Source organism: Aythya marila (assembly GCF_965140915.1).
Source record: "Aythya marila genome assembly, chromosome: 18".
Classification (NCBI taxonomy): Eukaryota; Metazoa; Chordata; class Aves; order Anseriformes; family Anatidae; genus Aythya; species Aythya marila.
In genome coordinates, this window is record NC_139059.1 from 5,301,711 (window position 1) to 5,429,077 (window position 127,367).

The 127,367-nt window shown below is 38.0% G+C and overlaps 3 protein-coding genes across 6 annotated transcripts; 2 read left to right on the forward strand and 1 right to left on the reverse strand.

The window, feature by feature from the left end:
* Window positions 1-8,858: 8,858 nt before the first annotated feature.
* On the forward strand, window positions 8,859-35,024 carry TOM1L1 (target of myb1 like 1 membrane trafficking protein). Its single transcript, XM_082774583.1, has 15 exons — window positions 8,859-9,072; window positions 9,195-9,279; window positions 11,452-11,530; window positions 17,145-17,294; window positions 17,742-17,861; window positions 19,678-19,785; window positions 20,389-20,505; window positions 23,625-23,758; window positions 26,955-27,015; window positions 28,311-28,431; window positions 29,294-29,390; window positions 29,888-29,948; window positions 30,764-30,851; window positions 31,125-31,197; window positions 31,981-35,024. The coding sequence occupies exons 1-15, from the start codon at window positions 9,015-9,017 to the stop codon at window positions 32,045-32,047; spliced, it is 1,419 nt and encodes a 472-aa protein (XP_082630709.1). The 5' UTR covers window positions 8,859-9,014; the 3' UTR covers window positions 32,048-35,024.
* A 141-nt stretch (window positions 35,025-35,165) lies between these two features.
* COX11 (cytochrome c oxidase copper chaperone COX11) lies at window positions 35,166-37,489 on the reverse strand. The gene is made up of 4 exons (XM_082774584.1): window positions 37,156-37,489; window positions 36,909-37,064; window positions 36,151-36,276; window positions 35,166-35,700 (listed from the first exon to the last, which is right to left on the reverse strand). The coding sequence occupies exons 1-4, from the start codon at window positions 37,462-37,464 to the stop codon at window positions 35,518-35,520; spliced, it is 774 nt and encodes a 257-aa protein (XP_082630710.1). The 5' UTR covers window positions 37,465-37,489; the 3' UTR covers window positions 35,166-35,517.
* A 138-nt stretch (window positions 37,490-37,627) lies between these two features.
* On the forward strand, window positions 37,628-110,613 carry STXBP4 (syntaxin binding protein 4). Of its 4 annotated transcripts, XM_082775047.1 has the most exons (24): window positions 37,638-37,762; window positions 38,942-39,054; window positions 42,965-43,013; window positions 46,139-46,212; window positions 46,401-46,496; window positions 47,043-47,112; window positions 47,984-48,058; window positions 51,529-51,614; window positions 52,290-52,419; window positions 52,965-53,097; window positions 55,781-55,887; window positions 56,291-56,474; window positions 56,920-56,998; window positions 59,799-59,893; window positions 60,387-60,483; window positions 62,136-62,248; window positions 62,937-63,023; window positions 64,125-64,190; window positions 70,363-70,539; window positions 72,791-72,907; window positions 74,045-74,094; window positions 75,258-75,385; window positions 93,964-94,021; window positions 107,535-110,611. In XM_082775047.1, exons 4-24 carry the CDS (start codon window positions 46,146-46,148, stop codon window positions 107,644-107,646), a joined length of 2,127 nt encoding a protein of 708 aa, XP_082631173.1. In that variant the 5' UTR covers window positions 37,638-37,762; window positions 38,942-39,054; window positions 42,965-43,013; window positions 46,139-46,145; the 3' UTR covers window positions 107,647-110,611. The 4 variants fall into 4 exon arrangements, with proteins under 4 accessions (XP_082631172.1, XP_082631173.1, XP_082631171.1 ...); XM_082775046.1 differs by lacking the exon at window positions 42,965-43,013 and having other exon boundaries at window positions 37,628-37,762; window positions 107,535-110,612; XM_082775045.1 differs by lacking the exon at window positions 37,638-37,762 and having other exon boundaries at window positions 42,867-43,013; window positions 107,535-110,612.
* The last annotated feature ends 16,754 nt before the right edge of the window (window positions 110,614-127,367 follow it).

A 127,367-nucleotide genomic window follows, 5' to 3' on the forward strand; every position in this document is an offset into this window, starting at 1 on the left:
GGTAGCTAGATATTAAATATTAATGGTGTTCATAAGAATGAGGCCGATTACCAAGGGCTTGCCAAACTGAATTGTCCAAAATGACTGAATCCAAAGTTAAGCACCCTCATGCAAAGCAAACTATGTGCAGCAAAGGTTGTTGCTGTTTCCCCGTAGGGTTTAGCTATTTCAGTTTGAAGTTGAGTTTGTGTTGGCGGGGTCTTTTGGTGGTTTTTTTTTGTTGTTTTTTTTTTTTTTTTTTTTTTTTTCCCAGAAATAGCTTTAGTATGCAGACTTAAAGTCTTGGTCTGTGCTAAGTAGAGAGGCTTTGAAACCAATTCCCTCTGCCCACTATTAATAAATACTTCTACCCACTGTTAACCAATACTAACAGGTTATCAGGATGTTTCTTGTAGCGGCATTGCAATGTGGTACTGGATGTGAAGGCTACAGCAGCCACACGGTGGTTAAAGATCAGAGGTTTAATTAGCTGCATTTTTCTGTGCCTGCCTTTAGGCCTCAGAAATGAAAAGATGGAAAGAAAAGTGAAAGAATAATACTTTTTGTCTTCTGTAGGAGCAGCCTCGGGAGTGCAGCCTGCCAGAGTGCTCTGCACTTCATCTGGGCTGTTGCACCTATTACCAGTGTGTTACCCTTCCAGGATGAGGCAGTAGAATTAATTTCTTTTATTATATCTAAATTCCATTCGCATATAATTTATTAAAAATAAAAATAAAAATGATGTGAAACACTGAGAAAGTAGCGATCACTTCCCTGGTGTGTAAGTAAACGTGCATCTGTATTCAGGAGCCTGCTGATGATATTGCACAATATTGCCTGTTTTCTGCAACAGATTGGAGCAACAGGGACAGCAAGAGTAACTGCAGCTCAAGCAGCCTGCTCACACAATGATGGCACACTGTTAACTGAATGAAAGCTAAGACTAAGCACTCCTTGAAACTTATTACCATTCAAGTGAGACCAGTTAAAAAGCAAGCACTAATTTAGAGCTGGCGACCTTGAGCTGTAAGTGTTGTTTTATTAGATGCAGATGAATATGGATTTGGCTCAGCTGAGTTAAATTAGGAGTAGGCATGAACTCCGTAAAGAAATTATAAGTAACCCACCACTGCACAACAGGCTCTGTCTGCATTGCTTTCAGTCCTCATTCCCTGCAAAATCAGAAAATTGATGGTAAGTGCACAACATCTTATAGTCCATGGGTGGTTAGAGAGCTCCAGATTGAAAGAGGCTGAGGTTGTTCTTGCCTAGGTGGTGAAACACTAACTATATTTCAGAACATTTGTGTATAGCAACGAATAACATAATTTATCTCGGATGTCAGGAATGACATTCCTTTTCATTAACCTTAAATAATGATGAGGCCTGGTTCTATTACTATGTAGGTAGGTATGTGTACGGTTGGTTTCTGTGCATATATGTAGATACAGAATTAAGATACCGTTGGAAATTTCTGAAAAACCTTGTTAGGGTTAAGAGCTTATAGCAGGTATTTATTTTATGTTTTAAAAATTCAATATACTCCAGTTAATCTACCCTCTGGTAATCCGTAGAATAGTGATTGAGACAGACACTTAGCTGGTGTAATGCAGTGAAACTCTTCTGAAAGCAACAGTTAGGCTGCTTCTCTAAGATATAAGAGGCTTAGGCTCAATTCCCTGATTTACCACAGATCTCTTGTGTAACCTTGGGCAAATTTCTTATTTCGAGATCCAATAAAAGGTTTACAGGCATCGAACAAAGTTCGAATCCTGCCAATGCTCAAGTTTCCTCCACAATGCATAAGGAGAATGAGGCCGATTAAATGGAACGCAAAGTTAAAAATGCAGCAGCCAGCCCCTAAGGAGGCACCCTCAGCATCCTCACATAATTTCTATATGGCTTCAGGCAGCCACTTTTATGATAGATAGGTATAATCCTGTGTATTTCCATTGAGAGCCCTCGCGTACTGCTTACACCCACAGAGCAGCACTCCTACTGCTTACTGTTACTGCTCTTCTCAATAGTGGGCCTAGCTACTTGTGTCAGTCGTGACAAAAACATTTGTGGACAGGCACAGAAGCCAAATTTTCCAGCCTTTAGTCAAGCCACAGCTGAGAGCATGTATCAAGCATCAGATGATGATGCCTGGTGCTAGCTGGATGATGCTAGCTGGAACGAGGCCTCGGAGGAGGGACGTTTGGGAAATTAATGACTAACTTTTAATCTCTCTATTGTTGCTTTATGACTTCAGTGTGGAAGTGGAAGGGAAATTAACTAAGGAGCATAGAGCACTCACATTCTATAGCGATGGGGACCACATAAGGAGCTAAAATTAATAGATGCTGTCATGCATAATTGCTGAGAGTTTGAGCACCAGAGTGCATTACAAGCGAGTACAGTGGGAAGGTTTGAGCTCTTGGAAGTTTCAAGTCTTGTCTCTGATCCGTGCAGGTGGAGCTAGGGGCGTTGTGTGGAGATGTGCCAGGCTATAAAGGTCTACCTTGCACACAAGACTGCAGAATTGGCACCTTCAGAGCAATGAAGAATGTTGTAGATGCTCCTCAAGCAAGTGGTCAAGTGAGCAGAGATGTCAGCACTCATTTTGAGGCTGTGTTTAAGTTAATGGTGGAAGAAATCTTTATTGTGAACACAGTTCTGGGAATAAGTGGATAGAAAACATTTTAGGGAACAATTTTGTCTTAAAGAATGGAGGAGTGGGCCTGGTAACACTTCTAATGGCCAAAAAAAAAAAAAAAAAAAAAATTAAGAAAAGAAAACGAGCAGCAGAAAACATTAAATCAAATAAGAAGTATATGGCAGTGTATGGCCTTCCACGAAAATAAAGGAATATTTTGGGGAGAATTGTGCAAAAATACCATGGGACACGTAACTACGGAAGGTAAGGGTGTGAGTGAACGTGCATTCAGTACCTCATGTAACAAGTGTCATGCTTCTCACCTGTGGGACACTGTTTTGTCAAACGTTGTCTCATTATGAACTGAAAATTCCTTGCTCTGTGCTACTTGCTCCATAGCTGACATGTTTTCCTTATTCATTTTAAGTGCTGTTAAACTGCATGAAGTTCCTACCAAATCAGTGTGAACAGCATTCGTTGTCTCCATAGCAGGGACTTTTCAGGCAGGGAATTCCTGCCCAAACTGGTAGTCCAGAGCAGGCTTTTGCCTTCCTTTAAGAAAGAGTCCTTCCTTGGTGGCTTTTTAGGCCATGCCTGTCCTTCCTCTAATGCATGTTTGATTTGCACTAACGTTTTTATAAGCCTCTTTGTCAAGCTCTTCCAGTTATTATTAGAATTACAAAAAAGTTGTTGTCCCTTAAAAGAGATAAAAATTAGTCTTCTACTCCATGCTATATACATGTATATGCTCAGTTTGAGTAACAGTAACTGTAAACAGCTAGTTCCTTCACTTACCCTGGCATCCCACAAACTTTTTTCTAACTAACAATCTAAGAAAATAGTGGAATTTATTTGTAGAGAATAGGGGAGTACAATGAACCTAGCAAAAATTGTAAACCAAATTAAGAACACGTATTTATAAGCTTCTTTACATTTAAAAATGAGACAGAGCAAAATCTGTTGCTATTGTTATTATCTTGAGAAGTGACCTGCCCTACAATACACTGAAAGGTACTATGTACCCTGTTCACTGTAAAACAGCTAAACGTCCCTGAGTCATTTGTTTAATCATTTCTGAGTTTTTGTGCCAGGCACCTGCCTTTTAATTTGCTACGACCAACCTGAAACATCTGTCAATTTTTTCCCCATGAATTAATAACTCTGTAATTAAAATCCAGCAGAGAGCTCAGCTGAGACTCCTGGTTAATTAGGACAGCAGATAGCCATGTGAGCAGCTTGGCGTTACATTAGCTGGAGATGGCTTGGATTTGAACCAGGGCTCTGGGGGTTGACACCAAGCTACCCGTTCATTGTTCAACTACCAAGCTTTTGGATATTTGTTCCAGTTGCCAGTACTTCTGCTGTGGGCAATCAGATCTTGCTGCAGTTATTTAAACCAGACTCAGTGCTGGAAAACTATTTGCTTTAAATGCGTATTTTTTCAAAGGATCTGGTTTTAGCTATTGCCATTCTCCAAATATTAAGAAAATGAGAGGACACAGTGCAGAACTAAGCTCTTGCCCAGAGCTGTTTTGCAAAGCGACAGCAGGAGTGTCACTAACAGCAACGTAACTTTCATGGTAAAGGTCATACCTATTGCTAATGTGCAAAGGTATTTTAGTTTCTTCCAGGATTGCTTTCTACACTGATAAGTACAGTGATGTCCAAATAATCGAGGTTGTTGCTGGTACTGAAATTACCAGTTTGATTCAGGTTGATTCCTACAGGTTCTGAGAGGATTCTTATACCACATACTTGATACGTAAGGATCTGGGAGTTGTTTCATTGATTTTTATTCTGTTCTAAAACAGTAGACAAAAATATGTTATATCATGTTTCAGTACAGCTGTGGATGTAGTTGTCCTTCTGTCTGTGCACCTCATCTGTCAAATAATTTTTAATTTTTTAAGTGCACCAATTAATAACAGAATTTTTCAAGTTTTTTCATTGGAGGCAAAGAAATCTGTATTATAGCTGAGCGAGATGTGAACAACTTTTATTATGAACTTAAATAGCTTTGAAAACAAAACCAAACTAATGTTGCAGCACACAGCGATGTACACAATGCTCTGTAGCACAGAGACACAAATTATCATAACTCAGAAAATGTCCCTGTTCCAATTGGACAATTGTGTTTTATTACTGAGCGAATTCACAAAGGAATCCCTATGAAAGAAACCTCTTTAAGTAGCCTCTAATATAAATAAATGTGTGGTGAGTTCATACATTGCTTATCAACAGCTTAAAAGTGGACCAGTTATCTGCCATTTTCCTTTGCAGACAAGATGACAGAGAAGTTCCTCACTTCTCATATGCTAGTTTGCTGTGAAGCTGAATTACCAAGTTCATTTTATTCATTTCAAATTTATTTTCAAATTAGTTTGTGACTCTTACAACATGCTATTGAAGCAGGATGTTTTCCACTTGGACGTATCAGTATTGGGGGAGAATACAGATTTGCCCAACATTGCATCAAAGCTGCAGGACAGTGAGGGTGTGCTGAGGCTGCAGGGTCCAGGAAAAGCAGCCCTGAACTGAGAGTGAGAACCTGACTTGGGCAGTCCTGCGATACCACATCCCTTCCCTCTCTTACAGTCAGAGAGCTTTGCGTTGCATGCACAGGTGTTATTGTTTTGTTTGTTTGTTTATTTTTTCCAAATGACAAGACAGCTTTATAACATTAAAAAGCTGCATCCGACCCCCACTACGTGTGCAAGAAAACTCAATGTGACCGATGGGTATTGCCTTCCCCATGCACCAGCCCTCTCTGTGAGCAGCTGCAGCACAGCAGTGGGAGCTGGGTTGGACAAGCGTGCCCCTGCAGGCCACGGCCACCTCCCTGCAGCACTGCTTCCCCTTCCTCCACGGGCAAATTAAACATGCTAACGCATCTGAGGTTGGATTTCTCTTTTTTTTTTTTTTTTTTTTTTTTTTTTTTTTTTTTTTTTTAATAAAATAGTAATTACTTCAACAGATATTTAGGGATGGTTCTGTATTCCTAGCGAGGCTGGGTCTCAAATAAGACGAGCATTAATTTAATTTGCCCAAATGGCTCTTGATTAGGTTTGCTGTTATCTGAAGGCAATAAGCTAATGGAGATTATGCAGAAGGGATTTGATCTAGCCCTCTAGCTGTTTGTTCAAGCTCGGCTACCAGCACAGGACATAACCAGCATCTGGTCTAATGAGCTACAGCGAGAATCCCGCTGATCGTATCTTTGTTGTATGAGATAACAAGGAAGAATCGGACTAAAGCAGACTTCTGGTGAATGCTGGGGGTGTAAATATAACTCTTGGGAGACAGAGGAAGGAAAATCGCTGCAGAAATAAGGATTTCTTTAAAATCTCTACAGTTTTTAAACTGTACCAAAAATCGTCACCATGGTTTATAATTTACAAACAGCAAATCACAGCAGTTACAAGTCAGTATCATAAATCAGTCTACAAATGTAACAGCTATTCAAGTGAAATACTTCATCTTTTGTGTATGTACATAAATCCTTGAGAATAAGACCGAAGACTAAATAAGGTAAAGGTGTGATTTTTCTTAAAACTAAATGATATATAAATTTTTTAAAAAAACATAAAAGCTAGATCAATTTTTTAAAAATAAATCTCTGCGTAGCTATGGCATTTAGGGATGTTATTTTTATTTGTAATTGACACGGCAATATCAACAAAATCTCTAGCACAAATAAAGTTACATTGACAAGCCTGCTTATGATGGTATAAAATGTTCAAGAGGCAGGCATAAACTCAAGAAGCAGACATAAACTATGCCACTAGGCACTTTTTTTCCAAAATATTTTCCAAAGATAAATTATTTAGCCTTACAAAAACCTTAAAGGTTAATCTCAGATTGCTAAGGATGGAGGAATTCAAGTGTACAGGTAAACTTTGTTATTGCCTGTGAGTTTACTGCAAGCATTACAAGAATTTCCAAAGCCTGTAGGTATCTGCTACCTCAGAACTGACCAGAGTAAGGCCTTTGAAACCTTAAGTGTCTTGTCAGTATTTTTAGTTGTTTTTTTGTTTTTTAATGACATTAAGTTTAGAACTGAAATCCCACTTTGGTTCTTAATTTCAAATGTGAGATATTTGATAAATCTGCTATAGTAGAACAGAGCCCGAGGAAACCTAAACTTCACAGGGACTTTGAAGAAGCTGAAAGCTATTTTTCTGTACGTTCTTGAAAAGACTGAATATTCTTGTGCATGTTTGAGATTCTTTCCTGTTTTTGTTTTAGGCTCTTCCTCCTTTCTTGCTCTTTTTTTTTTTTTTTTTTTTGTAATGCTGTTATATATTCTATGTGTGCTTACAAAAGACTGAAAATGTCCCTTAATAATAATAATTAAGTATAATACTTCAGGTACAGTAATAGTAAAATTGTAAGGATCACTGAGTGCTAAAAACCAAGGTCTCCAGTCCAGAGGAGGCTGAGGGGTCAGGCAGGCACCCTCTGTGCAGAACCATTCCTGAAGCTCTCTGGATGTTTATAGTTCTAGACCAGTAGCTGAGTAGCTTTAAGCAGTAAATTCCAAAGAAAAAGGGCTTCATTATTTTTTTTTCCTCTCAGCAGTGCAATAAAATATGCTCTCTGAAACAAGATCTGACTCAAATTGCAGGTTTAACAAGGGCTAGTTTAAATAGGCCCTTATTTCAGTTTAGGTATTAAAGAGTAAATTAAATAAACACTAACTTGCGAGGGTGTCTTTCTAAATTCTGCATCCAGGAATAAATCAAGTCTGTCTTTGATAGATGCCGTCTGGTTTGAAACCAAATGACAAGAATAACAAGCATAGAAAACAAAGACATGATCATTAGAAAAAGTCTCAAGCTATCTGATTAATGGCACCCATTTATTATATGAAGTGTGAGAAAAAGACTCAACTCCTAAATTCACTGTAAATGCAAGAACTTACAGGCAAGTTGATCAATAACTTGTGTTTGAGATGTTTGTAGGTACACAAAAAAGTATGTTCTTCTCCAGGCTTTATGTTGAAGCTGTCCAGTAGATGGGGCCATAGAGTTATGCAAAAGAAAGTGAAATGAGTTTATCTTAGGAAGAACTCTCACAATCAGTGTAAATACGGCTTTGTTAATTCATGAAATTCTAATACCAGGCAAATTACTTATTTGGTTATATCATGTTTTGATGTATGACTGATTAACCTGTACTCAAATGCAGGTTAAAATGATTCCATGTTTGTTTGATACTGAAATAATTACAACTCTCAGTCAACAAAAACTACAGCAGAGTTTTTAATTTTCATTCACACCATATTCCTTCCCAGGTATTGTACAGGTCTGAGATAAAGCCAAACTTGTGATGAAGTGGCACAATGGAAAACGTTGGTTGTAATTGTAGCAAGAAAGTCCCACCTGTGGAAATGTGTATGCGGTGAGAGGAACGTGTTAGCGGTTCCTACACGAAGGGAGGCTTCAGGAGTGTAACTTGCATGCACTGCTTTTTTCCTGCTGCCTTGAGATCGGTGCATCAGCTCCTTTTCAGCCTGTGCTCTGGAAAGGGATAGCTGGGCTTGAGAATCAGCTGTGGGCAGCCCTGGTGATTTCATAGCAGCAGATGTAAGAGTTTGAAATGTGTGTGCATGTAGTGTGCAGCACAGCGTAGCCGAGCTCGTTGTTGTTACTGCTTCTGCTATTCCTTTTAACTAAATGAATTGCGTAATCAATTTAATCAGCAAATTGCATCAGGTAGCAGTGTAAGAGTGTGAATTCTGTTTTGCTGCACTTGCACAGCCTCCATTCCTGTTGTGCCTTACCTGAAGCGAAACTCTTACCACTTAGCACATAAAGCAGAGCTTTAGATCAGCCCCGCTCTGAGAACAGTTCTCTAACACAGCTGAGGACACCCAGTAAGTGACACATTTTGTCCCACGGCACCGATGGCTGTCGGTGAGCGTTGCAAGGCAGGCTTTTCCCCCTCAAAAACTGAAGCCCCCACGTCCCGAGTGCCACGAGGCAGAGCCCCGGGGGCAGCTGCGAGCCGCCTCCCACCGTGACCCAGAGTTTGCGGCGTGCTCGGCGGCCGGTCCCGAGGCGAGGAGGGCTGAGGGAGCCCCCTGTGCCGCCACCGGGGGGCTCCTGGCGGTGGCTGAGGCGCCTTCCCGGGGGTGAGCCGCGCAGGCCGCGGCCGCCCGGCGCCGAGCTCACGTTTGTTTGCCCAGGCGGGGCGGGGAGCCCCTGCCCTGGGGGCGGTGCTGCCCTGTCCTACCCGGCCCGGCCCGGCCCGCTCCCGGCTTCTCACTGCTGGTACCTGCAGGCGGCTCCGCCCCGGCCCCACAAGGGAGCGCCCGGCGGGGACAGGAGGCGAGCGGCCGGGGACGGGACGGGACGGGGCTGCGGCCGCCTCCCCGCGCAGCCAGCCGGCAGCGGACATGGCCTTCGGGAAGGCTCCGAAGGATCCTTTCGGCACCGCCGTGGGCAGCCTGATCGGTGAGTAGCGGGGGAGCCGCGTCCCGCCCGGCCGTGAGGGGAGAGCCGGGGGGCGGCCGTGAGGGGGGAGCCGGGGGTCGCCGCTTCCCGCCCGCCTGAACCGGTCCCCCTCGGCCTTTCAGAGCGGGCGACGTTCGGAGCGCTGCAGACGGAGGAGTGGGGGCAGTTCCTGCACATCTGCGATGTGATCAACGCCACGGAGGAGGGGTGAGCCGCCAGGGTCGGGCCCTGGGGGGGGGTACGGGCGCGGTGGGGGCTCCCCAGGGGCTGTCGCCTCCCCTCTGTACTCCTGCGGGAGGCGCGGTGTGCGGCTTTCCACGTTATAGGGACAGTTCCTAGGTCGTGCTGTGCTGCTCGAGGGCAGGACAAAGTCAAGCAGGTGGCGTGTGGTGAGTGTGTGAAGTTGCCCAAAATGAAATAACAGCGGAGAGCAGGGATCTGTGCCTGTCCCGGTGGCCCTTGCTGATTGCCCAGACTCTGAGGGATTAGGTTTGGGGGCTCTGCCCTGTGCAAGCTGTTAGCGTAGGTTTCTCACCTGCGTCTGACGTGTTTCAGGTAACCCGTGCTGCTTGTCAGGCTGAACAGGTCCCCCCCGTGCTCTGCAAAGTCCCAACTGCGAAAAGACCTTGGGCATTTGTTCCCCTGCAACACAGTTTTAAATACTTCAGCATTGTTCCCCATGGGGCAGTGTTGTGAAGTGGCTGGTGCCTGCCCGCTGAGCTCCCCAGGTCGCGGGGCGCAGGTGGCCCCTTGCACCCGACAGCCAGGTTCTGGTCTGCTTGGTCACTTCCTTGCTGTCACCTGTAAAAGGGGGAGAAGAAAATTAACTCCTGTGTAAGAGCTCCTGCTGCCCCGCATTGCAAGCACTCACTAGCAGGGGCATATTTTAACACTGACTGGAGAGTTTTCTCCAGGGGAAAAATGTATGCCTTGGTTTCTGCACAAGTATCTTCTTTTATACCAAATTTTCCTTCTTTTCATTTTTTTTTCATGATTTCATGCTCTCACCTGGGACTCTTAGAACTTGGAGGGTCAGTAATAACTCCTTTCCAGTCGCTGCCAAGAGCTACAGCACTCTTTGTCCCTCTTTGTTAGTTTTTATGTGGAGTTCCTATGCAACAGAGCTTTTTTTAATAAACTACTTCCTCTTGTGTACAGCTTATGCTTACAGAGGAGTTCCTTCTAGGCAACTACTACTAGTCCCAGTCTGTAACAGGATGTAAGGAACAGCAGAACTGCTGTGTGTAATTAGGCAAATGGTTATTTTAACATAATACCCAGCTCCTGACCAGAGCATTTCCAGATGCTTCAGAGAGGGAGCAAGAAGCAAGAGCAGTGTTGTAGTGTAGCTTTCTGCAAGGGGAAGCTTTCCTCTCCTGCTCCTATCCATCACATGCATTTTGACTTGATACCTGGTATGACAACTCTGTTGCCATAGGATAAAAAACATAAAGAAATCTTTTTTTCACATGAAGTACAACAGGTCTTTCAAACTGAAAAATGCAGTAGTACAAAGTACTCATTTACATTCGATGACTGAAATATTTTCAACAAAGATTTTTTTTTCTTATTGAAATATTCAATTTATGCATATGGTTTCATCTTAGATTTTAGAGAGATCCTAAAGAGGTTTTAGGACATCTTGTTTTTGTTGATCATTGAGCTGGCCCTAATAGGTGTAATATCTGGGTACACTGTGCATAGCCCATATTAATCAGTCAAAATTATTTCCCACGTGGTAAGCTTGATACCATCTTCCACCCTCTTCCTCCTACATAGATGCTTAAAAGATATGGGGTGTATATATAGAAATGAAAATGACTAGGATGGAGATGCCACTATCTCTTGGGTGGAATGGGTTGTCCGTCTGTACATGGTAATTACTCAGATTAGTTAAAAGCATCCAGCAATTATAAGATTGGAAGTTAGCCAAGACACCCCTACTTCTTACAGCACTCTCAGGAAAATATTTTTGATCGCATCATATATGGAAAAATAGGTACCAGTCAACTCTTGATACGTTTAGCATTTCCTATTCCCTTTCATAACAATGAAAGTTAGGTAAGTAAATCTATTGTACAGCAGTGAAATAGTATAATTTTGGAGAAGACCCTGCAGAGAAGAATCTTTGCACAAGCGCAAGAGTAATGCACGGCCTGCAGTAACAAACCTGATTCAGTGCTTTTTTACTCTAGCTCAGTGCTGAAGTGATTTTGCTGGAATCATTGGGGCAGTTACTCTGTTTTTATGTGGGTGTAAATACAGGGATGAATTTGGTTCCATATCTCAGACCAGCATTTTTAGATCTTGGATGAAGTTATGAAGTAGAAAAAATGTCAATTTTACTGGTAACCTTTTCTATTTAATTTCTTGTCACAGACCTAAAGATGCAGTTAAAGCGTTAAAGAAAAAGCTCGCCAAAAACTGTAACCATAAGGAGATCAGGCTTACCCTGTCTGTAAGTACAGCTATATTAATATTAATTAAACACCAAGAAGGAAAACATTTTAAATGATAAGATGGCATGCAAATTAGCACTGACGTGACTCTACAGGACGTTTTCTGTCTTTGTTGTTTGTGTGTATAGCACTACCAGTGCAGGCCAGATGGTCCTCTAGTGTTCGTTTTTCCTGAATTTATCATTGCTCTTTTTTTTTTTTTTTTTAAGTCTGCACTGAATAGGAATAGTTTGGTTTGTATTTACTCCTGTGACTGTCCGTGTGTGAGTGCTCCACCTGTTTGTGAAAGATACCAAACTTGGGCTATTACATAAAAGCCACATTTGACTGTTCTATTACTCATCTTGTGGTACTGATCTTGGTTGAACTAAGTATGCTGTGTTGTGTGGTGGAATGTGTGATGCTCATTTTGTAAAAGCAAGTGTTGTTGCATACAGTAAGAAATTTGAATGAAGGGAAAACAATGGTGAGCTAAGAGAGGTAATAAGACACAGGATAAGCCCTGCAAGGTTCAGATGTTATGACTGAGGGTTAGAGTGACCGGCAATATCCTCGCTTGAAATAGATACCCTGGCCTTCAGAATATGACACTGTGTTTCAGCTTTCCCAGAGTTTGGGATTTTGGTCAATTTAAGATTTACTGGAGCACGCTAACACAGTTCTCTGTTCTCCACTGCACTGGTAATGGGGGCAGTAGCAAGAAGTTCCTAACAGTGTCCTAAGTCCAGAAGTCCCTACTTGAGTTGGTTGTGGCTGACAATAGTACAGTTGCGAGAAGAATCGTGCTGGTTTTGTTTTAAGCTACTGTGGATTTGTCTTTCATTGTTTTGTTTAGAAAAAAAAATACATATATATACACACACTATAGATATAGATACACAATTTCCTTTTTTAAAAAGTGTATGAGGGTATAGGAGGCTTGTCTGCATTAAACTGGGTACTATTATTCACAGGTTTGGTATTTGTTGTGCAAAATAGCTATCTGTATCAATACATGCTGAGAAGTGATTAAGGAAGATAAGTGATTGATAGTGTTGAATTTTAGGTCACTTAGCAATTGCCTAAGTGTCACTTGACCAGTTAGAGATGCAGATAAATGTGTTGCACATACCAATGTATACCTTCAGCTCATTCCACTTCCGCACTTATTCCCTGATTTCCTCCTCCCCTGTCTCATGAGTCACCTTTTTGCGTGTTCTATGTGTTTGCATAACAGAAACACTCGGTTTCCGCTGCAGTTGTAATCCCTGTATCAGATCTGCATGCTTTCTCCTACAGTCTTCGTGCACCTTAATCCTCTGAACATCTGATACGGTCAACTGCAGTTTTGATGGTCCAGTGCTTAAGATTTCAGAGTCTTTAGTTGGATATTTACTCAGCAGACATGCTCAAGGTGCTCTACTCAGAGAAACAAGAGAAGGATCATGTGCCAGGTGTATCCAAGGAAAAGCTTTGTTGTATTTACCTGGAAGCTTTTTGTATTTGCTTAGAGGTGGAGTGTGTACCGGGTTTCAGTTGTGCTTCTAGTTCAGCACTTTCTCACGGTCTCTGTACAGTTGCAGGCTCTTTCTCCGTGTCTGTTCTCACCCACTCCCATGTACACACGTAGCCATGTCTGCCAGGCAATCACAGGTTTTTGGCCTAGCTTCTGTTCCTTCTCTGTGTGTTCCTTACCAATTTATTTATTTATTTTTAAATAAGTGCCAACCTTTCCTCTAACTCTTTCCCTGCTTTTGTTCTTCTGTAAGACCTTCTGTCCTTGCCTCCTTTCTTTTTTTTTTCTCTTTTTCTACCTGTAGTGCTATCAGTTTAGCACATGTAGAACCTTTCCTTTGATCTCATTGCTAGCTATGTATTACTTTAACTCCTTTGTTCCTAAATCAGTCCTTCTGTGTGCTATTTTTCTGTTCTGCTTTCTTGATTACATGAATTACATTGTTCCTGTTTCTCATTTTGAAATGCTTGGATTGGAACAATAAGTCATTGCAAGCGGAAAAAAAAAACAATTAATTTTCAGTTTCTAAAAATAAAAAACTAAAAAACAACACACAAGACCCTCAACTATTACCTTATAAAAATCCTTCATTTTCTCTCAGATTTCTCCAAAAATGAGATCTCGTTTTTTAAGAGCTGTGCTTTAATTTAATAAAGCTTTGCTTTATTGCTTGTCTTTCCTGCAGTAAATGGTGTATTTCTGCTTTTGAGACTCTGCATCGGATTGTCTTTACTACCTACAGTAGATGGAACTATTAGAAGGAAACAGGTCTAGAAGCCACTTTTGCTTTGAAATGTTCCTTGCTACACATCTGTCTACTCAACTGTAAAATTTTGGCATTTAGTCTTTCTAATGAAACTGCTTTCTAAAGGGTTTCCTTCCCAGAGAAGGTACATGGAGTGAAATGTGAAAGTCATTGTCTGAAGTAGTATGACTGCATGGGTTAGCCCTGATTCTGTCATCAAGACGTGTTAAATCTCAGCAGTGTCTGCCTCCTCGTGTATCTTAGATGAGTATTTATTTACTTGCAGGAAGAAGGGTGAGTGCCAGCTGTATAATGTGTTGGCTGTGCCTTAACTCCATGTACTCTGATCTAGGGAAGTTACCTGGTGCTTGTGAAGTCACGTGGATCGAGGTGTATGCATGTCAGGCTGTGAAGTTGCGTTGTGCTGTCAGTGATAAAGCCAAGTGATCAGGCTTGGCAGTGCTGATTTCACAATCTGGGAATGAAGAGGATTAGAACTTTTAGGCAGGAATCCAGCAAAATGTGTATGTGTTATCTGACTCCTTATGGTTAATAGGCTTTGGATATGTAAAATCTGTTTACGTAGTGAATGCTGAGACACCTGTTCAGATGTCTCTGTAGATCTCCCTTGATTTTTTTAAAGCATTTACTGCAGTGCCCTAGTTCTGAATCTTCTAAGGTCTTAGGAACTGAACATCACATGGGGGAGTCGTTTATTAAATGTGTCCTTCTCTGCACCTGTGTTAACATACATACTTACATCTAAAGCTGTGAGCAGAAATGTAAGATTTTATTGCACTTTATGGTGCATATGGACAAAGAAGAAAATAAAAGATATTGAGTGGGAGCAAAAGTAATCTGTATTTCAATGCATGTTTTTTTTTGTTTGCTTGTTTGTTTTAATTCAAGACATTCTGAAAAATCAGTGTTTTGAAATGCAAAAGTATCTTTTAGGAGTTGGCACCTAGAAATAGCGTCTGCTGTTCAAAACCTCTACTGGGTAGGGCATCACTACAAATTTAGTGGAGTATAATCCTGGAGAGGGATTGACAACTTACTGCTCAGAAATATTAAAAGGCAAACTGTTTGTTTGTGTTTCTTGCGTTCACATCAGGTTTAAGAGGTATTTGTTGCAGACTAAATCCATTCACTACAGCTTTTGGGCAACATCTGGCTGCTTCAGATGAGCAATTAGCCCTACTGGATTCTTAGTAAGGCCTGTATTGATAAGGAATATAGTTGACTTTTCTTTTGTTATCCTCCGTAACTTCTCCTATCATCTTTCTGCCATACAGTTTTTAACAGTTTGCCTTTTATCATCTCAGTTTTCTGTGAACCCCAGGGCTTTGCCTGTACAATTCTCCCTCCTTCCTGCTCAGTGCAGCTCTCTTAGCTGGATGTCTGATATCAGCTAGCCTGGAACATAGCAGCTCTGTCAGTTCCAGCAATCATCCAGGGGAAGGTTAATGAGTTGATTCAAGTTAATTTGCCATTTTTGTTATTAGAACATGTTTCTATTGAGATTCCGTTGCGCTATGTGAAGCACTGCTTGATTTGGCCCCCTTGGATCCATTTGTTCCAATGGAACTGCTCGGGAAGGTGCAGTCCTATTTGCAATGATAAATAACCATATTGAAATTCTAATGAAAGGTGTTATTAGTATGAAAGTGGCTTGTTCGTGAATGGTCCAGTTAAAAATAATTAAGTCAAATTCTTCTTTCTCTTACGCCAGCTTAGTTTCACTGTAAGTGGGCTGGACTGGCATAATTGAGTGGAGGATCTAGCCCATTAGCTTCAGTACTTTCATTCAGAGGGTAAATACTCAGTCCCTTATATAAAGAATTAATAATAGGGAGTAGCATACCGAATTTCCCATGCACTGGGCTGAAAATGTTCTACACAAACCATCTTTGAAGTACTGCACAGGCAAATGACTTGGCTTATTAGCATGTGTTTCACGTACTCTTTCAAATGAAAAATAATGATTTGAGCCAAGATTTTTTGTTAATTATCTCTCAGTTATTTTGCACAGCAGTCTGCCAGTGTCTCTTTGTTCTACTCTCTTTTTATTTCAGCAATATATCTTCTTCTGGTCTTAAGCATCTTCTCCCATAAGTTCCTGATAACGCTGGGAGGAAATCCCGAAGTCCTGAGGCTGGAAAATGAGTTACTAAAATGACTTCAACGTAGCCAAATATAGTCCACCCTGAATAGGAAAGCGTATTTAACATACTTAATCATGATTACAGTAGCATTCTTAAAAATCTATGTATCCTTTTGCAAATACATCCTGTCTATTCTATTGCATGATTCAGGGGAAGTTTTATGACTAAAACCACAACATTTTACAAACTTCTGTGAATTCTGTCCTTTGCTTTCACTTTTCCATTCTCACTCTTAAAGTGGGAGAGAAAATAAAAATCAGGATGATGAGTTAAAAGCACAAGTGATTATTTTTCTTTACGTGAGGTGTCATAGTCCTCTGGTTGGCCTTCAGATTTAAGCCAGGCGAGGTGAGTTCTGTTCCTAATTCTGCACATGATCCTGTTGGCCTCAGTTTCAGAACAAATCTTGTATGGGGCTGATTTCAGGTGGCTGGGACATACTGAAAGCCTTTGATCGCTCTTCTGTAACATGGGAATTGCATCCAGCTACTTCCAGTGTACAAGGGAGAAGTCTTACATCACGGTGACATGCCACTGTACTTGGTAGGGCAGACATGCTGCTTGCAGGGATCCCATTATGAGCATTCCAGGCAGTTTTTAAAGTAGACTCCTTTTGTGAAGATGAAACTGACAATTGGAACAATTCACTTGTTCTGCTTCAAATCAATGTGACCTTTAAAACACATGGAGAAATTGTACTCTGAGTAGTTGAATTTGTTCTTTTCTGTTTTTTCATTAGTCTCTCACTTTAGAGGACAGATTAGAAGAGATGCATTTAGATTCTGAAGAGCTCTCTGGGAGAAGAAAACAAGCTTACTATTAGACTAGGGTACCTGTTTGCTAGGCATTGAATTAATTCTGTTACTGAATCTGTACAAGTCATTTTTTCAGGCCATGGACAGATTTCACACTATTTAAGTACTGCATGTTCAGTAACTGCTGTGACATGCTTCTCTGTTAAAATAGTCTAATTCTGAGTAACCCATTTTATTTCCTATATGCATAGGAATAGCAAGATATATGGTGAACTTAAGGTTCCTTCTAGTAACGTCCTCAGACAAGGTGGTAAGAGGGTTGGCAGTAGTCCGTTCATATCCATTAGTACTTTTTCTTCACAACACCTTGGAACAATTTAAACAAAAATAAACAAAAGCACTCAAGTTTTTCTGTTCATAGCATCTTTGTAACAGAAGTTTTTGTATGCGCAGCTGCTTGATATGTGTGTGCAGAACTGTGGTCCTAGATTCCAGTCTTTAGTTGTGAAGAAAGACTTTTGTAAGGACAAGCTGGTGAAACTACTGAATCCAAGATACAACCTGCCAATTGACATGCAGGAGAGAATCTTGACCTTCATCATGGTAAGTCTAGAGTAAACAGTGATTGTTTTGTCTCTGCTGTATGGTAAAGATTTAATGATGCAGCCAACTTCTGTACTGCAGTGTACTCATGGGAACCTCTTCCTGAAGTGGACTTTATTCCTCTGCATCTGCTTCATGTAGGAGTAGCACAGTGTGAAAGACAAAAAGAGAGAACTAGAAAGAGTCCTGGGAAAATGTCAACCTCCACTTTTTATGTTCCCCTCACAGCCTGTGTATGTGTTTCCTCTGGGTGTAAGCAGGATGACAGCGAACTTCAGAGCTTTGGTGGTGGTCCTCCTGTTTTGAGTGGAGTTAGTTGGATTGGGTGGAAGGAGAAAATGTTCAGTTCAGGGAATCACTTGCCTTTAGGACTGTATGTTTTAGAAGGGCTTGTCTGACCCTACTGACCATCCATTTCTGTGACTGTTACTGTTATTTCAAAACCAGACATGGGCTCGAGGGTTCCAAGGAATGGTGGATGTGACCGAAGTAAAAGAAGTTTATCTAGAATTGCTGAAGAAAGGAGTGGAGTTTCCATCTGCTGACACCAGCACAGGGGGACCTAAGGTGGGGATACACAAGGATACTTCATTAAGTTATTGTAAATCAGAAACAGGATGTGTTAATTGTATGAGCTCTTTGGCACAGAAGGTGTGTTTGTTTTTGTTTTTCAAATGCTCCAGGGCAGAGTATGACCAAACTACTTGAACACGTGAGCAGAAATCAGTTTCAATTATAACAGCTAAGATAACAACAAAGAAACTTGGCCTATATACTAGTGTCATTTTATTTCAAGCCACAAATTAGCAAATATGTTCTCAAAACAGAAGTGTGTGTCTCTTAAGGCTTCCAAAGCATTTAAAGAACTGCAATGTTTTCAACTAAAATGATTAAGATTTTCATGAAAGCACATACCATTCAAAATTTGAGCATTGATACAATCATAGAATGATTTGGGTTGGGAAGAAACTTAATGTTCACATGGTTCCATCCCCTCTGCCACCAGTGGAGACACCTTCCACTAGATCATGTTGCCCAGGGTTTCATCCAGTCAGCTTTGAACACCTCCAGGGAAGGAGTATCCACAGCCTCTCTGGGCAAGCTGGTCCAGTGCCTCACCACCCTCATAGTGAAGAATTTCTTCCTAATATCTAATCTAAATCTATTCTTTTTTTGAGTTTAAAGCCATTACACTTTGTCCTGTCACTACACGCCCTGGTGAAGGGTCTCTCCCCCTCTTTCTTGTAGGCCCCCCTTTATTTATTGTAAAGCTGTAATAAGGCCTCATTGGAACATTATCTGTGTTTAATTTTTAAACCGAGAGTGGTGTAAATCTGTAAGACATCTCTCCATTTGTTTGCACATCTTATACACAATAATATTTGACCTTGTGGCTAATCTTTACCTTTGTTATTTAAGCATATATCATAGATACCATTGTGTAGTGTCTAGGATAAATTAAATGTAAATATGTTCTGAGTGTTGAACAGTGGCTGAAAATACAGTACACGCTTTACAACAATTCTCTCCAGAATTTGTTTTCTAGTAGAAGAGTTTTCACAAGACTTGGGAAAGTGTGAAAGCATTCACCATTGGGTAGAACCTTGCACTTACAGAATTAGTTGTCTGTAATCAGTATAGACAGGAATGACTCAATTACCATGAGTTTGATTTGATGACTGAATAGTGAAGTGTGCAAAAGCTCGGGTATTTATGGCTGTTTGAACAAGCTGTGTTGTGAACATTTGAAAGAAAGTGCTTTCACTGGACAATAAATCTTTCCCCACTGATTGCAGTAGAGACAATTCTGTGTACCACATATATCTGTCCATTAAAGTCAGTCACAAACCTTCCGTTGATCTAGGCAGCGGCAGACCTGAATGCAATTTTTAGTTCAGTCTCTAAGAAATGAAGGATGTGACCTATGCAGTTTTGTGCAGGGTCTTTTTTACTGCAGTCAGTTCAACTGTAATACGAATGGAAACACCCCAACCTTGTCTCTGCTTCCAGGCGTGAATGTATTCTAAACTAGTCTTTGCTGTAAAATTGCAGTGGCACTTTAGGAAGGACTCTCCCTGTTCTCCCTGGCTTCAGAGGTCAAGGAGACAGCCTGTTCTTAGCCATTCCCATTTTATCTGTGATGGGATTTGCTAGCAAACCCATTTAAAAGATACTTGAATTCCAAGCCTGATTTCATTACAAAGTAGCTATTAGATTTATTCTTATAAATAGACCTTGCTCAACAAATTCCCTGGGAGCATTGATTATGCGAAAGCTAATGCCCAGTGTCTAGTCTGACAGAGACGTTTTGTAGCACTCTCATCTGGATGTCAGTTTCAATTCTCCTGTTAAACTCAAGCTCTGCTCTTTTGTCTTTTAACAGTCTTCATCTCAGCATCCTACAAAGTCATCACCATCTTCTGCTAATCCCACCAAACGGACCTTATTGCCTCTTCCCACGGGCCCAACGTTACTGTTGACTGCTGAGCAGGTACATTACTACAGGTTTGGAGGGGAGGGGGAGTTTCTGCTTAAAATGTGCTGGTGAAATTCTCCTGAAAATGCTTTACGTGGTGGTTTGCCAAAGCAAAGCACGCAGAAATCAATTGGATAAATGCCAGGTTGTACCCAGCCAAAAAGTGGAATCATTTGCTTGAGCATGAGAATTTCTCACGATCTCTTATGATGTTGTTATGCAAATCAATAAAAGTTACTTCTAAGATAAGAGAGAAAGCCAAACTTACTTTTGCATAAGACTAGTGTCTTATGCAAATAAGGGATTATTCTTAGAAAGAAAAGGACAGTTCATTTCTGTTCCTGCTTGGCCTGTAGCTAACTAAAAAGAGTAACAGTCTTCTCAATAGTGAGAGGCACTAAACGTGCAGAAAACAAGTAGTGTTATCAGATTTAGATCTTAGTGTGATTGGACATAGAAAAGCTGAGATAATTCCTATTTTCAAGGGATGTCACTGGAGTAAAATAATGCTAATTAGCTATTTTATACCTAATGGGGAAGAAAGTACATATTAGAGGTAAGAATTATTCTGCTCACTCTGTTCACCTGCACAATATTCTGTCATGTTGAACTGAACAGATTGGGAAACTGTACAGTGAACTGGATATGGCAAAAATGAATGTGAGAGTCATGTCATCAATATTAAAAGAAAATGTTCCTGGCTCTGAAAATCCGGATGATATGAATCTTTTACAGGTATGCACTAACTCTGTCATAGGAACTCTTTGTTTGGTCAAAGCTGATTTTAGAATACGTTGTACCCTTTCTCATAACATATGGATTCAAACTGCAAAATGGAAACCAAACTCAGGTTTCAATCTCTGATTTCGCTCAGCTTTCGCTCGTCTCCTTCACCTTCCTCTGACATCTAGATAGTCGTGACAGGACAAAACAGTTTGCAATATAAATTCAAGCTCTAGGGAATTCCAAGGGCAAAGGAATTTCATAATGGAGCGTTCTCTGTTAGGGCTGTTTGACAGAACATGCTTGAGAACATTCCAGGTGAACGCAGCTGCCTTCTGGGAAAACAGGTGATGACACAATCTCTCATCCATCCTGGAGTTTGCAGGGCTCTCTTTATTACTACCAGTACCTTAAAGGCAAACTGAAGGGCAGCAAAGAATACGAAGCCTTGGTTTTGTGTGCATGACCTCAAAGATTGGGAGCTTGCTGTGCAATAGGTGAAGCCACGTGCTCTTTAAGTGTAGCCTGAAGGAAGCGTATTGCAATAGTCATTTAGATTTGATAGCGAATATACGTACATTCTATTTGCTCAGGCTTTTTTCTGTTTTAGAGATTAAAAATGTAGTATTACTTTAGTATTTCAATAGTGATTTATCTTAAATGGACTTTTTGCTGTTTCATATTTTCTGCAAGAATTCAAAAAGCTTTTATCACACCTTTCTGTTTCTAAACTTACCCCCAAACTTCTGTGCAAAGGAAACATTTTTGGTAATTTGTCAACATCAAATGCATTGAAGAACTGATGTAATTTTTACAAGCCTTTGGTGTGGTTGTCATGCCCCGTGAAGAATTATTCCTTCGCAAGGAACTTTTTATTGGGTACTATTGGTTTGCCTTCAGGGTTGTGCTGTTCAGCTGTGTCCTTTTATGGATGGGTTCTCACTGAGATACGGAGAGCAGTAGTTGACCCTGTGTCTCATCGTCAGTGACGGGCAGCACTGCTGGCCTGGGGAAACCAGATAGGAGACAATCCATCTCTCAGCTGTTTCTGCTCCCCTGGAAATTCCTGACATCACCACCACTGTCTCTTTTGCAGAGCTCTGTGGAGCTGCTGGTCCAAGGAGGTAGAGGTGAAACAGAAAAAGTGTCGTTTCCTGGCTCCTACAGCATGGCCCTTCTGTGTGTGGGTACGCGTATTAGGTTGCCCACAGCAAGGCAGTGGATTCTTATTGGCACTCCCAGTAATAAAATTGTTGGCAAAAGGTTGAGGACAGGGTGTGGAGTTCCCATTTGTGGGGGAGTGCCTAAAAACTCATTCCTTCTATGTTAGTTTCACTGTTCTTTTTCTCTATGCACTGAGTGGTATAGAACAGCAAGCATGGCTAGCCTGTTTCTTTAACTATGTTTAAAGTGCCCATTTGTTTGTGGCTCTACCTGGATTGCTTGGATTAGGCTTTTGTTGTTGGAGAACAAAGTCCTTTATTACAAGAGCTGCTTGTTTAGGCTTTGAGTTGGAGATGAATATCAGTCCTACTGAGTATCCAGGGTTTCTTAATGAAAAGTTTAACAGGGGAAACTTTATCAGTGCAGCATACTTTCAGTTCTGTAGCTTTGTTAGTGACTAGCTCCTCCCTTTCTCCACCCTGTTCTACACAAGGCTTAAGATAGCAGATTTCTCTTAAAATACCGTGCTTACCAGTAAGAAAAGTTCAAGAGCAGCTGAAAGCCAGTATCAACCAAAAGAAGTAACAAACACTTGTACTGGATAGGGAATAGACATACTTGATGGACATGCAGGAATTTAGGTCCAGATCATCAGCTGGTAAGCATTAGCACAAATTCGTTGGAATCACTGATTTTATATCAGCTGGTAGTCCATTGTTGTAACACTCCAGTTTTCAGAACATTAGAGTACATGTTTCATGGTGAGTAGGAGCAAAGCCTAGCAAATTCATGCTTGAAATGAGCATCTCAATTTACTACTTATTGAATATTGATTTTTTTCAAAGGAACCTGTCTGCCTGTATAATAGATCCATAAGAAATACACATTTTGGAATGGGGTTAATGTAGTAAGGTGTGGAGTTGAAGAGGTTTAAAATTTAATTACGTGCATTAAACTGAATACATTTTTGTGTGTTTTATCCTGGGCTGTGAAAATATAATACCAGGAGATATAGTACTGTGTAATCCTTACACAGATTTGGCTAAGGGGCATAAAATATCCATTTACACAAGTTCCATGTAGATTTTTTTGTGTATATGTTTTCTGAGAAAAATCAGATCAGTTTGAAAATAATGGCAGAGCACTTTTTGAACAGCTGTGTGCAAACAGAGTAAGTCCTGTCCCCCCCTTTTTTTTATTTTTTCCTTAAGCAGAGCCAGGCAGCATTTGCAAAATCTGCTGTGGAAAAAAGATTTTGGATGAGATAAAGCTCTTGATGCTAAAGAATGTGTTCCTTTGAACATGCAAAATCTGCAGGGGGGAGGAATGTAAATAAACTAACTTCCATTTCAATTGGCGATAATGCAAAAATCTACTCAGTAAATCCTCATACATCTCCTGTCAGGTGATTCTGCTAGGTTTGTGTAGCTTTCTCAAAAAGTGCATGAATTAAGTGCATCCAAACCTCCCCACTCAGAGGAAGAGGCACAGACTTATGTCACAGAGCACTTTTGTCCTGTACACTACTATTGTCTTTTCTTCAAGCATATGTTGAACCAGGATCACGTTTGTTACAGCCATGTGAAGTGTCCTACTGTGTTTAATCAGCTTCAATCAGACTCAAATCAAACGTGCTCTGCATCACCCAGAGGGGTCTTCATTATTTTGCAATTTGAAATTTAGACTTCAGAGACAGATAGATCTTCAGAAATGAAGGTCGTGGGTAGGGGCTCCATAGGGGTAGGAGTGCTGGCAGTGATGGTAGGAGTTGTCAGCCTGGCTTTGCAGAGATCAAAGACATGAAAATTACGCTATTTGCAACTCTTGGTATGTGTGTGGTTTGTATAAATGAAAGGATGTTACCTGTGAGTCTGCAGTACTCGACTGTCTTATCATTCTTCTCTAGAACTGACAAATTAGGAGACCACAGTTGTGATTTATTTTTTTTCTTCCCCTCCCTCGGGCAGAAACTGTATAAGACCTGTCGGGTGATGCAGGAGAGAATCATGGAATTGTTGGTTACAGTGGAAAATGAAGATGTGATAGTTGAGTTAATACAAGTAAATGAAGATCTGAATAATGTTCTTCTGGGACACGAAAGGTAAGTACAGGGTCTCTCTTCTCACATTTGGTGTCCTAACTGGATAAGCACGCTTAATGGATACAGGTGATCTATGTGACTAATGCTGAACCTTTACAAGGAGACGTTTCTTTCCTTAAATCCAGAAAAGAAAGTTGACAACAAAAGGAGAAAATTGTTTATTTGCCTTCCCCTAAGCACTTCAGAAGCAGTTAATAAGCTAGTTAGAAAACTATTAGAATGTGGTAAAACAAGTTAACAGCATAGACAGGAAATTAGGTGGAGGCACACAAACAGAAATAATTTTAGAATTTGATGCTCTTTTCTGGTTGAGCACAGTGAATTTGCCATCAGTTTGCTACAAACCCTTTGGTCCTGGTGATGGTCCTTACTTTTGCTACATGTATACACTTCCAGGAAAGAATATTTGCTGTCCTTTCTGAATAACTTGGACAGCTTTACTGCAGAAATCAGCCATGGAACAGCATTCAGTTTTATTGCATGCTTAAGAGAGTCACTTGCTTTTCTCAACTGAATTGAAACAAGCTGTTCTACCTGCCTTACAGCAGAAAATGTTTTCTTTCACGCATGGAAGCACTGCAATACTTCTGTTGACATCCTTTGTATTTGCCTGTTATATCAGTGGTAGCATGAATAGATGCTAGCAAAAAAGAAATCAAATTTAAACTCAAAATTTCAGTATTATCCCCCAAAGTATCACAGTGAATATACTCGTGGAGTGCATTCTGGTTTAATAGGAACTAGCCTTCCATGTTAAGTAGTTTATGTCCTCCTTGGCTAGGAAATATTCTAGAAATACTTTTGTAACAAGGACAATGGTTCCAGGAACAAATTATAATTTGCTTTATGCATGTGAAAAACAGGATCTTCTAGGGAGACCTGAAGAGTTCACTTACAGGGTTTGGGTGAATTTAAGTCCATTACATATTCCTCTATCCCTTACTTCTTATGTCAGTCAATAGATAGGCATTAAGGAGACAAATTTTTCAGGTAGCAGTCCTTGTACAGAATGCTATAAACTTCTGACAGGTGTTAGAGGTAAACTGATTTCCCTTTACTTTGTTCTAAAACCTGGACGTATGAGAGAAATGTGTTAGAGGGTATTCATGTAGTGCAGGATAGAGGAAAGAAAGGGCATTCCTAACAGATACTTACCTTACCTGTAGTTTTTAAAGCAATGATTTTTTAAGACCCTTGTTTAAGTCACGCAACACAAAGCAAGAGTCAGGAGTTTAACATGCTTCGCTTCAAAAAGTGCTTCCAAGGTAACAACTAGCTACACTGCTGCCATTGAAATCCTTTCCCCTTCTGAGCAGACAGTGAAATTCCACATCTTTATTCTTGTTCTTCAGTGTAAATGAAGAATGCTGGGCTCAGTTGTGCTCCTAGTGTCATTCCACAGGGAGAAATTGCATGCTCTAAGATCTATTTTAATTGAAGTAAGCATTTTAAATATTGCAGTATGTGTTCAGAGTTGGGATGATTCCTTTGAGATGCATAGATGAGATACTATGAACAAAAAAAAATGTAGTAACTTTTTGGTATCAGGCTTCATCTTGAAGGTCAGAGGGCTGTCAGGAAAAAAAAAAGCATTTTGTAAAAATGTTGGTGTGGCCACTTGACGGTTGTGGTTATGACTATGCTATAAGGAGCTGAGCTAATAATGTACACTTCGTAAGCCTATGACCCTTCTGCCAGCACAAGAAAGCCTGGACCTTCAGAGTATTATCACTACCTTTAGTATTCAATTTATTACTCATACATAACTTTTCTCTGGAAGACTGCTGACATTCAGATGTCTTAACGATTAAACACAATAGATGTGGAGAGCTTCATCAGCTTTCCTTTTTAAACCTCTTCTGACTGCTACACTGAAAACCTACTTATTCCTCTAAGTGTCGTGGCACAAACTTTGGGCCTAATCTTGACATCATTTAGTTTTCACTTATTCTTGTGTCTCCAGCAGTGTCATCACATCTTGCACTAACTCTTGAAAGAATTCTGTCTTCACTTCTTGCTTTACAAAGTGTTTAATTTTAGTAAAGCAAAAATAGAATTCTGTTGAGCATCTGTAAATCCATGTGAGTCAGGAGTGGGGTTATATTTTTAAGATTGAAGAATGCTAGAAATGCCAAGAACTTCTTGAATTATGAATAATTCAAAAAATTCCTTTTAGAAGACACCAGGTGATTGAAGGAGCAATTATAGGCCATTGTGAAACTGGACAGAACACTTCTGCATTTTAGTACTGTGATGTTAGGGGTTGTATGTAGCAAGTCTTTGTGAGTGCAGATGCATTTGCACTTTACAGTTGTTTACGCATTAAAATTTCATTAATGTTTGTTGTGAAAGATTTGTTTTTGGATCTCCCTCTGACCAATGAGATGTGTAAAGGACAATCTGATTTTAACTAGTTGCTTCTGTTTCATACTGTGTGCATTGTTTGAAGACAAGTCATGCTGCATTCTCTGTTTCTGATTGTTAGTGCAGAGTCCAAATTAAGTAAGGAGCAGTCACCATTGTGCAATAAACTGGCCTCATATATATGTAACAATAACTCCCTCTAGTGGCCTTAGCAACTTTTAATTACTTAGTGTATTTCAGATAAATAGTTGTTCTGTAGTTTGTTTGTTTTTTTCTTCTGTTCCTCCCTACATATATATTATCTTTGTGGGACTCACCAGTATGGTAACCCTGAATACCAGGCGCAGCTGTGCGGACAGACTTCATGTCCATGCCCCCCTAAGGATCCAAGACCCTTGCTTCTCTAGCAGATGGGCTGTACAGGTGCTGAGTATCACCTGACTGGGCCTCAGTCATCACCTTCTTGGGACACAGTTGGTCAGAGGGAGCCAGATTTGGCACAGTGCATGTTCACCATCAGTTGTCTGGTATGAACAGAGGCAAACTTTGTCAGCTGTGCCTTGGTTTGTTTTGGAAGAAACAGATGGCTGTCTCCAAAAGTGAGCCCAAGGACAAGCTAACTTGGTAGTGTAGATCATTAGAGGACCACAGCCCTGGAGTAAAATGAATCAGATTTTCAGCACAGCAGTGCCCCAGAGAAAAACACCTGTAGTGCTTGTCTGGTGTCTATCTGCAGTCCTTTGATAATCAGACTTTGGTTGCAACTGCCAGCTTCTTACGTAGCACATTTCTGTAATTTCAGAACAAACCTCTAGCTTTGTAATTTTAACAGGTTCTCTCGAAACAGAGTTCGTTTCTTGGAGAATCAGAGAATACAGCGTGAACGTGAAGAGGTGAGTAACAATAAGTGAAGTTGTGAGCTGCGGGACTATAAACTTTCCTATTTCTGTTCAGTGTGAAAAATCTTTCAAGTATAAGCAACATTTTATTCTCTAATTGAGAGGTATAGCCTGCTGTCTTCAGCAGGATGATACTGCTCTTACTGATTTTCAGAAGTCTCACTTGCAGAATTCCATGTAAATTTTGTAACTAAAGTAACAAACAATGTCAAATCTCAGATGGAAGCTTAATGGAGAAAAATGAGGCAAAGAGAAAGAGAGAGATATTCAAATTCCATTTTATTACCTCTATAGCTAAGCACAATTAGTTATCTGCCTTATATGAAGTGGGGAACTATGTTTTATTTCACTTTTTTGCTGTAAGTATTTACATACCAAAATACTACTAAACTATCGGAATTCACTGTTACTGATGTTTTTTTTCTCTCTGTGAAGTTGAAGCCTTTTGAGTTGTGAATAATGGCTCGTAGCAAATCTGACTGTCCTTTATCAATTGATCATTATGGTTGTTAATTATATTGCCCAAAGTAGTTTTGCATGTTTCAGCTTCTCGTAAGACATAATTGAACAGTCATCTAGGGCTCAGAAGGAAAATGACAGCATTGTAAATGCTGAAATACAGCTGATAATTATTAAAGAAAGGCAGAAGACAATCTTTTTTTCCCTTGAAAAACTGCTGTTACTACATCCTGGTTATGTAGGTAGATGTTTTTACTTGATGAATGGACTGTTGGATTAGTTAGTAGTCCTAATGGTGCAGTCTGTGTATTTTAATATTAATTCAGGCATCTCCAAGTTTAAAATGCTTTTTTTTAACTGGTGTGACCAAACCCATATGATTCAAGCATGTGGTTTTTATTAAAATCTTTGGCTGTGCTTTTAATTCTCTCACATTCACATGAGAAACAAGGGAAACCTTTTTTCTGTGCTCTGGGAAATTCTGTGATTTCAAGCTCTTCCAATCTGAAACAGGACTGAAAAAAAAAATCCATTTCTTAAGTATTTACCAAATCACAATAACACACATAAGTAATATGAATATAATTCTACAGGATTAAGCAGACTTACATCTGAACAACCTTATACTTTGGAACTGAGTCAGTCCCATATCCGACTACTGAATTTTCTTAAATTTTTGAAATGGCAACCTTGCTGAAGCTCATGTTTTCTAGAAAGTTTTTCTGTTTCATTAGTTATCACTTCCACACACACATAAAATTAAATTGCTTATTTAAAACTATACATGTTCCTTTAAAAAAATAATAATGTGTCCCTTTTTAAATGTTAAGCTGTACAGAAAACAGCCATCTGCTCCCTCAAGTGATCTACTTGACCTCTCTACAGATCTTCCATGTCCAGTGTCAACAGTGCTGGGAACTGACTCTGCAGCCTCTCAGTCTTCAGGCCTCAGTAAGTGATGAATGCATATTTCCCTTGCCCGCTGATTTCCTAAAGTAAACCAACACAAGCTTAGTGGAGGGATCAAGACTTTCCTTGTAAGAGAGTAAACTAAGATACTCCTTAATTTAAAGAAACATGAAGATTGATGTGCATATATATATTAAAAAAAATAGTGTAAGGTTCCTTGTAACTAGTTTACAGTGGAAGCAGTAATCTTTCTCCCACATTTCTTAAATTTGAAAAAAAAAAAAAAAAAAAAAAGTTTTCTGTACAATAAAGCTCTTGAAACAGTATGGTAGTTGCTTGTTCTGTAGTCTTGGAAGAAAGAAACGGAGATATGCTTTGCTTGTACTCCCTTGATTTCTTAATTTTTTTCAAGGAGGCACTTGATGTTAACAGCAGTTCACTTCAAGAAACATATTTACCTCATCTAACTTTAGGCTTCTTTCATAGTGAAAGGAGCGATTAAAGCTCCGAACTTTGGTACCCTGAATTACTGATTTCAAAAGTCTTTGTCTATCCACTCTTTAGGGGTATCCATACACCTAAGTTAAAGGCGTGAATATGTTCCAAAAAATAAATGCGTATAATTCTATTTTAGTTTTTAGAAATAGTGAAAGGAGTTTAAATTGGTATATACCATATATAGCACTACTGATGTTCTGACGATGAACAAGAAAATAAATATATTACAACTAATATATTATCAGAGTTGTTATAATTTTGTCTTTCATGCAGTAAACAGAATTCATTTCATATTCTTGATATACCTTCCAAACAAAACTTAATTCCTTCAATGATCGTAGTGCAAGTAATGGAACACTTGATTAATAATGTTTAAACAGTCATTAAGTACTGCTTTGAATTTCAGATTGCATATCTGCACACCCTGAAGATGCAAGAAAACACCATCCGTCAATTTATCCACAGCTAGATTTAGCAACTACTACAAAAGCTCAGCAATTCCCGTGAGTAATCTCTTATCAAGAAATGGTAGCAGGTAAAAAATAATTGGAGCTATTAGCCCTCTGTAATTGATACAAAATTTTCATAGTAAGTTCTGAGAACAGAGCTATTTAATGTTTCTTCTACACGTTAGTCAAGTAAAACAAGTGAAAACTACCTGTATGCTAAATATACAACACCTGCAGCACTTTTTAAATACTGACAAACATAACCTAAATTCAACATATTTGGGATATATACAACTTTCTGCTTGAGTCTTACCAGTGCTGTGGTTAAAGGGAGAAATAGATGAATGGTGTGAGTCAAGAAGAATGGTTTAAGATAGGAAAAAGAATCTTTGTGGTTTCCCACCTATTAGGTAAATGGGACACTGGCCCACTTGCTCTTGCATAGTTGTGACATATGGTGAAGACAAACCAGCTAAAAATAATAATGCAGTTATTGTGATATGTAGTTTTAATACGTTGAAAGTAACTGAGGAACTATTGCTCTCTCCTAGATTTACAACTGAAGCACAAAACAATAGTGGAATCACCCCAGATGGACATATATACAGCAATGTGAGTAACGCTCATGTTTGGAATAATCTGTCCTTGCTGGCAACTGTCATAAGGAGAACTGTTTGGATTTACCCTGACTGCTGTCCAAATGCGATTTAAAGATCTGCTCTGCGGCGCTTCTCCAGACATCAGGGAATGCTCTGTATTTGCTGACCAGGCCAACTTTCCTGTGGTGATACCACAGGTGCCAATGTGGAAGCGTATTTTTTAGGTCTAGCAGAATCTCAATGGAGTTTGCAAAAAGTTGCTGTGTTGTTTGTGTTTAATCTGTTACTGTGTGAAGCAAGCTGCGATCTCTTCCTGTTGCCATTATATTACTGTGGTGCATTTCATATCTCAAATAAGCACCTCTAAAATAAATAAATTAAAATTCAAATACAGCAGAGGACAAATGCATATGCTGCAGACAAAAAAGCCATGACAGAAGGAATACAAAGAATATGAATGGGTTTCAAGGTATTGTTTTGAATTTGTGGTAGGCAGTATGAAATAGAAAAGCAGCCCCACAAACACATACTCATACTCCTTATTTTAAACTGCAAGTAAAATGAGACAGCTGTACTGCCACCTGTGTGTAGTGTAACAAATTACACAGAAGTAAATTATACAAATGTGCTATATATAACCCTAAAAGATGTTTTGAACTTCATTGTGTGGGGAAGGGAGGTTAATTAGATTTATAACTCTTGACCTATTTTTGGAATTTACTTGATATAGTCTGAGAGTCTAAAGATCAGTCAGCACTTACGCAAGTTAAGTCAAACAGGTTCTCCTAGATCAATCTGTTTATGTACTGTTTTGCTCGATTTCCTCAGCTGGCAACTCTTTTAAGCCCAGTGCCTCTGAATCCAGTAAATCTGCAGACTGGACATACTACATCATTAAATGGATCGTCACCAGCAGGTAATAAATACTGCAGACTTCTTAATTTTCACAGAAATCTATTTATAATTTATTTTTGTTAGCACTTAAGTGCTTTATATAGTGCCTGTTAAAGACTAGGAACAGCAACAAACACTGACAAAAATCTTACATAGCTCGTGGCTTCTCTGCCCATTTAAAGCAACTAGATAAATGGGAGAAAATCTGCTAGTTTCAGAAAGATATAAAAAAAACATGCAATAAGTGTTCTTTCAGTTACATTTCAATCTGTATTTAACTGTCTTTACCCTTCAGCCACATCAAAGAACAAGTCACAGTCACCTCATTACTACGAGATAATGGAATTTGATCCTTTGGCTCCCACAGAGTAAGTAGCTTTTAAAATAGATAATTTTCAGTTCTTTTAGGTGCCAAACAAGAATTCTGAGATGTCTTTTTCTTCTGAGAGAAGACCACACTATTCAGAGCAAGTTTGCTGACCAACTGGATTGCTAATATAAATTGGAGATCTTTAAAGGTCACTTCCAATCCAAACCATATTATGATTCTATGAGCCAACCTAATTTCTGTTCAAGATGATCTTGTTTTGTTTTTTTTTTAAAAAATGTTCTGCTGAATCTCAAGGAAGTTCTCTATTTAAAATACAAGCTACCAATGGGAATGGATTTGAGGAATCTCCAAAGGACCAAATAGGCAGAAAACTAGTAAGAAACTTACATTGTCATTTTTAACAGTAAACAGAAAAAAAATGGAATCATCTGCATAAAACTTACTTTGAGAAACCATCAAATTCTGAGGTAGAAAAATCTCAGCAAGGCTTTCTTTTTTTTTTTTTTTTTTTTTTTTTTTAAGTAGTGTAATAATTACATGTCTCACGGCATGCAGGCCATTTGTATTTTGCAGTCACGTTTCCAAGTTCATTTAATCAAAACTGATAATGTCCAGAGATTCCTCCTTAAACGTATAGTCACAAACACACCATAGGACTAGTTCTTGCTTCTGTAGAAAGCCAGGCAACCTGCTACTCATGTTACTTTAGTAGGTAAACAACTTAAAACTCTTGGCAGTTCCTTATTGGGCAGGGTTTCATTGGTGCATTTTGTCTAAATAAAACTGTGATGTAGGAGTTGCCCTGTTCTTCTTCTTTCAGAGCTATTTATGAAGAAATTGATGTCACTGTGCTGAAGCCAGAAGTTAAAAAGGATACAGAATGCTGAAGAGGGAGTTGAAGTCTTTTACTGAGCACACAAGTTCACAAGTTACTCTCTGATGCTGGTCCTGGGCACTACTTCCTATCATAAAATTGTATAATATCCTGAGTTGGAAGGGACCCACAAGGAACCACGGAACCTTTTTTTTTTTTTTTTTTTTTTTTTTTTTTTTGGATTTTTACACACTGAACAATAGGTATTGGAACAGTAAGTTATGTGAAAGAGTTACTTGGATCTACATCTTGAGAATTTGTCTTAAATGTTTGTGTATTCTTCAAGGTAACTTACATTATTTATATTTTTATTTCTCTAAGTTTTGGAGCCTCTAAAATACATTTTTCAAAGTCACTTGCATATGAAGTAACTAACACTTGACATCTGGTAAAAGTAAACTAAATGGACTCACAGCTGTAGAAAAAAGCTTTTCTTCTGAGATAGCTGTTCCTTTGGACTGCTCATCCCTCCGTATGGAGGAAACAGAACGTCATATTTAAAGAAACTGCGTAATCCAATTTCTATTTTGGCCTATGTTAATCTCCCTAGAAATTTGTAAAGGTTTTTTGATATGTAGGACTGTTTGAAAATTGGGCCTCTTGACAGATAACTCAAGTACAGTGGTTACTTTCTTATATTCATATTCTGAATACAGGTTTTGTTTTCTTTGTAAAACCCTGATAAATAATAGGATTTTTGTTTAAATAAGAACCTGTGCTGGGATGTAAGGTGCTGTCATCCATGATTAGCAGAACAGAAAAAAAGCTGCTTGTTGCTATGTTGTTGTTACTTTTATTTACTTGGTAAATATTGGAAGGGGATCAGTCATTTCTTCCAACATTCCTGCCCTGCAGAGATTATTTTCTGGTGAAGGAAAAATAATCATCTACACTGCAGATGAGCACTAGTTATCCATTTATTTTAATCAAATTGTTTAAACCTGTTAATGACAGTTTTATCTTTCAATAAATGAAGTGCCTTGTCTATTTTAATGCTGAATGTTAAATCTGCACTTTAATAGATAGAGTTCTCTTAACTTATAATTGATACGAATCTTGAGAACTTGGTTCATGTTCACAGCTGATAAGCAAACTGGCTGCTTTTAAGTACTGTTTTAAATGTTCATTGTTAACTGTTAAGTGTAACAAGTTCTCAGTCTTGTACAATTTTCATAGTGTACAATTCCCAATAAAAGCAAATGCTTACTGAGTGCTTAGCCCCCAATACTTACGAGTTTTTACCAGCTGACACGCATATTCAAATGCGGACCATTTTAGAAGTATTTGAGAGTAAATCCATGGTGTTTCAATTATCCAGTTAGCAGTTTTGCAGCTAGCTGGACCAATAGAACACCATGAGGAAGTAAAGGTGGTTTTTTTGTAAGCAGAGGTGAAAAGGTAAGCCTCTTTACCATTATTTCTCATTCATTATTTGCAATGGTCTGGACAGCAGTCTGAGAAAACTAGAAAATAGGATTTGAGGTGGATTCGTTTTATTTCTACAGCTTAGTTATGTTGTTAAAACCCTAGCATGCCTAAGCGTAACAGGTTTAAATAGGCTATATCAATATGGTAATCCATAATGAAATGATTACTAACTGAACTTTTCCATATTTAAAGATACAAAATTACAGATACGAAGGCTGTGTGAGGAAACAGGCTAATTACTGAAGTTAGAGAGCTTGTTTTGTTGTTGGATTGTGCTCAGTATCCATGCAAACTTGGGCTTTCAAACTCAGGGGAAGACTCGCATCTTTATGAAACTTGTCAAGGGACTATTCTTTGTCTTCTAAAACACATGGCCAGAATAAAGCAATGTGTAGAAAACTTCCAGAATCAGTTCACCTTTCAAAAAGAAAATGGATTAAAGATAATCAAGGTGAGATTTATTTTCTCTCCTACATTCCAAGATTAGTTTTGATCCCATTTTTTTCTGAAGCACACCTGGAATTTTAGGTTGCTGATATATTCATACAGATGCTTTTCACTTGTGTGGGATCCACATTCTGCTGGATAAAATGCATAAGAGATATGAAAGCATTAATGAAAAAGTTTTAAAACTTTAATAAATACACAGTGAAGATAAGACACTGTCATCGAGAATCTTTTTAAACACAAAAGCTATTTGGTACAAAAATGCATTTTAAACATAGCTTCCACTTATTTTCAGAGAAGGGCACTTTTTTTTAATTATTGTATGCAAACATAATTGAGTCTGAAGTTATTTCCATTAACTTTTTAGAGTCTTAACAACCATTAGTCTAAACCTCATTAGATCTCATCCACTGAAAAGGGTAGAAAGAACTGGCCTATTAGATGAGATGCTATGTTGAGATTAATTCCTGTCTGAAAATGGGTATGTCACTTAAACCTGCTCTGCAACTCCTTATTTGCAAGACTATGATAAATTATTATTATGCCTATCCCATAGATAATGGCAAAAAGTTACATAAATACAGGCTTACATGTTCCAGTTGTAAACACTGATTAGTACCTAGGTGGTATGTTTCTGGACAGACCTTGTCAGACTGAATGGGGTTGACATTCTTTTGTTTTTCTGAGGAGACATCTCTTATTAATTTAGCCTGCAATTCAGAGCAGTTGATTATGTACCGCCTTTCCCTTCAAAGCATTTATAGCTTCTCTCTGCGTCGGTGTGCCTAGTGTACAGCCTTCTCAGGAGTGACAGAAGAATCATTAACAGTTCTGATACTCTAAATGAAGTTTCTGCATAGAAACCAAGCAGGACATATGCAAAGACAACAATAAGATTATTTGCCTTTCAAATCACATGCTTCTGCAAGCAGTTCCCAGATTTGAAATGCTTACATTTAAATTACTGTTCCCCGTTCAAACATCAACAGTTTTAGAGCGGTCTGCTCTTACCAAATGAACTACTGATTCAGTAATAATTCAAGAGAGCATCATCTTCTGAATCATCCTATCCTCCTGTGCTATGGGAGGGTTACAAAGCAATAGTCTAACTTTGTTTAGTTTTGAGATTTCGTGAACTGATTAAGTTGCTCTATAAAAAAGTAAATATCTTTCACTGAATACAAGCTAGTTATTTTTCAGTCAGCAGTGCATTTTTAGATATTCAATAAGCTGATTTGTTTTTCTGTATTTAAAGATCTTAGTTAACACTTAAGTTTATTTTTTTTCCTCATAGAATTAATCTAACATATATCATCCAATAGAAAGACAGCTTTGAGACAACCCTCTCTATTCCATGAATGGAGTTCTCTTCTGCTCTCTGATAGAGAAGTAATATTCCTACTTATTCCTAAAAAGTAACATTCCAACTGCACAAATTTAAAAACATAAAATAAAAATACATGTTTTCGTAACACCAGCATATGTCCACAGTTGTTTAATAATATCATTTCATATTGCACAGTACTCCAGCAGTTTTTCCTTTAATGGAAAAATAGTTTCAAAACTGGTAGTCAGGCAGTAGAAGTCAAATTATGTAGAGATTTTCTGTTACTGATATCCAGGAAGTGGTAAGTGCTGTCCTTCTTTTGCTTCAAAAAATGTGTAGGAGAGGGTGATCAAATCAACTTTTGCCATTTTAGGGTCCTCTGCAAATTCTGGATCAATGTAGAAAAAGACAGGCATGTCTACTTCCTCTTGAGGATTCAGACGCTGTTCTTCAAAACAAAAGCACTGCAGGAGGGAGGAAAAAAATAATTAGAAAATATGGTGAACTTTTTCCCTGCCAAAGTAAGAGAAGATTTTATTTTTTAAATCAACTCCCCTTCCCTGTATGTCTCTAAAACCTAAGGAAGGATCATCCATACAAGCAAGAGGACAACAATTCTGTTCCTCTTGTGTGACAGGAAAAAATTAGCTTTAATGAAATGTCTAAAAGCACAACTTGTCCAGGCTAGCTCCAATGATTACTGCCTGCCCACAAAGTAAGTTGTACTAAGTATCATATACTTGGGAACCACTTTAGTTGGACACATAGTGAAGTTTTTTATGCAGATAAGTCTAAAAATGAGTAGATGCACTACCATGTGAAAATTCTAAGATATTTTCTTAAAATGTTGATACATACAGAGTAAAATCCAGAATTAAAATTAGGAAAAAAAAAATCACTTGTCTCAGACTTACTTGTATTTTATTGAAGTACTGTCCTGCTTCAAAGGGCACTACATTGTAAGTAGAGATTCCAATTATTGGTTTGTCAGTAGGATTTTTCGCTTTATAAAAGGCCAGTGCAGTCTCTCCTGGTACCACCTGTATGAAGTAATTGCATGGTGATTATTAATACCCTGCAACCCTCCAGACCCCAGAGTCCTTTAGAGTTTAGGTAGATTGACTTCATCTTCTCTTTTGCCATTTCAAATTGATTACTCCACTATTTCACAAACATTTTGCTTATAGACAACTCACCCACATTATCAGTTAAAACCATCAGCAACATTACATGTGTGCATTTTGAATCTCAGCCGTTTTGTCACTGAGGTGTTGTTACTCTCAGCAGTTTCTCAGCATGCAGAGCTATTTTAATATGTGGATTTATACACAGCAATCCCTTTTGGTAGCTTGATGGAAGGGTCAGGGGCAGCTACCATTTAACCAAGAGAAATCAAAAGTTTACAGAAACCCTTTGATTGCTGTGACAGGGGCCCTATTTCTGTGACAGGGGGCCCTGCCTTCCAGAGCAATGCAGGGGACGCAGCCTGCAGGGTAAGCTCTAGGGCCTGCCCCAGCTGTGTTTTCTTCCAGATCAGCGCCCAAACGCACAAGCCGAGGGCCCTGCAGGATCGGGATGTGAGGCGACCAAACCGCCTGAGGCAGAACCCGAAGCCTCCGAGCCGCCTTTGTGAGTATGTCAGAGGAGGGACAGAGGGGAGGAAACCACTCACGTAGATTTCGCTCTGCTGCGGCCTGAAGTTCCACTGGAGGCTGGAGTGCACGTCGGCGTTGAACGTGACCTTGACGACCCGCTCCTTCACCGCCTCCATCTCCTCGATCCGCGCCGCGCCGCGCCCCGTTCCCGTCGTTCCCCCCAGCCCGGTCGCCTGGGCAAAGGCAAAGGCCGCGCTCAGCCCCGCCGCTCGCTCCCCGCGGACCCCCGGGAGGAGAAAGCGGCGGTCGGGGCCCCCCCGGTACCTGGCAGTAGAGGCGGTAGAGCGGCACGGCCGCGTACGACATCCCCACCATGCCCACGGCGGCGGCGGCGATGTAGGTGAGCGCCGTCCGGTTCTGCCGCCGCCATTCCTCCTCCTGCCCGCGGGTGAAGGGGTTGGAGCCCCGCAGCCCGCGGGCTCCCCGAGGGGCCGCCGCGCCCCGCCGCGTGGCCGCCCACAGCCCGTACCGAGTCCCGGCCGCCAGCCTCGGCGGCGCCCACCCCAGCGCCGCGGCCCAGAGGCAGCGCGGCCCCAGGGCCAGCCGCAAGCGGCCACCGCCGCCCGGCCCCATCCCGCTGCCGGGCCCCTATCGCGAGATGGCGGCGGGGCCCGTGCCGCGCTCCGCCTCCTCCACGCCGCTCCTCTCCGCCCGCGGGGCGGTGCCGGGGCCGGCTCCGCGCCTCACGGAGCCGGGGAGGGGAGAAGCGGGGAGGCGGGGGCCGCCATCGCGCCGCTGAGGGGAGCGAGCGCCGCCGTCGGGGGGTCGCTGCCGCTCGCCCCGCTGAGGCGCTGGGGGGGAGGCTCCCGCAGGACCCCGCCGTTGTCTCTTCCCTTCCTTCCCCGGCCGGGCGGACCCCTCGGGCGTCGAGGTAACCGAGCCGAGCCCCGTGCCCGGGCTTTGTCTCCGAGGGCGGCCGCTGCCCTCCCCTCAGCGGGGGCTGGGGTCGCGCCTCAGGGCGCCGGGGCAGCCCCAAAGCCCTTGGAAGTCGCCTCCGTGCTCCCGTCCCCCTCACAGCCCCGCTGCCCTGCTCCCGGTGCCGCTCCGCTTTTTGTTTAGATGCTTTAAAAGTAAGGCAGCGGTGAAGCCCGAAGCGAAGCCGTGCTTCGTAGCATTTCTCCTGTGGTTTGTGGCGTTGTTTTTGCGCTTCCAGTGAGACATCTGAAAACTTTCACTGCTCTCTGCTGCAGGAAGACTTGGTGCCTTCCAAAACCGAATTTATCGCTTCATACAGGGATAAACTGCCTGCATGAAGCTGTGTTACTGCGGAGGCTGATGAGGGAATACGCATTGCTCGGGAAGCAGTGTTAGGGGAAACGTTTGCCCCCTTTTACCCCTCGTACCGTGTCTCCAGAGCAGTGCTTTGTGTAGTCTTTGGCCATGTGAAGGTTTAGCCAGAGAGCTCATAAGGTCAGGAAATTTGCCAGCAATACAAACACGTATTTTTTGCATTGGGGCTTTTGCAGAAATTTTTCAAATGACCGTAAATCAGTACGTTTATGACCACATTTCTTAAAACCTGTTGTGTGAGCTAATAAAAATGCAGCGCGTTGGTCCATAACCCCATCGTGCATGCCTTGTGGCCCATGTCACATGCTCCAAGTCAGAATTCCAGGGGTGCTGAATATTGGATGGCGAGTGAAAAAATGTGAAAAAGACACATGGAACACCTCATCTTGTCTATGACAGTATTACACTCACCTAATCTTTGCTAGAAGAAAATCAGACATTATTTTTACCTTTCACAATTATTTTATCCTGGTATTTGAATCTAAATTATATGTATATATAAGTTTTTAATCACAGAGTGTTCAGTTTTACCTCTACTTCCTGACTCATGAACTAAAAGTCAATTAGGTTGTCAGATGTTTTGGTACAATATACAGCTAAGTCTGAATTATCTGCGTACTGTTTTCACTATTGAAGTGTGTCTAGTTTGTCATGAAAATTCTCCCACTGGATTTCTGCTAGTCAGTAATAAATAAGAATTAGTGCTTTAAAATAAACATAGCCATATAAATTTCAAAAAGTGGTTTCTCCTTTTTTACAGCAATTATTGTCTTGGTTATGAGCCAGTGCTTCGTGTTTCAGAATTCTTCATTTTGAATTTTTAATAAAATTGAAGATGTCCAGTACAGATCCCCTAACAAACCTGAATAAAAAGTAAGTACTTTTTTTTTTCCTCCGCACATACAGGAATGCAAAAGTACTGGCTTGTAATGTGAAAATTCTTGAAGTTTCCTTAGCAGGATCTTGTTTTGCTGGTGTCTTAAAGAAAAATAATTTTAGTATTGAAACAGTTTGTAGCAACTTCTTACAAAAGGTAACACCAATACCAGTGACTTCCTTGTGTCTATGGAATAACTATATCAACATAACACATTGAATGGAATTTATGAGTTATAAGGCATTATTTTTAAAGAATAATAAGTATGTCTAAAGTGTTTTATTGCAGTGCTTTGGAAACACCTTTTTGGTGTTTGTTGTTTTTGTTTTAAAAACAGTGCCATGGGATATATAATGACAGTTATATTAATTCTGTAAACCATAATGTTATCTACTTAAAAGTTGGGTCAAATTCTAAAGGACAAAGTTGGATTTAATCATGATTGAAAATCATAAGTTCAGACTCCTCCCAGACTGCTAAATAATCATGCCAACACTGTCATCAAAAAACATAATTAAAAATGGGCACAGACAGCTTTTATTGAACTGTATAACATTTATTGTGTTTATGCAATAGATTCCAGCTAGTAGTACTCAAAGGCATTGTCAAACAATTTAGCATAGATTTTGAATTATACCACTTTGTGAATAACTTGATTTAAAAAAAAAAACGCAAAGCATTTATTAAAAAAACAAAAACAACAACAAACTAACAAAAAAAAAACTTTTTCCTGGGATTTGAAGATGCAATTGCTCTGATTGTCATGGAAATACAGGGTGTATAATACAAAGGTATATCTCTAAAACAGCTATGTTATGCTAGGTTCGTATGCAAGGTATATTGTATAATTAGATCGCTAGATCCCTGTATTCCAAAAGCAGTTTATCAAATAAGAACTTAACGTGAAACTGGTGCACAAAACCATACTTGAGTTACATCGTGATGTGAGACTGATTTTCTATACTTTTTTTTCTCGTCTGGGAGCCAATATCAATGTACAATGCTTTAAGAATGTAGTTGATTAGATGTTAACTGAGGCTTACCTAAAGTTTAAATAATACATTTTTTCTCTATGCAAGGGGTTAGCCTCAAACCATTAATGTTTCTACTTAATTACAAGGTTGCTCAAGCTTTTTTTTTTTTTTCATGTTTAACAACTGCCACCTAATGATACATGTTTTCTTTTAATCTTTATGACCTAATCAGCAAAATACATTTTTGAATAATTAGTGTTTTGGGATAGATCAGAAGAAAGTGTTTGTTCATGCTGGCTGTTGGCTGTGTCATAACGAATTTTCACCTTTCAGGGTTTGTGAACCTGAAAGGTTATGGTTGCATAACTCACTTGTATTGGGTTTTTGTAAAAGACCTTTTTTACTTATGATAAATGATCTTATGAATCTTGCTACAAAAGATTGTGCAGATGTTTTTTACTGTCTACTAAATTATCCTGTAATTTGTCTCGGTTGCTAAAGCATTACAAAATTTCTTTTGGGAAAGGTGAGTCATAATTAATAATGTTGCCAAAGAGAATAGTTTACTCACTGTTTGAAAACAAATCTTGGTCTGCTTGCTGCACAAATAACAAATAATCTCTCTTGAAAAATTTAGTCTTGTTGGCAAGTACTAGATTTTATGGCATGTTGTTGTTGTTTTTGTTTGGTTGGTTTTGGTTTTGTTTTTTTTTTAAGCGTTACTATGTTCCAAGCTCCTTCTAGGAGTAAAAAGTAATTTGAATTTGAATGTAATTTGAATGGGGAGGTTAATGCTACTTTATATATGCATATATTGTTGGGAAGTTTGTCATGTCTGGTTTAATAAAAATCAATTTTTATTTTTTAATAATGGGAACGCATAGCCTTGAGTCATATTTTTAAGCGTGTGTGTGTTTTTTGCAAAAAGCATGACACTGTGAGAAAGCTACATTGTTCTGAGTGATTTGTTTTGACAAATGCTCTATATACTGATACCACAAATTGAACTCCACTGGTGTTAAGAACAATTAAAATTTTGTGGTAGGGGAGCTGTTGGTATTTTGCTGGCTGTCTTCTGTAACTTTGCCTGGAGCTAATCAAATTGATATGATGCTTAAAATATCAGTGACTTTTCCTTCTTTGGACTAACACCAGAGGCACTAGTAGAATTAAACTGATTTAGGAAAGACTACGAAGGCACACGTTTTCATCACTAAATGTATGTGAGCACTCCAAATGAGGTCAGTGGGAGTCCTTCACTTTGCGGGCATCGGGAAGGCTGCTTTTATGTTCCCATTTTCCCATTTCCATCACTGGACTTTGCCTCTGTCTCTTGTAGGTCACGTCACCTTTCTGCTTGTCATGGATTGCAGACACTAGGGACTGACCTCAAAATTCTTGAACACCACATAGCACATTGCTTATAAGCACAAATAGTGTTTTCTCAGAATGATTACATGCTAATAAAAACACAGTTACTACAACTTAAAAAAAAAACCACAGTGCATTAGCTAAGCATATGCATTCCTTGCATAGCCAAGCTGTCCCACTGTGAGGCTCTAGACGCTGACAGATGCTGTCTCATCACAGGTTTACTCCCTGCTTTAGACAGGATTCATCTTTCTATTTAAAGGCCTTAGTGAGCACAGAATATTTGGTTTTCATTTTAAAATGCAATTTTTTAAGATCTTTTAGAAAACGGGGCAGTAATGGGAGTGTATACTGTGCTATAAATGTGAAAGAAAACTGTAGGTAATAAAACTGCTGTGAGAAGCTCAGAACTTCCAAAAATATGCATGTGTCTGCAAAGACCAAGCCTCATGTCAGAACAGTCTTACCTCTGGAAACAATTGTGTAGTTTTTATTTTTGGAACTATTCTCAATGCAATGACAGAAAATCATTCCTTCACGTGTTTTTCTGATGTTCCATTGGGTTTGTTGAAATAAGAAGGCACTGCAAAGCTTTGTGGCTTTTTTGGTACCTCAAGGACAAAGGATTTCTGGAAGTAGGCAATGAAATGTAGGGGATTGTTTTTGAGGCTCATTTAGATTAAGAATGCCAATTCTGAGCATTCACTAGGAAGTTAAAATGTTTTATATTTAAAAGAATAAGCCTCAGAAACAAAGTTCACGGATAATTTCTAGGAAAATGGGACTTAGAGAATCATATCTACTGTTCACCTGCTCATGCTTTAAAAGTCATTAGGATATGTAACAAAATGCAGTCATTTTTTGTACCAATTTCACCTGCTTTCACAAAAAACAAGCATGTCAGTGTCCATTTCTACTGAAAATACATAGCCCAAGTTCTGTGTAAACTTCTGACTGTTGGATACTGAAAGGCTAAAAACCAAGTTAAAGCATGCCACAAGTCAGTACTGTAACTCAGAATGCCAAGTAATAGCATAATGGCATTTGCTTAATGCTTTCAGTCTGTCTGCTTTGTGGGCTTTCCCTTTTGTGTGCGGATGTATATAACCCAGCCTGCTAGGCAGGTTGCTTTGGAAAGGTCATAAGTTATTTCTTGTGACCTTGTTTGTAGGGAGCATGTAAATAAATAACTGGAAGAACATGAATAAATAAGTTTCATTATTTCATCTGCTCGCTGTTAGCTATAGATTGCATAATCCCAGTTTTAATAAATGCAAGTAATTTTTCCCTCCTCTGCATTTATCAGTCTTTAAAGTTGCTACAAATTGCTATTTCAAACAGAAAAAGTAAACATTGCCTGGATAGCTGAATTAGCCTATGTGACGCAGAGGGTTTCAGAGAAGATTAAGTAGGCAGAGACACTCGTCTCAGGCTCTGTCTGTTTGACTTGTTTTTTTGGTTAGTAGCAGAAATTGTCCTGCTGGTAACCTTTATCCCGTTGAACTGGAAACCTCCAGTGTATTTTGGTTGCTGTACTGAAGAATGTCCTTGCTCTCACCAGGAGATGAAGACGAACCGGAGCGTTTCGATGGTCTTTCTCTCTTATACTGGTATGCTTAACCTTTGGGTTCTGATGGCATTTTTCTAGCCTGTAATTGGGAAGGGTACAACTGAGATCATTTAACAGCTGTAGCCATTTTCAGCTGCTTCTTTCTTTTATCGTTAAGATTTTGAATAAGTGCCAAGTAATATCTATTCTTGAGGGAAGGGTATTATTATTCCATTGATAAGTCTAGCTAAATATTTTGTTTGTGGACATAAATGACTAGTAATTTCTCAGGAATACAGAACAGAATAATTAACATCCAGAGCCACGTGTACTGATAAGTCTCTAGAAGGTATAAAACAGAAAGCTGTTGTATGTGCTGATAACTAAGTAATAGAAAAAAAGTGTCCAAGACTTCATTTTAATTGTCTTTACTAGAACATCTGCACAAAATGAGGTTCACTTAGTCTATTAGCATTCCAGGACTCCAGCTGAAGTGTTGTTTAATATTTTTTCATAATTTTAATGTAACAAAGTCATGGTCTAGCTTGTTGATTTGAGCTATTGCCTCACTTTTTTTTTTTATTCTGTGAGTTAAAAGGTTGCTTGCAAGTATTTTTATATGACTTCTATAGGAAACAGCAGTGACATTTAATTGATTATTTAATTCGTATCTTTTTCTACAAAGAACACAAATTATTTTTTGTTACTGCTGCCGATTGGTTTATATTCTCTGTATCCTCTTAGTCAGAATCAAGTTAATGTTAGATCTGTCTTGAAAGCATTGCCTGTTACTTATAGAAACGTAGATCCTTTCGTATCATGTGCTCTGTGCCCTGATTTGATAATGTCGTGATCTTTGTGTACGTATACTGTAATCTCTGTATTCTCTTGAAATATTGAAAACTTAAAATCTGAGATTTGATCTTCTAAAGCTTCACAGAAATAAACTGTGTAAAGCTGAAGCTCAACATTTGTTCTTGCTTTTTCTTTTTTCCAAAAGTTATGGTTAAACCAATAATAATATTCTACGCATGTGTTGAGATAGCTTGATTTGCTACTCCTCATAAGTACAATGCCACTTTTTTGCTACTCCTCAAAGTACAATATTCTTGATGGACTATTATGGCAGGGGTGTGTGCAGAGAAATTAATTAAGGAAAATGCAGTTAAGTTGAGATTTTTATTACTGGAAAGAATACATATTAAATAATAAATGACAGTCATGTGTGGATCTCTGTAATATACAAGCCAATGACTAATACGGGAAAACTGCTGAGAGTATGGCAGCACAAGAAACAACATTAGTAAAAGGCAAAACAGGAAAGAAAATGGAAAGAATAATTGCATATTTTAAAAATCATGTTTTCTCGTCTAAATTTTCAAAGATGGATACAAATCAGGACAGAGCTGTAAAGAAAGTGACTAGTATACTGTCTTTCAGCCTTAAAACAGCTTAAATTCATGGGATAATTGAGATGCCAGTACTCAGCAATAATGCAAAATGATCCATTGCTGTATTATAGAAGTAGTTTACCCAAAAAAGTTTTGTTAAAGAAAAAACAAGACTTTAGGGTTTATTTGTCCTTTCAAACTATGAAAAAATAGAAGTGATTTGTTTCACTTTTAGCCTTATGAAGTGGGTCTTATGCTTTCTCACACCATAGCAAGGTCATGTGCAGTCTGGGCAGTGGCAAAATACACTGACTATGCTTCATCAGACCTTTCTAGCCTAAAGATTAATTGTTGGGTGTATTCTTAATGGCTAGCCTTTCTGAAGCAAAGTATAATTTTGCAAATACTTGGGAATTTGAGATTGTGGAACAAATGTTTTTATTTATTTATTTTTAAGTGCTTACTCCTTGATAAAGGACTCACCCAGTTTTCCTATGCAAAAATGAAAGATTTGGGATGTTCTTTGCAACCTGAATCTCTTGCCTTCTCCTGGAATTTAGGAACGTTTGGAGCTTCTGGGTTTCTGTCTTCCCTGGCAGGACACCCCTTAATGTCATGTACTCCAGATTTTGCAGAAATACCGAGTTTCAGGCTAGGAGTTGAAGCTGGGTGCTGGATTTGGTTGCGTGGGAGGATTTGGGTCACTGTGTCCTCCATTTTGATCCCCCTCCCCCCCCCCCCCCCCCCACTAATGAATTCTAGTTGTTCCATTTCACTTCAACATCATGCTCTAGAAAATACTACTTGTTATCTAATACAGAACAATATGTATGTAGGTCAAAGCAGAAAAACCTAAATTGTGCTTCTGCTTTTTTGGAGAAGGTATCTGGTGAATCTTCTCCAAAAATGGGGTAGTGGGAAGACAAAGGATCTATGACACAGATTTTTTTCTATAGTAGTTCATCAAAATGAAAATTCACAAGTGGTAAAACGTGGCAAATTACTCTGGATTTAAAGGAATTCTTAATGTTTTACATTCTTACAGCAGTACACTGGAAATGTTTCTGATGGAGTTGTAAATATGGGTTTCTAGGCTCTAATTTTACTTTATATACTTATTTAATTCTTTCCCATTATCACGTGCATACAAAATGCTCATCTGCCTTCAGACAGCTGCAGGTGCCATCCTGGAATTCTGACCTGGGGTTGGAGGGTACACAGAGGAGCAGGCAATAACATTTGGAAAGAAGCCTTTATAAACAGAACAGTGTTGAATAAGAAATGAAAGACTGGAGGGAAAAGCTTACATTCATGAATAACCACAAAGTTTTATGTTAGATATTTTAGCAAATGTTTTTGTATGCACTTTCTTAGCTGTGGTTCTGTCTTAGTATTCATTAACTGATCCGAGATGTTATGACGTGTTTTTCTTGCCTAAACATTAAGCTGGACCAGGTCATGGAATGTTGCTTCTATTTAATCTAAATCCTTTTACTGTAAGTGGGATTCAGAATTCTGCCTGAAGTTCTCTGGGGAGAATGGAAATAAACTTTGGGGAGAATGGAAAGAAACTAAGCATACTTTATTTTACCCTTATCTCATATTTATGATCGAGTTTTCACTGGAGGGAGGGGTAGCACAAAAGTATCAAATAATGTAAAGTTGACAGTCAAGAAGACTAGTTTTGGTTTGTATTAGAGGTAAAAACGTGGTCACTGTAATTTCTTCTGTATTAACATAGCTTTATATGCACGTATGGCATTAGAGATTTAATGATTTTTATTTTATTTCACAGGACAATTATGGGCCCTCATGGAATCAATCGAGCTGTTCACCGCATTTCTTTTTCTGATTGTCAGAATGGATTAGGTAATTAGATTGCACATTCTGTTGATTCAGAGTAAACCAGAACTAAAAGCACTTGGTGAGCTTTTCCAGTTCACACTGACATCAGTAGAAGTTTAATTTATCCAAATTTTATGGATTTGACTGTAAATCCATTTAGGGCAGTAGATGGAATAAAAAGTTCTTGCCTGTTTCTTTCGTTTGTTGTTTAGGAGTTAAAATTATTGGAGGTTACCGGGCACAAACTGCAGAAGATTATGGGATTTTCATAAAGAGAATTCTACCTGGAGGTGTTGCTGCTGTAGATAGTAAGTAATTTAAAATGTATTTTTGCAAACCTGTTGTAAATAAAAAGCTCTTTTGAGATGCCATCTTCTCTTATGCAGATTGATCATTTAAAATAATTACTTCAAAAGTGACAGTTCCTGCACTTGAGACTTGCAAAAGGTTAAAAGTAAAAATAGTTCTAAAAAAAATATTTTAGAGATGTCTTTATCAAATATAAAACATAAATGTATTCATACAAGGCAGCTTACATGCATGTTATCAGCAACATTCAGCCAAAAGTTCCTTCCAAAACTATGAATTCCAGTGCTGCAAATATTTGTGCTCTAATACAAATAATATTTATTTTCTTTAGCTGTTCTGTGATTAGTAACACTGACTGATTGTTATTAGTCTCACCACAGTAAGACTAGACTATCAGGCATAGATAAATCAGGATCAGAAGCTAAGCTGCTGAATGTCATAAGGTTGTTTATGCATTAGATCACATAAAATTGAAAGAAAACAAAAACTGTTTTTATTACCATGATATAATACGTTCACTGCTTTCCTGTTGATTTCATTACAAGGCCGTTTGCTCACGGGAGACCTCATTTTGGATGTCAATGGAGAAAACTTAATTGGAGTAACCAATGAAAGGTATGTTTGTACTGTTGACTAGATGTGCATTAGAGCTTGAAATGTATGTATTTATTTATTTGTGGCCATATCGACCACTGATAAATGAGCACAACTCCGCTAAGGTCACAGGAGTTGAACTGGCAATGAATTTATCCTATAAAACTAATTATGCAAAACTATCATAGAAAAGTGAAATGAGTTTAAATGCTTTTGTAATGGCAAAATAAGATAGTTTTGTAATGATGCGGATTATCGAATGTGTGTGAAAATACCTTTAAAGTATATTAAGCTGTTATGATATTTTATATTAACATGTTGGTTGAATACTGGTGAGAATAAATGGTGCAGCTAACAAGTATCATTGTAATGGGACGATTAAGGAGGCATTGCTTAGGAAAAAATGTAGAGTATGTTTTATGGTTCCTGTAGCTGGATCACCAGCGATCAATGTGAAGCCTAGTTTTTGAGTAAGATGTGGAATTAAAATTCAATGCAAAATTACAGTATATGTTTGTGAGTGAAATCCTGAGCTATGGAAGATATCTGAGCAGTATTCTTTATCTGGTGTAGGCTGTAAATCCTGAAGGAGGTCCATGGTCCAGTAGGATGGACCAAGAAGAGATGGGGACAAAAGGGAAGGGAAAGAAAGAACAATCTCAGTTTATTCCCATCGTCAGGCACAGACTCACCACAGTCTGTTTTTTGCTCAGTTCTCCAGTGTTTAATTTGGGTTATTCTGCTGACAAACTTTTTTCTCTGTATCTGGCAGTCAAGATTATTAACTACATTAAGAATTTGTTCATTTTCCCATCATTTTAACATTACCTACTGTGTACTTCTTGACAGAACCCTGGTATATTTACTTTATTATTTTTCTCCCTCCTTCTAGGGCCGTTGACATCTTGCGAACAGCTTCAGCATCTAATCACATGTCTCTGCTAGTTGCCAGAGATGAAGAAGCAAAGTAAGAGAAAAATAAAGTGTTGCGTTAACCTCAAATCTGACAAAATCTAATGCAGTAACTAAGTCTGAGAAGGCATACATATATATATATGTATGCCTTCTCAGACTTAGTTACTGCATTTTCATACATATATATATATAATATATATGTATGCCTTCTACATATATATATATATGTATGTATGCCTACATATATATATATGTATATATATACATATATATATATATATATATTTTTTTTTTCAGATTAGGATTAATCACAAAATTGCAGCATATGTCACAGTTTTTAAATGTTATATTTGATAACAATTCATTTTGTTAGTGTCCTGGGCAGTGAGGAATGGAATACTTGTTTTAATGAGACTGCTCACATCAATTAAAGTGGTAAGCTCTGGCCAATTTCGGTTCAGTGAAGGGGATTGAAATGTTATGTTCCCAGCTAATACCCTTAGAATTATTTGCTATGATTACAGGATTTTTTAACACATCTCACATGTGAAAATAATAAAAAATGAGGGAATGCATTAGACCTACATTCCTAAAAAACTGTCATTTAAGCTGGTCTTGCCTTCTGAAAAGGCAAATTTGGTTATTGTTTCACCTCTGTAGTTTGATTTCAGTCTCTAATGAGCTCTGAATTAGTTTGGATAAGTAGGTTAAACTGATCGCTGCAGCAGGTAGCCCAAAATACCTCCAATATAAGGACATATCTGCTAAATATCGCTTTAATCTTATTGTCTAAAGTTAAGCATATAAACCAATATTGGCATAGAATCATCGGAAATATAAGGATCTAGGCTTGTATCCCCTTTTGACTTAAATCTCTGCAGGAAATTGCTGTTACACAACTATATTTGATAATCATGGTGAGAGTAGCTGCTGCTATTTGCCACTGCTAGTATGTTCCACTTAGAGTAGTCTCTCCATAAAGGAATTTTCTCCAAATTCCTTTAGTTTTTGTCTGACGTAAGGGTCCCGTTTCTACCTCTTTATTTTTGTATTTAACAAATTTAAATGCCTCTGTACTGTAGCCTCTGATCTCTCCTTTTTTCAGGCTGCCTAGATACATGAGGTCCACTCTTAATCTGCTTTTATCTAAAGCATACTGACCTAGTTCCTCTAAACTCCTTGAATAATTAAAATCCATCAGTCCTTCTACCATTCTGGTGGTATGCCCAGTGCCCTACACAGAATGTGCCACTCCATACAGACCCTTGCTCAGACAATTCTGAAGTAATTTTTTGTGATTGTGATAAAAGATTTGATTTACACTGAACTGTGTTAGGGTGTGTTCCCTGGATTTTACATTAGTTCAATAATTTTCTCTGTCTCTCTCTTTTTTTTCTTTTTTTTTTTTAATAATACATCCGACAGACTTCAGTAACCCTCTGTGGTCATTGGAATTACGTGGGAATTAAACTTACTTCAATCAGTTAATTCATGTCCTCTCTGTCTAATTCTATAATATTAATTTGATGATGCTGCTGGCTTATACCATTCTAGATTTCATTTTATTTTTAAATCTTTTATTACTGAGATAGTCATAGCTCAGATTATTAAAAATATATTTTTTTATATTAGGCTGCATTTAATATTAGATTATTAAGATTATTATTACTTGTTGCTTTTTTAGCACATGTAATACAGGATCTTCATCTCTGCTGCTTTTTTGCCATTTGTTATTTCTGCAAAGAACTTCTATTTTTGATGATTATTTTCAACACTGCAACTGACCTTTTTTTCTTTCTGTCAAAAATGAGAGCAAACTATAACTTTATTGGTTAATTGATAAGTGCCTTCATCTGATTTGATTCATTTAAAAGCTTCAAATACATATTGGTCTTAAAAGAAATATAATTATTAATCAAATTTAGATTACTTGTTAAGAGCCTCTAGCTTGAGCTCAGTAGTTGAATTTTCTTCTTCCATCTCAAAACTGGAATGAATGAATGAATGAAAGGGAAAACTTGCAGTGTAGCATTGAATTTTACGAAAATACTTGAATGAATTGGCAATATTTCTAATGAAATCTGTTGTAATGAGATACAATAGATTTATATATTAATATATATATGTATATAAAATAAATCAAAAAGTTTAAAAAGCAGGGTCAGAATAAGGTTTACTTCTTAATCATTTCCAATTAGGATAAACTGCTCTGGTTAAAAAAAGCACAAAAATTATCACAGTTCATGTTTCAAAGTAGCTCTTCACAGAAGAAAAGAAAGGAGATCAGCTTGTTACTGTGGCTTCACTTGCTTTCCTGCTGCACAAAGTATAGCGAAAAGCAAGACAGGATAGCAAAGAAAGCAAGACTGCCTTTGGAGTGAAGATAACAGGCAACAGAGAATGTGCCTGCCTAAATCCTGTGGATCAAGTCTGAATTTATATTTTTGTGTAGGAAAGGAAAAAGATAAGTTCTAAAGCTTTACACAGAAAGATGAATCAGAACTTTCTTTTCACCATTCACCATGAGGTTGAAAGAACAACTACTTACAACTTCTCTTTTCGTAAAATGAGCATAGCTTTGTGCTTTAGTACAGCAAAAGCTCTTGCTTATGGTCTGTCTTCATCTGCATATGTTGTGATAGATTTTTCAAGGCATGTATAAGAAAATTATAGGTAGTAAGCAAATATGTATTTCAGATGGATAACATTTTTTTGCAAATGTCTTCCTGTTGGATTGTGACTGGTGTTACTCACAATCCTGGAAACTAGTACTGTAGAACAAGACATTACTGTGAATGAGAATTGATAGCTCAAATATTCATGCACAGCTGAAGAATTTGCCCTTTATTTTATCAGTTGGAGCTTTTTAAAAGATTTAATCGTGAAAAAGATAAGCAAAGCCCAAGCACATAAAATATTTAATATATAATGATATCTACCTCTGATGAAATGGACCACATACTTCTGAGAAAGCAAAGTGGAAGTTAAGAATTTGTATCTGTTTTACTTCTTCTTGTATAACTAATGAATATTTCTTTCTATACTCTTTTTGACTAGGGCTAATGCCACAACCTTGATGGCCATTCTCTTCTGGGTTCTCATTCAAACTAATTGAAATAAAAGCATTCTTTAAAGATACAAATATGCTATGGGTATATTATCTGATTCCATCTAATGTAAATAATTTGTTTTGGACCCAAGTAATACCACGTGTCTTATTATCTGTAGCTGACTTGAACTACAAGTTTTGAAAGTTTTGAAATCCAGGGTAAAGAGAGGTAATAATTAAGTTTTTCTACCAATAGTCTGTTGCTATTTCATCTTTATTCTTCTGGATTATATTACCTTTCTCTTGCTTCTTCTGAATGCTTTTGTATCTGACAGGGCTTTCCTCTTTCAGTTGAGGGTGAACTTTGCTTTCTGAGGAATTGTAACTGTTCAGCAGAGACACTAGCAGATTTCAAAGGGTGCATTTAGAACTAATGCCAAGTCCTGACAAAGAGGAACTTTTTATTTCCACAGGAAAGAGTTTCTTGACCTGATGGATAAGTATGGCTCTCACAGTGACACCAACTCTGCAAGAAGTTCTCCAACACAGCTATTAGCTGGTGAGAGATTTCTTCCCATCCTGACATAATCTTGTAGGACAATCTTCATGCTTCTGTGGACTAGGCTCCAGCACTGAAAACTCTACTTGGGGAAAGGGTGTACTGGAGCAAGAGAATGTCAGGCTAAGCACGTGTTTACTTACGACTTTTAACATTTACTTTGTAGTCTAAACATTTAACTTGACTTGTTTGTGTGTAGGTTTCCCCATCTCTAAGACAAATGTTCTGCCATCTACTTTCAGCAATTTTAATTAATGAGTAGTGTGAACTGTGTTTGGTATTTGTAGATGAAAGATACCATGAGATTACAAAGTAATAATAAAAAATTGAACTAGAATACCATAAATTCTAATGCTCCTGGAATTGTTGTCTAGTGAGAATGTCTTTATACAGCATGGTCAATTACTCTTTAGGAAAGACAGTTGTGATTTTTTTTCACCCAGTTTAAAAAAAAATCATCCCTTGCTATAATTTAAAAATTATTCCTGGAACCCCTGGCTCAATTCTTAGCTGCATAGACTTAAACTTTCTTTTGGTTGTCTGATTGCTTATAGTTTTCTGCTTTCTAACATGAAAATAGGCCCATGATTTGAAACTGTGCTTTTTCCCAAATGTGTGTTTTACATCTTTTTTTTTTTTTTTTTTTTTTTTCCCCTGTCCTTTCTATTCTTAAAGGAAAACCTGTAGACAGCCTTTCGTCTGGGTCATCCTCAAGGTCACAGAGTCCTCAATTGCATCCAAAGGATATTATTACCACCATTAGCAGAAATAATTCTGTCCCTGCGCCATCACCAAAGCTTCCAAAGTAATTCCCAAAGCTGATTGTAACTCTCTTGTGTGAGATGTAGAAAATGTATTTGGCAAATGAGGAAGATTTTGGGTTGAGCATTGAAGTGTTCAGAATTACTGTTTTTTAAATCCTGTAACATAATACCATTGATATTACAAAGTTTTGGGTTTTGCAAGTTATTTTTCTCATTTTATCTCATTTATTCATTGTTTATGTGGTAGATCAACCAGGTTGACTGTTGATCTCAGTATCTCATAACAAATTAATGCTTCTGGTTTACATTGTAGGTAGGTCATCCCTTGGGATATAGTAGTAAAGTTTAGTCTTGCAAAATAATACATTGTTTCCTCTTGTAATTGCCTGAAGTAACACCTGAAGTTGCTGATTTTGTAATATAGCAGGCAGGATAGTGCTTGAACATTAAGATTGTGTCCATTTTATCTGTTGGTTACTGTGGTACATATTAGTGAGATCAACAAGATAGACACTATCACTTGTGGGTCTCTAGTGAGTGTCTAAACCTGTGAAGTAACTCTACTTTTCCTTCTTTCTCTTCCTAGGGATAGTGCATTTCAGATTATCTCTGTTTGCAAGGGAACAAGCCTAGGTTTGAATATTGTTGGAGGAATTGACAGAAATGAAGGGCCTTTGGTATACATTCAAGAAATTATTCCTGGTGGTGACTGTCATAAGGTAGATAAAAACCTCTTCTTGCCACACTGTTCAGTCCCCTGTACTTTTGCCTTCGTTTTATACATACTTTAGTATTATATACATACATTTGTATCATAGATACTAATTTCATTTTTGTTTCTTTTGTGTTTCTCCTTGCTTTCTCCCTAGACAGAATTACCTTATTACACCACAGCATGGTTACATGGTAATGAAAATTATTCATGAGTTTGTGTAAGGTACATGAGGATCTTATTTTCCCAATTTCCAAAGCAGAAAGTAAGAAAGCAATTTTTTAAGAGGTTACATGATACAAGCTAATCATCAAGGATGGGACAGACACACAGTTTGCATCTTTTTTTTCATAGATCATAGAATCATTTAGGTTGGAAAAGACCTCTAAGATCATCTTGTCCAACCTTTAACCTACCATTGCTAAATCCACCATTAAACCATACCACTAAACTATGTCACTACATCTACATGGCTTTTGTCACTTGGACATTCAAAAAATCACTTTTCCTTTGTATTTGGTTTAGCTGAATCCTTGCAGCTGAAAAGTATTGTATAGGGAAATACGAATAATAATTTAAAAAAAAATGATAGAGCAGACTAATAAAACATGAATCATTACTGATTACTATTTTCATTTATGACAACTGCAGTATGTAAAACAGGAGGTCTTGTAGGTTTTTAAAAAATGAATAAATAACAGCTGTCTGGTTCAAGTACACAGAACTGTTTATCCAAGTGTCTTCTTTTCATCCTGTGTTATTACGGTTATTCTGATGTGTAGATAAACCAATGTTTGCCATCTGCCAAACGAGAGTGTACAACTTAATTTCACAGCCAAAGAGTTTTGCCCTAAAAACAGTCTTAAACTGTTTGTAACTGAATATTTGTAGATTAAGATTAATCCCAAAAGGCAGAGATTGATAGAAAAAATGTAATTTTCTGCCAGACTTTTTAATGAATAAATAGTAATAATTCTTCTGTTTTCTGCTGTTTTGTTATAGCTTTTTAAAATGTTTCAAATTGTAAATATATATAATTTACAGTCTCTCATGCTTATAATTGATTGAGTGAGACCAAACCATTAGTATGCAGTACATTTAGCAATATTAGAGTAATTTCCCCAGCTTGGTTAGGTGTTTGAGAAACCTAAATATTATGAGTTTTTTAAATCTCTGCCACAAGAGGGCAGCATTGAAATTGATATCTTACAGCAGGCTTTATGCAAGAGAGGTTCTAGACTAGAGCTTTTCTATGTGATGGAAAATGTAGTAAAGTGCTATCATAGGCTGAAATAACATAACTAAAATTTGATGTATGTGTCAATCAAATATGTAAAATTATACCGGTCTTAAAAAGACATTTCACTTACTTCCTACGAATCTTCCTCTGTGCATAGTTTGTTTCACACGGTCAGATTGCTTCTATGAAATATTTCTTAAAAACTGAAGAACACGGACATATTATGTATAGTTTTGTGTGTATTACATTACACAAATGTCATTACACTGTAACCATAGGTATGGACAACGTATAATATGTAGGTGAATGACAATCATTTTCAGTTAAATTGTCCAGGCTTCTTTAGAATGTGAGTTAAAAAAAAAGCTTTATATTAGTAAAGAATCTACCCAAGCATATTTAAAGTCTTGTCTTACAGTTTCTAAGGCAGAAATGTGATATGTTACTGTGTTTGGTAGAAAGTTTGCAATGAATAATTCAACAGAAGCACAAAGTTGACAGTATTATTTCTAAGGTATTTTTGAACGGTGAATTCCTAATAGAAAGAATCTGTTGTTCTCTTTGAGATGAATGTGGATAGTAAGTGCCTGAAAAGTCCTGTGTATAGCCAAGAATGTCTGTTTCTTGAAAAACAAATTAATTCTGCTCTCAGCTGAGTTAATTAGCAAAGAAATTTCCTGTAGTCAGATGGGTTGGTACTCCTTGCTGAAAAAAATTACTCTCTGTGGTTTCTTCTTTTTTAACAGAAGTATATCCCTGGGTCCAGATTTCTTGACACAATTTCACTGAAATCCATTCTGTCTGATGAAGCTTTTAAAATGATTGCTGTCATGCAGATTAAATGATTGCAGTAAATTTAGAGAATAGAACATCTGCTTTAGTTTCTCACTTTATACATACGTTAAAAAGAAAAGAAAAAGAGGATATGTTACGTGAGGCCTCAATCGTGCTTTTTATTCAGGTGAAGCCCAGCTAACTATGTGGGAATGCAAGTTGATTGAAATGGAATTTTGTACCATCTTGGGAAGGTTCCTACCTTGAAAAAACTGAATTACATTCATAGATTTACTTAAGACAATTTAGTTTTAGTATTTATTAAATGAAAATCTATACAATAATTATTACTGAATGAAGTGGTTGTTTTCCACTGTTAATTAAAGGATACATAAGAAATCTGGTTTCGATGTGAGATAAACAGTATAAGCTGCTTTTAGGGTCCTTACATTTCCTATGTTGTTAAAATCAATGGTAAGTTGTGTCTTTTTATCTTCTTCCATCATTTGATCTGCTGTTTGTTTCTGGAAAATTGTTAGGCAAAATGTGTAGCCATTCTTGATGTCTCATGTCTTAACAGATGCAGAGTGCATGCTGTGATTGTACAGTTCCTCCTGCAGTGTTAGTTGTTAACACAAAATCTGTGGTTTTGTTTTTTTTGTTTGCTATGGGTTAGGATGGACGATTGCAGCCTGGAGATCAACTAGTATCCATAAACAAAGAGTCAATGATTGGCGTCTCCTATGAAGAAGCAAAAAGTATAATCAACAGAGCAAAGATGAGGTATCTGTTACTACCAAACTGCTAATTCCAAAATGGGTTACTATATAATATTAATTGTTGCATTAATGTGAAAAGTCTTGTCATGGATGCTTAGAGGAAACACAGGTTATATTCATGTTTCTGAAATAAACAGTTGAAATACTGTGCCATATAAAAAGACTCAAACCTTTTAGCACTTTAAAACTATGATATATTAATTCCTTTTTGAAATATATATATATATATATATTTTAAAGCACTGCTTGCTTGTTCTAATAATAGAGAATAGAACATCCTATTAGAAAAATGGAAAGGAATAATCATGCACAGTGTTTGGGAAAATACAGTTTCTGTTCTTGTTATACATACTCTTATAAACAGAACAGTATACAGTATGCTAAAAGTTTTTTAATTCTAATTTTAGGTTTGAAAGTTTTTGGGAGATAGCTTTTATAAGACAAAAAAATATTCCCAGTTATTCAGAGAATCTGCCACGTCCTTCCAGTCTCTTAACATCTTCTGGAACATATGGAGGACAACAAGCTGCAGTCCTTAGTCCTCTAGCGTCTCCTGATGGGAAGCTTGTTTCAACGGTCACTCCTAATGCTGTGAGTATTCTTATTACTCGTTAATATAAACTGAGGAAATATGTTGAATAAAATAAAATAAAATGTTCCTTGTCAGAGTCAAAACAGGGGATTCTCAATTCTTTTTATGTTCCTACCCAAAATTCTTGCCCACTTTCATTTCCTGTCAGAGCTATAAACATTGAAGCAGGCTGCCTAGGGGCTATGCTGTCTTCATCTGTCAAGTTATTCAACCCCATCTAAGCTTTTGATAAGGCCCCGATCTAAGTTTTGAGTGGCATACCTTCTCACCATCCCCACCCCCATGCCTTGCATTTTCTGCTAGAGTTGTTTGGATGTGTCCAGCCCTATTTTTCCCCCTAGACTTCCTTCCTTTCCCTCTCTTTTAGTTTAATGTGTATTTCAAGTCTGGCTTGTGACCTACTTCAGAAAATGGTATTTCATGACTTCTGATTTTCTTTCATAGATGGAAACTGGAGTCAAAATGGAAGAGCAATCTCCAATTACTTCTGCAGAGAGCAGTCCTACTGATGTGTCAGTTCCTGGTAAATGCTGATTTAATTCCCTGTCACACTTTTGTTCTTCAATAATTGTCTTAACAGAAAATAGTACAGACTCTATAGGCTTCTAAAAAAAAGTAATATTGCACCATTTTTGTAGTACTAAATAAAGGATAAAGATCAATGGATTGTACAGTAACTTCTGTCAGATATAACAACAAACAGCTGAAACCAAACAAAAATGAGTGATCACAACATTTGCTATATAGCAGTAATGATAATAGACTCAGTAGAAACCAGATAATGAAGACTCACATATAGACCAAGATTAGGTTACCATAGAAACTGTGCTTTCTTGATTTGATGAAACTCTGTGGATATATACTGCTTACACTTTTTTTTTTTTTTTTAAATCAAGGATTTGGAAGGATAGAAACAACATGCAGACCTCTTTAAGACTTTTTCAATTATTAACAAATAAAATGCATATGTGTATATTTATATATGAGAGCCATGGCATTCAAACTAAGACAATAGTCCCTTTGATTATATCTTTGAATATATCTTATGAAAACAACACTAAGAAAAAATAAAGAAAGGTTCTAGAATTTGGTCAGAACCAAATCTGAATTTAACTGTTATAATTCCTCTGGGAAACCAATATGCATTGTATTTATAAACAGTGAAAATACAGGCATAACTGTGAGATTCTCAAATAAAACAATAATATAACTGATCCTGTTTTGTATTTCTATATCAAGATTGGAGCTATATTCTTTTTCTTTGGGCAGCATTAAGTAAGAATAACCTGTGCTCCTACATGTCTGAGGGGAAGACTTATAAGGTGAAGTACAAACATAAAGAATCTGATTCATATTAGATATTGCTCCAGTGACTTTATTTAAATTGCACTTGGGCTTATTATGGTCCTAATTAGATATCCTAATTCTAAATGAAACAGTCTCCATATTGCAAACCTGCCCAGTTTGCTTCCTTCCGTGAAGGGTGAGCTGACTGAATGTGAACTTTTGAAACTGGAAAGGACGTATTATTGAATACAGATGGCATTTAATGACCACACAGTTTTGTCATACTGATGATTAAAAACACAGTGATTAAATCAAAGGCACAAGAAAAAGTCTTACTTCTGAATATATTCAGAATAGCCTTCAGAATATTAATCAAGGCTCTTGATTAATATAATGCAATATGCAGGAGTTTCATTCTTTGTTAAAGAGACCAAGAAGGCCATAGTTTCTTAGTCTATTGGAATAACATAGCTAATAGAGTAGAAAGCAGAAATTAAATTCTTGCAGCTCCAGTTTGAAGTTTCATATCACTTTTTGTTTTTGTTACAGCACATCCTTAGCCAAAGCTGCCACTTCTCTCACGCTGCCCCTTTTCAAGGATAACCTTGAAAAACTGAAGTAGCTCTTAGATTATTTCTAAATGCTCAGAGAAAAAATCAGCACAATTTTAAGAAGTTCTTGCAGAAACTCATACACAAAGCTTTTTCATTCTGAGTTGAAAGAAAGTATGCCAATTCATCTGAGGTTCTAGCCCAATCTCTTCAGAATTTAATATAGCATGTGAGAGGTGTTAGTGTCAGAGATTTTCAAGATGTTTTCATTTATGCTTTTGGCATATAAAGAGGATGTAAATTACTTTAAGCTTGGAAACAGATATACCGTGAAATTAAAAAAAAAAAAAAAAATCTGTGTGATTCCTTCTGTTTCTTTTGAGAGGATCTGAATCTGCATGGTCTTGTAGCTTTCAAATGGTGTTTTTGCTTTGAGTACCTCTAGAGTCCATTAAGGAAATAATTAATTGAGATCTAAATTAAGTTTATAAATAATGAATAAAAGCAAGTATTTTATTTTATTCTGGGAAAAAAAAAAAAAAACAGGCATTGAATTTTTCCGTTTATATAATGTAATACACCTAAAAAAAAAAAAAAAAAAAAAAAGTTGTCTGTGTTCAAGGGCTTCCAAAGGCTGCTGTTTCTTGTGTTTCAAACATGACAAAGCTGTGGTTGCATTTTTCAACTTCCATTAGAACAAAGAAAAAAAAAAGGAGCAGTGTTTTTGAAATCTTGCGCAGGGACTGCTGAGTACTGCTAGCTTCTTTTCTTCTCCTCAAACTAATCCCCTGTAAATACTGGAAATGAAATAGATTCACCATAATGCATTAATTAATGCAACTAGTTAACATTGCATAAAATAGTTGCATTTCTGATTTAAAGAATTACACAGGAGGTGATGAACACTTTGGATACAGAGCTTAACGGATGGTAGGTAGTCCTTGGAAAAGAGCTCTTCCCCAGGAAAACATGCAGAGGAGCCTGTTTGAATGCAGTTTAAAGTAATTCCATGCAGCCCTTAGTTGGCAACAGGTCATTCCCTCTCTTTCACAGTATTTTCCAGATTGCTAGATAGGCTTTTAGGAACTGTTGATTATGCCAAGGGTGTGTCTTGAAGGTCTCTCTTGAAATTCACAAGTGTGTTTCCCCTTCTGTTTCCAGAGTTACAGAGAGAAAAGAAAATACCACAAGTATAAGCCATATGCTTGATGAATCTCTTGAAGTTATTCCTGGTTTCTATCTGCTAATTTGCTACTTGTCAGTTTTTGATGGACAATTTCAAATAAGTTTGTTATTGATACCTATATTTTTTGTTTCTTATTAGCATTATGCCTTTTTTTAAAGAAAAAGTCAATCTAAATATTAGTTTTTATTGTGGCAAGTGGGTATTTAGCTGGCATCCATTTGAAGAACAGCTACATAACAGATTTTTCAAAGGAAGCATTACAACGGAATCATTATTTCATTATTTTTTTTTTCTTCTAGTCATTGCACCCAGCCAGAATGACGATTATGAGCTGCAAGGAAGGAAGACTTTCTTGAACTCTACTATTCGTCTCAAAGCAGAAAAGCTGGAGAGGGTAAACACTTCACATCCTTTAAGTTTTCCTATCTCCCCCTTTATGATATATGTAAAACATCTGGAGAATATTTCAAGGTTCAAACTTTAAGGTATAAAATACATATGAAATTTCCTGTTTGGGTAGTTGTTTCAGGTTGTAGGCCAGTATTTCATTTTATATATTGGGCAAATTACTGTTTTTGTTAATCTAATTACTGATTAACTCTTCTGGGAATCTGAACATCCCTCAGGATTTTTAAGGAAGTTATTAAGGACAAAGGGTTTTTCTTATTGCACTCATCATTATTCAAGGTTAAATAATATCTGAACATCTCTCAATTAGAAGGAAAAGTCACAAAGAGTCTCTGGAATAAAAGTGTTGTCAGTGAGAGTGTACTATGATACAAAAGCTCTTTGAAGTGCAGCTCTTTAATTACTCCCCCATGTCCCTGCAGTCATTATCTATAGCCTTTTTTTTTTTTTTCTCCAAAATAAGTTTTTTTTCCTTCCAGGCATTGAATTATCTGGGGATTCAGCCCACAGTTGAACAGCAGCAAACCCTAAGGCAGCAACTTCAGAAAGATTCTAAAGGAACAGTGTCTTTCGGAGGTAATCATTTGTTAATTACCCAGAAAAATAATGAGATGTATGAATATAGAAATGATAGATAATAACTGTTAATACATTTTCTCTCAGTATTGGGTTGCTACGGCAAATAAAATAATACTTTGGGGCAAAAACCTTATTCTAGTTTATAAAAATAAGCTTGGCATTCTGAAACTAAGTAATTGTAAATGTAATTACAAATTTAATTAAGAGCAACCGTGAGAAAGTTTTGGGGTTTGTGCTCACTAATTTCTGAATTTTTGCCATGAAAGTAGAGTATTTGAATAATGTGAGTTTTTTCAACAGACGTACTTTCTCCTTAAGAAAAGATTTCATTAAAATAATAAAATGGTTTGCATTTTAAACAACTGAGCTGTTTATTTTTATGTTTTAAGAAGCAGTCAGATGATCCTCTGTTAATAGTGGCTTTCAGTTTAGGCATAAATAATTGTCGAAGATAACACTCTTGAAGTGTTCTTGAAGTGTTCTGTGTCCAGGTCAATATGTATGTACAGATAATCAAGACCCCTTAAAATGTGGAGGCCTCTACTTTTTAGGATGGATACTGTACTACTTTTTAGGATAGGTACTGTAATTGTTCCAAAAATTCTTTGGGATAGTATTGGTGATTAAAGTGACTTCTTGAAGCAACTAACCCAACTGACCATCTAACTCGTTTGGTTTGTGACAAGCAAGAACCTTTCAGTTATTGCATGTGAAGAGACATTTGCACGGAGACCATCACAGTCTTTTTTCTAGCTAAATCTAATTCTGATGGGAATGAGTTTTTTTTTCTGTTGGTTATGACAATTTTGGTAGGTGACACTAACAGTTTAAGAATATTTGTGTTAAACTGTGAGACATGGTAATTTCAATTTTCCTGAAGTTTATGAAAAACAGCATCAAGAACTGGTTTAAGAAAAACAATTTCTTGTACTAAACCATCTAAAAAGGCACTGGATTTTCAAGTATCTTATCACTAGATATGTTGGATCTTCCATCAGGTTTTATGTGGTATACACTAACCGATCTTTAAATTTCCAATTTTCTCTCATATCATAGCAGTATGTTTTCTTTTTTACGTTCTAAATTAATAGCTATATTGATTACAAATGCTGCAGTGTCTATATATAAAACTTTCTTGCTCAGCATCAATTTTACCAGGTCTCTCTATCAGGGGTTTAAAGGACTTACTTGCAAATGTAAAGATGAACTATGAACTAGCACAAAATTGCCCCTTTTTTGCTGCAGAGAGACTGTCTCCTCTGAGAAGATCCAATCCACTGAGAAGACAGGTGTAAAACAGATGTGCAGGTCTCTCTTAGTTTTTCACACAGGCCTGCCAAATGTACAGCATCTCTAATCAGGTATTTTGAGGTTGAACTTTGTACCACCTTTTGTTTTCCTTCTCCTACACAACTGAAGAAGCATTTCATCCCAAGACGTGTTCTTAATTTTACCAGCTTTACCAGTTTTTTCTATTCAGAGAAACATGCCTGACAAAAATGTAAAAGAATTACATTTTCCTTTAGGAAGGTTAGGGAGAACAGATACTGCATTTATAAAGAGTAGGCCTTACATTGTGGTGTTAGCAGTTGTGTTGCATCTAGTGATGCTGCTACTAAACTGAACCTGCAGGCTAAACTGTTTTTTAGATTTCGTTGAAGTTTCAAGGAATCTGTTCTCCATGCAACTGAATGCAACAGATGGTGGCCAAAATCCTGTAACATTTGGGATCAATGATATTGCCAGTTTATTAAATTCACAGGTAAAGTATGTGTTTGTACAGTGTTTAATTGTTGTGAGGAGATTATTGGAGAGCTTAGTATACGTGAGATTATTCCAAAGCTTGGGCAGGTTTTTAGAACAGCTCTGTATCATGCTGTGCTTTAAGATAACCTAGTTTCTGTGAAGCTTTTTAAAGCAACCTACTTTGCAGAAAGCAATTCATGTAATTATGTTGTGAGTCGTAAGTATGGACAGCAGTGATTTACCAAGGTTTCTTAAATGGAATATGTATTGCTACTACCTATGTGACTAATAAACAATTATGCGGCCCTTTGATGTGAACTACTCCTAGATGGAATATTGCTTTACTCTGGAGGTAACGTGTAAGAATGAATGCCCAAATAGTCTATTTGTAACATAGGAATACTTGAATAAAATTATGTACTATTTAAAACATTGAAGAAAACAGGGACAATTAATGTGTATTCTTGGTGGGTTTTGGTAATCTTTTTTAACAGGAAAAATAATTAATCCTTTGGAAGATAAGTTGGTCAGAATTCCCTTTAAAACTCTTAGTATTTTCAGTAATGTTTTCCAGAGCTTTGAATAATTTTAAAATTAAGATTATCTTCTCATTTTATTAGTGAGACCTTTTAAAATTGGATGTAAAAGATGCGGAAGATGTGGTTAACACTAGATTCTAACCAGGCCTATTTAATTATGCACAGTTTGTAACCTGTGGTTCTTTGGAGGATGACGTGGAAAAGTTTAAGAAAGAAAGGGATGAAGCTTTAAAAGAAATGAACAAATTAAGGGTAATGCTTAATTTCAACTTGTTTTATTTTAGAGACTAATTTTTTGAGTGTACATATTGTGTACTTTACTGTTTTTCTTTTGAATTCTATGTGCAATATTCGATGAATAAATAAAAAGGCAGAGCAAACAGCCTAATTATGTTTGAAGTTCATATGCTCACAATGTATTTCTGGAAAACATGAATTATATTTGTTATACTGAATACTAACACGCTTTTTAATCTGATTCGCAGGGAGATGAGATTAAACAGACATTTCACCAAAGTGAATTTGGAGAAGTGACTGATTTGCATAGCAATTTTATTTAGAAATGTGTGATCCTAGTAACCAGAGTGTCTGAGCATATGCTAATACTTTTGAAAGAAATTAACTGGAGGGTGAATTAATCTGTTTGCAAAATTATTACAGATTTTCACATACACTACAAAAGACATAAAACCAAAAGCACTTAATATGTTTATTTTTACTTAAAACTTGGGTTACAGCTGTTTTTAAACCAATGCTTACAACTATTGAACAACCACTTTAAAATAAAAAATAAAAAAAGAATCTTTAGAACTTTTAACCGTCTGAAAATGGTGCAGCCTGCAGCAGTGTAGCCTTACTACAGGCTTCTGGTGGAAGCTAGCGAGGGAAAGTATGGTCAAACATACAAACAATATTGAACACCGTTGAACATTCCTGATGTGAATGTTAGGTTGTACAGCAATCTATTAAAGTCACAGAGAAGTCTTTTTTCTGCACATTTACCAGGTGGCTAGGTAACAAGAGACTTAGAGTGTGTGTTTGATTTGTATTGCAGAAGTGTTCAGTGTATAATGCTAGCATGCTTAAGAAACCTAAACAGCATAATATCGATGAACTCTCTGAAAAAAATAGCTTTTACAGATTAAAAATTGATTTTGTCCCAGGTATAGTAAAATCTGTTTGATTATTTATTATTTCCACCAGAACTTTTCAGATAAGTGTGTTTGTGTTTATTCAACATTATTAGTGGAGCGTGGCATGACCTAGAAACATAGCAGTTGTAAGCAAGTTAATAATACAAACTCTCTCTTGCATAACTAGTTATTTCTTTTTCTTTTTTTTTTTTTTTTACAGGTAGAATTGTCTGAATCTGTGAATTTACAGAAACAGTTAACAGAGGAGCTACAAACAGTCAAGCAAGTATGTTGAGTTTCTTTAAAATAAAATCTCTTTTTCTCTGTCTTGGCAAGAAGGAGGGAGGACTTCTTGCTCTCTTGATGTTGGTATAGACTGTACCTTAACACCGATTTCAACTCAAAGTGTTTATTTTGCTACTACAAAGCTGTTGATTAGACCTGGAGACTATACTTTTTTATTGAACTGAGTTAGGAACCGTAGGAACCATAAGACAAACTGGATCAGGTTAGTTGGATATCAGTGTAGTACCTTTCTCATCTTAAGTGTTCTTTAAGTGACTTTGCTGTTCTTAGGTGACAGTATGCCTAATCTACAATCTTAACTTTTGCTATTTTATATGTCAACAAGAAATTTAGGTATGAAATAATAGATAGGCCTGACGATGCTACCTGGTGTTTACCAGGAAAAATAAATGGTATTAAGTGTTTTGTGAGAAATAAGTTCTTTCTGTCTCTATATCTGTCTGTAATTGTGAGAGAAGAAATCTGAATTTCTTATGAAATCTAACCTTCTTTTGTGTCTCTTAAAGCAAGCTTCCAATTGTATTTAAGTCTTACTTTGTTTATAGCCCAGATTCAAAACCAAGTAAATTTCCTGTTTCCCTCTCCTACGAACATCCTCCTGTCAGCTCTTCTTCTGAGCCGGTCAGAGAGAATAAGTCTCTCTCATACTGCTGCACACATTCATTGCGGGTTCCTCAAGGCTATCTATTGCATCAGATGTTTTTGTAAAAATGCAAAATGTAGTTTAAAAATCTTAATGTTTACTATTATGTTAAAATTACTTTTACTTTATGGCTCATATATGCCTTTTCTTGTTTAGCACCATTGTCATCTTTTACTCCACAGATATGAGAGAGCTGCTTGAAAGCTTTCTCTATTAATATTGTGGTGTTGCCCTCTACACTGTGAAACATCAATGAAAGAAGGTAGATTATTTTTTGGATAAAATTTAACTGGAAATGTGTTACAGTAGTGCACCTCATGTTTCCATTTGCTAATGAGCGTTCAGTCTATCAGTCTAAACCAAAACTAGTAGAAAGTTCTTAGTCTTGAAAATGCAAACAATTTGGACATCGGGTACTTCACATAAGGTGTTTCAATTCACACACCTGCTCTTACTGGCAAGGTAGAATTACACAGAAGCTATTTGTTTTAATTGGAAGCAATACCTGTTTTCTACCTCATGAGGTCCTCCTACTTTAATTTTTCTGTCAAGTACTGTCATAGGATTGTGAAGGTCAGCTTTGCAGGGAACAATACAGACCTCCAGATTTTCTATTGAGTGTTTTAAGTAAATGCTGTTGAAAATGTTCCAGACAGTGAACTAGAGAAACAATAAGTTATGTGTAGTTTCAGCAGTGCTTTAATCTGAGACCTATTTTAGGAGGTAAAAGTAGGCTTTTGATTGAAATTGTAGTTCTGTTTATACTTTACTTATTTTCTAGTATTTTATATATGTGTATCTGTAGTTCAGAACCAATATTGACACTGAGATTTATGGTAATACGAAGTTCAAAAAATAATAGGCTACTGAGTACTAATTGCCATGTAATTGCCAGGCTTCTTATCTGAAGCTCTTTTTGAATCCTCAGACATCTAGATATGGCTACAGCCAGTTACTCTGCATTGAAGGTGCTCAGGGTTTCAGAAGAGGTAGTTGTGTTTCCTACAGCAAACACCTGGATGTATCTTGAAAAGTACAATGTACAATTTAGATTTAAACTTGAGATACTTATCCACATGTAAGCATAAAGACAGAAAGACTGCGCATAACCTTCTGAAAGATTATGGGTGTGATGTCTGTAAGGTGGTTTTATTTCAGGAGAAATAACGTGAAAATTGTTTTCTGAAAAGTCAAGGTGAAAAAAGTAGTTGTGACTTTTTTCTTGATGTACTAGCTAAATCAACCTCCCAGCCTTCTTGCTGCCAGTCTGGAAGAAGCCATAACCCAAATGCTGCCTTCTTCTTGCTTATCTATTAAAAATATATCTTCACTATTGGAGTTGGTAGTAGAGTGGAATTTTTCAGCACTGTAAGTCAGTTGAGTCAGCATTAAAGTTATGACTTTTTCTACGCACAGCTGTTTGGGGGCTATTTTACAAAAGATTCTGCAACTTTCTCAGCTGTGTAAGTAGCCATTTCAGGATTTCTTTTCTTCTATTCTCTAGTATGCTCTTAGCGAAGAGAGCTTAGTGTCAATTCAAAGAAGAAAGCATCTGTAAATTGAACAGAAAATCTCAAGAATGGATGAAATAGTATACTTTGAGGATTTCCTGCTTCAGCTAGTTAGTGAAATGAGTTAACAGGAACATTACTGAGAGTTAATGGCCCATTTCAAAGTAAACAAATACAATTTATGGGTTTAAGTTCTTCTGAAATCAGTACAATTTAAACTTTTAATTCTTTGCTTTCCTGAAAAAACAAGGTGTTAAATGAGGATGCAGGCTACCAGTCCTATACAGGAGTATCTTTTGTGGTATTTCCATTGTCTGCTATATGTGAATCCCAGAGATTGCAGCTTAATTAGGGCAGGCATACAAATATTCTGGTTAATGGATGTGCTTTGTCAGTACCCATTCATTAAGTGGTGCTTGAATGGGTAGCTAACAGGATAAATAGAAACTCTCATGATTAGAAATATAGCTAAAATATTTGAGATTGTGATATTGCTCTCCATACCTTTTGGGTCTTCCCTGAAATCTTAAGGAAGCTGAAATTGGCACAAAACATAGAGTGGTGCTTTTGAGTACCTGAAGTCTTGTCAGTGTTACAAATGTGAGATCTGTAATACTGAGATTTATTTTCCTGGAGGAGTCTGACTGTATTCTATAGTGCCTGGAAGTCCAAGGTCATACCAACCTGAATGATCTCTTCTTTACTATAGCTTTTGTATGCAAACATTATCAGCCAAAGCACCTTAGCTAAACACAGAAAATGTGAAAGATGATAAAAGTTAGGGTACTGCTTGTGGCATCCCATTCCACTGGACTTTTATTTCATAGGGGTAATATTTGCTATTCTGTGCTTCTGTTTTCTAAGAGGAAAAGTGGTGCTTTGAAGACTCAGACTTGAATGGCTGCTATTTTGGAAGCAGTACGTAATTTATTTCACCCTGCCTGAAAGAAGCATTTGGTTTATTTCTATTTCATTAACTTTCTAATTCTAATATATAATAAAGATAATAGAAGTTCTTTAAATGATGTTTTCAATATGTTATTTTTGTAAAATGAATGGATAAGCATAATTGAATTGTTGCTACACTTTTTCAGGTAGCTTAAAGAATGCCTTTCTTCCAGTGTTTGTGGTGGCTGGAATATTACTCAGATGAAACCTACTTTAAACACTTGAATTTATTCAAGGGAAAAATACCTGTCTTTGTAAGAAACCTGCACGCGAATACATTGGGTCTGTAAGGGTTCGGTTTCTCTGCTCTAGCCTGCACTTTTTAGCAGCTGCAGATTCCATTCCTGTTGTGTCTTCCTTGATATCTGCAACTGAAAGGGACAAGAGAAAATGTTGCTGAAGCATGCTGTAATCTGTTCTCTGGTGGGTGCCCCTTACCTGTATGAGTTAGAGAACCCACCAAGCCTCTGCAGAGCCAAATTCGGTAACTGTAGAACTGGGAAAACTGATGTTATCATTCGCTTTGTGCCTCTCTGCTCAAGCAAAGAGCTCTGGTTTGTCAGAAAATTCTGCAAATCCAGTGATAATGTGGATAATTGTTTCCTTGTAATATAAGAACCTATTGTTCGTTAATTATTCCTTTAGGTCTTTCACTGTTGAAATCTGGTCATACTTAGTCTGCTATTACAGAGAAATTAATATTCAGCAGTTGGATTTCTGCACAAACAATGGACGAGTAAAGGCATTTCTGGGTTATAAGAGATGAAACCTTTAACTCAGGGAGGTCTTATTTCAAAACAAAGACCTTCCTTTTCATTATAGCAATTTTCCCATGACTTATTTGATGTCTGTTTATATAAATAATTCCCATTTGTGCGTTTTTACGATACTAGCCTTTGTCAAACATCTGTGTTCATTTATATTTGGCAAACTTATTACCGAAGTATTGTTTCACTTTTGTCTCCAAGAGTCTTTTCCCCACCTCTAGCCTATTACTGAACTGTACCTTCGCTGCTTAAGGGCATGAAAATATCCTTTATATCTGTAGGACCCACCCCTCTACAGAGGCAGTAAGTTTGATCTCTGTGGGTATAGATTCATAATGTCTTAGAAGTCCTTGTGTTCGCTGCATTATTTGGAGGAAAAGGAATTAATGTGAGCCACTTGCAGGAGGGGTGTGTTGTTCTGGTGGCCTTTGTGAGCCACAGTCAGTCTTCTGGTGAGTGCTTTGGTACTGTCCCCTTGCACAGTTCTTAGTGCTGTGCAAACATGAAGGCTAAAAAAGCTAGGTGAATAACTGAAAGACACATAGCAGTAAGCTTTCAAATAGTCTGCTTCTCCAGGTATAGGTGGAGGTCATGTAGAATAGATGAATCTAATGTTTCTTGTGCTTCTAAAAGAAAAAAAAAAAAAAAAAAAGCGTACTTGCTGTCAAAGTAAAGGTTACTTAAATATATCTGTTATCACTTATAATAGAAAGCTCTATATTATATAAACCCAGTGTCATCTGTATTCACTAATGGTGTTGCTGTTTGCTACATGTATGATTACTTCTTTTAATGCTTTATTTTCTAAGAGACCAGAATGTCCCTGGCAATTATCCAAATTGGTATTATGTTGCTAAACCATTGTAAATGTGAGGTAGATGATGTCCTATATATGTCATTCAGATTAGTTTACTTATGGCATGAAACAAATATATATTGTTTATAAAGGCTAACTGTTTACAGGTTAAAAATCATCTGAAACCGAGACTGGTAGATCTGGTGGTCATTTTACAGGAAAAACATTAAGACAAAGTGTAGGAAAATCTGGCTTAAAGAATATTGATTGCAAAGAAGAAATGCTTCTGAGTTAGGAAATAATTGAATTAAATCTTCATTTGTAAGTTTAACTGACCCCTCTAGACATTTATATTATAACACCTGTTAAATATTATATCACATTTCTTCCACAGAAAATTGAAGTTGTGGTCATTTAGATTTCTCTGGAAAAGTGGCTTCAAGTCCAGGCTACTTTCTACTGGTTATGGATTCTCAGTGTCTGTTTGTCCTGTTTCCCCTCTAGTCCCATTCCCAACCAGGATATAGCTATAATAATAAGATATAACAGGTAAACTAGGAATAGCCTATTTACTTCAATATCCTTAGCTGAGGAATTTGTGCAAAGAATTTCTAGTTCTGTGAATTTTTCAATTTAAAGGTTATAACTTTAAAGGTTCAGGAAAATCATATAAAGTATTTTCTCCAGATTAATAAAAAGGTAAGGGGAAAGATGGTTTACTGCTTTTGGTGCCACTGAGCCTGTATGTTGAGTAGTTCAGTCTTTTATAGTGTAAACTAAGCTGTTGTCCCGACCTTTTGTTTGACTTTTTTGAATTTACAAACCAAAGTTAATTTGAATTAATATTCAGTAGTAAAATAAAGTGAGCAATATCCTTCTCTGAATTGGATTTTACAGCATTTATCGTTTACTTCAGCTGAATTAAAAGTTAACAGCTTCTTTTTTCTAGTTTTCCTTTATTTACATATAAATTTTAAGTAACACTCTTCTGTGATAACATAGAATACAATATAAGAGCAGGAACTGGGCAGAAAAATTAAAAACAGCACTAGTTTTAAGAAAAGTTTAGACTGAATACTTGCATTAGAAGTCCATCTATATGATGTGGAAACTCTTAACTGGGTGTGAATTCAGGCAATAATAGTAAAATATCAAATAACATTTAATTAAAAGTAGTTTATCTTGTACAGAAATGATGGGACAAATTAATAGCATCAGATACATTTATATAAAACTTTTAATTCAATTAGATTTTCCGTAGTCATAGAAGTAATGATGTACTTCTCAGGAATATCTCACTCTGTAAAAACCTGTTTTTTCTTTGTGCATCGTTAATTGAAAAATCAGGAAATGAATTGGCTAACCACGAATCCTAATAGGTAGCCCTACTGCCAACTCCAGTACTTTTAAGCTAAATCTGCACTTTTTTTTAAACCTTTGTTGTTAGCAGGAGTTGTAACTTTTCAATTAAATTCTGTAATCTATAGGAAGCCAAGGCAGCTGTAGAGGAGACAAGAGCCTTGAGAAGTAGGATTCATCTTGCTGAAGCTGCACAAAGACAGGCTCGTGGTATGGAGATGGACTATGAAGAAGTAATTCGCCTGTTAGAAGCTGAAATCGTAGAGCTGAAGGCTCAGCTCACTGATCATTCTGGCCAAAATAAAGTAAGCAAAGCAGCCAGTCTCCTGTCGTAGTTACCATGGTTTCCTTGCTGTTGTCATGTATCTTGTTTTCATTTTCTTTTCATCTGCTTTCCTAAAGTAGGTCACTGTTTGTCTTGTATTATTCAATAACTGGAATGATGCAGAGCGAAGGGGGTAATGTGAAGCGTATGAGTCTTCCTTTATCCAGATATCTTGGGGCTGCAAAAACAGGAGCTAGAAGCATATGTGGGTCATAGGTCAATACGGAACATCTCAAGCATTAAAACAGGGAGTAGTTTCCGGACTGCAGATATATCCTCTGTAAAGGCTATACGTATATTTGTATGCTTTTGTATATATGTACAAGTGGTCTTAATATTTTTATATTTCTGTTAGACAAATAATAGTGATAATAAAGTCCACCACTGTTCTTAAGTAAATTTGGATTTAATCAAGATAATCACCTAAAAGCTACTAACAGTACTCTGCCAGAGAAATTTCTTTTTTTTAATTGAGCTTCATATTTTAAAACTACTTCATTTTCAGTGAGTCGTTTCAAAACATGTTAAGGAATAAACTATTTTAAGCATTTTTTAATTTTTCCCCATAATTGAGTATCCATTTTCTACACACAGTTTGAAAAACTGCAGACAGGTCGGGATTTGTGTGTTTACCTTCTTTTCTCATGAAAAATGGATGTGCATAGGAATTAATGGTGAAGGAAACCTGCTGAAATGGTCCCCGTTTCAGCATGAGAATTAGTTCAACATTAAAAGGCTTTAAAACGGTTAAACAGACCTCTATAGTGTACAAGCTTACAAAGAAGAAACATAGCAATGATCTGTAATTCCCAGGGAGGAATTCCTCTCACCTAATTGTGAGTGTGCATGATAAGATGTATCACACCATAGAAGCTGTTCTTTCTGAACATCTGGGTGAGATGCCCCAGCTTTTATGTATTTTTTTTTTTTTTTAAGTCTTATTTGTTTTCTAGGACTTGAATAAATATAAAAATACTAAGAAATTCAGAGCATGTGGGTTGCTGTATTAAACATTTGTTTTTAAGATGCTAGCTTGAACTCCTGAAATTCTGATTGCGCACTTGAAAATCTGAAGTGAGATTTGGTTCTGTGTGTTTCTTATTCAAAAAAGCACTATCAGGTAACTATAGGTAGCTATATCAGGTAGCTATATCAGGTAACTGTACAGTTGATATAAAGTCTTTATATATTTTTATGTAGCTGATTTATATATATATATATATATATTTAATATTAAAGAGTATGGTGTCTCGGAGGGCTGACCAGCTACTTCTCCAGCAGTGGACAGTGAGATTACAAAAAAAGATGTTTTAATTGAGAGGTTATTTGGCATTCTAAGTGATGGTGATTCTGCTGCTTTGTACATTGTGTACAAACAAATGGGTGCATTCATTTGTCTCAAGTAAAGATAATAAAAAGAGGCTCTTGGGAGTGTTTTTTTTTTTTTTTTAACAACTTCTATAGTAGGTAGTGGGCTATCAGAAAAGATTACCTACAGGATATGAAAATTTGTTTTAATGATAGTGATATGTTCTTAGTTTTGGAGCATATTTTGTTCTAGATCTTCTATTCAGCAAATATCTTACCTAAACAAACGTGCCTGTGTACATGTGAAGACTTCACTCGTGGTCCTCACACTTGAACAGTAGTACCGGGGACTCAGGGCAGAGCCTGGATCCTCCAGAACTCGAGCTAATGAGTCAGACTCGGTAGCTGGGGCTCACATTCTCTGTAGCTGAAGTAGAAAAGGGATGCATAACACTGATCAATAGGTTATACAAGTGCATGTAGAGAAATCCTAGGGGGTAATTTTCTTCACGATATGCCGTAATTACTCTGTTGGCCAAAGGATGTACAGATGCAAACTAGTGGACTGAGCTCGTTCACACGCTGGCTATTTATGCCACCCTGCTGATAGGTACTGCCAGCATCAGTTCAGTATTTTTCATCCATTCATGAATCAGTTCAAACAATCTGAAGTTTCAGACCTATCACTGTTGTTACATGCCGATTTCAATTTACCTTGATATCATAATCCAAAATGTGTAGTTGTTCCTTACTAGTAATCAGGCAAACCTACCTCAGGAGCAGTTATGTTTTTCAGAAAGGTTGAAAAGATGATGTGTTAAACTTTTCAGACATTTTAATTCACACCTTGTACCTTCATGAGCCATGAAAGAAATGATTAAAATAAAAACCTTAAAACAGTGTGGACCAAATCTTTTTTCCAGGATAACATCCAAGACTTGAGAAAGAGAGTTACAGTACTTGACTGCCAGCTGCGGAAATCAGAATCGGCTAGGAAGACCTTTGAGGTGGCTACTGAAAAATTACTACAATTTATAGAGGTAACTTTGCCTATCATTTCTAGCAGCATTTTATTTGGAAAGTGCTGTACTGATGTTTCTGAGGAATAAACATAATAAGCTGACTATAAACTATAGTTTGTAGAAACCATTCCACAGCTTGATCCAACTTGCTAGATATGGTGTAAAAGTGTATAGGTCTGTGTAGGAATTTACTTAGTCTTTGTACCTTGCTGTACACAGAACAAATGAAACTAGACAGATATTTTAAACATAATTTTTCACAAACATATCAACTTCTGTGAAATTCCCCAAGAGGGGGGAAAAGCAGAAAATTAATATTTAATAATATTCTAAAATGCTATCACACAAACAAGTAACATTATGGTATTTATTTCATGCAAAGGGGTTATCTTTTGTTCATTTGGTTTTTTAGTTCTGCCTTTAAATTGACTTACAGAATAGTTGAGACTGAGAGGAACCTATGGAGGCCATCTAGTCCATCTCCCTCTCCTCAAAGCATTGGACATTGGCCTCTTGGGTTCTAAATGTCTTCAAAAATACAGACTCCTCAACCACTGTGGGCAACCTGTTCCAACGTGTACTGTCACTTAACGTATCCTATCACAATGTAAGATGAGAAGATAATTAGAATCAATTTCATTCATTATTTTAATAATATGAATAACTATAACTTAATATGACCGGCACATTTATCTTTTTCAAGATGAAAGGGTTGTTGTTGTTCTTGAAGTATAACGATTTGACAAGCTCAGGATATATCAAATTTTGACCAGATTCAGTGCCATGAATTTGCATTCTATGTGCATTAATATTTTTTCAATCATAGTCCTTTCTGGAAATACAGATTAAATTATACTTGCAAAAAAAATAAAAGCAGAAATTATTTGGAAAAATGAAAATAGCCAGGATAATAACATTGTGTTCACTGCAGTAACCAATTCTGTATCATTATGTAACTTCTGATGATAGCTTTTGTAGCCAAGGGTCAAACTGAATAGGAAATAGTTTTAAACACCTGGATGGGAAAGACTAGACTGTAGTCTCTCGAGATACAAATCAAATCCCATGTCCCCAAATAAAGCATCTAATTATAAAGTATCAAGTTCTTGAATGTGTTGATTTATAAAGTGTTAACTTCTTGACTATGGCCAACAGGTTGTGCATGAAATCCTTTCAGATAACTCTACTCCCTCAACAGTTCTAAGGTAGGCAGATCTGAGCTCTTTTGTGATGAAATGGCAGTTATTCATGTAATACTGAAAACCTCTACGATTGTTTCAAAGTCTCCAAATACTGTTTTGTAGCTATTTTTTCATATAGTTTTCTGCAGTATGTTACTGAATGCAATTATAATTGTGGGAAAGAATTAAAAACTAAGCTTTCAGGATGCTGCTTCATTAAAAAACAGAGTATTAAATTAAAAGAGTTAGTAATCGTATAGTTATGGCCGTCTGCATGTTGCAATAAAATAATTATCTTGTGCTAAGATTTACTTAAAATTGTAAGCAACCCTAACATTTCTTAATTTTTTATTCATTCTTTTTTTTTTTTTACCTTTGCCCAAGTGAATTTGCATCATCACTAATCCAATTGCATAATAATAAATTGATGGCATGTATTTCCATTTAAGTTTCATTACTTTTCTTGTTTATAAAGGTACAGCTAGGAGCATTCAACAAGACTTTGGCCCTTTTGAATATCTGCCTGATTGTGCCTATTTATCCCAGATACTGTTATGCAAACATAGCACACTGAAGTTGTTTTGACTCTATCCTGCTGTCCTTTTTGGTAAAGCTCTCAAGTCTATTTAACTAAAGTTAGCTGGAACTTTATTTCAATAAGATCTGCAGGATCAAATAAACTATTTACTGTAGCTGTCTGTGTTCTCAGATGCTACTCCTGAACAATTAAATGCAATTCCCATTGGCACTACACAAGAATGATGTTGCATGTTTTATAAAGGTTGTAGACTTCATTTTAGTAAACAAATTGAAGTATAAAACTCAAAGCTAAGGTCACAAACTGACACCCTAAAAGAAAAGAAGATAAGAATTAGGTGCCCGAATGTAATGTCCGTTCTTAAATGTTAATATGAAAATTAATTTTAAGGAATTTACTTTTCTGACATCTGCTGAGGTTTTGATATTACTTTTTGGGGCACGAACTACATTGTTCTAACTGAACTATCCAACTTTCCTATTACATTTGCTATGTAGATAGAACTACTTCTGAGACAAATTTATGTTTGGTGATGTTAATCTTTTGGTTCATAGAATGAGAATAACACCTATCTAGAAACACAGCTTTACTTTATTAAAAATAAATCTTTATATTTCTAGTCTTACAAACACTTTTTTTTTGCTATTAGTGACAGAAGAATAACCTTATCTTCTAAAGCACTTCGGTTGGGAAGGATTGGACCAACTGTCACCACAGCTCTTGCAGCAGAAGCCAGAGACCTTGCCAAGTCTGTCCGTGCCATTTTGGAAGTAGACTGTGAGTGTGTGTGTCTGTGTTTGTATATACACACATAAATACTTCATTTCTTCCATCAAATGTTGTAGCTTTAGCATCTTGTCTGCCAGTTGAAACTACTGTGTTTTTTTTGTTAGTTTTCAGTTGAAAGTTTCATCCATTTATACTAAGCCAAGGAAAGAAGTATTACTCTTTTTTTTTTTGTTTTAATAAGAATACCTGTTTGATAAATCAAGAAATTACTTATTCTGAAGCTTAAAAAAGGAAGTAGGTAGACATTTCTGAAAATACCTAATAATACAGAAAGATACAAAATATTTCACTTCATTATGAAAGGGTCATCTTGGCAAGTGATGAGCATTATGCCAGCTGAAATTAATGACTTGTAATAGAGTGCACTAAAGCCAGTGGCTGGTAATAGAGATGTCAGTGATTTGCCACCACATAGCAGATCTCTTGCAGGTATAGTGATCCCTCACTGGATCCAGTTTCTCTTTTTATTTTTGTTCTTCAGTTTCCTTTGCCTTATGCACCGTCTTTTTACTTTTACATTTATCAACAAGCTTTTATCTAAAAAATAGCTTGTGAAAAGAAGAAATGGAAAAATATTAAACAATTATTTTAATTCTGTTCAATAGCATTCATCACTCTTCCAAAAAACATATACCAATGACTTTATGTGGTTTAAGATTGTCTTGCTCTAATCATTAGAAGGAAATAGTCAAAAATAAGCATCACATGGGATTCTAGAGGCCTGAGTTTCATTGTCTCAAGAGACACAATCTGAAACTCATTGGTGGGATATTTCTGTTGACATTTGTGGGCTTTGAACAAAAATCATATAGTGAATGCAGTCTGAACTGACAGTGTTTTGGAATATTAGCTTTAAGATCTCAGTATCTTAAACCACACAAACATAAACCCTCTTCTGAGATGCAAAAAATGCATCAGAATGAGTAGATTTCTCCAAATCTTTAGGAAATCTGAGCATTATTGTTAAGAATTTTTAAATGTGGAATTGTGAAGTTAGGAAATGTCTTTAAGTAAACAAATCCTCCAGGGCTTTTAAATCTGGTATCAATTCAGCAACAGAGTACATAGATGGTTTTTGTTTAAGATTGAGTGTGAACTGGTAGAATAAATAATTCATAGCACCAAAGGACAATGCAGATTCAGTGTCAGCTGAATATGCACCTTTATCAAACTATAATTAGAATATAAATTTATTCTAGAATACTTTTTCCTGGAAAAATTAAAGCAGAAATTTATTGTCAAAATGAGGAATATGAAAATCTCCAGAATCATGTAAAACCAGCAGAATTTCCTGACTATGATGTTCTATTTTCGTAAAAGAATGTTTACAAAATATTATTCTGTTGAATTTATGAGAACATTTATCAACTGGAGTCTTAATGAAGATTTTATTGCTTTAGGGAGTGAATGTAGCCTGCAGTTTCTATTGGAGATAAGTGTATTCCCTCAGTTAGGTCATTAACAGAATTCTGTTCCCATTGGTCAAAATTATGCTAGTTCATGACCAGTTACTGTAATAAACTGTATGCAGTTGGAAATTTAAGAAGCAACTGTGGCTTATTAAAGGATTCCCATGGTTGCATATTTTGATTGCATTTACCTCTAGATGGTCTGACGTGTCAGTGCTAATCCAGATTAGATGGATTGCTTTGCAAAAATAAAACAGAAATGGTCCAACATATCACAGAAGTTTTTGGAGAGCTGGAGAATTATGGTGACAATAACCATTGTATCAAATATTTTAATATCCTTTATACATTGTTGGAAATTAATTTAGAAGGGGGCTGAATAAGTATATTTGTCGAGGAAACATTTCAAAGTATGAAAAATATCTTACTTGCATCACATATCTATGCATCGTGTATAAAGGAGAACGAAGCACAATAAAAAGATAAAAACGAATTATCCAAAATATTAGAATTAGAATGACTGGAGGAGGTGAAAAGAAAAACAGTGGCCAGGATAGTGGGGAATTTGTTTTCCACCAGTGACAATGGAAGTATTCTGTCACATTAAGTTGTTTCTATCACACTACACAGGAAATCATGCAAGGAAAACTTTTAGTCCTAAATGCAATTGAATTCTAACATGTGGTTGTGTCAAAAATAGGATACATGTTAGAAAGCTCTAGAGCCATAGCAAAGATCTGTTTTATGAACCTGCGCGTTAAAAATAGCTCTGCAGAGAAGGATTTAAAGATTGAACGTCATCCTTCTGAGTTCATTCAGATTTGGAGAGTATTACAGATAGACTTGTTCTCTGACGAGCTTGTGTGTAAGATTAAAGCTTTAAAGTTCTCTCTCTCTCTCTCTCAAAAAAAAAAAAAAAAAAAAAAGGAAGAAAAATAGTTAAAGCAGAGTAACTGTTTAATAGCATTCTGTCTGCAGTCCTCTATGCCAGATTCACACAATAAATTCCCCATGTGATCTTCTGTTTTCTTGCAGATGGGCTGTCATAAAAGGGGGCTTTCATATATGTAATACTTCATAAATATCATACATTAAAGAAAAGAGTATAATAGGCACTACTTTGAAGACTGAAGGCTATGCCATTATTTCCAGAAAGGAGTCTTCAGCATGACAATTTGTTAATGAATTCTAGGAATGAGAGAATTGGAGTGAATATTTTTGAGACTGCTAAGTGGATAAAAATGTATTGTTGGGCAATTATCGTGATATATTTTATCTTCTGAATGGATCTTCTCTTTCTGGATTTGTTTCATTTTAATCTTCTCTTACTGTATTTGTTTCATTTTGAACAAGGAGAAGTAAAGGAGCCCTAACAAAAATAGTTTTTCAATTTATTTGCAATACATGTGAAACACATCTAGGTGTAAAGACAAGATTGTGGAGCATTCCTTCAAACCAAAACTGACTTTCCTGTTAAAAATCATCCTCGACATCCAGGACAAAATGGCATATGTATGAGTTAGCCACACTAACTGTCCTCTTCCCATGTAATAACATCACATTTTCCCTGAGGGAAGAGGTTTAAAAAACTTCAGTGTGTTCTTGAAAATCTCTGAGTACATATTGCTTTGTCTGTAATAATGCTGCAGATCAGTTTTCAGCTGTGTAGGTTGAATGACAGCTGCGTGACATCAGTTTGACAATTCTTTAAGTGAGGAATCTGTTTAAAAACAAAAACGTTTAAAACAAACAAACAAGCTAGTTTTACAGTGATTACTACTAGAGGATCCTCAAGATCCAGAAATGCAAATCAAAGTAATAAACAGAATAATCAAGCTCATCCCTTGAAAGATTTGTTCTTCTTCATCTTGAAAAACTGCTAGCTATTTTTAGACACTAAGTCTTGGGAGGCCTTTCTCCTTTGCAGAATAGTAGCATCTCCTGAAGACATAAAGAAAATTACTTTCATCTTACAAAAGATAATAATGCCTCAGTGAAGAACTGTAGCATTTAAAAGTCGTTGCTGGCTGCACTTAGTAGTCCATATGGTGAAGATCATGCTAAAAAGAACTGAGAAAGCATTTTCTTCTTTTCTATTACAAAATTAAAAAAGAAATATACTTGGTCCTGGTAATGGCAAAAATCTGATTAACCCTGGAACACACTTCTCTTCTTAAAATAGCAGGCAATAGGCATTTTGAAATGTGCAGTAGCATAATATAGCTTTCAAGTATTTTGACTGCTAATTTCCTCACTTTGCTTCTGAAATTTCTATCCAAAAATACAATCTTGCTCTTGTTGATATAATCCCAGTCATCAGTATCTATTAAGTGCTAGGAAGCCTGCTACTCTAATCAGCAGGAGCTCAAGTAATGGATCTTGAACTATTTTTTCACCTCATTTTCCCTTAATCTGTTGTCAGCCTGAAGTCTGACACACGGCAATCATGCTTAAGTTCACTACAGTAAGCTCCAAATTAACATATTGTCCAAAAATCCTGTTTACCTTCTTGATATGGATCTCATTAGATGCCATAGCCTATACTTAGGAAGATCCCACAGGCAGAAGTTTAGTTGCCTGGGCTGTGCCTTCATTTTCCATGTATCTTGACTGGCTGTAAAAAGAAGGCAATTGAAAGTGCTGGTGGTCAGTGCCTATTAGTGCTTATTCTCTTGATAGTTAAGTTGCTTTTACCTTTTTGGACCATCAACTTACATCACAGGCATTAACAGCTGAAATACAGAGTCTATCCATCTATTTGGTTTATTTTTTTCAACTATAATATGGGAAGTTGCCACCATAATCCCATATTCAACAATCTGTTATTTATCTTTTTGCATTCCATTGACAAGATTATAAGCTGGTAGCAGAAAGTTATGATATAAGGCAGAGTAGCACGTCCTCTGGTATAATAATTTTGCTATTTTGAGGAGAGTTAATAGTGCTTACTATTCATATTCTTTTTATTTATAGATTGCAGCCTTGATATGTTTATTGTAATAGAATTAATGCCATATATGTTATTACTGTTTTGTTCTTAAAATTAGAGATACAGCAATGCTATAATTTTGTACAACTTTTTGGCTGTAGTTCATCAGGAAAGTTATGAAAATGTTGATGTGTAAGCACTGCCTGTTCCCCCTGCCTTTTTAGTTTGTGCATCCAAATCCAGCTGTAACATGGATAGGCATACACAGGCTAACTTCACTTTTATTAGTTGGGCTAGTCATATTAAAGATGCATTTTCAGAGACCAAATATCAAAAAACTAGTCCTTCATTGACCCCAGGAATATTATCTGATCACTGACATTTGCTGAAACTCATGCTGCTTGTCTTTTTATCTTTTCAGTATCAGGGAGAGAAAATTATTTCCTGCAGGATCATTTTTTTCTGGGGACAGTTCTGCATTGGGAGGATAGCATACCTATAATACACTTCCAGATAATAAACTAGAAATGTACCTTTTCATCCTGACTGAGAGGAAGCATATAACTAAAGACATAACTCTGTGTATTCATTGTTCTGGCAAGGCCATAAATATTTCAGTGAATTACTGAAATCAGAAATAGTAGAGAGCTATTAAATTTCAATGTACATCCTTAAAGTATCTGTACAGCTCCCATTTTTAATAGCTTTTGACTAGTAAATGAAATAAATTTTAAAATCAATGCTGTATACTTTAAAGATATAGATGTTATATTTGTTAATTAAATATTTTCTGGCACAATATTTCTGCTAGGAAATACTATTTTAGTGAAATGAAAATGTGTTATGTCTTTGAAACTTCTGAAAAACAGAAGAGGTGATTTTTACCGTAAAGGAATTTATCAATTCTTTTATCCAGTAGAAAATTTCAGTTTTACTAGTCCCTTAAGGTTGGAGAGTTGTTCCCCAAAACAAAAATATTTCATGGGAGGGTAATTTCATTTTTATAGACAACAATAACTTTAAGTTACTAAATGATTTCTTTTGTTGTTGAATCTTTTCTGAGTTGGCAATTAAATAACAGCAGCAGCAGATAAATCCGAGAATCACACTGGTAATTTTAGAATATGTCCACATCATAAGTATCCATCCACCTGCAGAATCATGCTTAATTTTGACCTCATGGGAATTGCTCTCTTTTGCCACAGACTACCAGTGCTGTATTTCTCAAGTAGCATGACAGTGTTATACCAAATGTTGTCATCTTCTCAAGAATGATGTTCTCAAATCCGGTTTTCCTTCTACGAGAGCAGGAGTAAGTGTGCCTATAGCATGTCCTCCTGGTCTTCACTGGGTTCTGAAGGTTCATAAAACCTCTTCCGTATGTAGCAGAAACATCTCCCAGTTTATCTTGAATTTGGAATTTAGTTCTTTTCTTGTTTGCTCAATATCATCGTGTAGTGACAATATAGGGCCAGACAAGACAGAGCAAGACAGAAGCTTCATGCTGTCGCTGAATGCATTGTTTTATTCAGTCTCCATGGGGCACTGGTTTAGTGGTTTCCAGCTCTGCTCAGTGGAAAACTTTATAGGAACTAGGAGCAGCTGTCTTGCAGTTCATCGTGTGCCCTAGCTTGTAGGTCCCTGCTACCAACCACACACTGTGGGTAAGTGACACTATGCAGAAACTGTGGGTGCTATGCAAACTGATAGTTTGTCCAAATATTAAACTTAAGATAGTGAGAAATTTTAATACTACTTGTGGTTCAATTGAGGAGGACCCATGTTTATTTACTGATCTGGATTCACTGCTAGTGCAATGAGGAAATATAGTTTGGGGATTAAAGTAAATTTTTCTAATTTTCTATTTACATCTTCAGTGATGGAAATTGAGAATAACCTTGATTTAATTTTAATTGTTCCAGTACATAAAATCAAATATATATGAGATGACAAATGGAGGCCTTTTGCCCTGCAACATTGACAACATCATTGAATTTTTGCCTCATTCTGAAAATTGGAATGTTTCAGGGAAAAAAAAAAAAATTATCAACAACTCTTCAGGTACCCTGAAAATCAGATAGAAGAAACTCAAAGGTGAACAACTTCAGAAAAATTAAAATTCTAAGTTGTATAGCAGTCCAAATAACAACAAAACAAACAAACAAACAAAAACATATTTAATGTAATTTTACAAGGATTTAGATTTACAAGGTTTAGATTTTAAAAGCTTATTCTACATAACTGTTCGTACAGCAAGACATTGAATTTTCTGCAAATTGTTTAAACTTGCAATTTTGTCTGCATGATAAATAAGAATGAAGATTCGTAATTTTGCCAGTGTTTGTAGAAGTGTAATTCCAAAAAGAAAAACCTCTTCAGGAATATGAAAATGTTTCACTGCAACAGTAGAGAAGTGTTCCACTTCAGAAATGTAATCATGTACAATATTTAAAATATTTCCAATATAAATGAAAGTAAAATTAGTGTACGTGAATATAAAGTTTTAAATGGTACACTCCATTTTTAACTTCATTGGCATGCCTGTAAAAGTAAATAAGTAAGGCCAGTGAAGCCAAATCAGTGTTTTAATAGTTTTGGAAAGGTGGCAAACAGCAAAAAACTTTCACAGTTTTAACTTTTGTGGTTTTGGTTTGGTTTTTAGTGTGATTGATGGGGTGTTAGTTCAGGTGCTATCTGGCAAGCCTTAAAAAAAGGAACAAAAAAGTCTGCTTTTTTGGCCAGGATTGGTTTGATTTTACAATAAGTACTTGGAGACAAGTGAAGAGTTGTTTGGTACATGATCAGATTTAAATGTATTACTTCTGTGAATACGAGATATAAATGCCTTGCGAATGGGAAGCAGAAGAAATGTCTACATGTAATGTAAATCACACACAAGTTTACAGAATAAGTACTCAGATAGTACTTTGCCTCCAAGGAATCCAAAAACATATGACTTGAAAGAGTCTCCAGCAGTTAGGTAGGTAGTGCATCTATCTGTCTGCCTCCAGCAAAATGAGTTACATCTGCATGGATCCAGCCAGGTATTTGTCTAACGTATTCCACAGCTTTTCTAGGCAAACTGTTCCCATGCTTAATTGTCTTTGCCATTAGAAACCTTTGGCCTAAATCCTCCTCATTGCAGTTTAAGTCTATTACCACTTTCCTTTATTGCAGTGGTTTTCGAAAACATCCTACTTTCCTCTTTGTGGCAGCTTTTAACATGTTTGAAGAACACACTGTGTCTCCATTCAGTTTTCTGTTCCCCAAAATAAGCCAGTAATACCAGCTCCTTACAGACTCTGTCTTCTGCCCATTTTATCACCCTTGTACTTCTCTGGATTCTCTCCAGTTCGTGCATGTTGCATTATGCTATGTAGCTGAGACCTTCCGATGGGAGATGAAATGGACTAGTAGGTTGGTTTGTTTTAATATATAGCACACAAGCTCTTATGTCCCAAAATGATTTTCCTTTTCCCTGGTAGTTCCCTTTTACTGATTCATATGAGGTCGGTGCTTTCATACCCCTCCAAGAGCCTTTTTTCCTGAACCAAAGGCTAGTTAGATATACCCCACTTGCTTTTGTGCAGTTGGTTATTTGTACCTAGAGTAGTACTTTGCTTTTGTCCTTATTGAATTACACCCTATTTATTTCAAACATCTGATCCAGTTAGTTAAGGTCTTACCAAATTCTAATCCTGTTTTGCAATGACATTTCAAAGAAATGTCTGTTCACAAACGGGTTTCAGCCCTGAACTCTCCTGACACGGTCTAAAATCACGTTTTGGTGAATGTGAGGAATAACAGTGTTTTCACCTAACTGGCCCTACTTGTGGTATTGTTACAGGATCTAGAAATTAGAACCCATTCTTTAGTTACCTGTCACTCAGTAGTAGGTGACATGTATAAGGACAGAATAATTTTATAGCCTGATCGTATCTAAATGATTGAACACGTGTGTTATTCTTAACGTTTCACAGCAACAAAAAAGTCAGCTCAATGTCTAAAGCCTGTGTTTAAGAAAGTTCTTTTATGTGACCTAGATTTTAGAACTCTGTTGTTGCTGCTAGAAAAGCAATTTATTCCCTCTCCATTCACTTACCTTTAATGAGAAAAGATGAGTCAGCTTTTGAATAGGTACTGTCTGTACTGACTTTCAAATCAAAACATTTTAATAATGAAAAACAAGTAAGTGATATTATTATACCTTAAAATGCAGATGAGCTAACAAGATTAGGAGAGTCTTGTTAGGTTAATTTCCAGCATCTCTGATAGAAGACTTCATTAAAGAACAGACCTTTAAAAGTCTATGGACATGTTCAGTTCATACTGTGACCCTGCTATGAAAAAATTAATTGACTTTGTGCCTCTTCCCATACAAGTTGTACTTGCTCTTGGTAGCTATGGAGACTGAAGTCAAAACTCTCTAGAATCAACAATTTTACAGGATGGTAAGTACTTCCCAAATTCCCCCTATATGAATTTCAGATGACATAACACTCAGAATTTTGTTATATTAATATAATTATAGTATACTGTCTTTGACAAAAGAGGGAAAAAAAAAAAAAGAAAAAAGAAATACTGAATTTTGTAGTGTGGAAATGCAAATTGCTCACAGTCAGAGGAAATAGTTGAGACTGGAATTGAACCCTGAGGTTCTCAATCCCAGATCAATATCTCAAACTCAAGGCTACCATCCCTCTTTATGATTTGCAAGCACAGTTCAGACACAGTGTGCTGGTTATCAGGAGAGGTGGGTGGCAGATGTCTGTCTGTGGGTATGTGTGTCTGCACACCAGTCAGGGAGTGACTGTCTCATTAGTTCAGGTACCAAAAAATAAAGCAATCATTATAGCATGAAGCTCAGCCAAAGGAGTTGTACTTTTGTGCATTTAATGGTGAGTTAATTTTCCGTGGTTTTACAGCTATGAGCATCCTGAGAGAGCTGGATTAAAGCTGGTGAAGGAGGGGGTCAGCCCCTTGCTTAGAATGTCAATGAATGTGAAAACTATCAGTGCTCATCTTCTATAAGAGGGATGGCATGCTTTTCTGTCAGTTCCTTCAGTTGTCACATTTCTTCACTTCTTTTTCAGTAGGTAGGAGTGAGAAGCTGAGGGCTAGCAGAGTTACTTAGACATATATGGTGCACAAGTGTGATAATTTAAATGGAAAGAAGTACAGAGAAAGTTGATTGCCAAGAGTGGCATAGGAAGATTTCAAAAGTATATTTTAAGGAGAATTTGCAAGAGCAAAACATAATTGCTTGATGCTTATGAAGGAGACCTAAATGAGGTACAAAATGTGCCTAAGTCTCATACTAGATCTATCACCTCATCTCATGAAGTGTATAGAACATTAAGTGGAAGCTATGGAAGGTGATTTTGCCTTGCATTAGCGATTGGTACGACTATTATATTTGAAGCCTTTACAGTTAGGATAAAATAAAGTATGCTAATTTCAGCACATGGGATTTGTTTTTCTTCAAAATTATTAAGGAACAAAAAAAAAAAGAAAAAAAGAAAAGGAAGGTACCTATTCTAGGCTCTCAGAAAGTTTGACAATTTTGTTTTAATATGCTGGTTCTGAAGTCATGCTTGTCTCTAAATTAAACCCTTCTTTCACTTAGGTGTACTTACAGCAGCTTTTGTAACAGACCGAAAGGATGTCTTCTGTTAATATATTTTCACAATTCTTGCAATATACTATTTTGTTAATATATTTTCACAATTCAAAACAAAAAAGTATTTGATTATTGCTTTGGTCTGTACTTACTGTGAAATGAGCTCAGCAGAAAGTAGTTGTGTGTCTCTTAAATTGTAGGTGGTTCGTGCCAGCCCCCTGCGCAGCTTAATTTCATCATCAGCGCATAAAAGTAAGATATTGCTTAGCAGTAAAGGTATATCATGTAATAGTATTGCTTTTTAAATCTCAGACAATTTCTGCTCAATTCTAATTTTAGATAGTCATTTTAATTTGTTACCAATGAATGCTTTCTAATTAAACTTATATTTAACAATCACATGCGTCAGTGAGCCCTGTGAGATGACAGTGATGGAAGTGGGTGGGTAGCACAATAGATGCTGACAAGAGAAGATGATCCAGTAAGGAACGGAGGAGACAGATGAATTCCAGAACAGAAAGAGTAACTGAGAGAAGGGAAGCTGGGGAAAAAATATGGTTTACAGTTGGTCCATGCAGTGAAGTATTCCAGGCTGTTCTTACTTAGTCCTGGTGGTGAATGCCCTGTGTGCAGAGGCTAGTATTGCTGAATGAAGAATGTGCTGTTCCAGATTAGTTTAATTAGCTGGAAGTGGCTAGTACCAATTCAGAACAAGAGTGTTCTCAAGGGAGCTGTTTACTTCTATGAATTTAACGTTTTTAGCCTGTGGAGGAACTTAGGAACCAGTATTAAAATCTAGTATATATACACAGCCTTTGTGTAGATTTCCTTAGTTACAGACCATTTATCTTATTTTATAGTGCATATTGTGTTTCCTGCCTCCTCTTCAGCAGTTTAAAGAGAGTCATAGGTGTAAACAAAGTGAATTTCAAATGAATTTCAAATTAACTTAATAGTTCAGTAGTTCAATCAGTGATGAAAATAGTAGTGTGTTCTTCATCAATCACAGACACTGTCACGTTAACAGTGTAGAAATGTATACATGCAGACTATAGAAAAGACTCTGCAATTAACTGATAGAAAGGATTTATTTTTTTTTAAATGCTGCTCTATTAGTGCATAAGACTGACAAAAATGTCATGGGAAAGATGCTTACCATTTTTAAGACCTTACTGGGGAACACTATTAGCTATATGATCCTAGAGTATTGTATTTCTGTTACCGTGTCATTAATTGAGACTCTGTTATTGTAGTTTTTAACATTAAAAGCAAAATAAAACATCTTTAAGTTGGCAAAGTAAAGCAGATGGGAGCCACTGGAGAATAAGGAGCACTGATACAATTTTTTTTTTCTTCACAACCTTCTCTGTTAAAGTGGGAGACTTCTGCATTCTGCAGTTTTCTGATTTTCTGTATTGCCTCTGCCTTATACTCAGATGCTTCAGTTGCAATGAACAAAAAAGGGTGGTCACTGCATTTTTACAGTACTGTCACTGGACAGGCAGTAGCATCTTAGTAAGAATCTATGTAGGTGAAAAACATTTTTAAAAGCAGATAATATCAGCTAGATAGGTTATGCAAAATTCAGTGTTTGGTCAGAGTGAGCTAGTCTCAAACTCCTCCCTGTTTTCATTATCCCTCACCTCTGAGGGCTTATGCTTTATTGACCTTATGATTACACAGACATTTTATATTCATGACCCAAATAGATATATGTTGAATTAAGTACTGCTTAATTATATCTTGGCCTCCTCACAACTGATTGTTGAACTCCTGACTATCCAACATGTGGAATGTGAAAAGGCACTGGAGGCCCGATGGGGTACATATTAGTTGTATTATAAGCAGATTGAAATAATGTTTTTAATATTATATTTTTCAATGTAAGTTGTTAAGTAATTCTTTTTTTTTTTTTTTTTCCTGAAAGGCAATTATTACATTACCAAAATAATAATCAGTGCTGTTTTGAGTTCCCTTTATGTCAGAATTTCAAGGAGTGCAGTCTCTCTTGGGTGTATGCATGCTTAGAGACATTCCCAGTTTCACATCAGTAGTTGGTGTAGACGCATAGATTCTGGCCAGTGACTTGCTGATGGCATGAATCATCTGTTTTTCCTCAGGGCTAAAATGAGGATTTATCCAAAGGTCAGTGTTTGTTTTTGTTTGGTTATTTGGGTTGGTTGGTGTTTGTTTTTATTCAGTTGCTAGTGGCTTATTTACCTTCCTTGTTCTCCCCAAAATATTTATCTTCTCCAGTGCACCTTGGAAGAACAGCTTCCATTTGGTGAAACAGACAGGCTCAGGGCTTAATTTGCTGCACTCTTTCTGCTCCCCTTGAAAGGCAGTCAGAATGTTTTATAGTAATGCTATAGTACTGCAAGCTCCATTGACTTCTGTTGTTTCTGTATAATTGGTTGTATACATTTGCTTGCCATCAGCTAGGCAGAAGAAAGCATTTTATTGCCCTTGTTAAGTGTGGTGTGCTTATCTTGTGCTTTCACTTCTGACCTCCTGCATGGATAAAGATGAGCCTCAGCTAGCCTGTTCACTGCTCATTTTAATAACAGTGTAAATAGCTTAGATCTTACAGAACCTGAAGCTTTATTTGAAAGGAGAATATTAGTAGTTAGTTGAAAAATATGTATTTTTGTTTTAAGTAGTATTTCCAGCATTCAGATTCTGAAAAGATACATTTTTAAAGTAATGTCTCAGGAAGATAATTCTTTCTCCATCTTGAAGACACATAGCAGCAACCACGTTGCTTGGATTACTGTAGCTCTCACTCCTTTCTGAAGAACTTCAGTGTGCATGCTAGGCAGTTTGTTCTAAATTTGGATTTCCTTATTTCTCAGCTAGGAAAAAAGTATGTCTATAATAATGTCTGATCCCATGTACTGAACAGAGGTCAGTCTTATTTCCATAAATATGTCATTTGACTGGCTGTCTTAAAAGTTCCATTGTTTCCATGCTGTTCCTGATTACCTATATCAAAACAGTTCGTAATTTCAAAATTACCATAAAGATCTTAAAGTTGGTCATATAAGCCAATGTTCTGATAAAAATAGGATCTTTCTAAGCTTTCACCATGAGAAGCAATTAATTTTTTTTTTCAACTCTCATACTTAACAGTCACTTAATGTGGTGTATTTGTCTCACTAAGAGATGAATGTGTTTGCTGACATACTGGGTCAATATCTTATGATTAATAGGAAATGGGAAAAGACAAGGTCATCTTTCACCATGCCCTGGATAGCCAAAGTAAGGAAAATATTTTTCTGAAGTGTGGTTTCTAGGAACACTACTGAATGGAGACAAGTCAATCTGCCAACCATACTCTAAATTAGCATAAATTTCAATTACTAGTATTTCCCAGATGTCTCCACTTGAAAACTACTTACTCCGTCTTTGTTTTATTAAATCAACAAAAGAAAAAGGAACAGTTTCTTTAGAACGGAATTTGATATGTGAAAGAAAGGAATGGAATGTCCCCTTAGCAGAGTATTATTCATAAAATGAAACGCATTTGTTTGTGGGAAGAGCGCTTGAAATGGTCTGAAAAATAAAGTGGCATACAAACAAAGCTAGAAGTCCATACTCTCTTCTGAAAGCTGTTTTTCTGAACCTGATTTTTTACAGTTAATTTGCAAATAAATACTAAAATAAATTATATATTATTGGCAGCCTCAAAAAAGAGTCATTTTATGCCTGAACTCCACTGAACACAGTTGACAAGCAAGATGGATATTCCTCCACAAATTTTTGTTTTAGCTGTGCCAAATCACATAACTCACTTAGGAGTTCCTCTGCCAGTCTTGCATCATATGAGGTCTCTAGTCTCATATCTGGGATGTTCCCATGTTCCAGTAGTACTCAGGAGTCCAAGACCAGGCATCAGATAACCAACAAGTTGAATCTTTCGCTTTCCATCTTTTTTCCATCTTCTCCCATCTTTTTCCTTGCATTGCCTAGATAGCACAGAGAGCAGAGACAAAGGCCCTGGAGAGCTTCACTAATGAATTTTGCATTATGATTGAAGCCGCAGGAGGAAGGTTTGAGTGCTGATAGGCACATCTGACTGAACTGGCAGATGCTGAAGAGAGATCAGAGTTCTAAACCTCATTTACCAAAAGATGGAGAAAAGTGTTTATAACATCCTTTAGTGAATCTTTTTCTATCAGAAATACTTTTAACAAATAATTACTATTTCTTCAAAAACTTCATAATTTTGCAGAATTGTAATATTTAACATAAATAAATCAGTAGTTCTGAGGTAGATCGTGCCCTGTTACTTAAAAATGTATGTGTTATTGCAGAAACCAAGCTAGGCAAAATGATACGTAAACAGTGACATTCTTATTTGTTGGTGGTCAAAAAATGTGTTCATTGTGAAACTGAATAAATGCACCATGTGGTTTTTGACTTCCAGATAGATGTTACATCCTTTAAGCTTGATGCCTCATTAATTCCAGACGAGGTGGTTTAATGCTCCAGCCATGAAATTGTTTAGCCCTGACAAAAGATATAACTTGGTTTTTTAATCATCTGAATAGTCCCACTTTGACCAAATCTAGACAGAATCCAAGTGAATAGTAAATTTTTGATCAACTCCTACTAGAGTCTCTGAATCTCTCATTTCTTTGAGTAATTTTGTCAGAAATAAGAAAAATAAAACACAGCAGCATTTAGCTGTTAGGGAAATAACTGTCGCTTTTTTCACCTGAGCATTTTTGCTGTGGTATCTGCTTTTATCAGTCTCATCTGCTGATCTCCACATTTCTTTTTCTACATGTATAATGGTATTTCTTAACTAGCTTATTGAAGGAAAAGAATAACATTATGCACTACTTACAGGTTTGAAAACTGCCCAGTAAAATGAGGTTCTTCCTTAATTTCTGTGCTTTCCCCCTTGTTCCTTTAGTGATGTACCTTGATTGATGATGCTGTGTGCAACTTTTATTCCAGGAGAGCTGGACTGAAGCACAGGGGAGCGTATATGCATTCTGTCTTAGAAAAAATGGGCAGGATCTTCCACTTCTGTCACTCTATACGAGTTTATAATTTGGCCTGGTGTTTATCTTTCTGTTTACTGCAACCAACCAAGTATCAGTGCTGATGCGTTTTCTCTGTCCTTTTGACCCAGGGAAGTGATAAAGGTCCCTGAGATCCACACCTTATGAAGTATCAGGAAAAATTTGCTGTCCCTAGGGTTTCACTCCCTCTCTGCCCCTTACGCAGTGCTAACCTTACAACTGTGGGTATCGCAGCAGGCGTCTTGCAGCTGAGAAGGCAAGCAGTCACCAGGGATACCGCCGTGCCGCACTGGTGCCAGCTGCAGCAGTGCTGGCACATATGCACACGTACAATAGCAAGTGGTTTGTTGTTGTTCTTCTTCACAAAAAAATTATATACTTCTCCTTTGCATTAACCCTAATTAGATGCATATACTCTGAACAAAATAATGGTAGGTTATAATGTGTTTTGGCTGACGTGGTCCCCTGGGAGACTATTTGTTCTATTTGGGCAAAGGGTGCTTTGGACTGTATTCCATGTGGTTTGCATGCATAATTACTTTTGCATTATTATTTTCACCTTACCTTGCAAAAGATAAATAATCACAAATATTTGAATAGCGAAAGGCCTTGTATTTTCTGCTGTAAGGAAACTACTTTTAAATACAGTAAATCTGACATTTTTAAAAGATTATATATGCAGACAACTGCAGCCAAGATATATTATTTATGAAGTTTCATCAAAGAATGTAGCAATTCACAGAAGAAATTATAAATATGTAGGAAACCTAAAGATTGCCACAGTTTATATAGGCTAAATCCTGTATGTTTCAGACTACATTTCTGTTTGAGCTCCTTTACCTCACATTTACTCCAGGTGAGAACTTAGCAATGTTTCAAAGCAAATCCTAGGAAAGATAACAACTCTGACCCTGGGGGAGGGGGGTGGTGAAAAAATATGGCACTAGGAAGTAGATCAGTTTATGAATGATTCATGGAGAAAGTGAGCTTGAAGTAAGTGGAGATGATGTCTGGGGAAATACAGTGCAAAACATGAGAGCCTCCTGGCTACCATGGGAAATACCAAGAAATACAAGTACAAATCTAACAGTGAAGGAAGGGCATGAAGGGAACAGAAGTGAGACTAGTAGTGAAAGAGTGAAAATGTTGAAAATAAAGGCATTAAAAAACACATGTAGGTGGAGCTTTGAAGCATTTGGAGACTGAGTTGGACATACAACCTAATGCATGTAAAGTCAGAAAGACAAATAAAGCTGTGGGGATATCTCCAGGGCATTATTTGCAGCTGACAGATTAATTCAGTATGTATGAGAAGTGTAGTTTTTAATGGTTAAGAAAAGAATACAGAGCATTGGTTATCATTGCTACCTACTTTCCATTCTTCATTTAGAAGAGAAAAAAAAAAAGGAAATAAGTTCAGTCAAATTACTAGTGAAAAAAGTGTAATTATCACTGTTGAATGAAACAGGTGATGTATGGGATCTGGGTGAGCACAGAGCAGCTGCTGAGGTTTTATTCATAACTGAGCGAGTGTGTAGCAATTTATTTTGGATATTCATGTTTCATGCAGGAATGAGGAAAGGCCAGGGAAAATGGAAGCAATTGAAGGATGAATCCTGCTCCCATTCAGATCATTAGAAAATATTCATGTTGACTAAATAGTAAGGAAGAACAAGTGATCAAGTCTAGTGTATTTATCACTTAGAACACCCTTTTCCTACCTTCCTTCATAGAAGTTAGAGCCTGAAAACCGTTAACACAGCAACTACCATGTATTTAAAGGGAAGTGGCTGTGGATTATTCTCTCTCAAAAGCACTAGGTGACATCTTTTAAGGAGCAGATTGTATAGATTTATGCCAAACTGAAAATGGGAAGAAACCTGAGATTACCAAGTAATATGGGGTAAAAGTGACAGGGAGAAAGTTAATCAGTGTGCTTTTTGCTTTTCAAGCTGTACAAAACAGCGATGGCGCTGTTCTACAAGTACCAATTCTCAAGTTACCTTTCTGAATTCTGGAGTTTTGGTAGACATACTTATTATTGTTTGCTTGGTGCCTACCTACAGCTATAATTACCTCTTAGGTGGTATCTTCTTCATTGTGCCAGTAATGATTCAGTAGCTGTAATGAACTTTGTTTATCTTTGAGAACTGAAGTCATCCCTTTCCAGATTTTTGAGAAGGACCACACTAGAAACAAAGGTGTGACAATCTGAGAAAATAAGAAGAAAATAAGCCTTTTAAGAAAGAATTAAAAAAAAAAAAAAAAAAAAAGTGCTCACTTAGAGCATGCCTCAGTATGAAGTTTTCAAACATCCTATGGTGCGTGCAGTCCAGCACGATCTCCAAATACAAATTTTAAATCTAAAGCAGGCTCACAGATGGTTCTAATGAGCTGGTATTTGAGATAGACTGTGGCTTGAACAAAAACTGTTTAACTCCTGAAACACTAACATTTCCAGACGACTTTTAAGCTAAAGTACTTGCAGAACTATTTCCATGCATCTTTTAATTTCATAGATATTTCTAGTCTACAAAAAAAAGGACCTTGCACTTTTCCTTATCTACATTACAGTATAGTATCACAAAAGCATACATCGGGAGCACTTTTACACACTGACTTATGGTTCTTTCTCCAGCACTTTTTAAGTTCTACAGTTGATTTTGAACAAGTAGTAATAAAAAAAGTAAAGTTTTTTGTGTTTTTGTTTGTTTGTTTGTTTGTTTTTTTGTGATATAATATAATGCCCTATTAAGAGTATTACTCACCTTTCTCATGGAAGGGACATCTAAACTAAGAACAAAATTCAAGACTGCATTTTCAAGGTTAGTATGCTTGATAATTAAAAAAGGGAAAAGGGCAGCAGTTTCTTAATACATGTAAAAACACCATCCCTTCAAAATTCATTTTTAATTTTTGCTAAATGGTGCTGTGCTAAATATTTTAGCTCCAAGAATTGTTAGTGTAAATCACAAAAGTAAGCAATGCACTTAGAAAATTCACCTTTTTCAAAATCTGTAGACATTGAAAAGTACACGTATGTATATCTGTATGTATTTTCTCTGACTCTCTAAGTATCTTGGAGTTCGTCTAAATTTCCAGAGTTTTGTATAAACACAGGAGGTGGTGATAAACCAGACAGCAGAGGATTTGATTCAGCCCAGACTCCTGCCTCATATAGTCATTGGCATCTGTATGTAATAGCTGTAAAAACAAATTAAAACAGATCTCAGTAGACCACAGGCATGGTTGGTTTTTATTTTCTTTTGTTTTGCCTTTTTATTTATTTATTTATTTAATGGGTGTGAATTAAAATAAAAAGTTCAAAAGAGTTAACTGCACTGCAATTTGACCAAACTGTCAGCTTCTGGAAAAGAAGTACCAGAAGTATCGTTGAGTTGCATATAGCTTTGTAGCTCAGCAAATATTTATTAAATTGCATTGTTTATATTATTTCCTACTACAAAAAGAGTGAGAATTCATTTGTAATCATTCTGTGAGATGGCTTGAACTTACACCACTTCAAAACCTTGTGTCACCTAAGCTTCGAGACATCTTATTTCTTTATTTTGTCGTAGGTCTACCGTATGGATGGGAAGAAGCTTATACAGCAGATGGAATCAAATACTTCATCAAGTGAGTATTTCTGAGGGAAAATGGGTCAGAGCTGAAATAAAAGCCCATCAAACTAAATGCATTTTTAAACTTAGAATTAATGGGGAGGAAAAAAAAAAAAGGCAAGCTAACGAAAACATTCGCGTGTTTTCTGTCCGTCTTTATTACCAACATCACTTGTTCTTTCCTGTGGTTTAGTACTGCACTGTCCAGAGGGTCCTAGAGGGCTTAGTCAGAAATCCAACTGAAATTCAGTGAGAACTGTGTGACTCAATTCTTCAGATGTCTTTGAAACCCCCAGTCCACAATACTGAGACTCACCTGGTTGAGTCTGACCCTCTAATGGACCTAGGAGATACGGAAAAAAATCTCATTCCCTAAAAACTTTACAAGTATATATATGCATTTTTAAATGTTCTTAATTTGGGGGAGATGGAAGAATTCTAAAAGACTGTCGTGGTTTAACCCGGCCAGCAGCTAAACACCACAGAGCCGTTCACTCACCCTCTCCCCTCCCTCTCTGGGACAGGGGAGAGAAATGGAAAGTGAAGCCCGTGAGTTGAGATAAAGACAGTTTAATAAGACAGGAAAATAATAATAACAACAATAATAATAGTACAATGATTATAATAGTACTACTAATAATAATGTGTACAAACAAGTGATGCACAATGCAATTGCTCACCACCCGCTGACCGATGCCCAGCCTAACCCCGAGCAGTCCGGCCCCCTCCCCCCGGCTAGCCACCCCTATATATTGTTTAGCATGACATCAGTTGGTATGGAATACCCCTTTGGCTAGTTTGGGTCACCTGTCCTGGGTCTGTCCCCTCCCAGCTCTTGCTGCACCCGCAGCCTGCCCGTTGGCAGGACAGAGCAAGAAGCTGAGACGTCCTTGGCTTAGTATAAGCACTGCTCTGCAGCAATTAAAACATCAGGGTGTTATCAGTACTCTTCTCATTCTAATCCAAAACATAGCATTCTACCAGCTACTAGGAAGAAAATTAACTCTGTTCTAACTGAAACCAGGACAGAGACATATTTTTAGAAAATAACAGTCTCATTTAATCCATGGATTTCAGTTCCATTGTGGCTTTAAGAAGCACAAAGTCCAAGAGTCTTACCAAATTCATCAGTTGAACTAGTACCTGGAGTTTTGTGTCTGCTCCTCTGATTCTGCCAGCACACCTCATAGTGCATTATAACTAGAACGTTAGTAATTTTCATTTTATCTCCTGTCCTGAATGGGTGTCTTGAGGGGAACTGCTTTAACAGTTAGTTCTGCCTTGTCTCTGAACTATCTCTAGCCATTGATGGTTTTTTCTTGATGACATATCCTGCTTCATAAGTTCTTGTTTCATAAGTTCTGTTGCTGCTAGATGATGAATGAACAGGACTGAAATCATTTAGTTAAAATTATAAAAGAATCAAGAGATTTCCAAGTGCTGTACCGTTTAGAAGAAAAATCCTCATAATCTAGACTTTACACTTAAAATACTAAACAGCAGTTTACAAATTTGGTATCACAGATTATTGACATTTCACGTTGTCATAGGCTGCAGGTTAAGCAACTTTTATTCCATTGATAATGCCACTGAAGCTGTACCTCTTGCAAAAGTCTTCTTTTGTATTCTGCATATATACTGTTTTTGTTCTTGATTTCTACCCTATGAAAGTTATAAATTATACCTACAGTTGCAGTTTCCGTAGGCTTTGCTTTATACATTTTAAAGAGGGTGCCAAAGATTAAGCTAACTAATAATGTAGTAATTGTAATAGTGAGCGGTTGTTACCTCCCCCTCCTTTCCCCCAAAAGAAAAAAATACAGAAAAATATGTCTATCGAGAGATACCTGCATTTTTTTGGAAGCTATTGCAAACAAATTTTCAAACTCTCCAGAGATTAGAGGAAAAGTGATATTGATGTTACAATAACAGAGTATCTAAAGCATAAAGAAAACATCTACGAAAGCTTTAAATCAGTAATCATCAGAAGAGGTGATCATGTGAAAGAAAAGCACTAAGATTTAAACCTTATTTTTTGCTTTTTTGCTTTCCTTAATTATAAGATTTCTGTAATGATTTCTAAAAGACTAGAATAATTTAAAAAAAGATGTGTAAATTCATTATTTAGCAACTCAAAAGTATGGTTTATATCCTGCTAATGTCTTACAGGTAGAGAATTGGAAGCTTCTTTGGAAAGACCTACTTGATAAAAGCTATAGGGATTTGTGGTATACGTTAGGGAAGGTTCTTTTCCATTGTGTTCCCAGGTTCTGGAAGAAGAAGTGCATGAAAAAGAAGTAGCTCACTGTATCTTCCAGAAGCTTCTGGAAATGAATAGCACAGTGTGCCCTTCCCCCCTCCTCCCAATATACTGGTAACTAATTCATATAATAGTTTTCTTTATTATTCCTCCAACAGATTGAAACAATTGCTGAGAAAAAAAATCATCTCCATTCCATATATCTTATGAATCATTGTTTAATTAATAGTTAGATATTCTGGCTGCTGAAATTTACATATTCTTTAATTCTTAAAGTTATGATGAAGATGCTATTTTGCAGGTGGACTCACTTCTTAAAAGACAGGAAGGGCAGCAAATCTTTGCACTGAGATACAATTACTTTTATCCCAAACTCTTGCACAAGTCATGTTGAAGTTTATGTATTAGCTAGCCAAGAAAAGCAGGGACATTTTTTTTTTTCCTTTTTTCAAGCACACTGTTCTGTTGTCCTCAATTCACCCCATGGTGCCTTGAGCTAGTTGTATTAAAGCAGACGTGATTTTTTTTTTTGCAGAGGTTTCCAAACACACCATATATGATAGCACATTCAAGCTCTAATCAAAACATGGCTTTCATTTTCAGATAGATGTAAATTCTGGGATTTATACAAAAAAAAAAAAAAAAAAAAGAAGAAGAAGAAAAATAACTTTATGTAGAAAAATAAAGGAAGTTAAAATGAATCAATAGCCAATTTCATTGCAATGGAAATAAGTATGTTAAAATAGAGGACTGTTCCCTTGGTCTCCATCTGTTGATAAAGGGAGCCATTACAGCACAGTTGGAGGGTTAAGGTGAATGCTGGATTCTGTCCTAGATAAAACATTTGTAATACAGGTTTATGCCAGCATAATTGGAAAATGAGCTTGAAGATAGTATTATACAAATTATATAATAGCTAATACAATTTAGCAATAGAATAGAAGAATTCTCACATTCTTGAGACACTTTCCCTCTTTTTTTTCTGGTTTTGTTACTTGTGTTTTTCATACAAGTGCTTATCTGGATGACTCAGCAGAAGCTAAATTTGCTAAATGTGCTCAAGAAATTTCTTTTAAGATCTGCACTTGGATGCTGAACTGTTGCAGCTGTAACAATAAGGTGCTTATTAGTAACAGTAGAATCTCAGCTAGTCTAGGTGGTGGAATCCTAATTTCACAAAACTTCATGTTTCTCATATTGTCTCTGCATGTTGAAACTACAGATTAGAACTGAGTAGATCACATGAGTATGCTTTTTCAGGAATTTTTGCATTTCTGACCTTTGATCAATAACAGATCATAAATGTTCTTCCCTCTTCTTAATGTGCTCCTGGCATTACAAGTGATAGGAGCTCACGTTTTTCATCGTTGTTACCTTCTGTAATCTGTCCTATGCAGTTCTTCATGACAGTCTTTATGCGGCAGGCAAGGAATATTTATCTGTTTTAATCACAGAGAAGGGAATGAAATCTCCGTCCGTGTTCTTTTGAATGGAACAACCACATTTGTTAAGAGGTCTTAATTGAGTTCATTAGAATGGAATTAACTGAACATTGGAATAAGACATCACAATAATTAATATTCCTTTTTACCTATTTCCTAGCATTGCTTACATGACTGGTGCCAAATGTTTGTACAGAGTGTAAACTAGGCTTTTCCTATGCTTGAAAATTCATACCTCTCATTACTCTTTGTAATGTGCATGAAGTCCATCTGGGAAGTTAACTATTTAGAGCAAGGACCAAGGGTTACAAAAGTCTCTTGTTTCTAACAGTTTGGTAGAGATTTCAAGATGAAAATTCTACCTAATGTTGAAAATATCTTTTTCTAGGAGGAACTTAGCTTGACTTCCATCTTTATCAGCTGATCCTTTTCAGTAGCAGTTAATCAAATCATTTAAATGAGGATTAGCAGAATAGTTGATACTTTACTGTCCTGGTACCGGTACTATAAACTTGTTCTCTTTAGCTGCGAATTTCAATCCTTTCGTTCTATGCTGTTTAGAACAGCCAAATCTTTGAGGGCATTAAGAGTTACTTCAACACTAGCCCACTCCAGTGTATACAGATAGAAAAACGTGTTATAATTCTCTAAGTGTAGCCACAATTTAGCTGATCTTATGTGTGGATTGTGCCTTTTCCTATGCAGTTATGCTGTGACACAATACAGAAGCTGCGGTGGCTCTGTTCAAATCCACAGCAGTTTTACAATATGCTGAAGACAATCAAATATTATTTTAATTAGTAGTTGCCTTCAGTTCCAATGTGTTTTATTAGGCCATCAGCTAGTTGAGTCCATAAATCTATATGTTATAAATCTAATGCAGTAAACACCCCAGAATGGAATCTTAATAGCGCATAAGCTTGAGACAGCTTGCTGTGAAATTTCCATAAATATCTCTGAAGGGGGTGTAGCAATATGAAGTGCATGAGAAATCAGAGTTTAAAAGAAGCAAACCAGCTGGCTTGTGTTACACACTAAAGTGAAACCCACTTATGTGAATAACTGACATGAATAAAACATTTACATGGCTATATTCCTAAGACGCTGAATTGCTTTCCACCTATAAGAGAAAGCTGCTTCTTGTCCAATACTCACCTCAAGTCAATTTTTGAAATCACCTCTTCTACTCAGCAAATCATTTCAGTCTCTCAGTAAATTATAATCAATCAACCAGATTGCTAAGGATCAGTCAAAAAGTACTGGCAAGTGTGAGAAAATTAGCTTTTAGACAGCTAGTGTCATAAACTCACACGATTCGGTGCTAGGCATTAAGGTCATGTGTATAAATTTACCATGAAATATCAGACAGTAATGTAAGCCTCTCTGATTTACCATGAAGTATCAGACAGTAATGTAAGTCTCTCTGAGCTGCATCTCAGTATGCATTGGAGATAAAGAACTTCAAATGTCTAACAAATATAAATTGACAGTTATCAAGAGGACAAAAATTACACCAGTAGACTAAAAGGCAGTGATAAGCTTCATTGGTAGTATAGCTGTGCTTTCCTCCTGCTGGACAGTAAAAGTTTAATTTGGCCAGAGATACGTGTTGAAATAATGTTCTGAAATGGTGTGCTTTAAAATAAAGGAGAGGCAAGCACTATTTTAGTTTGCATGTAGCAATACCATCAGTCATTCACACATGGCCCCAGATTCATGGCCCGTCAGTTGATGTATAATAGAAATGTATTACTGGTGTCTGTTTCCTTCCCAATTTACACTTGGTATTTCTATTCTTGTTTATATCAGCAAATTCAATCCAGAAGAATTGAGATTCTGACCTCATTAACTCAAATGGGTTAGCCCAATGGGGTTTTCAGCAGTCCATTGCAATTCCAAAATCAGAGAAGAAAATCATAGAAAAGTCTAGATTGCAATAAATCTCTGGAGATCAGCTAGCAGCTAGTCAAACCTTCGGTTGAAGAATAAATTATAAACTAAGTCTTGAATATTTCCAGTGGTGGAGATTCCACCACCTATCCCAAATGCCCTATTCCAATATTTAATTATTCTCACAGTGAAGTGTTTTGTTTTTTTTTAATCTAGGTAGAATTTCTCCTGATGGAGATTATGTCCATTTCCTCCTGTCTGTCACCATATGTCCTTGTAAGAGTGCCTCCATTTGCTGTATAACTACCATTTAGGTACTAGAAGACTTCAATTCCACCCCCCCAAGCTTTCTCTTGTCTAGGCTGAACAAACCCAGTTCCTTCAACCATTCTTCGTGTGCCAAGTTTTCCAACCCTCTAGTCATCTTGGTGATTCTCCACTGAATCCTCTCCAATTTTTCTAATGTTTGTCTTGACCTTGGGGAACCAGTATATTGAAGAGATCCCACATAATAAGGTAAAGAAGTTGGATATTAATGAGTTTTACCTATTAGATGGTTAAGACTGTTCTTCTGTTGTGACAAATTCAGTTACTGATGTTCTGGTAGAAATTCCTGCCCTGAATAGAAATTTTAGCTATAAGGCCAGAAGCAGCAAAGGGCTAATGAGCCCTCATCTCACCTGCATTCAGATGTGTAGGCACTTAGCAATCGGCTGGGTGGCATTAGGATGGGAAAAGTTTTGTAAGAGAAAGTAAATCTTGTTCACTTTTAAAGCTAATTATGTGGTCATTTTTGCCCAAGTTTAGTTCACGAGTAGTGTTGAGTGAGTTTAGTAAGTGTTGTAACCACTGCTAGAACAAAATTTCACTTTTATTTTATGGTCTGGAATTAAAGTCCTGTGGAAATCACAGCACAGCACCAGTGCAAACAGAAAGACAGCATGTTCTGTCATTGAATGGATTTTGTGATTTTGTGACTTCTGAGTTTGATTTTTATAATAGGCAAAAGAGTCTATCCAGAATTTTGCTCCCCAAGCGGAGTGTCAAATATGCTAATTAATTAATATACACTGGTTGTTTAGAATCACACAGGAACAGTATAAAAAAGCATTGCTGGGACACTGATTTTTTTCGCCAGAAAAGCCATCAGAGTTAAGCTCTTCCATCCTCCCACTATATTCACCTTTAACATATGGCAGCTCTGTATCATGAGACTGGCACCTAAAATTAGGTAGGGCCTTGCTATTCTCCCTCCCACTCCCACCCACTCCTTGCATATGTATACAGTTTGTAAGGACCAGCTGTGAATTTTGCCCCTGTAAACACTGTTTTTCTAGCTTTTTAATAGGGCTAGATTCCACCTATTCCAAATTAACTGTTACTTTTCTCAAGAATGTTTATCTTAACTTAAATTTGCCTGAAAGACAAGTAGAAGTTCCCAAAGATGTTAATCTTTCGGGATGTTTTCCATTAGATAAGTTAGAGCCTGTGATGTTTTCTATCTTAGAGCAAAAAGGAAACAGTAATGTTTGATTTAGTATTATCTTTCAGTAATTTACCTAGAAATCAGAGGCTTCACATTGAAGCATTGCATACTTAAGTGTGACAAAAGAGGCACTGAAGGTGCTCTGACCATGTATCAGTATAACAGAATAGAATTTCGTTCATGTTCAGTAGCAACCTAAAGCCAAACAATACTTAAAATGCAGATTAATAAAAACACACATGATGCGTTCTGGTAGCTTTTGAAATGATATCTAACAAATCAAGCTTCCACTTTGAAAAATAACAAATGATACTTACTTTATCTTATTCTATTTTGTTTGGTTTTGCTTGGGAAAGAGCCATCATTAATTTTATTGAAAGCTGGGCATTCACAGAAACTGTTTATGATTTTATGACTGAACTAAGAATAGCAAAGCATGTATGATAGATGAACTTCTGTAGTATAAACACTGATGTTTTACAGCACTAGAGCTAAAGGTATCATCATAAAAGGAAAATAAATCACAGTTGATTTTACATACTGTATGCTAAATTGAAAAAAACAAAGCTGTTCTTTTGATAAGTGTACTCTACATTTCTACTGCATTATAAAGAAAGAACCCCAAAAGCTAACATATTGATGTATGTTCAGCTTTTCCTCTACTATTCCATTACAGTATACATGTATGCTAGTGTATTACAATATACTAGTTAAGTGTAGAACCTAAGTAATGGTTGGAGTGGCCTTTCTTAGAAGAACTCAAGTTCAATAAAGTTCAAATTCTAGCAGAGGTGATCCAGGAGTAAACTTCTGTATGTCCCACTAACATTTATGTTTCAGTGACTTGAGAGTAGCAAGCTAAGAAAAACTGTGATCTGCTGTACTGAACATGCAATTGAAATCCCCCTGGACTGAACCCAGGACCAGCTCTGCTTCTAACTCCCTCCATAGTGATAGGCAAGTTAGTTGCACCAAAATTGATATTTATCAAAATCATTATTGTGGGTGTTCCCATCTTATTAACTTCGATGGTTTGTGAGCAGGAATGGATATTTTGAGGCATGGAGTATTCTGTTTCCACTGAGTTCAAAGAATGATGCAGTTTTTTTACATCTGTGAAATTGGGCCTTTCCTTTTTTACACGTCACTCAGAAATAGAAGTTGCTTTGAAAATAATTCCTTTTACCTGTCATCCTCAAACCTTCCTATCTAAAAAGAGAGGAAAGAATAGTTCTATAGTCACAAAAATTTGCAAATATTTAAATAAAGCTGGCTCAGGCTAACCAAGTTCTAACTATTACTACTACTTTTAAAGCATAACATTCTAAAACTCTGTATACATCAACTCAACATCAGTTGAAACGCTTTCAGATGTAACTGTAAGAATTTGGGTAATCCTGACATATTTCATTTTGATTTTTGGATGTCCAGCTTGTGACATCTCAGAGAACTTTTATTTTCACAAAGTCTTAATGTCTGGCATCTGAATACCTGCCCCTTTGCTGTGTCTCAAATTGGTCGCTAGGAATAAATACATACAGAAGTAATGTTCCTCTTCAAAAATTGTGCCCCCTGGTTGTTCTTTGTTCACTGTCATTGTTGAATGAAAACAAGACATTAAAAGAAACAGCAGTGATTTAGTGTAAGACATTTTGCTAACTAAAAAATCATGAGGGCTTAAGGATAGCTGGGATAAGATGAAAATTCAAAATAATTTCTAAGGTTTGGAAGTGTTTTTTTGCCAGATAATCAAGTTGCAGGGAATTCAGTTACTCTGATGTCCACTGAAACCCTGTTGCATGACTATAAGGAAAATGGCCTCAGATGTAAAAACTAGAAAACTTTGCATTGGATTTTATGATAACATGAGCTTGTAATACAAGAATGTTAAGACCTTAAGCTGCTTTTGGTTGGGTAATTTTTTTTCCTGAGTGGTTGTTTGTTTTTTAATTTCAAGAACCAAAATGGAGAAACATTCTTTCAGCTTCCACACACACTGCACACACTGTCCAGGTTCTGGTCTATCATATAAGACATCTGTTAACGTTTCCTCAGTGAGGAAATACTTGAAGCTGAAATTATTTTTTGCTAAAGACTTGTAAATACCACTGCAATCAGTGTGTTGATTTCTGTTACCTCTGCTGGGTAATTTTACTCTTAGACTGGTGTGATCAGAGGTCTTGTTTTCATCCATTCACTTGGATATTACTGCTACAAATAGAACTGGAAATTTGGAATTTGCACTCCTAGTAAGGTTTCCTGTGTTGGGGCAAGATTTGGCACTTATGGGCTAAGCCGTGTGTTCCTGAGGTCTTCCTGGGTTTTGAGAAAGCCATCAGAAGCAGAACAATGCACAGCAGGGTTCTTTTCTGTATGTGTTTCTTCTGAGGCACTCAGGCTTTAATGCATTTCAGTACACATGTAGTTTAAATAACCCTTGAGTGTGCTCTAGGCTGTAGTAGGAAAAAACTTATATCATCTTGGCCCAATTCTGCTTACCAAGGTATCAGGCCCACAGGACTGATGCAAACTGAGCGTCTTTGTACAAAAGGCCCCCTGTGTCCCATGCAGGATGGGTGTAGCAGGGGGGCAGGCTGATGGACCCCAGGGCACCCTGAGAAGAGGATGGGTTGTCCCTCCCTGTTGGAGCGGTGGTAGCAGGGCTGGATGCGCAAAGCTAACGCTGCTGGTCTGTGTGGTCTGCTGCTGCTGCAGAAATACTGCACTGGAGATTTTATGATGTTTACTTAACAGACACAGGATTGTGAGGTACTGTATATTTTTAAAGAGCACTTTTAGGGTAATAGCAGATGGCTAATACCAGGGTGAGGTAGATTTCAGGTCATGCTTTAAAACTGCAAGAAGATTGCATATCCTGTCGCTCAGACCTTTGGGTTTATTCAGCCTTTGCTCAGATCTACCATTAGTACTGTTTTCATTTTCAACTAGCCTATTAGTTTGTTGGGAATAATTTTTAATGATCTAGCACATTATTTAGATGAACAAATCATCCTAGTGGTAACTGCCTTCTGAAAGTGCCCATAGATTTTTCTTAGTAGACAATTGTTTTATCAAGGAATAAATGACAGAAGTTTCATCTGGAGTTTCACCTTATATCCCTCAATTTCTAATTACTGTACAAGCAAAATCTTCAGTCCCTGAAGGAAATACAAATAATTATAATAATAAAATTATGGCACCTTAGGACACAGTTCCAAGAAGTGACAAGTGCTCTCAATCTTATTACAGCCAATAAAAGGTAAGGTCACTGCCACCTTCCAGGGCCTAGCATCTCCCTGGGACTACTGTTACATGCTGTGTATGTTCCATGCATTGAAAGAGGGTCCAGCTTTAAACCAATTTTAACAAAAGAGGGAGAGGGGGGGAAAAATGTTTAATTTCAAATCATATGATTTTTCATAAATACAATACAAAAACCCTTCCCAAATTACCTGTAGGTTCCAAGTTTGGAAAATGTCTTTCCCAAATGCTCTTTGATTGATTTTACTTGCACAAACTTTACTTGGTTGTTTTATTTTATTCTAATCCTTTATTTACAAAATTATAATTCTTTAGTTATAGCTAAGAACTAGTTATTCCTTGCAGAGCCTCCCAGTATCTGTTCCTCAAAAGACAAATGGGTCTTGCATCAGATTGCTCCTTTTAAGTAATCCTGGTGGAAAAATTCAGCCAGGTGTTAATGGCTGTGGTCCCATGTCAAAAGAAAAACAAAGCTCCAAAGAATACTGCATGACTGCATTGTGGCTTAGCATCCTGCACAGTGACTTACAGCAGCTGTGTAGTCTGCAAGACTCTTCACAGTCCCCTGTTAGGATCCAGAGTTTAGCCCTAATTGGAGAATTTGCTTTAAGGTGAACGCAAAGTTTTGAGCATTTTGATTATGTTCAAAACCTAACAAAGACACAGACGTTTTACACAATTTTGTCTTAGAATTTTCTTTGAATTATGCTTTTCTTGAAGGACTGTCTTAAGTTCTCATTTTAAAAGAAATCATCTTCCTTGCAAAGAAGTAAGAGCCATAAGGAGGGTAATTATATTGGGATTTTAAATAATTCACTACCATTTCTTTGCCAGAAAAAAAAAAAAAAAAAAAAAAAAAAGATCTCATGTTTTGTTTTTCCAAGCTCTAAAATTTTTCCTGTAATTTGGTAATGTTAAGAAGATAAACTAAGCTACTGACATACTTCAAGATCAAATGTTTTTGGTTTCTAACAATAACTTTGGTTTCCCTCTGATGGCAATGACTTGTTTGAAAACCTGCAAGTCTTTAGATATTGTTAATTGCTCTGAAAATTTGAAATGAATCTTTTGAACAAGAACATTTGCAAACGGAACACATTTTACATTTAGAATGTGTAGTGCTGGCTTTCTATATCTTTTAATATTCAGAACAGTTTCTTCAATTAGGCAAAGCCTAGAGGTAGGTTTGAATTCCTTCTAGCTCATACTGATGGCCCTAACACACAAATCAGAGAGGATGTATTTCTAATACAGGAATGTTCTGCAAACCAGTAAATCTGGGATTATCTCCTTGGACTGATTATGTCAAAGCTCTTTGGCCACAGCACTTGTGGGGAGCTAAAAATAAATAGCCAGGGGTTTATATATTTATTCTTTACCTAAATAATCTGTGCATATTGTGTGTGTCTTTCTACAATGGGAGACATGTTATCTGGACTTAATGTTTATTTATAAGAGTTCTTTTCCTAGTAAGGATTTTAACAAAGGGTTTAAAACAAACTGTCCTACAAGAAGCATTCATGGGATAAATCTAGTGCTAGTTTAAAAGAACTGAAGAACTATCAGAAGCTTTTACAGTTAATTGACATTAGAGCAAAATTTGGCCTCGGATTTTGAAACTGGATGAAAAGCTTCTTGTTAGTTTTTTTTTTTTTGAGGATGAGAACTGAGGGTTGGTTTTTGTGGGTTTTTTATTCTTGCTTGGTCCTTACTAAGACACTGCCTCAGTTGAATTACTGGCTACATTCGTGGATTACCAGTTCAGAGATAGGTTAGCTAGTTAATGCAGCTCGAGGTGTGATTTATGCTAGCATCATATTTTCCTCTTGGGGAACGTTATTGTCACGCTCATCACATTCAACTTAGTCTAAGCTCAGTGAATTCAAATGCAAGGTGTGAATGCAAGGTAAAATAACCCAGTCATGTTACTGGAAAAGCGACCCCCATACCATTAAGTCAGTGTAGTGGAACATTGTCTTGGAAATTCCTACTTTAATGGATTGATTTCCACAGTCAGATATTTGAGAGAGCATTCTTGAAGACAGAAAGGGGAAGTATTTTCAATTGAAAAGGTAAATCTAGAGTAGTTCCATCATGGCACTTCATATTTAATTAAGCTGATGTACCTGAAAGATGAGTATAGGCATGGGCTTTAGGTACACGATATGTTAGAAGCTGTGAGACATACTGAGAGCAACTGTTTGTCTTTTATGGTGTATATTTTATGTGCCATATTTTTCAGCTACTTTTTGTAATGAACTTGTATTACAAAATTCATCTTTGCACTGACTTGACTATAAAAACGGTGAATTTATTAGCAAGATTTTTTTAAGTGAAAAGAAGCTATTTCCTTTACCAAGAACATATTATTCCAGAAGGGAGAAGAGGCTGTGTCTTGCCCACACACAGTATGGCTAGCATGGATACTACCAATCATAAGGTGTACAGTGTTCTCACCCTCAAACAGTAAGCCCATTCCATTTGTCTGTCCTTACTGAGCCTTGAGCAGGTTCTTTCCATTCATGTAGAAGCTTAACAAGAACTGTAAAGCAGCTTAGGCTGCATTTCAAGTATAGGGTTTAAGCCTTTAAAAAATAACACTCCCTTTTATTACTTACATGTGTAAAGGCTGTGGGAGCATCCCCAGAAATTGTTCTACAGGATGTCTAAAGTGCATCCTTTTTAAGGTTTATTCATCAATATATATATTTTTTTTAATATTTTTTTTTCTGCAAGAAGATAAATACCTTAATGATGAGCATTTGGTCAACTTCCTCTTGTCGGCTGTGCCTTAGTGTCTACCTGGTCTGATGGCAATGTTAATACCCTGCTAGCTTCTCAGAGTTTTCTAAGACTGATAGTCTGGGCTGTACGTTGTTGCTGGGTTAATTGCCTGCAGTTCTATTAATTAACAGGAAATGTCACTAGGCTGTATCAGGAGTCTCTTACAGAAGCATTCTCTCATATTTATTTGGAATTGAGACCTTCAGTCCACGTTTTAGCACCCACAAGGCTCCTCATTTTGTTTCTAAAATCTCACAGTTAGCAAGACAAAAAGAATTCTGTATTTGAAAGTGTGGTAATGATCAAAACGAGGCCAGAAAATTGCAGATTCCATCTAGTATGTCTTGTTTCTGAGGTTGGTAAACCTCTTCTGGGTTCCTAATAGCATTTCTTGGTTCTTTTCTAGCCATGTGACCCAGACAACATCATGGATCCATCCTGTAACCAGTGCACTAAGCTTGCGTTGCTCTGAGGATGACGACGATAGAATAAGAGAGTCTCCTGTGTCCAAGACCTGAGGACGTTCTGCTGATAAAAAGTAGTTTGTCTAATTTCAGTACATTAGTGAGAGGATGCACACTTTTTAATCTAATTACCTTCTAGTCTGATGTAATAGTACCCCATGACACTTCTCCCCTTGAAGTCAGAGGGAGCACTGCTGTTTGTTTAGGTGGGTTTGTTCTTGGGTGCCTCAGAAGCTGCAGAAGTCTCTGTGCAGTCCTTAACCAGCCCCAGTTCAGTGTGCAGGGATCAGGCTTACACTGGGAGCTGATGCAGTCTTTTCATGACTTCTGTATTGGCATAACTCCATTGACCTGAGATCAAATTTTCACAGTTTTGACCAGCGTTAGAGTTAGATTGGGCCATTGGATGTACTTCACCTGGTAAATTCCAGCTGATGCTTTGCTGAAAGGCGCAAAATGAGCTTTTTCTTTTTTTAACCAGTACTAGTGAGTGTAATGTAGATAGATGCCTTTTGTGCAACTACTGAAAAATCTGGTTTTTATAGAAGTTTTTGAAGGAGTTTTGCTGATAGAAATTTGACAATTTATTACAAGTATTGGAGTCCTGATGACTTTTAAAACAATTATTTTTAAACATTTAAGTATTTTAAAACAAATACTTATTTTTAAGATCGTTGGTTGGACTTTAGGAAAATGAATCTTTGATAAGTTGTCAAGTAAAAATAAACCGTTTGGTAGAGGACACCATGCTCTGTCAACAATACGAGGCCAGAAAGAAAATTATTCTACTTTTGTACTCTGCTAAACCGATACATACATGCATCAAATACTTCAGTGGAAGCTGTGAAGTTTCAAGTACAATGAAACCTGTGAAACCACCTCCAGGATCAGCAGAAATCAGTCACCTCCTCAAAGTTGATCTTTAAGTAGAACAAAATCATTTTGTAAACATTGGTGGTGATTTAAAGAGGATAAAGAAAATGACAGGGAGTGCTACTGCAATCTAATGAACAAGTTTCACTGTACTTCAAAAGCACAAGATATTTTAAATCTCATTATTCACAGCTCAACATATGATGCCAGCTTTGTCAAATATATGATTCTGTGCTGTTTTTTTTCTGGAGGCTCTTTGTGTGTGTGTGTATTATATATATTATATGGTAGGTGTTGACTAATGAATGAAAGAAGGATCTGAAACTTTGCAGAGGCACTGATGAATATCCCAAAGGAAAACCCTCTCTCTGATCTTCAGACCAAGAAGGAAAACAGTATTTTAACAGTGTGAGAAAGGCACAGGCTACAATCTGCATTTTCCTAAGGTGCATGCTTCAGGACTTCAGAACATCCCTGAAAAGGCTGACGTACCCATCTTCACCTCACTCTTACTGCCTGATACAAAGAAATGAAGCTGTACAGCCACATTTTTTAGAGGTCTATATCCAGCAGGTTTGTCATTAGAGTTAAAAATTCATCTAGTCAGGGGAATGGATATAAAGACCAGACCATGCCCAGTCAGGCACACTGTTGCTGTTGATCTTTTTGAATCAAAAATGATGTACAGCTTTAACCCAAGTCAAGTCTCTTTGAATAGCAGTGCAGCAATCTACTGCATATGGCCTGTGAGCTGCAGAGCACATCACCAAATGTTCTTCCTGCAGGAGAACAAAGTGCAGCTCACAAAAGAGTTTTCTGCAGGCTTTGCTGGAAGATGTCAGGATATTTTGAATAAGCAAATAGGAAAAAATGTTTTGTACTTTTAACTAGGTCAGAACCAAATTATCCATGAATCTACACAGGTGGTGTGGATTAGGAGGAAGAGCTTGCTCAGCAGACCCACAGTAACATATATTTCTGAGAAAATTTCTCATAGCAATAACACTTGAATGCTTCATTTGTATTTCGCTCCAATGGTTCCTACGTGCTTCATAGCCTCCTTTGTGTTCCCCGAGAACAGTCTGAAGGCAAAAAGCGTGTGCTTCAGTTTCAGGGCCAGGCACTCTAGCTGCACCTTTATTTAAATCCCTTTTCTGAAAATGGCATAGAGCATGACCCACAAACTGTACGTAAGGTACTGAATTCCTTGCAATATTTACTGTAGCCTTAGTAGTAATTTGACTGATTAATGACAGGCACTTTTGGTTCATAATTCCATGATAGTATGCAGTTCCAGATCACATATAGACTCCAGTTTTCCATTTCTGTTTCAGAGAATTTTGAATCTCCACTTGACCCTCGCAGTCGATTTATTGTGTTAGTGGCTTTCTGACAGCTAGCTGGGTGTTTCAAATAGGCAAAGCTATTTAGGGACAGAGACTGTGGATCAGGCAGGCTTCATCAGCAGAGGCTTTATAGAGACCTAGCAGCAATTTAAAGCTGTCCTTCTGCTAGATCAGCTGGAGGAGGACAGCTATGCGCATACTGCTTGCCCTTCCCGAGGAGCTGGTAATGATCTCTTGCTCCGAGCATGCAATGCACAGCCTGCTGTGCACGAGAGGGGGAGAAATCAAGACAAAATGTTGGCATTCTGCCGGCTCTGCTTACTGCCTCCACCCCCAGATGAGAACATTTCAGAAACCTGGAGACTATTTCTCCCTCTCTCTTATAAATTTGCCTAGAAATTAAAGACATTAGAAACAGATCTCTGCATCTATCTAGCTTTTTCTCCAGTAAGCATTATCTCTTCAGATAATCCGCTAGATCAGATTCTCTGCTTTTGAGGCTACATTTTCATACCTAGAATCTCCGAATGTTCTCATCTATTTTTGTACGCTGGCATACTTGTTTCCTAGGTTATTTCTCTCTATCTCCCCTTGTCTCTTCCTTTCTGTGAAATATTTTGTGAAATTATTTTTATTAAGGGGAACTGTGTATATTGAGAAAATGGTTCTAGGATAATTTAAAAAGAGTTTGTAAAGAGCGGTTGTCAAAATATGCAACATTGTAAACAATAACTTTTCATTTTTATTGCAGAATAAAAAAAATATGTGGAAAAAAAAAACAGAAGTGTACTTTGTAACATCTAAAATAATGAAATTACAGCTTTAGAAGGGAGTGGCAATTGGGCCATAAATAATTCCTGTACCTCCATTTATTTTTCATGTAAAGATGACACTGAAAAATACTGTTCTTGTACACGCTGGTATTAATCTTTACCTGAATACTTGCACCACACTGCCCTTCAAATACTGCAAATACTCCAGTAAACTTAAACTGGCACATTCACTGTCATCAAAGCAAGTAGCTTAACACAAATGCCTACATAGACATATTAGATACTCAAACTCATAGATGCTAAATAATTTCCTTGGAACACTACTCAGTGTCTCACTAAATTCGATGATCCTTTCAACAGACAAACCGGATAAATACACGCACACATACATACATGAGCTGGCTATTCCATGGGCATTGCATACATTTTCAGGCATGTGTGCTGGCTGGTGCACAGCCACACTGCCTAACCTGTCCTAAGCCACTGGTGTTTTACAAGCAGGTTAGTGTAATGGCTGCACTGTAGTTTTCTACAGTAAAGTCTACAGAAAAGATACAGATATTATGTAAGCAAATACATGTAGCCTCTATAGATTTTTTTATGATCAATCAGAAAAACAAAAGCAGTTGCTGTTTGTGCACAGACATTTGATACAAGGTAAGGGCCATCACCTATGTTTATTTGGACACAACCTTACAGCACTAAATCTATTCTGACACTGATTTTATTTGGAGCCTTCGGGATTCACGTGGGTTTGCTGTGGTGCTAGACTGCACAGAGAATTTCAGTTTCAGTTCTCAAATAGTTTCTCTCAAAGGGTGATCCTACTCAGACTTTGTCTAGAAAGCCCCCTGCTTAATACCATACACTTTAAAACTATAAATGATGCAGATTACCTTTCCTCTTTGTATTTAAAAATATTTCTGCTGGTGGAAATCTCTTGTGTATTTCAAAGTAAAGATTTCAGCGATAGAAAGTACTTGCTTCCTATGTGGCTAAGCAGTACCAGTCACTTCATCACCTACTATTCAGGCTATGCAAGCTATTGAATCTGCTCTTGTGTATTTTCTGGAACTGTTGTAGGCATGTAATGAGACAGAACCACGAGTCAGTAAAGGACAGAGAGGACAAATCCCACTTTTTCTGCTTTAACATAAATTTTCTCGTATTTTTAAGAACAATTTTTAAAGGAAGCTGGAAAAGCAGATCTAGCTTGCTACAATTTCTGTGCAGGTCTCTGTGGAGCCCCACATAGTTTACTTACACTCTACCTGGTTGTAGTTTAAGGAACAGAAGCCAGTAGTACCAGATCTGGAAATCCATCAGCATCTTTGGCCTCCATTGTAAATGAAGGAATAAGAAATTACACTAAAATGAGAAACAATATAACAGGGGCAATTCCTGTTTCCCTAATAAAACTTCCTATCTGCTACTGATCCTTGCAATTAGCTTGTTTATTTCAGCACGTATTTGCTTCGTGGACACTCCCTGTAGCGTGGCCTCATTGGCACCTCCCATGACTAAGGGCTAGGGTGTCTGCAGGCATAACCTGAAGGCATGGGAAATCCTTTTAAGAAAAACATTTGTGGTTGTGGGAATAGGCGAGGTGGTGAAGGACTGACTGGATGGAAAGGCTTTCCTGTACCTGCACGTTCTGTTGTGGCATAGCCTGTGGAAGTGGCTTTTCTGGGAACTGATGGGGTTCTTAATGCTCTGCTCAAGAAACTCCCCGAGAGCTACCCAGCAACCTTACTGCTAGTTCCAAATGTAACACTGAACTTCCATGCCCTTTTTGCAAATACTGGTCAAAGTGACTTTTGCAGAGTTCTAGCTTAAGTCCGTAGCAAACCTTCAAGTCAGCTCAGCAGCCTTCTGTGCTCCCGGTCCTCGTTTGGTGTCTGCAGCACTCTGCTCCAAGAGACATCTGCTGGGGCTGCAGCAGCCGTGAGCAAGCACAGCCCCATTAGTCTAAACAGAGGCACCTGGCTGCTCCAGCTCTGGGGCCAGCTTTGCAAAGATGTCAGCAGCTTAAAGATGTTGATGGAGTTAATAGGAATTAGGCACCTAACCTACTTAGATGCTGCTATAAATGCTGCTAGTCATGTTTAGGTACCTAAATACCTTAGTAAATCTTTCCCCTTACTGCCTACAATGATAGTGCACCAAAAATCAAATACTAATGAAGAAAGCCTGCCCTTTGTCCTCTGTAACCAGCTTTGCCTTTCCCTGGGGATTGTTTTCATGTAATACTAAAAATCCTAGCTGTCTCGCAGGCTGTGCTATCCAGATCCTTTTCACATTTTTGGTGGCTTGATTATTTGTTGCTTATTCCAGGCAGTAGCTGATTGTGCCACAGATCTAATAGTTTGATACTCTTGCAACATTCTTTTGAGATAAATTATTTTACTATGAGGTAGAAGTGTTGAACTCTCTTCCCAGAAAGATGCAAGGTGTGTATTACTCCGTATTAAGTCATATGGTTGAAAAAATATGGAATGGGCCTGTCGTTACCTGGAAAATGCAGCTGTACAGAACAGGAAATACTGTTGTCTTTGAAGGAAAGGTTTGAATCAGAGTTGTAAGGAGTGTTTTCTTCTACCAGTATCCAAGCTTTTGTTCATTTTCCTGCCCAGAGTTTGCAGGGTCAGAGTACTGCAGGAGCTGGTGGTCTCTGTAACTGCTGCAGACCCACAGAGCCTCCAGCCAGCCTGTTCCAGGAGCATCACAGCTGAGACAAGAAACACCTTTGGGCAGGTAAGCTGCAATTAATATGATGTCTCTGATTTAAGAGACCTCTTTTCAAGAGACATGTCCCTTTTACATTGCGTCAATAACAGATGAGGTGAACTAATGCAAAATTGGTAGCTGATACCATTATGGGGAATGTCAGTTTGATAGCTAGACCTCTTGGGTAAACGTAAACCATAAAAAATCATCAGTTTTGCCACAGTTTGGGTAAGTCATGATTTCACCCTGACCTCCAGAAGTCACAAACCGATCAGAAATGCCTTAATCTCTTTTAAAGTACTCCACTCTTTAGCTATTAAGCAGTCAATATTTCCCTGTGGCCCAATTATTATTATCATTAAGAACATTCCTTGTTCTTGTATCAGAAGAGAACTCATTAAAACATGATTAAAATGGAAAAAGAAATAAAATTATGTTTGTGGCCTAAAATAAAAATACAACAATAATAGCACTGATATGAGAAAGAGAAAGGATCTCTGGAAAGGCAAAGCACTGTGGTTCCTTCTAATGCTTTCATTTTTATTCCAAAGAGTCTGGTAATGTGTCACCGTTCCTTTCCAACCCCAATAGCCTCAGAAAACCCAGAGCCCTGAGCTCTCCAGGGACAGTGAAGTTTTTGGTCCCCGAGCAGTAGGCTGAACTGCATTTATTAATCTCTAGTCTGTGTCACCAGGGACCCTAACGTTAGGTACTGTAATTAGTCACCGTGGGGGTTACAAATTCCAAGTCAAAGACAAGTGTACATAATTGATGTCATGGCATGAAGAGGAGCTGACGAGCCCATTAAGAAAGCTGCCTGTCACTCTCGGAACATACTGTTCCTTCACATTAACTACAGGAGTGTTGTAAATGATAAAGATGCGGAGAAACAGGAAATAGGACACCTGCTGTGTTAAAGAATGACTGTCGTGTTGTTGGCTATTTGGAAGATGCAGCTAAAAGGAATCATCTTGTTAAAGGCAAATGTGTAGATGCAATTAATCTCATCTTGTTCATGTGTAGTCACTTCAAGCTAAGTTCTCAAAAATATGTTTGCGCTTAACTAGTTTTGATTTTATATGCTGAAGCAGTACAAAAGTAGCATAGTAATATGGGCTACCTTGTTCCAATAACCATTTAGGTCCCTGCAGTAAATGATATAAAAAAACAAAAATCAGCAGTAAATGCACACCAAGTGGGAAGTCCCGTGGCTGGCTGAAGATAGCTGAAAAGCCTGTTTCACTGCTGTGCTCAGAGATTTTGCTACAAAGCTCTGGCGTTTATTTCAGTCAAGGTTTGTTATCATTGCTTGTCCTGACTGTCACCTATACACAAATTAACCTACTTACAAGTGAATACAGTGCCAGGGAAGTAAGGGAAAAGGCCTCTAACTTCAGCATGTTCAGAAAATATAGTTTCCCTCTTAAAAGAAAACTGCTTAGCCTGCAGGAATGAAGTTTTGCCACAGCACAGGAGGGTTCTACAAGAGGACTCCCCCAGGCGAGGGACAATACTTTGCACAGAGGTGAGCAGCACAGCAGGGTAATTAGCTGTGTGGTTTCTGCTGTGGCTGGGAGAAATTGCTGCTCTCCAAGTAAGGAGAAATTGTGGCTGCTACAGCCAAATTGGAATGGCAAGTCGGGGCACTGGGTGCAGCTGGGAGTGCAGACTGTGGGATGCAGCCCTGCCGTAAGGGCATCTCATCCTTGAACCCACAGCACGTGAGGTCTGGTTCCTGGAGAGGAACATTACCAGGTACGCTCCTCCTTGCTCTAACACAGAATCACAGAATCACAGAATTTCCTAGGTTGGAAGAGACCTCAAGGTCATCGAGTCCAACCTCCAACCTAACGCTAACAGCCCTCCACTAAACCATATCCCTAAGCTCTACATCTAAACGTCTTTTGAAGACTTCCAGGGATGGTGACTCCACCACTTCCCTGGGCAGCCTGTTCCAGTGCCTCACAACCCTTTCAGTGAAGAAGTTCTTCCTAACATCTAACCTAAAACTCCCCTGGCTCAACTTAAACCCATTCCCCCTCGTCCTGTCACCAGGCACGTGGGAGAACAGGCCAACCCCCACCTCGCTACAGCCTCCCTTGAGGTACCTAAAAAGAGCGATAAGGTCACCCCTGAGCCTCCTCTTCTCCAGGCTGAACAAGCCCAGCTCCCTCAGCCGCTCCTCGTAGGACTTGTTCTCCAGGCCCCTCACCAGCTTCGTCGCCCTTCTCTGCACCCGCTCAAGCACCTCCATGTCCTTCTTGTAGCGAGGGGCCCAAAACTGAACACAGTACTCGAGGTGCGGCCTCACCAGAGCTGAGTACAGGGGGACGATCACCTCCCTAGCCCTGCTGGTCACACTGTTCCTAATACAAGCCAGGATGCCGTTGGCCTTCTTGGCCACCTGAGCACACTGCTGGCTCATATTCAGCCGACTATCAACCATCACTCCCAGGTCCTTCTCTGCCTGGCAGCTTTCCAACCATTCCTCTCCCAGTCTGTAGCTCTGCTTGGTATCGTAGTGGAGAGTTCTCATTCCAAAAAAAAGCATAGGTAGTGACAGGTTCTGATTCTGGGTGGGACCATTAAATGAGTAGAGGTGAGCAGAGATACCACAGAAATGCTTCTAATTCCTTATTAACACCGAGAACACTGCCCAGCCTCCTGGACACTTTCAGTACTGACTGCCTTTAGTAGTTACTCATGGTACTGATACCAATGCAACATCTATCTGCAGGTCTCAATTTTCCCTGTCACCTACCATGTTTCCAAGGGAAAAACTGCATCTCAGGCACCTCCCGAACAGGAAAATTGAGTGTGCAGTAATCCCAAGTACCTGTGATAAGAAGCTCGGCTCTGCCATGGAGGCCGAAGGTTTTGAGAGCAGGGAAGGACAGCAAGTCAGCTGGATGTACGTGCATTATGCCATGTCCCTGCCAGGGCTGGAGCCTAATTGGATTGCACAAATGCGACTTCTGTGTCTCTTGATCACAAAACCAAATTAAACCTCAAGAACTTTCAAACAAATCCCTACCTGAAAGTTTGCCTTGAAAAGAAAGTGCTGATAGCTGGTATCATTTCAGCTTTTCCTCTCCCCCAGAATGAGAGTAAAATGAAAACTCCAAACTAAAACTATTGCTTTAAGGCAAATTAGAAGAGAAGAGAAGAGAAGCAAAGCAAAGCACGAGCAGCAAATCTACAGAACTCCTGGGTGCACTGAACAAAATCAGCCATGTGATAATGATGGGATTTTCTAGAAGACCTTTTAGGCATGCAACTTCTGTATTAATCTATTCAGAATTCCCTAGAACATCTGTTTCTTCTCTAAAATGAGAATAACAGCCACTTTTTACAGTGCAATGACAGCTACAGATGAAAGCATGGTAATTACCACTAGTGACTGCTCCCTAACAGATTTTCTTGCAAGTTTCTCTGTCAAGATTTTTTTTTTTTAATCTACATGCGGATTCTGGATAAGAACCTCAGCCATGATAGCCCCAGTTCATGCAATTTTGGGAGGGAGGGGGGATTAACAGTGAAGCCTCTTGAATCCAGGTCACAAGTAGGCTCCCTGTCCGGATGTTTGTATGTGATTCAGGGTGCAGAGAAGATGATGGCTGCTGGCAGGCTGCCCCTGGGGCCACCCCGGCAGTGGCTCAGGGTCTCCAGGGCAGCCTCTGCTGCATTCACAGCAAGGCCAGGACTCGTGAGGACACCCCAGTTCCTCTGCAGTGTGAGGCAAGCAAATGTTGCCCTCACTGTGCAAACAGCAAGGCATATGAAGTTACTAAACCTGATTAGTTTGGTATGATCCCAGCGTTCAGGCAAAAGCTTGCCTCTTGAACAACCATGTGAGCACACCACTGCGGGTTCACTTGGCACCAGGCTGTTCTGATCTTTATGCAGCCACATGAGCAGCTGTAAGACAGGGACCAAAAAGCCAAGGGACAGGGAAACATGGAAAACTTTCATGCAGAGCAAAATCCTGCTGTAGGAAACCTGGCTGACATCTCTGTGTGCAGCAGGGAATGGCAGCTATTGGAGCAGAAAGAAACCCCACGCCTGAATGAAAGCGAAGAGACCTTGGGGAGGCCCCAGCTCTGGGTGTGCGGGGCCAACAGGGCTGGGCTGTTGGGGGACACGTGGAGTTCGGTGCCACGTTCTCCTGCCAGGGCACAACAGCTCCTGCCCTGCAGCACCCGCCGCCTGGAGACGAGAGAAATCAGACAGCGTTTTGTAATTTTGAGAGGAACTCCTCCAAATATTGGGAAAAAAATCACACCTCCTGTTACCTAGCATAAAAATGGAAAGCTTAAAATTATCTTTTTTTTCAGCAGTTGATTTGTAGATTCTCATTGGTGCTGTCTGTGCTGATTCCCAGTCATAAAGCTGTCTCTGAGTGCTGAAATATGTGCTCTCTGAATGAACCAAAAGTGCAAAGTTTTGCATTTGTAACTGCAACGTGTGTTAGAGCTACAAAATCCTAGCCCAGAAACTCATGCGTACTTTACTTCCTATTAAAATTTACAAGCAACTTTAGAGGACAGGAAAGTTCACATTTACAATAAAGCCAGCATTACCTTTTCAGAAAAGACCGATCCTTTTCTGACATGTATGGCAGAAACACAGTGTTTTCACAGATGTCTTTGATTTTAAAAACCAGTCTGCGTGGCAGTGAGGTGCGGTACCAGAGAAACTTCAACAGCCCAGTGAGAGTGAACTGTTTCAGCAGAGATTACTTATGAGCTACTAATCTTACCATAATCTTGCTTTTGACTGGCTTCCAAGGGACCTTGGTGCAACTCACAAGTAAACTGTGCTTACCTACCAGTAACCCCAAGCAATCAGTGCTTTCTTACGGGCAGCATCCTGCACAGATTTCCTGTTCAAGCCATCTGACACGCAGCCTAGGGAGTGCTTCCACCTCCCTCTGATGGGCTGAGGATGGCTCAGCCCTGGAGAAGTGTTCCATGCCCGGCAGGATTGAACCCTCTTGCCCTGGTAGAGCTCTTGGATCAGGTTTCCTGCAAGGAGCAGTTATCAGACAATTTGTCTGTGCTAGAAAAGTGCAGCAACCTGTAGCATCCAAGATCAATACCAGCTCAGGTGCTAAGCAGCTGCCACCTCCCAGCCTCTGAACCACGCATTAACAGGGCTTGAGAGAGCAACAAGAGGGTGCTTGTGTGAGGTGCAGGCAAATATAATGTACTGCTGCAGAGCTCGTTGCTAGAAACATGTACCCAGCTGATGTGTCCAGCTTGCAATCTGTCAGTGTCACAACAGAGCTCATTACCTTATTTATAAATGAAATTACATAGCTAACTCCTGTAAGTATTCACCTGGGCTACACATTACTCTCGAGATCTTCCTGCACCTTTCAGAGCTGTGGCATGCTTCTACCCACCCCGTTAGGATCTCCTTCTTGAGGGGCCCTGTTAGCTCTAGGGAAAGCCATAGCAGGTGTTACTGCTCTGCATCCCCCTCCATAAGTGCCTAGTACCTCCTAAATGCACTTGTGCCAGTTCCCACACAAGCTTTCTGGATCTAGTGTCCTTTCAAAATTATAATCTGCATTCCTCAGTGGCAGCCTAATTCCTGCAGGTCAAGATCCATTCTTCCTTGACTGTAATTCGATGCTCTGGCCTTGTCACCTGATATGAAAAATCTGGGCTTTGCTTCCATTCTGGTTTCCAAAAGTCTTTCTCACTTACAGACAGTTTTGTTTCCTAGTCTCTAAGGTTGAAACCCCAGTGTAATGGATTATAAGCAGACCAAGGATGACCCCATTTCTTAAACCTATGACCAGGGCACAGGATGCAGATAGCAGTGAGAGCCCATGGATGCCCAGGTCTAAAGCCTGCTGCTCAAGTAAATTTCAAATAATGAGACAATATGGCACTGCTTACAGAAGGGACAGCTTTTCCAAGGAAGAACTCACATAATACAACAGTTGGCAAGTCAGTCAGATAATGACCAAGAAAAAAATAATGGTGTTGGATGTCTGAGCAAAATACAGAAATATTCTAAAAAGCTTGCCTAGAAGCTTGCACCAGTGGGATTTTTGCTGCTGTTACATGGAGGCTTTGTGGCCATGGAGACATCTCAAGTGTCCTTTGGCTTTGGTTCTGGCCAGGACAAGGGAAGAAGAGTCTGAAGAAGCAGAACAGGCAACACCGGGTCCTACAGGTGCCAGCACAAAGTGTTGTGTCAAGCTGAGTGTACGGAGTGTACCTAACGGAGTTACCAGGTGAAACCCTGTATCCATGGTATCTACGGAGGTGACTCATGTCACCGCTACAAATTCTAACTTGCTTGCAGAGAATACGTCCTAGTAAAATCTGCATTTGTACTGCACTTGCACAGCAGGCTTGTGCTGAGATTCCATTTGTTCCAAATGCTAATGCACACAGCGATGGCTCAGAGGAGGCCCAGGTGTAAAACAGCTTCGGACCAACAAAAGCTGTGCTGGGCGTGCTCTGCCTCTCCTGTTCTCTGCTGGAAGCACTTGGGGCTGAGCACCGGGCACCGTACCCCTGGCAGCACGCAGCCCTCCCTGGGCTGGGCATTATCAGGTGTTGCTGGCTGTGCATCAGATCAATACAGGAGCCTCTCCGTGTACATCTTCAAGAGCTTAATGCAGTAACTGCAATTCAAAGCATTTTCTCCACACAGAACTGAGTAACTGAATCCTCTCTGACATCGTTAATGCTTTCAGCTGTTAGGAATATAGTGATGCCACCTGGAAAGAAACATAGCTGCAAATGGGATAGGCATTAAATAGCTGCATGCCAGCAAGAATGTTGTAGCAGAGAAGCTGAAAGTTCCTAGAAGAAACAACAGCCGACGTAAGGTAAAGGCATCAGGCACAACTCCACTGACAATCTGGAATTCGCATCAGTGAATAGCTTTGGATGCTATTTGTCTGGCCTCCACAGGAGGGGGAAGAAGGAAAAAAAAAAAAAAAAAAAAAAGGAGGGGGGGTGGAAAAAAAGGCAAAATGGGAGAAATGCTGTTCGCTTCTGAGCTCAGTGCCACTGAAGCAAATGCAGAGATGTCAGTTGGTTTCAGATCATGTTGCCTACCAACCTAGCTTAATGAGCAGGGACACAGCCTCCCTGTCCTTCTCTGACAAAGTGCTGAGGGATGTGAGTAACTCCAGTGGGGAAGAGAGGGCTATACTTGTGTCTGTTCTGTAGTCAGAGGTCTTCAGGTAATATGAATAGGAGTTTTAATAATATGCTGAATTATTAATGATTTGAAGGACAACTAGACAATTCTTTGGAAGAAATAAATAATTTCCTCATTACGAGAATCTGCCTCTCTCTCCTTAAGAAACATTTCCTAGCTCAGTGAGGGTGGAAAAAAGTCAGGAAGATGTGTTCGTTCAACACTACAAAGGTTTGAGAAAATATAAAATTGATAGACAAGCACTTCTCTTCCATCCCCACTCACAAACCAGATAAAATCTAATAGATCTATTAATTTTCTGTATGCATCATTGTATGCCCTGTGATTCTAATAAAATGGAAAAATAATTGTTTTGGATTCCATCAGCACCTCCCTTACTATGTACCTTTCCTAAGATTAGTAACTTCACAGTGTATTAGATTTCAGGTTACCCTAACCTTGGTTAGTTTAAATGTGTAACACCATTTGATTCAACAGCGAAGGATGGGTAGACAGTATTCCAACATTGCTCTGAACATCTGTTCTGAGTTACCAGAATTCCAGCTGAAAAACAAATATTTCCACTATAAATCAACCAAAACATTATCCTGAGTGTTGTAACAGATGCAAAATGATTCTGGCTCGCTCTGTCCTGTGGTTTGGCTCCTTCCTTAAAATTGCTGTGAATATATTTATTTACACACTTCAAGAAATACATGTTTGAAACGGCTATTTAAGCTTACTTAGAATGTGTCTGATGTTAGTTCAAAGACAATGGGCACTTGACAGACTATCCTTATTAACTACAGATACTGCCAACTACCATAAGCTCTACCTGTGGCTTTCCAGACAGACCTGGTCCAGAACAGCCCTTGAAGTGTTCTTCTGCTAAAGTGCTCTGAGCACTTCAGCCCAATACCGCTTGAGTTGGTGACTTGGAGTTTGAGTAAGGGAGACTGCTTGTTTTTTTTTAATTCTATTCCACTGTGCTCTAATGTGTTTGTGGTGGTGGTGTTTTTGTTTGTGTTTTTATGGTTTGTTGTTTTTTTTACCCCCATTGTTACTGCTGCTAATCATCTTTAGTTTCACAAGCCAAATGAATCAGAAGTGATATGGACTTAACAGGGATAAAGAAATGAGATTTGTTTACTAAACATGAAATTTGGAAAAAGGCTTTGCAAGAGACTTCCTGGTTAATGGTCTCAGTTTGTGAATAAAATGCTCTGTTTAAGCAGATGTTGTAATTCCATACTTTTAGGTGTTTAATTGCATTAAGCAGCATATGAGCAACTCTAATTAAAGATGCTTCCCTTTTTAAAAATGTTTTGTATGTTTCAGATAAGTCAGCCCAGGAGGGAACCGTAAGTACCAAGAAAATCTTGCAAGGGGGAAAGAGAAATGTCATTTTGGTTTATTCCTCTTTCTTTGCGCAATATATACTTTGCCGGGGAAGAAACAATGCTGTGTTTTGAGGATGATGTTTTGTAGTTAATCATTTTCTGTCCTAAATGCTCGGAGGAAAACTGTGTGTAGCCTAAATATAACTGTGCCTTTTGTGATGGTTGGGAAATGGGAGCTGCAGGCTAGTTATCCACCCCACAAACAATAGGAACACATGGTCTATCCAAAGATGTGATGATGGCAAATGGAGTACTTAAGGGAAGTAAAAGGGAACAGCTTACACTGTCATTGTGACTGCAGCATGTGTTGGACAGCAGCTTTCAGGAGTCTGTCAAAGTCAAAGTGAGTGGCAATCAGAGACGGCTTCAGCCATAAGCACTCGCGTTACCCCCCTTCAGAGATTTCAAAGTTGTTATGAAAGTATAGGGCCTTATTTTCTAAAGGCAATTTGTTAATTAATGCATAACAGTAAAGAAAAACCTGCATACATTTAAGCAGCATGAAAATGTGTATTTTGCTAAACAATTCTATTTGTGAAGAGGTTGAAACACATCCTATATAAAAGACAGCAGGCTGCATCCCCTTTATGGCATTGTATATTTGCTTTATATACTGTTAATTAGACCTAATTTAGGACTCAAAAAGAAAAAAATCTCATTAAAATTCTGATTAGTGATGCTGGCAAGCAGCCATCTAAAAAGCCTCTATTTCTTCCTTTGATAAGTTTGAAACAACTATAGCAAACAGTAAAAATAAGATCACAGCCTTCTTTCTTATGCCAATCAAAATAATGTATTCTCCAGGTCATAAGCCATTTAAGGGAAAACACAGGAGGACATCTTTATTTCCTTGCATGCGTGCTGTCAGATGGCTGTAAGTATGCTTTTGCCTTTTGGCATTAAAAAAAAATAAACAAACACCACCACCTATGAAAATGCTAATTGTGAACCTTCAAGAATAACTTACTCTGCAAGGCAATTAATTAGTTTAAAGATTCTTTTTTAAAGGCTTAAAAAGTGAATGGGAAAAAATTAATAGAGAACTGTTTTAATATGACACTAGTTATGTCTGATGGATATGTCAGGATAGGTTTCTGCCTGAGGCTTTCAGTATAGCTTATAGTCTAAGTGCCTGACCAGGAAAACATACAAGCAAGAACATCTTTAGTCCAAATATAGTCAATTATGCATCTACATTTCTGCAGATCAGGGCAGATAATTTTAAAAGAAAACACAAGTCTTTTTATTAAAAAAAAAAAAAAAAAAAGGCAGAATAAAGAAACAAGCAAGCAATCTTTCTACGGCTTCTTGTGTCTGTATGGGTATTTAGGGTTTATATGATGCAGCTGTCAGCTACCCTTGCTTTTATTTAACTTACACATTTCACTAAAATGCATGGAAACAATTTACCAAAGCTGAACATGTTTGAAATGGCAACTACTATGCATCTCTTTTACTGTACATCTTTTCCATACACATCTGTCCTTAAGGGAGATGCGAGTAATTCATCCACTCTTCTAAAAGAATGTATGAGCAGCAGGACTTCTGCAGGGGGCTGCTGACTGCAGCTGAAGGGAGAGGTAGAAGGACTCGTGGTGCCCGGCATCTGCTCCTTGCACTCAGCACAATTCCTGGTGTGCTGCTGCTCCATCCTGCGTCACAGCAAGCAGCAGCCCTGGATGCTGCTGAGGCAGAGCCAACAACTGATTATGGGAAAATACCTCCTCTTCTTTTGATAAACACTGAAGCATATGACTGAAACACAGAGATTGGATGCTCAACGAGTATTAGTAAAGCTGATTCTATGTTTGGAAATACATTTAAAAAATCCAAGTTACTAATACTTTTTTTTTTTTTCCCCAAGCCCTTTTAAACTGTAATCTTTAGCGATCTAATCAGAATTTCTCTGTCAAATAAAGTATGGTGATACATGCACAGGATCCAGGGTACATTTTCATCTTAAAATGGTGTTCATTGTTCATCTCTGCATTATGGCATTTGCAAAGTAGGTTTCCAAAAATACAGGAACCTGCTATGCTGCTATTAAACATATTTGATGTGTATATTCTGATACTGAGATAACAACTAGTTTCCAACTGAAATCCCCAGTAAGGGATTTAAAAAATAAGATGGTTCATAAGAAGAGACATGAGGATAAATTTTAAGGAAGGGTGCTGCAGCCTGACATTGATATTGAGAACCTTTTCCATTGCTGCATGTAACTGAAAGTGGGAGCATGTTAAAAAAAAAAAATAAAATCATCTTTCCTAATGAGACATATCATGACTTAATGCTTTTGTTTACAAGCTTGATTGTTGTGAGTTGGAAAACTGGGAAAAGTCCTGCAGATCAGGCTTCCCTGCCAAAGAAACAAGGTTTACTGTATTTCTGGGGTCTTAATAATACCATGGGATTAAAACTGGTTTGGGTTCTCTGCAATTTTTTTTTTTTTTTGAAAAGGGGAAACCCAGGAGTGAACTGAGTGCACAAGTACAGGACAAACAGGAATCTCAGGCTTACGGCAGGGGCCTTGTAGGACTGGACCCCAGGGGGTACTGGTCTGGTACAGGGTGTTTGGTATCAAGGTTTACAGATCCAGATCCGATAAGCCTATGCATGCAGAATACTTCTGGCTAAATTCTGCCTGACCTTCCCCAGCACCATGCCTCTGGCAAGCTCACTGAAAACAGCCATTTGAAGTCAGAGAAATCTGGGTCACTGGCTTCAATAGAAACTGTGAATAAGGAGGGAGATGCTCAGCTCCTGTACCTTTCACTCCTTCCTCCTTTTCCAGCTCTGCCTGTTTTATTCTCTGCTCGTGGGTGCTCTTCCATCTCCAGTAAAACCAGCGCCAACTTCCAAAATCAAACAGCCTGAGCATGTAAGAACAGCTATTTCTAACTGTCTTCCTGCTGCATGCAAGCCAAAAGTGAGAAAGGAATAGGAATGGAGCGCAGAGGAATAAATGGAAGGATCGAGTTGTTTCTCCCATTGGCACCAGCTGGGAGTTGTCCTTATTCAGAGAAATGTCCGACTGCAAAACTGGCCAGCTACTTCCTTATCGCTTGTCTTTGTCCAGCTCTGTCATCTCATTTAACCGGTTGGTTACACCTACCGGGTCTAAATAATCCCCCAAGGCAGCAGGCACTTGAAACAGGCTTGAGAGGCTGGTTAATGCTTTACAAGGTTACGGTTGCTTTAAAAAGCATAACAAAGTATTTGTTCCAAAAATGCAGTCATCATTGAGAGTAGCGTTTGCTGGGTTCAAACCAGGTCAGCTGCCCAGGCACGTACATGTATTTGATCTACTGTCATGGTAAGGGCTGACTGTAAATGTTGGCAGAGAAAATTATTAATCTTTCAACTCACAGCACATAAGCAGCAACTAGTAATTCTTATTTTTCTGAGAACTGGAATGTCTTTTGGAACCACCTCAGATTACTTAAGAGAAGTTCCTCTGCCATCACCCAAAAGCAGTTCCAAACCTGTCTCTCCTACATTCAATTCAGTCTTCAAAAAAAAAAAAAAAATCTGAAAAAGGTGGGGGCAGATCACGGTTCTTCCTTGTGCGAGGTGGCCCTGGGGCTTGCTCTGCTGCACGCCAGGTGGGCAGCAAATGTCAGTGGAAGCGTTGAAGGACTGGGGGCTGTAGGGACTGGGGAGGGCCTTGGCTGGGGCAGCCAAGCAGGGGCCCCTTCCAGAGCCCTGGAGCTGCTGCCGGGAGCTGCTCCCTGTGGAGGCCGCTGGTTTTTCAGCCCTGGTGGCGGTGAGGGCAGCCAGACGCGGGGCTTTTTGTGAACCTGAGCAACGCACCAGCCGCTCACGGGGCTGTTTCGCTGGTTTACGGCACATCAGAGCTCAAGGAGGCTGAATATTGAGGCTTTCCCACTCCTCCGTGCACCTCCGCCCCGTGCTTCGGCGGCGTTTCCCTCAGGAGGAGGCAGCAGGCGGCGGGGCCGGGACCCCCCCCTCAGGGGCCGTGCGCGTGCCCGCGCCGCCGCCTCAGGGGCCGGGGCCGCGCGAGGTGAGCTGAGGCGAGGCGCGAGGCAGGGGGCGGGGCGGGGCGCGGCCGTTGCGGCGGTTCCAGGCTCGCCGCGCCCCGCCATTGGCCCAAAGTAGGTCAGGCCGCGCGCTCACGTGACGGCCTCGCGCGCCTAACGGCCCCCTCCCTCCGCTCCCCCCTAACCCCCCCCCCCGCACCGCCGCGTGAGGGGGGCGGCCGCTGAGGGCAGGGCTGTGGGGAAGTGGCCCCGCACGTGCCCGTTTGTGGGACTCCCTGCTGAGGGAAAACAAGGAAAAAAAAGCAAAAAACACACAAAAAACACACAAAAAACAAAGCCTGCATCAGCTGCTGCACTGCCGCTGAGGTCCCTGCGTGCCCCCAGCCCTGCTCGAGTGCCTGAGGCACTGGTATCGGGTCCTGGTGTGGAGGTGGAAGGACGCCCCCCATGTGGCGGTGTTGGCAGCTTTAGTGGTCTCTTCAGATTTTCTCTGCTACAGAATAAATTAAAAAAAAAACTCGGAAAGCGATATATTAACTTACATGTATGCAGTTCAAAAAATTCAATCTTCGCAGCATGCATCTGATCACGTTTCTGTGATGGAAACACCAAGGGCACGATCATAAGCGTTGGCTGAGGTTTTTGTTTTCCAGTTGGGGACCAGTCAAGGTGCCTTCTAGACAAAACTAAATGGCTGTCATGGTCCTTCACAAGCCATAAACTTGCTTTGCATGAACGCTAAGAATACACACCCAGTTGTACTTTTAGCAGGTTGGAAAATGCAGAAGTCCAGTTAGCGTGCAGGTAGCTGGGTCAGGGTTGTGTTGGCCTGACCCGGGGTGTGGTGCGAGGGGTTGGCCAGGGGCTGAAATAGCACGAATGAGCAGTGGGCCCCTCGAGAAGGTGCAGCCATCACCAACGGGCAGATACCTGCCCACAGTCTGCTCAGTGTCCTGTGAATTGAGGCTGGCTGGAACAAAACCTGCCTGTGTGGCAAGACTGGAGTTAAATCGCTGCTCCTGTTGCAGTGCAAAATTGAAGAGCACAGCTCCAGCACCGCCAGTACTTGGGTACTTTTCTCAGTTTTTCTGGCTGGTCCATGTATTGGAAAGTGTTGTTACAGCTTCCTCAGCCAGGAAATTCCCAGCTCCTGCACGGTCTGTAATTGTGTTTGGTCCTCAGCATGTCTTGTTGCTTCTTGTTGTTCTGTGCCTGCGCAGATCTAAACATAGTTTATCCTGTTCAGTGCCAAGTGGTAAACAGTACAGTTTTCATGTCATTCGATTTCATTGAAAATGCTGCTAGTTTGGGTATATTTTGTCTGAAATGTCAGTTACATCAATAGCCTTAAAAACTTCAGTAATTCTGCCCAAGCCGAGCTTTCATTACATCCCTAGCTAATCTTGCTTGTTACTGGCATTACCCAATATCCCTATTACCTTTACATCTTCTATTTCTGTTTACTCTTCTTTGTTGCCTACCAAATCT

Coding starts and splice junctions, on each gene's coding strand:
- COX11 (XM_082774584.1), bottom strand. CDS start 37,464: ATGGGGCCGGGCGGCGGTGGCCGCTTGCGGCTGGCCCTGGGGCCGCGC. Junction 37,065..37,155: donor TCTACCGCCTCTACTGCCAG/GTACCGGGGGGG, acceptor GCCTTTGCCCAG/GCGACCGGGCTGGGGGGAAC. Junction 35,701..36,150: donor AGTACTTCAATAAAATACAA/GTAAGTCTGAGA, acceptor TCCCTCCTGCAG/TGCTTTTGTTTTGAAGAACA.
- STXBP4 (XM_082775045.1), top strand. CDS start 42,946: ATGTCCTTGCTCTCACCAGGAGATGAAGACGAACCGGAGCGTTTCGAT. Junction 60,484..62,135: donor AGGAACAGTGTCTTTCGGAG/GTAATCATTTGT, acceptor ACTGTTTTTTAG/ATTTCGTTGAAGTTTCAAGG. Junction 75,386..93,963: donor TGCCATTTTGGAAGTAGACT/GTGAGTGTGTGT, acceptor ATTTTGTCGTAG/GTCTACCGTATGGATGGGAA.
- TOM1L1 (XM_082774583.1), top strand. CDS start 9,015: ATGGCCTTCGGGAAGGCTCCGAAGGATCCTTTCGGCACCGCCGTGGGC. Junction 11,531..17,144: donor AGATCAGGCTTACCCTGTCT/GTAAGTACAGCT, acceptor TTGTATGCGCAG/CTGCTTGATATGTGTGTGCA. Junction 29,391..29,887: donor ACAAAAGCTCAGCAATTCCC/GTGAGTAATCTC, acceptor GCTCTCTCCTAG/ATTTACAACTGAAGCACAAA.